The sequence below is a fragment of the Podarcis cretensis genome (genome assembly GCF_951804945.1).
Source record: "Podarcis cretensis genome assembly, chromosome: 6".
NCBI lineage: Eukaryota > Metazoa > Chordata > Lepidosauria > Squamata > Lacertidae > Podarcis > Podarcis cretensis.
Genome location: NC_137175.1, coordinates 10,522,620 through 10,666,798, shown reverse-complemented (window position 1 = coordinate 10,666,798; position 144,179 = coordinate 10,522,620). Strand labels below are relative to the sequence as shown.

At 45.7% G+C, this 144,179-nt stretch overlaps 1 protein-coding gene across 2 annotated transcripts; it reads right to left on the bottom strand.

Moving 5' to 3' along the window:
• Window positions 1-76,073: 76,073 nt before the first annotated feature.
• On the bottom strand, window positions 76,074-130,225 carry GATA5 (GATA binding protein 5). Of its 2 annotated transcripts, none has more exons than XM_079979721.1 (7): window positions 129,984-130,225; window positions 103,432-104,102; window positions 89,214-89,383; window positions 80,480-80,605; window positions 79,109-79,196; window positions 77,582-77,706; window positions 76,074-76,836 (listed from the first exon to the last, which is right to left on the bottom strand). In XM_079979721.1, the coding sequence occupies exons 2-7, from the start codon at window positions 103,964-103,966 to the stop codon at window positions 76,681-76,683; spliced, it is 1,200 nt and encodes a 399-aa protein (XP_079835847.1). In that variant the 5' UTR covers window positions 103,967-104,102; window positions 129,984-130,225; the 3' UTR covers window positions 76,074-76,680. The 2 variants fall into 2 exon arrangements, with proteins under 2 accessions (XP_079835847.1, XP_079835846.1); XM_079979720.1 differs by lacking the exon at window positions 129,984-130,225 and adding an exon at window positions 110,014-110,403.
• Between the last annotated feature and the right edge of the window lie 13,954 nt (window positions 130,226-144,179).

Sequence of the window (144,179 nt, the reverse complement as noted above, 5' to 3'; positions counted from 1 at the left end):
AAATGCAAACAAAATGGTATTTCTCCCCCACCCCTAGAACTGAATAGACCTATCCATCTTCTGATAGGAAATGATCTGCGGGCAGAGAGACAAAAATGGGGAGTCGAGGAGGGTCAGTTCATGGGGGAGTGAGTGAGAAATGTCCCTATTTTCATCTAAGGAATGTTAGAGGGTCAGCTACCGACTTATAGGCTCACTGATCATGTACACATTGCTTAGGGGCATTAATAATAATAATAATAATAATAATAATAATAATAATAATTTATTATGTATACCCTGCCCATCTGGCTGGGTTTCCCCAGCCACTCTGGGCGGCTCCCAACAGAATATTAAAAACACGATAAAACATCAAACATTAAAACTTCCCTAAACAGGGCTTCCTTCAGATGTCTTCTAAAAGTCAGGTAGTTGTTTATTTCCTTGACATCAGATGGGAGGGTGTTCCACAGGGCAGGTGCTACTACAGAGAAGGCCCTCTGCCTGGTTCCCTGTAACCTCACTTCTTGCAGGGAGGGAATCACCAGAAGGCCCTCAGAGCTGGACCTTGGTGTCCGGGCAGAACAATGGAGGTGGAGACGCTCCTTCAGGTATACTGGGCCAAGGCCGTTTAGGGCTTTAAAGGACAGCACCAAAACTTAGAATTGTGCTCGGAAACATACTGGGAGCCAATGTAGGTCTTTCAGGACTCGGCGGCCAATCCCAGTCACCAGTCTAGCTGCCACATTCTGGATTAGTTCTAGTTTCCGGGTCACCTTCAAAGGTAGCCCCACATTGCAGTAGTCCAAGCAGGAGATAACCAGAGCATGGACCACTCTGGCTAGACAGTCCACATGCAGGTAGGGTCTCAGCCTGCGTACCAGATGGAGCTGGTAAACAGCTGCCCTTGACACAATATTGACCTGTGCCTCCATGGACAGCTGTGAGCCCAAAATCACTCCCAGGCTGCGCACCTGGTCCTTCAAAGGTCAGCACCAACACTTTGATTTGTGCTCAGAAATGTAGTTGGAGCCAAAGTAGGTCTTTCAGGACTGGTGTTCTGTGGTCTCGGCGGCCACTCCCATTGTTACCTGGGCATCCTCGTGGGTCTTCTTGGTTGTGAATGCAGCTTAAAGGTAAAGGGACCCCTGACCATTAGGTCCAGTCGTGGCCAACTCTGGGGTTGCAGCGCTCATCTTGCTTTATTGGTCGAGGGAGCCGGCGTACAGCTTCTGGGTCATGTGGCCAGCATGACTAAGTCACTTCTGGCGAACCAGAGCAGTGCACGGAGATGCCACTTACCTTCCCGCTGGAGCGGTACCTATTTATCTACTTGCACTTTGACATGCTTTCAAACTGCTAGGTTGGCAGGAGCAGGGACCGAGCAACGGGAGCTCACCCCGTCACGGGGATTTGAACCGCGGACCTTCTGATCGGCAAGTCCTAGGCTCTGTGGTTTAACCCACAGCGCCACCCGTGTCCCTGTGAACGCAGCTTAGAAGGTCAATAACACAGGCTCATGTGGAGCACTAAATCCCATGGTTCTCTTAAGGCAGGCCCCCCTCATCCGTGACCTGTAGCACTACAGGCTTTCAGTGGATGCCGCTGCAGAAGGCTGCCTGTCAGCTTATCCAGATTCCACCATCAGCTTTCCAGCATCTCACTTTCCCTGTTGACAGCTTCTTGGATTTACATGGTATTTGAGGAGTTTCTGTTTTGGCTCCATGGAGATTTTGGAAGTGTACACAGCCACGCCACCCCTTCTTACTCCCAGATATAAAATATGGGTTGAAGACATTTAGAGCAACACACACACACACACACACACACACACACACACACACTCCCCCCTGTATCCAAGAAATTAAACCAGGCAGTTCCAGAGTGCCAACTGAGCAAATGATCTTTTCTAGACTACCACATTCCAGCTGCCCTGGATTGACAAGATGACACCGGAGCCATTCTGACCACCTCTTTCCTGGGATCCACTGGCTATTGGAAGGCACCCAAGATTTATGGAGGAGCCTTTGAGCGGAGGGATAGAGTAAACAGCCGTGTCTCTATGAGCAAGTGATATAGCACACTGCTATAATTCTGCCTCATTAAGGTCACCGGGATCTGCTGGAGTGTGTTGCCTTGGCCTTTTCACATCTCCACCGAAAGCCAGGGGGAACGGAAAGGATGCAGCCACGGATAATTAGATGAGCTCCGAAGAAATGTCTCCTTGATTTAAGCATCATGATCTGGCAGCAGCGATGCAGAACCTGATTGCGCTGCCAAATGTAACACATGGGTAATTGAATACTAGGGGTGCTAGCATGGGTGGTTACCGTATTTTTCGCCCTATAGGACGCACTTTTCCCCCTCAAAAAATGAAGGGGAAATGTGTGTGCGTCCTATGGGGCAAATGCAGGCTTTCGCTGAAGCCTGGAGACCGAGAGGGGTCGGTGCGCACCGACCCCTCTCGCTCTGCAGGCTTCGCGGACCTCTCCGCAAGCAGCGGGAGTGCTCCCGCTGCTTGCGGAGAGTTGCCTGCATGCAGAAGCCTGCGCGCGCTGAGCTCAGCGCGTCCAGGCTTCGCGGACCTCTCCGCAAGCAGCGGGAGCCGGCGCTGGGCTCCCACAGCTTGCAGAGAGCTGCCTGTTTGGGGGCTGGGTTGGGGGAAGCTCGGGCCTCCCCCGCCCCAGCCCCGCGCCTGGGGGAGGGAATAATTTTTTTCCCTTTATTTCCCCCCAAAAAAACTAGGTGCGCCTTATGGGACGGTGCGTCCTATAGGGTGAAAAATACGGTAATTGGTAAACACAATTTTTAAAGATATTGGGGTTATATTGCATGTTTGGTATTATCTTAAGAATTGGATTGATTTGATTTTAAATAATAACAATCACTTTTCACACTGAACTATCTTAAGGCAGTTTAGGACACATCTGCACTGTACATTCAAAGCACATTCTTTTGCTTCCCCCAAAGAATTCTGGGAACTGTAGTTTGTTAAGTGTGTTGGATTCTGTGAGGGCGTAAGCTACCGTTCCCAGTATTTCTGCAGGGAAACCATGTGCTTTAAACACACCTAAGTATTTTAAATTACTGTGTGGATATGACCTCTAAGAAGAAATAAATAAAAAGAAAAATTAAAACCGAACTGTAGAATTGTTTCATTGAACCTCCACCCCAACCTGGGACCACAATGAAGAAATCCTATAAATCCTATAAACAAGCAAATATTTTGCTGTGATTTTTATGTATTGTTCTTCAACAACGTCTAAATTCAAGGCACTAAATAATTAGGGATGATGGTGAGATCCACTGGCACCAACTATAGGGGGCCTTGGGGGCCTGTGCAACCACACCGTGGGGCTCTGGCGTGATGTCTGAGGCCCTGCGAAGCCTCGGAAGTGACGTCCAAGGGCCTGTCAGACCTCTGACGCGACTTCCAGTATAAACAAGAAGTCGCATAGGAGGTCTCGCGAGGCCTTGGACTTGATCTCTAAAGCCCCACAGGACCTTGGAAGTGCCGCTGCGGCATGGTGATGTAATGTGACATCATGATGTCATAACATCATGATGTCATGTTATGTCACGGGTGCCCATAAACTGGGGTACAAGTCAGCACCCTGGTGAGATCCAAGCAAGCTGGTGGCAAGTAATTTGGTGTCAATTTGGAGGAGGACAACTGCAGAGACTCAATGGCACCTAAAAAATACCCACCACTTGGCTGGATATCTTTAGAGCACCATGTTAGCTTCCCGCAACCTAGACCTATTATTTCTCAACACCCACCACCACCAAAAAAGTAAACTGGTAGCCGCAGATTATTTGCATACTTGGGTTCAGACATTGCAGTTCAAAAGCACGTCAAAGTGCAAGTAGATAAATAGGTACCGCTCTGGTGGGAAGGTAAACGGCGTTTCCGTGAGCTGCTCTGGTTCGCCAGAAGCGGCTTAGTCATTCTGGCCACATGACCAGCTGTACACCGGCTCCCTCGGCCAATAAAGCGAGATGAGCACTGCAACCCCAGATTTGGCCACGACTAGACCTAATGGCCGGGGGTCCCTTTACCTTTACCTTTAGTAAGGTGAGAGATGTGTTTTATTTTATTTAAAAGCATTACTAAACCACTTTATGTTTTAAAGATCTCTATGTTGAATAGAAAAACAACGTCCGTTAAAATAAAAATGCAGCCTCAAGCCAATTGAGCAACAATTTAAAAACATATAAAAGCAAGTAAGAAAAAGAGAGTCAGGGGATTTGTACAGAAAAACCAGGATACAATCTTAGGGATCAAGGAAATCCCAGGGAAGAAGTTAAGTCCTAACAACCTTCATAAGTCTCCACAATCCCACTAGAAATATGTCACCACAACAGAATAAAATCAATTAACTCAAGTAGGTATTAAAATCCTTGACGCTTTTCTTGTTTAACTCTAGAGTCCCTTCTCCAAACTGACCAAAGCTTTCCCTGACTTGAGAAGTAGCTCACAAGGAGGGACAGAGCTCCTATGCTACCTTCCTGGCAGGTGAGTTGCTGTTGCTTACGGAGAGATGGAGGAACAAGATGGCGGCCAGAGGGGTTGTTATGTACTGAGCTGAATAGGATCCAAAATGCAACAGTCTGATTGGTCCTAGAACAATAGGATCCAGAATGCAGCAGTCTGATTGGTCCACAGGAGCCACCCAATCCAGCTCCAGGTAGAAGTGAATCCGCAGCCTGATTGGCCTACAGGAGAATCCCGGAATAAGCCAATCACTTGGGGCCCATTGTGTAAATAATGTATATAAAGCAGACATTCTGGGGGAAATTTGATTCCTCCTCACCCCTATGAGCTGAATAAAGAGCATGAAATCCACTCTCGACTCCGAGTATATTTCAGGGGTGCAAATGCACCAGCAGGAATGCCAGATTTTAAAAATTATTTATTAAATTTGTATACCGCCCTATACCCGCAGGTCTCAGGGCAGTTTCTCGGTGTTTCGGCAGTGTGTTTGCACCGCACCAACCTCCCCGGCATCTTGCCCATCCCCTTCCCAGAAAGCAACAGAGACCCCTACTTTTTGGCAAGCTGGCAAAGCACCTCCACCCTCCCCAACTCACCCAGAAAGCTGCTTCAAGAAAGTTCCTTCCCTCTTCAGGATTGGGAAATGAAATCAGAGCAAATTGGGGGCGAACCAGATTTGCCACACAAATTGTAATTGGAGTGCTATTTTGTATCATGCAGCTTTTCGGACTGATGAAGCGTCTAGTGAAACCTGTAATATATCCAGAGAACAGATCTCCTTTTGCCCACTTGCTTTATTCCCACCAGGGTGGTGGCCTTGATTTGCCTTCCGGTGATTGATTCATGCCTACGGCTTTGTGTTTCCAACTCAAGACCCATTGAAGAACATCTCATCCAGTTCAATCTTTGAAAAACAGCTCTGAAAAACTTTTTCATATTCTCCAGTGTGCTACCCCTGCCATTGTGGCGGCACGGGGTTGCTGTTCTGTGATTGGACTTACGCTACTTGTTGAACGGTTCATTTATCCAGTCTGTATAACGTTTATTGCACATGTAACTTGCTAAGATCAGTTGTACATTTATCCACTCCATGTTTACAGTATCTCTAGGCCTTGTTTTGCACATGGCACCTTAGTATGTTTGTTGCTTGAATGGTTATAAGTCTATCTCTATTCTAGCTATCATTCTAGTAAATTTGGTTTTATACTTATATGTCAGTTTGTGGTGTTGTTGTTTTGTTGGCAAACCAGATTTGACATTGACGACACATCCAGTGCTATTTTTCTAGAAAAAGAAGTGTCGGAACTCACCACAAACACCTCACTTGTTCTCTTAGAGTGGCAATGGTACCCACCTGAGAGGTGCCAGAACTAAGTTCAAGCGAGTTCTGGCTGAAAAAAATCCCTGGTCACATCAAATATGATTCATCTTTGCATTGTCTGGTGTTATGCTTTTACATTGTGGCATATTTTCATGATACAGCGGTATATAAATATTTTTACAGATAAATAAATAATAGCCCTTGAATGTTTTGTTTTTTGTATAAGGGAGCTGGGTGGGTGGGCAGTGGGGGAAAACCAATTGGCATGGGCAGAGGTCGGCCTTAACAATTTACCTGAATTAAGTTTGTTTTCCCCAGTGCCTTTCATGTGCCTTGGGGAGAAAGCACTCGTTGTTGCCAATGAAAGATTGGCATGTTTGTGTTGGATTTGGATCATAGAATCATAGAAACATAGAGTTGGAGGAGACCACAAGGGCCATCGAGTCCAACACCCTGCCAAGCAGGAAACAAGCAGGATTAGGACCATGACTTGTTATTTACTTAACAACATTTATAACCCCACCCCATTAGCCGGAAATGTATCTCAGAGCAGCTTCCAAAAATAATCATTAAGACAATTGATGTCCTCAGGTGCATAATTCAAAAAAGACATGACACACAAGGGAAAAAGAATAGGAGGGCAGAGGGAAAAGCAAGCTTCAGCAAAAGTTCATAAAACTATAGCTCTTAAAGTTATGGCCAGTGTCAGTGGAAATCTTGGCTGTCTTGCCCTTGATAAAGAGCAGTGCTTTTCAGGAAGCCACAGGCGAATCGCAGGAGCTTAGTAGTGGAGCATCTGCTTTGCATGCAGAAGACTCAACATTCAATCTCCAGCAGCTACAGGTAGGACTGGGAAAGACATCTTGTTTGAAATCTTCAGCATCTTGTTCAGAGAGATGCTGACAGTCTGTGTTGACAATACTGGACCAGATAGATCAATGGCTTGACTCAGTCTAAGGCAGCTTCCTAAGATCCTTGACTTCTCAATCGCCTTCTTGCCGGTCCTTCGTTGAGGGATGGGCCCTTCTGTTTATTTTGCCCAAAACAGCAACGGAAAAGTGCTTTGCAAGCTTTCAAGGAGAATGTGTATTGACCTTGTCAGGCTTAATTGTGGCATAACCAAATTACTCCCTGAAACGCAGTGAGACGCTGCAGGATTTTGTAAGGTTTGCATTTTTCAAAGAGCAAAGTGTCCCGGGAGTAGGGGGTGCAGCTGCTTGCATTATGTTATAAAACCGCAGTTGCACTCTTGTGACTCCCTCCCTTCTTGAAAAGCATACAGTGCCCAAATGATGAGAGATCTTGTTAGAAGACCTCAGGCACCAGTTGTACATGGCAATAAATGTGCAAAAGAGTCATTGTGAAAGTGCTGCCATCTCATAACAGAGAAGTCTGCAGCTGTAACCCTAATTACTCGGAAGTAGGGATAAAAGGATCTGTCAATTTCAGTTCTCTTAGTTTCACATTTTTCCAGTTTTAAATGAATCTCTCTGCATTTTGCAGCATTTTGTATTTTTTTTAAAAGAATCCTTGTGAAAATTCACCAGCATTTTAGTTTGATTCCCACCCACCCCCAATAAGTTTTGACTAATCCCTGCAATCAATTCCCCCTCCTATAATGCATTTTTTGTATGTTATTTTCACTAAAATCTTCAACTTTTAATGCACACTTCTCCCTAATATATGCATTTTTGCAAACATTGTTTTGTTGGAGAATAGCACTGCAAAATTTGGATGTACCACAATCGACCTGCATATTTTGTTGTTTTTTTAAAAATAATATTTATTCAAGTTTTAAAGGTTACAAAAGGAAAAAAGAAAAAACACCAAATTAAGCAAAAAAAACAAGACAATACACAATAAGTAAAAAAACACAGAAAAATACAAACAATTAAAAAAAAAATCAAACCTTCCCATAACTTATCTTTCATTTGCTTGTTTCCTTGACCTCCTCACACCTCCCTTTTTTGTATTCTAGTTCAGTTAGATATTTCAGCAAATCCTTTCCATCTTTGTTTTTATCCTAATAATTTATCTTAATATACTGTAATTTTACATTCTCTTTCACCAATTAACAATCCATTTTTACTTAGTCCTTTATAACATTTCTGCTAAAACCACATAACTTCATTCCAGCATCCTTCTAACATTCATTAATTTTACAATATTTCTGTAAGTAATCTTTAAATTTCTTCCAATCTTCTTCCACCGACTCTTCTCCCTGATCTCGGATTCTGCCTGTCATTTCCGCCAGTTCCATGTAGTCCATCACTTTCATCTGCCATTCTTCCCGGGTACATCTTGTATCTCGACCTGCATATTTTGGCTGTGTGCTGATTACATTGTGTAGCCAAATTTGATGGGCTGCATCACATTGTCACAAAGCCAATTCCCCACAAGGGAAGCAAGCCTTGTTCTTCCTCGAATCCGATGCAGGGAAGATGTAACCCCAGTGTTTTTGTCCCTGTTTGTACTTCCCTCAAATTTCCAAAACAGGGGTACATTTCGGTGGGGATATAATGTCCCTAAAATGTGTTCACCCATTTTGGCTCAGCCAGAAACAGTAATTATTGCAGAGAGCTAGTATATTGCAGAAAAATATAAGTGAGGAAAGAGTGAGGTACCAGGTAGGTCAATAGCCTTGCTTGTCCATCATAAATGATGCTGCTGATCAAGATGCTATAACTGCTTTCTTTTGGTTTTCGGAGGTGTTCTTTGAGCGGCTTTGCAGAAACACGTTTAAACCACGTGACAGCCCCAGAGATATAAGCAGCTCTATGGGTGTAAGCAGTCATTACTGAGAAACAGGAGATGGCATTTCTCCCAGACCTATTAGCGGCTTCTGAATAAAATGTACTAGAGGCTTCCTTGATCCACTGGAATTTATATGACTCTTAATGGAGACTGTAAATTGCTGTCAGTCTGGATGACTTAATCCATGAGGTTACCTTGCAGAGGAAAGCAAAAAGGAAGGAGGAATTTGAGAAGAGATGGCTGGGAAGCATCTTAGAATGGTGAGAGGGGAGACCAAAGAACAAGGAGACCAGGGATGGGTGGACTTGCAAATTTCAGTTTTTCTCTGTTTCTCATTTCCGCAATCTTAACGTCAGTTATCCACATTTCCACAACAATGTGCATTTCCTTAAAGTCATCATGAAAATTCACCAGCATTTTAGTATGAATTTCTCTGAATATTTATTTATGGATCTCCCACCATTTTCTTGAAGGATCTCAAGGTGGCAAACATGGTTCTGCCTCTGTTCATTGAATCTCCGCAACAACCATGTGAGGTAGGTTAGGCTGAGAGGCAGTGACTGGTTCGAGGATTTGAACCCTGGCCTCCCAGGTCTGACATTCAAACACCGTGCACACAATTTTCGATGCAATTTTGCATAAGGTGTACATTTTTGCAAAGCAATTCCCCCTAAAATAACACATTTTTGTATGGCTTTCACTAGCATACACATTTTTGTGTGTGCAAACTTTATCCTAGTATGTGCATTTTTTGTTTGCATTGAACCACTGGAGAAGTGTCTTGCGAAATACGGGGGAATGCAATTTCTGAAGGATGGCTGCGATTTAGTTCACTTATTGTTTCAGAAACTGTGAATTAGCTAGTTTCGCCTTTAAAGATGAACTGAATTATTGTTCTCTCCCATTCCTAAAGGAAGCAAGACTTGGCCATCCGTCGGCTCATCACAGGTAATAAAAAGAGAGAGAGAAGGGATTTAATTTAACATATCAGAGCTTGTTGTCAAACTACGTTTTAAAATTTACACCTCCCCTACCCCTCCTGCCCGCACCCCGGTGACTTAACTTAAGGGCAGAGCCAGCCAAATAAAACAGTCACTGGCCATGCTGCCGGCATCAGTTTCACTTCATAAAGATACAAAATTTCATAGCCCATCTCCTCCTAGGCCATCTCGACTGGGTCTTTGTACCTTTGTTTTCATTGCATGATAAACAGAGATTGAGAAATTTACGAGACAGGAAAAGAGAAACGTACAGATCACAGTGACACCAAAAAAACACAGGCAATGGCGAAAGAATTAGTTGGTGCTGTGCCTTCTTTCTTTGTTAACATTAAGAAGCATAAGGGGGTAGGGGGAGAAACAGATTACTTTTAAAAGAACTTGGAGGTGTTGCCATCAGCCATCTGCGAGAACTCATATAGCTTTGAGAAACCTAAAGAGGTCTCCTGATATGGTGGTGGTTGTGGCGGTAGGTTCAATTTCGTCTCTCCATTAGATGCCAAATTGATGGACCGGTTCACCCGTACTTAATGGATCAATTGAGACTGGGTGTCTCAATGCCGCTGAATGTGTGAGCAGACTCAAACATTTATATAATGTTTCTGGAGTGTACAAAATGCTTCGCAGATGTAATCTTGCTGACATCCTTACAACAACCTCGCAAGGCAGGTCAGCGTTATTAGCCCCAAGTTGCCAATGGTGTGTGTGTGTGTTTGTGTGTGTTGAGGAAGATAAACGGCTGCCTCTCCTCTTGGGAGGAGAATGTTCACTAGATTAATGACACCGGCTATTACCTGGGAAGAAAATTTCGCCAAAGCGGCAGCTACTGTGTCTTCTTTATTAGGTGATAATATGCCATGGGTTTATTATTATAAATCACCCTGTGTTCCCTTTAACTAATGAAGTCAGGCCTTTGGGGAAGATTTCTCCGGGTGTTAAGAAATCCTTTAAAAATTGCAAGCAATTAAAATATATATTTGAAGGGTCTTAATACAGCCGCTTTAATGTGGGGAGCAGAGTGTGCCAAGCTAAAATAAAAAATTGTGCATTTGCTCGAATTTGGAACTAATCAATCACAGTTCAGCTGTTTTAAGTGTTGCAGAAGACGTTTCATCTTCTTCCCCACCCTGGTATGTTGCAGTGTGTTGCTTTCTGGCTGGCAAGGTGACTTGGAAGTGTAACTTTTCAGGCTGCTGCACAAAACCCACTTAATTAGCAACCCGATTCGACTTCCCACCAAGTTCTACTGAGTTCCACAAGTTTACTGCTAAGTAAGGGAATGCAGCCTACAAATATCTATATATAAGAGCCTGCTGGATCAGGCCAGTGGCCAAGCAGATGACAAACCCACAAGCAGTGTTTGAACACAAGAGCACCCTTCTTGTAGTTTCTGAGCACAATTCAAAGTGTTGGTGCTGACCTTTCAAGTCCTAAACAGTCTCAGCCCTGTATAGCTGAAGGAGTGTCCCCACCTCCATCATTCAGCTCCAAGGGCCTTTTATGTCAGTCTGCATTTCTTAGTGCAGAAAGTATTGATCTCATGTGTAAAGTTCTTTCCTATTCTGATTAATACAAGAAACTACTAGAAGCTTCTCTGTGTGAGAGAAGCAGAGGCAGAAGGATTAATGATTGTTTGGGTTATACCTTCTGGGAAGCTGCTTTGAACTAGTTCTCTCTATTCTGCAGTCATGCTGACTATAAATATAGGCCGAAAGGAGCCCGGGGCTTTCTCTCTCTTCCTTCTGGTGCGGTGTTTCTGTTTCTGTACATAGGATCTTTAGTGCTAAGGTTTATTATGAGCTTAGTTTATAAATGCTGCAACTGGGTTTTGTATGAACTGAGCCAATCCTGATTGTATTGGATCTGATAACCATTACTCTCATTTGCCTTCAGCACAAGTAAAGCTCTGCTGCATGAAGTACCGTATTTTTCGCCCTATAGGACCCACCTTTTCACCTCCAAAAATGAAGGGGAAATCTGTGTGGCGTCCTATGGGGCAAATGCAGGCTTTCGCTGAAGCTTGGAGAGCGAGAGGGGTCGGTGCGCACCGACCCCTCTCGCTCTCCAGGCTTCAGGAAGCTATCAGCAAGCCTAGGGAGCCCACGGGAGTTCCCACGGGGCTCCCTAGGCTGTGAATAGCAGCCTGCTGCCTGGAGCGCGGGGCGCGATGAAGCCGCGACGGGGGGGGGAATAATTTTTTTCTTTATTTCCCCCCAAAAAAACTAGGTGCGTCCTATGGGCCGGTGCGTCCTATAGAGCGAAAAATACGGTACTATTGCCTCTGATCTATGCAATGTGTTTAAGGTTTTCCTCCACATGTATGACAACATATGATATTTTAGTGGTTCCCTCATTGTGAGAAATGAAGTTACACGGAACCTGGCAAAGGGCATTCTCGGTAATGGCACCCATGCTATGGAACGCCCTCCCATCAGATGTCAAAGAGATACATAACCTTACAACCTTTAGAAGACATCTAAAGGAAAGTTGTTAATGTTTCATGTTTTACAGTGGTACCTCTGGATATGAACAAGATCCATTCCAGAGCCCCGTTCGCTTCTAGAAGCAAACGTAACTACCGACGGCATGTCTGCACACACACAAGTCGCTTTTTGCCACTTCTGTGCATGTGCGTGACGTCATTTTGAGCATCTGCGCATGCGCAAGCCGCGAAACCTGGAAGTAACACCCTTCGTTACTTCCAGGTTGCCACGGAGCGCAACTCGAACGCACTCAACCTGAAGCGCATTCAACCCGTGGTATGACTGTAATATGTTTTTGTATATGTTGGAAGTCTCCCAGAGTTGTTGTTGTCATGTAGTTTCCATTAATTGGACTGCCCTTCAAATAGAATACTCTTTTAAGCAAAGGTGGGACACATGGCAATCCTATTCCTGAGCTCCTCACTCTCTTCTTTGAAAAATTATATATTGGCAGTTTCAGCAAAGGTCCTCTCTGGTGTGGGTTATCAGTTTCCTAAGGTGAGGACAGAGACGCCCACAACAGCCAATGCCAATGACTGGGCTGCAAAGCATCATTTGCGTATTATAAATCCGGCATGTTGATGTGAATTAGCCTTTAGTTTACCTTTGGGGGAGAAAGACTAATATGACATGACGTGGCCACTATAAATATTAATGTGGAGTAAACTATGTTTGCATATAGTAAATATTAATGAGGCATTAATATTCATGCTGTAAGCCACAGTTGCCTTTGAGGAACGCTTCAGATGAGTTTTTATGGGTGATGATATTAATAGATTTTGCTGTCCTCTCCTTTTGCTCCCTCCAGGCATACCAAATCACTTGGGTAAAGGGTATGTTCACACCCACTGCTTCTAACAAATGCCAATAGCTCACTCCCGCACTGTGGACCTGAAATACTTCATGCCTGTTCTCTTCAGCTGGCCTTCTTCATGTGTATTTGATGGAAATTAGGAGTTGATCTGGACCAGGCATCCCCAAACTCGATCCTCCAGATGTTTCGGGACTACAACTCCCATCAGCTAACAGGACCAGTGGTCAGGGATGATGGGAATTGTAGTCCCAAAACATCTGGAGGGCCGAGTTTGGGGATGCCTGATCTGGACGTTGAGAATTAGTAGCTGAAAATTGCCACACATGTTCTTTTGGTAGCTGCGTTAAACATTTAGAAAGTCCTGCCTCCCCCACAAAATCCCAGGTTTTAAAACCCTATCTAAAATATTCTATACAGCTTAGAGATGTTTTTAATATATCAAGTGGTTTATAAATGCTTTTAAATTAAAGAAAGAAAGAAAGAAAGAAAGAAAGAAAGAAAGAAAGAGTGGCTAGGAGGCGCGCCATCCAGTATCTGCCACCTGAGACAATTGTGCCACTCTCTCTAATGATAGGGCCGGCCCTCGTTGTAGGGCAACGTCTTCTTACTGCCGGATCTCTCCTCCGATTTGAGGAGGGCTCCATGCTGTGATGGAAGGAGCAGGTGGGTAGCTAGCACACCCCTGCTTGCTCTCTCTCACGAGATTCCTAATGCCCAGGGACTTTCGCAGCTGAAAAGGGCTACAGTACAGGGCTGTATCTTGGGTGTGTATGGGTATAATCTTTTTTTTTTAAATAAATTTTTATTAAGGTTTTAAAGATTAAATAACAATCAAAATTAAAAAAACCAATACACCATCAAAAAACAGAAAAAAAGAAAAAAGGATAAAGGACAAATCAAACCTATACATCACTTGCTTACATTCACTTATTTCCTTGACCTCCTCACACCTCCCATTTTTGTATTCTAATTCAATTTGTTATTTCAGCAAATCCTTCCAACCTTATTTTTATCTTAATAATTTGTCTTAATATACTATAATTTTACACTTTCTCTTTCACCAATTCATTTTTACTTAATCCTTTATGTCATTTCTGCTAAAACCACATAATTTTCTTTTCCCAACATCTTTCTAGCAATCCTTAATTTTGCAATATTTTTGAAGATAAACTTTAAATTTTTTCCAATCTTCTTCCACCGACTCTTCTCCCGGGTCTCGGATTCTGCCAGTCATCTCAGCCAATTCCATGAATTCCATCACCTTCATCTGCCATTCTTCCCGGGTGGGTAGATCTTTGCGATGAGTATTCTTGCTGCTGTTGTGGCGTACATAAAAAAAGTTCTATCCTCCTTTCGCACCAATTGGCCGACCATGCCCTTTTACTGTATGGGTATAATCTATGCCCTACCACTATGGAACAGCTTCCAGGGCGAGAGACAGGCTTTATTCCTTTTCATCTCTGCTTCAGATTGCAACTCATGAACGTTGCAGGATGTGGGGCCCATTAGGCTGAAGGCAGACCACCAGGCTTGCAGCACCCACCATCCCCTGCCACTCAAGATGGTGAAATAATGGAATATTTAAACAAACCTGTGGTCAACTGCTACAGAGTGAGCTGTATGCAGCTTGGTAGCTTCAGTCGACAAAACCTTGGAAATAGATCTGAATACAGTATCCTAGCTATCTGTCTGTCTGCCTGCCTGCCACTATCATTGTTCCGCTGATAATGTCCTGTTGTTGAGATCACTTCACAATTCTAATCTTATTTATTATAAGTATCACCCTAATTCTTTGGTTGCTTCCAGGCAACCTATTTATTAAGCATTCACCCTAATTCATTTGCACAAAGTTTGTGGGGCGTATAGATGATGCCAGCTATTTATTAAGCATATACCGTACCCTGATTTGTTTACAAGGAGATAATCCAATGTTGCATCAAAGTAAATGTTATCCCACACGTTCCAGGACAACTTCCCATCACTTTCCTTCTTGCAAAAAGAGCACCAAATCAACTTTAATTGTGCATGCTGCATTTGCTAGTATGCGATTAAACCCCACTCCAAAATACCGTAGTATCTGCCTGGAAGTGCCCTTTTTCAAGAAAACAAACCTGTCAAGGAGTGCCCTGAACTTCCTGGACCTTGAGAATGGGGGAAGGAGCCAAAGGAAGCTATCATTTTAATATAAAGAACACCCTGTATTATGACAGGCTTTTGGTAGTGTTGTTTGGTATCAACGCATCATCCTGTGTCTTTGCAATTTCTAGATGACTCAGCATGCAACTCTGTGTGGTCCATCATTTTATATTGACTTTCTCCAAACATTTGGCATTAAATAAACTGCGATAACACTTCATAAATATTTTCCTAACATGTGGAATGTTTGACATGAATTTCAGCTATTTAAAAACGAATAAACAATTGGATGTTGGAGAATAAGCAGAAGCTAAGCGCATGTGTGTGTGTATGTGTGTGTGTGTGTGTGTGTGTGTGTGTGTGTGTGTGTATATATATATATATATATATATATATATATATATATATATGTATGTATATATCACATCAAAGGCATCATAAGTATCTCCTTAAAGAAACTGTGCTATGTCTGTTTATTTGGGGAGTGGGTGCAATCATCTAGCCAGGCTAAGGCCTTGGCAAATGAAGCCAACTGAGTGAGCTTTGTGAGGTGTTAACTCTTCATATTGTCAGAACTCAGTTGAGCTACGGTACAGTGGTAGATCTTGAGTCTCTCTTGCTGGTCTACTCAGATTTGGACCCTGGTATCTTCAGGACATGGGTGGCGCTGTGGGTTAAACCACAGAGCCCAGGACTTGCTGATCAGAAGGTTGGTGGTTCGAATCCCTGCAACGGGGTGAGCTCCCGTTGCTCGGTCCCTGCCAACCTAGCAGTTTGAAAGCATGTCAAAGTGCAAGTAGATAAATAGGTACTGCTCTGGCAGGAAGGTAAACGGCATTTCCGTGAGCTGCTCTGGTTCGCCAGAAGTGGCTTAGTCATGTTGGCCACATGACCCGGAAGCTGTACGCCAGCTCCCTCCACCAATAAAGCGAAATGAGCACCGCAACCCCAGAGCCGGGCACGACTGGACCTAATGGTCAGGGGTCCCTTTACCTTTACCTTTATCTTCAGGTGCAAAAGGGAGTGTGCCCTTTAGCCTGAAATCCTGGAGGACTACTGCTAGTCAGTGAACACAACGCCAAACTAGCTGGAACAATGAGTTGACCCATTTCAGGTTAGACTGTTGGTGGGTCAAACCCGGCATCAACCACACTGGTCTGGCAGAAGATCTTCAGGCATTCTGCCAAACAGAGCTCTTTCACATCACCTGCTACCTGAGTTTTCTAAACTGGAGATGCCAGGGATTGTTTGACCTTTAAAGCCTTAAAAGGCTCAGGACCGCAATACCTCAAGGACTGTCTTTTCCCATATGAAGCCACCCGGACCCTGAGATCATCTTCTGAGGCCCTTCTTCATGTGCTGCCTCCTTGAGAGGTCCGGAGGGTGGCAACATGAAAACAGGGCCTTCTCTGCAGTGGCTCCCTGCCTGTGGAATACTCTCCCCAGGGAAGTTCGCCTGGCGCCTTCATTATACACCTTTAGGCGCCAGGCAAAAACGTTCCTTTATAATCAGGCCTTTGGTTGATTTTATTGACATCCAACACCCTTTTAGAATATGGTTCTTTTGGTTTTTTTTTTAATTGGGTTATTGTTTTTGGTTTGATTTTATATGTTGTGGTCTTGTTTGTGAACCGCCCTGAGACCTCCGGGTATAGGGTGGTGTATAAATTGAATTAATAATAATAATAATAATAATAATAATAATAATAATGTCCCAAACCTTCCTTAGTCAAGGCATGTACAGTAGCACTGTGTTAGGGTCCCCGCCTAACTCCTGAGAATCTGCATGAACCCCCAACTCTCCATGCCTGAAGGCTCAAACTATGTTGTCTTAGTCTGGCTGGTGGCCTCAAATTTCAGAAATGTGACAATGCCTACTCCCAGATTATACATTTTTTTATGGACATAGGAGATTGGTTTTAACAGTGGTTTTAGTATGGTAGTTCTTGGTTCAAATGTTGCCTTTGCCACAGGCAAGCTACTCTTTTTTGCCTCACATCTACAATGTGAAAATCTTTGGCCTGATCCCCCAGTTGTTGTTAGACCCTGACTCCCATCAGCCCCAGCAAGCCTGGCCAATCATCAGAGACGAGGGAATGAAGCATAGAATCATCCAGTAGGCCACAGGTTCTCCTGTGATAAACCATGGAGAGGACATTCTGGTTTGTACTGCCTGCCGTTCTCCCATTGGCTACCAGGCAACCACTCCCTCCAGAGCTGCGCTTAACTCCACAGTGCCTCTCCAGCCCCATCTAGACATGCCCTTTAGAGGCAGTGATTCATTCATACCCACAGGCCTTGCATGGACCAATGGTATGTCAGAGACATATGTTCCCTGTTCCCTGCCCTAACCTAGTCTAGATGGTGCTCTTACAGAGTGTGGGACACTTTGCAGCGGAGGGAGGGTACAGGATCCTTTGATCCTTTGCTTCTGGGTGGGGTGACACTTCACAGAAATATTTGTCAGGGGAAAAATGTCACCAGTTGAGGGGATTTTTGCGAGAGGCGTAGCCTGGATGAAAGAGGAAACAAATTGAAAATAACAGCTCATTTAGCAAGAGATAGCCGGGAGCCTTTAATCTATTGTCTTCAAATGTTCCAAATAGTGAAAAGTTTCCTTGCTCGGTAATGATAACAAGTGGTCCAAGCTGGGAAAAAGGGAGAAGCCAGTGATCTGTATTTATTTTTCCATGCGGCACATATCAAGATGGAGTTGTCCAAAGGAGCCACCATATTAGTTATCATGCACACACTTGCCTGTCTCGTTATAGAAATGCCTGTGTTGGTTATGAGAAAGGATAGCAGACAGTCTTGCTTTGAAACAGTGCAGGCGAGTTCCAGCCAAGAGAGCCAAGAGCTTGGATAACATACAAATGGTTTCTTTGTTGAGGCTCCTGGAAGGAAAGCCTTGGAAATGAATCTAAAGGAAGAAACTCTGATCAGCGATCTATGACTTAATAGTTACACAGCCCTGGCTCACAAGGCTGGAAAGGAAAAGTTGGGCAGATCCCACCCTCCTGGCAACGTGTAACCCTGTGGCTTAAGACAGACATCCTTGGCCAGGGAGAGGATTTCATAATAGTGACCTCCAGGTATTGTTGGATCCCAACTCCAAAAATTATTATTATCATCCTTATAAAGTACTGCACATATATTAAAACGTAAGGTAGTCCTGGCTCACCATTGGCATGCTGATGGGTTGATATGAGTTGTAACCCAACAACACCTTGATAGTGCCATATTGGCCACCACTGCAATAAATGTGTTTTTGTTGCCTATCCACAATAGCAAAAAAGTGTGTGTTTCTATCCATCTCAGGTGCTTCTGTTCGCATCTCAGGTATAAGGCGGTACAGTGGTACCTCAGGTTACATTACGCTTCAGGTTACAGATTCCGCTAACCCAGAAATAGTACCTCGGCTTAAGAACTTTGCTTCAGGATGAGAACAGAAATCGTGCTCTGGCGGTGTGGCAGCAGCAGGAGGCCCCATTAGCTAAAGTGGTGCTTCAGGTTAAGAACAGACCTGCAGAACGAATTAAGTTCTTAACCCAAGGTACCACTGTAAATTCAATATACAGTGGTACCTCTGGATGTGAACGGGATCCATTCCAGAGCCCTGTTTGCATCCTGAAGCGAATGTAACACGCGACTGTGTGTCTGCGCATCTGCAGGTCGTGTTTCGCCGCTTCCGCACATGCGTGTGACGTCATTTTGAGCATCTGCGCATGCGCGAGCGGCAAAACCCAGAAGTAACACGTTCCGTTACTTCCGGGTCACCATGGAGCGCAACCCGAAAATGCTTAACCTAAAGCATATTCATCCTGAGGTAAGCCATCAATTTACATATACATTCTTGGGTGGGAACTTCTTCCTTCCATTTTTGTGCATAGAGAATCCTAGCTGTTGTTGTCACATACATAGACAGCTTAGTCATAGAATCACAGAATCGTAGAGTTGGAAGAAACCCCCAAAGGCCATCTATTCCAAACCCCTGCAATGCAGGAATCTCAACTCAAACATCTAAGACAGATGGCCCATCCAAGACAGATAAACCTCTGCTTAAAGACCTCCAGAGAAGGAGAGTCCACCACCTCCCGAGGGAGACCGTTCAACTGTCAAACAGCTCTTACTGTCAGAAAGTTCTTTCTGATGTTTAGTCGGAATCTCCTTTTTTGTAACTTGAAGCCATTGGTTCGATTCCTAACCATCTCAAGGGCACCAGGTTGGGAAAGGCTGTTGCAGATGTTAGCCGTAATATTTTCTCACCAGGTTTGCTCTGGGGGAGGATTACAGGCACGAGGCCAAATTCTTTGTGGAAACCGCTGGCCTTATTAATTCCCTCGCTTCCGTTCTAGAACTGCGATGGCCACCTGATAGGGGCGGCTGTCGGCTCTTCTCATGTCAGGCCCAAATTGGCCGCGAGAGATTGGGTGGTTGTATATGCGACTTGACTTCTTACACCTTCTGTGTTGTTTTCCCCAGATTGCGATGCAGCTGCTGCAGAGTGGAAACAGCACCCAGCTCTGTCTTATCCCCAGCACTCCCACTCAGCAGCAGGAAAAAGCTGGTGGGCCACAAAGGAGCCAGTCTGGCTGATTTCGGCTGAGCCAGTTACTGGAGCAGATAAGTAAACACTCAGCCAGCTCTGACATAAATTACGAGAGTCCTTGACAGCAAGACACTGACCAGGGTCGCCGATAAGGAGGGAGAAGGCCTTGCTTGTCTCTCGTTCCCATTTGCCTGTTTCACAATAACTGTCAGGGGGTAAGAATAGACACTTCAGCAACCAGCAGACAAACGGGTATTCCCGTCACCTTGAGAGTGCATTGTCAGGACTGTCTCAAAGCACCGTGGATGGGCAAACCTGTCATTCTTTGTTCCTCTCAGGTTCTCATTTCCACATAGTTTGCATTAAGAAACACCTCCTCATGAAAATTCATCTGCCCCCCAGTGTGAATTTCTCCCAGGTTTGTATGCATTTTTTGTGTAATATACACGTTTTTGCAAAGCAGTTCACCTTGCCATAACACATCTTTGTGTGCTATTTTCACTATCACGTTTGATTTTGTGAACGCTTCACCCCAGTGTTTGCATAATGTTTTAGAAAAGGTAGATTCGCCTTTAGATGTGAAGCAAATCAAATTTCTCCCCTGTTCCTGAAGGGCACTTCCAAACTGTCATTATTTTGGGGTGGGAGTCAGCCACACACCAACAAATTCAGATTGCACAATTAAAGATTTTCCCACCACCGTACACACAAACACAACTGAACTTTTTGCAAAAAGGAAAGTGATGGGAAAGTGCACTGGAAATGGTGGGATAATATTTTCTCATTGTGATGCCATCTAACTCCCTTCCAACAAATCAGAATGAATCCTCAATAAATTGCTCCCTGTCCCATAAAACTGGAACTTATAGACATCCGATGAAGCTGAATGTTGGAAGATTTAGGATAGATAAAAGAAAGTACCTCTTCACTCAGCAATTAGTTAACCTGTGGAGCTCACTCCCACAGGGGTGATGGGCACCAGCTTGGCCACAGTGAGAACCGGATGTTGGTCTAGATCAGGGGTCTGCAACCTTTAAGACAAAAAGAGCCACTTGGACCCGTTTCCGAAGAAAAAAAAACTGGGAGCCGCAAAACTCATCATTATAAAAATAACTTTTTTGTCACTTTATTATTTCTTTGTTTGACCCCTCAGAATTACTCCTCCTCATAGAAATAAATGTTAAATTAACAAGTTACCTTTGTGTGTGTGTGTGTTCTGCACTCCCCTTCAAAACAGTGACCAGCGTACATGCCTCCTTTCAATGCAGTGACCAGCGTACATGCCCCTTACAATGTAGCGGGTGGGCGGGCGGGAAGGTGACGTCGGGACGGTGCGTGACTAACGCACGCACTGCCCCCATGCGACGTCACAGCCAATACAGCGCCCGCCACGGTGGGGAGTGTCGGGGCACACAATGCGCCTCCTCCCCTCGCTAGTATCTGCCCCGGAGCCGCGGCAAAGGTGTAAAAGAGCCACATGCGGCTCCGGAGCCGTGGGTTGCAGACCCCTGGTCTAGATGGACCATTGGCCTGAAAACAACAACAACAACAACAACAACAACAACAACAACAACAACAACTTATACCCGCCCATCTGGCTGACTTTCCCCAGTCACTCTGGACGGCTCCCAACAGAATATTTAAAACACGCTAAAACATCAAACATTAAAAACTTCCCTAAACAGAGCTGCCTTCAGGTGTCTTCTAAAAGTCAGATAATTGTTTATTTCCTTGAGGGTGTTCCACAGGGCGGGCACCACCACCGAGAAGGCCCTCTGCCTGATTCCCTGTAACTTCACTTCTTGCAGTGAGGGAACCCCCAGAAGGCCCTTGAAGCTGGACCTCACGATGGGGGTGGAGACGCTTCTTCAGGTATACATACTACATCTTATGTTCATATGTAGCACTATGATGGGGGGGGGATGCCTTTCATCATGCTGTTTGGGTGACAGCCCTTCTATGTGCTTCTCTCTGACTGCTAGCCATAGGAAGTGTATCTCTGATCCCAGAACAGATGAGACTATTATTTCTAGCAAATGAAAAAGACAACTAACAGTGTAGTCCTAACCACATCCACTCAGAAGTACAGTAAGTCCTATTGCTTGACGATAGAGTAAAACTGGTGGGGCACTCCTTAATTCACCCTTTTTGGTCGGTGCAATATTATAGATGAGCCCAACCAGGGCTTCTGTTTTGTTTCCAGGGTTAAGATGCAAAGTTTGGAACTCGAAGTACACATATATCTGCACATAGTCAGCTCACGAAAGGGATCTCAGGAGACTCAGTGAAGGGTTGAGTTAGTCCGCTCTTCTCAAGGAGGGTTTCAATTAGCTCCACGTCTCCTGCGTGTGACAGCTTCACCAAGTTGATAAGTGGGAACGAGCTCAGACTTGCCTTGGCTAATCGATAGATACACCCGGGGAGATGGGATTTTGGTGCCAAGATGTACGGTTTGCTCAAATGAGTAATTGTGCTATTAGAACAACCTAGCACTGTGGTTCTGTTGGCAAGGGGACGACATGGACTGCACTCTTCAGCAAAGTTATATAACTCGAGGCGGGCTGACCTTACCCTGGGGGCTGTGGAACACTCTCAAGAAAGAAGAGTTTGAAGAGTTTGGATTTGATATCCCGCTTTATCACTACCCAAAGGAGTCTCAAAGTGGCTAACATTCTCCTTTCCCTTCCTCCCCCACAACAAACACTCTGTGAGGTGAGGGGGGCTGAGAGACTTCAGAGAAGTGTGACTGGCCCAAGGTCACCCAGCAGCTGCATGTGGAGGAGCAGGGAAGCAAAGCCGGTTCACCAGATTATGAGTCTACCGCTCTTAACCACTACAAAGGAAGGATCTGGTACTCTTAACCACTACAAAGGAAGGAAATGCCCATGATTTAGCCCAAAATCTTTCGTTGGTTTGGATCCAAAGATGGGAAGTTGTCCCTTTGGGGTCAACCCCACCAATGGTGCAACTCACCATTTCTGGCAGGCCTGGCTTATAGTCTCACTTCCCACAGCACCAATGCAAAGTGTGCTGGTTTGGGGAGGGTTCTGAGCAGCTACAGCCACTCAGGTCAATGGTATACAGCCTCGGGGAGCCTAGCCCTGATGTTTAAAAAAGGTAAAGGGACCCCTGACCATTAGGTCCAGTCGTAACCGACTGGGGTTGCAGCGCTCATCTCGCTTTATTGGCCAAGGGAGCCGGTGTACAGCTTCGGGGTCATGTGGCCAGCATGACTAAGCCGCTTCTGGCGAACCAGAGCAGTGCATGGAAATGCCGTTTACCTTCCCGCCAGAGCAGTACCTATTTATCTACTTGCACTTTGACGTGCCTTCAAACTGCTAGGTTGGCAGGAGCAGGGACCGAGCAGCGAGAGTTCCCCCCATCACAGGGATTTGAACCGCCAACCTTCTGATCGGCAAGTCCTAGGTTCTGTGGTTTAACCCACAGCGCCACCTGCATTAATCCCTCCCCAAACAACAGCTTCTTAGAGACAGCTACTTCTGCAAGGGTAGCCCCACTCTCCCTCTTTCATCCAGCTGCCTCTCCGGCATACCCCATTCTTGTTGCTGACTCCATGTAATATTGAATGTTTCACTGACAGCTGCCATAACCATGCTACCAAGATCATTGCGAAGAGGACAGATTTGTCCCCCCAAGAGCCTTAGAGAGGCTCAGGGGTTCATCCTCCGGGGACAGCAGCTTCCAGACCACCCTGAAGAATTCTGCTGGACAGCTACTCAATAATGGAATGGATTCAGCAAAGTACGGAAATGTTTTAGACAGGCCCTGAAACACCCCCTGTCCTTCCCTCTGCTTTTAGCTGAGATGCTAGATTGAATTTTAACAATTTGCTGAACTTAAGTGCTGCTCCTGGTCTTTCATTGTGTTCTGTCGTCTAAATGAATTTTACAGGAGTGTGGTGCTAGCCTGTGAAATGTACTTTTAAACCCCCATTTTAAATTATTGTATTTTATTGGGACACTGTTTTGTGCATGTGTTTTAGTGTTAGCCACCTTGTGCAAGCTTGGCCTTAAAAGCAAGACAGAGAGACATTTAAATAAACAAACACACTCTTTTATTTCAGCCTGTCAATAGGTGCAGACCAACAATCTAGATGTCATTTATCTGCCTAAGTATTTCAGAGCTGGCTCCAAGTCTGGAGAGCCCTTTGGTATAACACCCTTCCCGTATTGGTACACGTCTCTTGTGGCAAGGTCTGGCTCCTCTTCCTTCCTCCAGACCTTCCCACTGAGGAGGGGATGGATAGGGGACTCAGCCATACCGCTGCAAATAAAACGTTTTGTTATAAAGTGCATTATACAAATGTGACACTAGATGGCGATGGGGAGCTATGGCAAATTCAACATATTTTTCAAAACGTTTTTTTAAAAAGCATATTTCACAGTGTTTTTTTATATGTGTCTAGATTCCACCTGGGAAGAGGCCTTAAAAAAAGAAGCAGGAAGAAAGGCACAAGGCAACAGCAGGGGCGGGAGGCCTTGTTGCTGCTACGATGGAGGTTATGTGTCTGTTGTTGCACTTGCCCACAATCAGGGGCAGACCTTGGTAATATGGCACCCTGTACAAGGCCAAAATTTAATGTCACCTCAGCCTTCAAGCTGCTTTCCCAAAGCTGGGTAAGTGAGGGCCCTACAGTCCTGCCCCCCTTCCCATAGCCTAGTTAGTGCTCTCCCAGCTTTGGGAAGGAGATGGGAGGGCTCTAGGACCCTGCCAGAGCCAGGTGCCCCTTCCTGGCAACTTTCTACCTGAAGCAAGTGCTTACTAGGCTTTGGGGAAGAGGTGGGAAGCTGCTCCCTCAGCTTGGCGCCCTATGTGGAGGAACCAGTCGTGCTGCTCTAAATCCATCTCTGCCACAAAGTACTGACATAGTGCTGCTCCAAGACATCACAGATATTCAAAATGGCGGCCACCCAGGGCTCTTCAGAGTTCCAGGAAAGTGGGACTGGGACAGTCACCCTTGGCAGCTGCCCAAGGAATGGATGTTGTCTGCGGATGCCAGGAATGGTTTGTACACTACACAGGTTCGGAGCCTGAGCCAGGAAACCCCTTGTCTGACTTCTGCCATGAAACCGCTTAAGTGGCTTTGGGGAAATGTCCACCTCGCCATCTCAGCCTTGCACCTGCGATACGAGGACAGCTGTTCTGGTCTACCTTACAAGGGTGTTGTGAGGAGAGGTGTATGTCGAGCATTTTGAACCCCCTGAAGTGCGACATCAGTATGCTATTTTTATTTATTTATTTGTCTCTGGCAATGCCGCCTGGTTCTTGGATGGATGGTACCTGTTTCCAGTGAGGTTTGGCGCACTGGCCGAAGGGTTTGTCTCCCTGGGCCTGCCTTATCAGGTGTTTTCATCTCGAGATAAGTCTTTTGTGCAGCTGTCTCTTCACACCCTCCAATTCCTCCCCTGCCTTGCCAAGAAATATAAACCCGGCCTGCTCGTAACTCTCGAGAGAGACAATTATGAAAGATTTTAATCAGATGCCCTCCTCTTCTCTTCTTCTCCATCCTCAGTTTCAGAAATTTCTCCTCCCTTTGGCTCGGTTTAACCCAGGCTTGCAGGCCTCCTTGTTAGACACTCTCAGCCACCCTTCAGTATTTGCTTATCCATCTTTCCATCTATATTTCCTGCTGGGTTCTGCTTATTTTTACATGTTCGCCTAAGTGTTTATTCTTTTGGAAAGCCTTCCGTTCTGTGCATGGCATCTTCCTGGCAACCCGCTTCTCCAACTTTCTATATCCTCCCCCCCTCTTGAGGGGACGGGAGGGATTAACTCTGGATTTATTTCAATTTTAATCTCCCTGGCTGTTTATTAAACAATCTCCCCATTTATCTGCAGACCATTTTCTTTACATTATAAAATTTCAATCAAAATTCCTCCAGGCAATCTTGCGTCCCCCCTTCCTGTGATCTCTAAATCGTATTTATGCTCAACTTTGACCCCGCCTGGCTGGCTTCCCAGGAGCAGCTTCAAGGAAGCTTAAGAGTGTATTATAGGCTGCTTCCTGAGGACTCAAGAGTCCTAAAATGGGTGAGCGGTGGTATGTCTGAGGGGGGAATTTGAACTCATGGCTATACTGATCAACCAAAGGCTCTGTGGAAAGTTCATGTCTCTGAGCTGGCATCCCAGGCCATCAAAATATTCTCTTGGGCAGGAGAACATTGGCTTACTTACTTATTATATTTATATCTTCTCATTCCTCCAAGAAGCTCATTGGGGCATAAAGGGCCCTTCCTCCCCCAAATTGCATCCTCACAACAACCCTGTGAGGTAGTCCAGGCTGAGATACAGTGATTGTATAAAGTCTGTCAGTTGCTTCATGCTGGAATGAAGATTTGAACCAGGGGTTCTACAGCTTTAGTCCAATGCTCCTCACGCGGGTGGTGCTGTGGGTTAAACCACAGAGCCTAGGACTTGCCGATCAGAAGGTCTGCGGTTCGAATCCCCATGACGGGGTGAGCTCCCGTTGCTCGGTCCCTGCTCCTGCCAACCTAGCAGTTTGAAAGTGCAAGTAGATAAATAGGTACCGCTCCGGCGGGAAGGTAAACGGCGTTTCCGTGTGCTGCTCTGGTTCACCAGAAGCAGCTTAGTCCTGCTGGCCACATGACCCGGAAGCTGTTCGCCGGCTCACTTGGCCAATAAAGCAAAATGAGTGCTGCAACCCCAGAGTCGGTCACGACTGGACCTAATGGTCAGGGGTCCCTTTACCTTCTTACCTCTCACCCAGATGTAAGGAACATCAGGCCCAGGGGGTAAATGCAGTCCTTCAGCCCTCAGGACTTTTTCCTACAGGGCTGGCCCAATAAAATTTGGCACTCGAGGCAGACATTAGAGTAGTCAATGGCTGGACCAGGGAGGTGGAACAACACGGAGCAAATGGAACATTTTTGGAGGAAGGGAATTTGTCAGTTGGACTACAGTGCAGCTTGTAGGAAACAACTTTAGTAGGACTGAACTCCAATTAATTGGGCAACCCTTTTTTTTTAAAGAAATGAAAGTTAACTTTCTTTAATATAGGTCAATAGGAAAAATGTAAGAGAAAAATAGAAGGGATATATCCTTGACCGCCTTCTCCCAGGAAAGCGGGCACCTCTTCAAAGATGGCATCCACTGCAAGATATGGATGCACATTGCAAAAAATACAGTATCCCTTTTGCTTCAAAAGTGTTATGTACGTTGTAGGGAAAGGCATGCTGATTGACTTGATTAACTAGTTAAAATGATGTTGATTCTTCAGCGAAGAGGTCTTTAATCAACCCATCAAATATCTGATTAACTATAGGGTAGGAGACGGCCCTCTGTTGCTCCAGAAGGTCGATATTGAATCAATGGATGCAAATGTTAGGGGGTGAGAGTTTTGCTAAACATTTGGAGTTCTTGGCAGCGGAGCAGATCACCTTGGGGTGGGGTGAGCTGTCCTATCCTGGAGGCATTTAAGCAGAGGCTGCATGGCTGTTTCTCAAGGATTCTGTTGTTGCATCCTGCATTGCCAGATCCTGCACTGAGCATGAGACTGGACTTGATGACTTGCCTGCTCGCCTTTCAACTCTGTGGGTGCTATTCAAAGTTTTACACAGCGTGGGCCCACTGAAATGAATGAACATGACTAAACGAGGCCCATCCATATCAATAGCTCTAGTAAAACTTTGTTGAAACCGTGCCAGGATTCTACTTTTGTTTCATCAAGGCTTTGGGTTCTTTTGCTAAACGAGTAGAATTATTACTTGCTTTGGAATTGGAGCACTTTCCCCAACCTGGTGCCCTCCAGATGTTTTGGACTATAACTCATAGAATCGTAGAGTTGGAAGGGACCCCAAAGATCATCAAGTGAAACCCCCCGCAATGCAGGAACTCCCATCAGCTCCAGCATATGCTGTTGTTGTTGTTTAGTCGTTTAGTCGTGTCCGACTCTCTGTGACCCCATGGACCAGAGCACGCCAGGCACTCCTGTCTTCCACTGCCTCCCGCAGTTTGGTCAGACTCATGTTTGTAGCTTCAAGAACACTGTCCAGCCATCCCGTCCTCTGTCGTCCCCTTCTCCTTGTGCCCTCCATCTTTCCCAACATCAGGGTCTTTTCCAGGGAGTCTTCTCTTCTCATGAGGTGGCCAAAGTATTGGAGCCTCAGCCTGAGGATCTGTCCTTCCAGTGAGCACTCAGGGCTGATTTCCTTCAGAATGGAGAGGTTTGATCTTCTTGCAGTCCATGGGACTCTCAAGAGTCTCCTCCAGCACCAGAATTCAAAAGCATCAATTCTTCAGCGATCAGCCTTCTTTATGGTCCAGCTCCAGCATATACTCACTGCCAAACAATGCTCAGAACGACCTCGAGAAGCAGAAGACAGAGACCATGTCAAACCCATTTTTTCTATGGGCATCATTGAAGAAAACGACCTCTTTCAGCTTCTGCCTTCTGGAAGAAGGTACAGGGTTATAAAGACTAGGACTAGCTGCCTGAGAAACAGTTTCTATCCAAATGTGATTTTGGTTTTAGATGCAGTGTAAGGTAGTCTTTGGGACGCGGGTGGCGCTGTGGGTTAAACCACAGAGTCTAGGACTTGCCGATCAGAAGGTCGGCAGTTCAAATCCCCACAACGGGGTGAGCTCCTGTCGTTCGGTCCCTGCTCCTGCCAACCTAGCAGTTCGAAACCACACCAAAAGTGCAAGTAGATAAATAGGTACCACTCCGGTAGGAAGGTAAAGGGCGTTTCCGTGCGCTGCTCTGGTTCGCCAGAAGCGGCTTAGTCATGCTGGCCACATGACCCAGAAGCTGTACGCCGGCTCCCTTGGCCAATAAAGCGAGATGAGCGCCACAACCCCAGAGTCAGTTACAACTGGACCTAATGGTCAGGGGTCCCTTTACCTTTACCTTTAAGGTAGTCTTTATGTGAGTATGCTGTATTCAGTTATGAGGTATCAGAGTTTTTAGCGGCTAACTAGGCTGGGATAGCTGGGATAGCAGGCTTGTTGGTTTTTGAATGTCTGATGTAGATTTTTTCAATTTCGTTGTTCTGTATGGGACAATGACAATAAAGATTATTGTATTGTATCAGAGATCACTAGTGGAGAAAATGAGACCATGTGTCACCTGAAGGCTGATTATATGAGACCCTTTCCCTTTGCTAACTAAACACAAAACTTCTAACTCCCCTTCCCCATTTTACACAAGGAGGAGGTGCAGCAACCCCAAAGCGTGGGATCTCTAACCATCTCCAGATTCCTTCCCACCTCTGGTGCGACGTGCCAGGAACTACCGCCCACCTCTCTCTCTCTTGTGGCGCCTACCGATTCCACTCTGAAAACCTCCCTGGTTTATCACAGCTGGGAGAGCTCCTGTGAAGGCCCCTGGTGCCTGCCGCTTGTCAACAAGCCCTCTTATCTTCTCAAAACATTGACTTAACCCTTTGTCTTGCAGCCACATGGAACAATGTGGGGAGAGGGGGAAGGTGGAGTGTGAGGGGTTCTGGGGCCATCCAGGCTGAAAAGATGCCTCTTGGGAACTTCTATACATTAGGCACAACATGTCCCACCTGCCTGGGGAAAAACCAGTCTTAATTGGGGGGCTACTGGCCATCAAGTTTGCGTATGGACTCTGCCTTTAGAGCACATTCAAAGCACGTTTCCCCCCTCAAAGAATTCTGGGCACTGTTGTTTGTTAACTACCATGGGTTTTCCCAGCCATTCTGGGCAGCTCCCAATATTAAAAACATGATAAAACATCAGTCATTAAAAACTTCCCTAAACAGGGCTGCCTTCAGATGTCTTCTAAAAGTCAGGTAGTTGTTTATCGCTTTGACATCTGCTGGAAGGGCGTTCCACAGGGTGGGTGCCACCACCACTAAGGCCCCCTGCCTGGTTCTCTGCAACCTCACTTCTCACAGGGAGTGAAACACCAGAAGGCCTTTGGAGCTGGACCTCAGTGTCCAGGCTGAACGATGGGGGTGGAGAGGCTCCTTCAGGTATCCTGGGCTGAGGCCATTTAGGGCTTTAAAGGTCAGCACCAACACTTTGAATTGTGCTTGGAAACGTACTGGGAGCTAATGTAGTTTAGGTGAAGTGGCATCAAGCAATGGTTGTCCCACACAATGGCGGTTTTGGGGCTCTCCTATTTCAGTGACACCCTATGTGATGCTAAAATTTGGCACCTCCACCGCTCATGCTCCGTTCTATGTCTATCCTGAGGTACTGGCACCCCCTGCAAACCCATCATGCTGCCCTAAAACCACTTCTGCCCCACATTTCCCATTGCACTTCCCCTCCTTACTGTGAAAAGTCTGCTCTTTTGGGGAAGTGGATTAGTTGTGCCAGTGTGGTTTAGCGGACAGAGACTTGAACTAAGACCTGGGAGACCAGGGTTCAAATCCCCACTCGGCCATGAAGCTGACTGAGTGAGCTAGGACCAGCCATCATCTCTCAGCCTAATCTACCTTACCTATGGTGCTACCTATGGTGCTGGAGGAGACTCTTGAAAGTCCCATGGACTGCAAGAAGATCAAACCTATCCATTCTTAAGGAAATCAGCCCTGAGTGCTCACTGGAAGGACAGATCCTGAAGCTGAGGCTCCAATACTTTGGCCACCTCATGAGAAGAGAAGACTCCCTGGAAAAGACCCTGATGTTGGGAAAGATGGAGGGCACAAGGAGAAGGGGACGACAGAGGACGAGATGGCTGGACAGTGTTCTTGAAGCTACCAGCATGAGTTTGACCAAACTGTGGGAGGCAGTGGAAGACAGGAGTGCCTGGCGTGCTCTGGTCCATGGGGTCACGAAGAGTCGGACATGACTAAACAACAACAGTCTACCTTACAGGGTTTTCATTAGGATGAAATGGGGAGGGAAACCAAGCACTCTACCTTGAGCTCCTTGGAGGATAGTGGATTATAAATGTGGCACCTTTATAACAAAGACCTCCAAATCGACTATCGTTGTGCAACCTGAATTTGCTTGCCATTAGCCACTTCACCCTTAAAAGGAGAACCGAGTCATTTTAACAATCCCCTTGATTCCACTTATCCAAAATGACAGGATCTCCTGTTTTCCTAAAGCTCTCCTTCTCCGTCTCTCTTTTTTAACAAGTATTGAGCCTGGTTTCTGATATGAACCAGAGGCCCAAGTGGTAGAACTAAAATGTAAGAGGGTATTTTGTGTGTAATAACCAAAAGGAGTTTGTGAGTCTTATCGCCAGAGATAAGGGACTGGCTCCCGGCCCCCTCTTTCGGACTTGGCTGGCACCATTAAATATACAACTCACCTAAAAGAGAAATGAGGCTGGATTTTCCCTAATCACTCCCTTGTTTCATGTCTCTCCTGCCCCCCCTCTCCCCTTTTAAATGTGGGAAAGACACATTAAGACATAGGGCTACGATCCGCAATGTTTCGAGGGAGGAGAAGGTGCGATCCAGATCCATTCAACCCAACTGTCATTTGGTCAGTGACATCTACGGGCTGTGTGACTCGCACTCAGGATTTCAAAACAATTGATTACGATTGATTGTGAAGCTTTCAGATCTATTTCGAGAGATGTTATTTAATTAGCTGTTACAGCTCTTACATTGTCCATACGTTAAGAGTAGAAGCATGATTGATGTTGTGTTTGTACGATGTCAGGCAGGCCCAAGCTATTTGTAAAGTAAGTCATAGACTTTCATCTTTGATGAATATTTGTGAAAGTGCTTTTCTCCTTGCCCCCATGATCAAGTTGCTGAAAGCCCACTGAGAGCCCACTATTGGCAATAAAGAAAAAGAGAGAGCTGTGTTACCCTTATGCTAAGCATTGCTAAAGTCTAGTATGGTGTAACCATTTCACCTAATATTATCTATGTATTTATTTATTATTATTTATTGAATATCTAATCCGAACTTTCCAAAACAATACATGAATCAGGACACAGCCATCCTTCCAAATTTCCAGATTTTATTGATTGATATATTTATTAAATTTGAATAGCACCCTTCATCTGAAGATTGCAGGGCAGTTCAAAATGTAAAAAGAGACAAAATGAGAATATAAAATACAAAACAAAAACAAATCAATAACCTCCCCTCCCACAATCACATTTTAAAGGACATGGAATGTTAATCGGCCAAAGGCCTGGTTCTAAAGAAAGGTTTAAAGATGTATTATGAAGGCACCAGGCAAGCCTCCCTGAGGAGTAAGGTAAAGGTAAAGGTACCCCTGCCCGCACGGGCCAGTCTTGACAGACTCTGGGGTTGTGCGCCCATCTCACTCAAGAGGCCAGGGGCCAGCGCTGTCCGGAGACACTTCCGGGTCACGTGGCCAGCGTGACATCGCTGCTCTGGCGAGCCAGAGCCGCACACGGAAACGCCGTTTACCTTCCCGCTGGTAAGCGGTCCCTATTTATCTACTTGCACCCGGAGGTGCTTTCGAACTGCTAGGTTGGCAGGCGCTGGGACTGAGCAGCGGGAGCGCACCCCGCCGCAGGGATTCGAACCGCCGACCTTTCGATCGGCAAGTCCTAGGCGCTGAGGCTTTAACCCACAGCGCCACCATGGAGAGCCACCATAGAAAAGGCCCATTCTCGTGTTGCCACCCTCCTGGTCTCTTGTGGAGAAGGCACACAAAGAATGGCAACAGATGATGATCGCAGGGTTTGGGTTGGTTCATATGGGGAAAGACAGTCCTGGAGGTATTGCGGGAATACAGTTAATACAGATTTTACAAAACAGTTCTCCAGACAAGTTAAAAGGTAAAGGGTCCCCTGACCATGACCGACTCTGGGGTTGCAGCGCTCATCTCGCTTTATTGGCCGAGGGAGCCGGCGTACAGCTTCCGGGTCATGTGGCCAACATGACTAAGCTGCTTCTGGCAAACCAGAGCAGTGCACAGAAACGCCATTTACCTTCCCGCCGGAGCGGTACCTATTTATCTACTTGCACTTTGAGGTGCTTTCAAACTGCTATGTTGGCAGGAGCAGGGACCGAGCAACGGGAGCTCACCCCATCGTGGGGATTCAAACTGCTGACCTTCTGATCGGCAAGTCCTAGGCTCTGTGGTTTAACCCACAGCGCCACCCGCGTCCTAAAAGAGGCGTGTGCACACAAATGAATATGCCAGGATAAAAAAACCACAACCCTACAAAAGTGCATTATATATGGGAATATTTCATAGAATCATAGAATCATAGAGTTGGAAGAGACCACAAGGGCCATTGAGTCCAACCCCCTGCCAAGCAGGAAACACCATCAGAGCACTCCTGACATTTGTTTGGAAGCATGTCCATATTAAGCAAAAATGCATACAAAAACATGTATATGAAGAGAAATCAATTCTAAAATGCGGATGAAATTTCTTTTCATCGCAAACTGATGTGGAAATGTGCAGGACTGAATTTATGATTGGAGAAACGAGGAACTGAGAGAAACTAAAATGGATGGATTCTCATTTTTGGAGACATCCATTTTCCCCACTCGGCTGACCTGTTGAAACAACCAGACACCAAACTGTTCAAAGGGGAAAATTGTTCTTCCGCTGCATAACATAATCGTTGGGTTTTTACGACTGGCGTTGCTGAACTGGCTGGTGAAACTGGCTGTCAGGTGGCAACTGGGCATTGTCAATGCGGTCAGAGTGAGTGGCGTTCCCACACGTCCACTGTGGTGGAAGACATGACCGCATTGGGAATATATCCCAAGACAATTGCAGTAGGAAAAATCTCGCATGCTTGGGCAACGCCAGGAGGGCACCTGGTAAGGATCACTCATCGCAGCCAGCCCTCGATCCGATTCAGCGTTACCTTTTCAGGCTTTTGGAGATAATGGAAGTTGGCAAGCCTGTTGGTTTTAATCAGTTCAAGGCAAGGCTGAGCAATATAAATGACTCTCCCGGGAGAAGACAGGATTCCGCATTCCAAATGGGTATGATCAAATGCATTACTCTAATTTTAAAGCCAGGGAATTGGGGGGTGGGGAGTTTGTGTGCAGTGTACTGAGTTTTGAAGTGAAACTAAGAAGGCTCTCCCACCCTCCCACCCCAATTCAACACCTGAAGTTTGGTTCCCTCATATCTCATGCCTTGTATGAATATTGCGAAAGCAGAAGAAAAAGTAGAAGGGATCCTTTCAAAAAGCCAAGCATACATTGTGATGGAATCATGTGCCCTGTTCAGAAGTTTGTTAATTGTATCTGTGAAAGGAAGGCCTGAACACAGAAGACTTGGTTTCCAATAATTCTGCAGAGGACCAGGACTGCAACTGAATAATGCGACGTTTCTTTTCCTCCTGATATTTTCATACCAGCCAAAAGTGAAATGCATTTGTTTTTCAAAATTCTGACTTTTTGTTGTTTGTTTTAGTTATAATTCCAGTTCATTTATATGATTGGCTATTATTGTTCTTCTAGATAATGGAAGGAAACAACAGATGGAGAGAAGTTCCACAGCTCTCCTTATTGAACCGGGGTAGTCAACGTGGTCCCTTCCAGATGTTGCAGGACTGCAACTCCCTTCACCCCTGACCATTGACCATGCTGGCTGAGGCTGATGGGAGTTGGAGTCCAACAGCACCTCAAGGGCACCACATTGGATACCCATGTTATAGAACTACAATTCCCAGGATTCCAGTGGAGGAGAAACCATGGCAGATATACCAATCTAGGTTTCAGCAGCTACCTTTCAGCAGTGTGATACTGGTAATACATATGATTTGTAACATTATCCCTAAGATTCCTAGGTCTATATTTGTTCTTAGCACCTCATCATTTCTTTCAGGGCTTTGCATTGTCTTGAATCTTGTAAAATGTAAGGTTCAGCCAACAGTCTCAGTAAGAGATGTTCTTTTTTCTTTTTTAAAAGTCCCAAGAAAATTTTATGAAACATAGACAAAGCAGGATCCTGTGCCTGCTTCATCCAGATCTTGAGAAGGCACAGATGAACTTGCCAGACATGATTTCCTAAATATCAGACAGAGCTGAATCTAGTTATTGATAAACCAGGCCCATTCAGCAAAACTCAGTTCACTGCTGTGTTGTGTTGGAGCGACACACTTTCGATTTGGCTATAAACCAAAAGAGACAAAGTGTATAATCCTTTTCCTTAAAAACAGCTCAAAAACTTCTCCCCTTTTTTGCAAATTTGCCAAAAATAAATCAACAACTTTTCTGTCCCGATTTTCACTGTCTGAAATATGGCAACCTTAAACTAAGAGATCCCATCATTTCCTGCTTGCAAAAAATAAAAATAAAGTCTACTGCTTAGGGCAAGGATAAAGAACCTCTGATCCACTGAATGTTGTTGGACTGCAACTTCCAAAATCCCTGAGTATTAGCCATGCTCACTGGGACTCATGGGAGTTAGAGACCAACAACATATTGAGAATTGCAGGTTTGCAGTCTCTGGTTTAGGGCCAATCTACATAGTGCTACATTAAACATGTGGTGTGAAATCACATTAATCTACTCGGATTTTGAAGCCACATGCAACTTTTTTAAAAAAATCAACACAGGTTGTTTAAAGGTAAGGGTTAAGGGACCCCTGACCATTAGGTCCAGTCATGACCAACTCTGGGGTTGTGGTGCTCATCTCGCTTTATTGGCCAAAGGAGCCGGCGTACAGCTTCCCGGTCATGTGGCCAGCATGACTAAGCCGATTCTGGCGAACCAGAGCAGAGCACAGAAATGCCGTTTACCTTCCTGCCGGAGTGGTACCTATTTATCTACTTGCACTTTGACGTGCTTTCGAACTGCTAGGTTGGCAGGAGCAGGGACCAAGCAACGGGAGCTCACCCCGTTGCGGGGATTTGAATCACCAACCTTCTGATCAGCAAGTCCTAGGCTCTGTGGTTTAACCCACAGCGCCACCCGCATCCCATAACAGGTTGTTTAGGTATACTGTATTTATGTATTGCTTCTCGCAACAAAACAAATACGAAAGCAAGTTTTTTCTCTTTTTCTTTTCAAGATCATTTATCTGAAAGAAAAACAATGCACTATGATGTAATTTTCTAGAGAAGAAAATACAAGAAATTTACAAGTCACATCATGACCTCCTCAAAGAATAAAGAGTTCCAGAATTCATGTACTGCCACTGTTGTGTCTTTTTGTATTTTTTTCCTGGATGCATATGTAATCAAGTTCCAACAGGTGATGTAAAATGATTGTGTTCTTTCTTTTCCTCGCCTTACCTGGGTTTTATGTGTAATTTTCTCTGCCATTGCTAATGTACAAGTTGTTCTATACCATGCTGGTGAGTTTAGGTTATTCAGGCTTTTTTCCACCACTGAATGATAGTTTGTCTAGCCACAAAATTAAGTATTTAGACTTCATATCCTTATTCTGTCCTGTAAACACAGAAAACACAAATAATTCTGTATTATGTTAATTTAGAACCCCAGATTTCTTAGCCACATCCTCGTGGCTGATTCTGTAGTTGCCACTAGACTTGGTGAAGACAGGGGGAAACGACTGCCATGAGGTCACAGGGGTAAACAAGTGTATTTTTTCCAGGTTTTAAGTGCAAAGCAAAGTTCATTGCCAAAGTGTGGGTTCATAAAATAAACAACAATCACAATTAGGCACTCAGTTTATGTTTCTTTCTAACCCTTGCCCGTATTGCAGCTACTGATGGCTTCACAGTGGATTGAGAAGGGCTTTATGGTCTGCTGTGCTACCATAAATAAACTTTAATTTCCCATTATTAACCCCCACAGAATGACTGCTACCTTGATGATAATTAACACTGCTGCTTGTTGGCACTGCACTTTGGTTTATGACAGTGTGTTTTTGGCGCACGAGGGAAAACCTTTGAACTCGTTTTACAGATCCTCTGAAGGACATTCCTGGGTCTCTTGAGAAGGAAGTTTAACCCTCCTGACTCTATGTGCAATAGATAACCTGGTTCTGAGGGCAGGTGAAGCCGCTGTTGCTGATTCAAACACACTGCTTCTTGCAGAGTGCACTCCTCTTGTGCTTCAGAAAACACCTGGAAAGTTGTGCTTGGTGCAGAGTTTCTCCCACGCCAGCTTTGTTGAAAGCTTGCAGGCCAGCAAGTACAATTTGATATGCCAGCACTGGGAGACAGTGGATGAGTGTGCCTTTGGGGGTGAGGTCAAGCTGTTGGAAGGTTGCAGTACCTGCTGTGACAGAAGAGCCTGATGCAGGAGAGACATGTTTTGTTGCAAGTTGAATCCTGACAAGACAGAAGTACTGTTTTGGGGGAACAGGAGGTGGGCAGGTGTGGAGGACTCCCTGGTCCTGAATGGGGTAACTGTGCCCCTGAAGGACCAGGTGTGCAGCCTGGGAGTCATTCTGGACTCACAGCTGTCCATGGAGGCACAGGTCAATTCTGTGTCCAGGGCAGCTGTTTACCAGCTCCATCTGGTACGCAGGATGAGACCCTACCTGTCTGCAGACTGTCTCAACATAGTGATGCATGCTCTAGTTATCTCTCGCTTGGACTACTGCAATGTGCTCTATGTGGGGCTACCTTTGAAGGAGACCCAGAAACTACAACTAATCCAGAATGCGGCAGCTAGACTGGTGACTGGGAGTGGCTGCCGAGACCACATAACACTGGTTTTGAAAGATCTACATTGGCTCCCAGTACGTTTCCGAGTACAATTCAAAGTGTTGGTGCTGACCTTTAAAGCCCTAAATGGCCTAGTTCCAGCATACCTCAAAGAGCGTCTCCACCCCCATCGTTCTGCCTGGACACTGAGGTCCAGCACCGAGGGCTTTCTGGCGGTTCCCTCACTGCGAGAAGCAAAGCTACAGGGAACCAGGCAGAGGGCCTTCTCGGTAGTGGCACCCGCCCTGTGGAATGCCCTCCCACCAGATGCCAAAGAGAAAAACAACTACCAGACTTTTAGAAGACATCTGAAGGCAGCCCTGTTGAGGGAAGCTTTTAATGTTTACTAGACCACTGTATTTTAATATTTTGTTGGAAGCCACCCAGAGTGGCTGGGGAAACCCAGCCAAATGGGAGGGGAATAAATTATTGTTATTGTTATTACAGATGGGGCAGATGAAGGCATCCACTTGTGCACTGCAAATTACACCTTGGCATTTCTTCTCTCTGCGCTCTTCATCCCAGAGGTCATGTGATCTCTCTCACTCTCTAAGGCAACTCATGCCATATGCCAATCAGGTTGAGTTTATAACTCGTAAGCTGTTGCCTCCTGTGTTGTTTTTGCAGTGCTGAAGGGACCCCTCCAATATTAAGATTCATCAGAATCATTTTTAAAGCAGCATGATCAACCAGGTTTCTAGCCCTCTGGGCCGTGAAGATATGTTTGAAAACACCTAGTGATATATCAGGCTTGGGTTGAGGTTGCTGAGCAGGAATACTAGTGAGCTGAAGAACATAGGAAGCTATGATACATTAAGTGTGACCATGGGCCCATCTAGCTGAGTATGCCCTACACTGACCGGTAGCAGCTCTCCAAAGCTTCACACAGGGAGTCTTTTTTCAGCCATACCTGAGACATCAGAGATTGAAACTGGGACATTTTGCATGAACAGCATTTGCTGTTCTCCTATGCTGTGGCCTTTCCTCTAGATGTCTATTCCATCCTTGGTTTTTCCCCATCCCAAGGCTAACAGAGGCAGAACAGCTTATGCAAAATAACCATAAAAGCAAATGCACTTAATATTCACAATTTTCATAACTAATATTCATAATATTAATAATTAAACATGCCAGAACATTTTTTGTTGGCAGCGCTTTACATCAGCATACAGTTAGGACAGGAATGGGGAACATGTGGCCTTCCAGATGTTTCTGGATTCAAGATTTGATTATCCTCCACCATTGGTTATGCTGGCCGAGGCTGGTGGGAGTTGGAAGTATCCCGTTATGGTCAATAGTCAGTACAATCCCTTTGTAAGGATTGCACCACTTTTTTTAAAAAAAAAAAAAACCAAAACACCACATCATTGCACCCATTTCCCCATATAATAAACAAGAGGATTTGTGTGTCCAGTTCTGTGGGAGTTTCAGGCTTGCAGGAGAAGCTGGCAGGATACAATGAAGACAAATCAAAGTCAGATTAAAGCACAGAGCAGGCAAGAACAGAACCTTGGACAGCTCCAAAGAGGAGCAAAAGTGCTCTCATCGTAAGGCAACTACATGAAGATGTTGTCCCAGCAGGGAGTAAGAGTCTATGGAAGCCGTATGTTTGCTGATCGGACCTGCAGTGAGCTAAGTGCCACTTGCCTGGGAGAACTGGCTGGGTAGTTAATAATAATAATAATAATAATAATAATAATAATAATAATAATAATTTATTTATACCCCCCGCCCATCTGGCTAGGTTTCTCCAGCCATTCTGGGTGGCTTCCAACTGAATATTAAAAACAATACAGTGTCAGACATTAAAAACTTCCCTAAACAGAGCCGCCTTCAGTTGTCTTTTAAAAGTAAAATAGTTGTTTATTGCCTTGACACCTGCTGGGAGGGCATTCCACAGGGCAGGCGCCGCTACCGAGAAGGCCCTCTGCCTGGTTCCCTGTAACCTCACTTCTTGCAGCGAGGGAACTGCCAGAAGGCCCTCAGCGCTGGACCTCAGTGTCCGGGCTGGATAATGGGGGTGGAGACGCTCCTTCAGGTATACAGGACCAAGGCTGTTTAGTTAAAGAGACCTTTTCTTATGTAAGGCTGGAAAGATATAGAGGCACTGCAGGGGAGTCTGAAGATGGCAGTGTTGTGCCCTCTGGTCAGTAGGGCTCAGAATAAAGCAAGTATTCAGCATTCCTTTAAACTTGTGACCAAGAAACGAAATCCAGCATGAGGTTTGGTACTTCACAGCTTGTTTTTCTTGTTTTCTTTTTTCTTTTCTTTTCTTTTCTTTTCTTTTCTTTTCTTTTCTTTTCTTTTCTGTTCTGTTCTGTTCTTTTCTTTAATAAACATCTTTATTGATTTAAAATACTATCATACAAATACATTACATACGGTTACAACAGAGTTTCACACGAAAATGAAAAAAAGAATAACAAGAATAAAAATAAAAAGCAAAAAAGATTTAACATTAAAATAAAAGAATATCATTTGTATTATCATATCTTGACCAATAAAGTCTTCTGGAACAATCATTTTCATTGTATTTTTTAAAAATATATTGATTTTATCGCACAGTTTATTTTATAGCTTTTTCTGCATATTCTTCTAAGATATTTTCCCCAATTATTTATTATACACAAGTATCCTTCAATTCTGCCAGGATAGTTTCATTTTTACAGTGTGATCTTATATACTCCTTGAATAATATCCATTCTCTATATACTTTTTTATTTAGGGCTCCCCTAACTTTTCCAGTCAGCTTTGCTAAATGAAAATACTCTACCATGAGTGTTTGCCAGTCTATTATTGTTGGTATAGAACTGTATCACAGCTTGGTTTTCAATCACTGTGAACATTAGAGTCCAGGAGCCAATCTGAGTGTGCGCCTTTACTTCTTTAGTTCCTTAGTGGCAAAGAGCATATACTTTGCATGCAGAAGGTCCCAGGTTTAGTTCTTCGTATCTCCAACTGAAAAGGGTCAGGGAGCAGCTGAATGGATAGACCTCTGCAAAAGAACCCAGTTAGAATGGATGGTACTGGTCTAAGACAGGCAAGCTGTATAGTTTTAGACAGACAAGTGCCTCAATAAGAGAAAGCGTTGCATGTTCCCAGTTAAATAGATTTGTTATTAGATGGTGCATTTCATGCTGTGCCGGATTGCTTTTTCTTTATACAAGTAACTTTTTAAGGAGGCAAATGGACTGAGGTAGATAGATGTTGTATCCTTCCCTTGCATTATTGGACTGTTTGTCATCCTTAGTACATTTGGAAACAGTGGTGAAGCTGTGAAGTTGCACTGGTATTTTATTCATCCAGATATATAATAGAATCAAAGAACTGTAGAGTTTGGAAGGGACCTCAAGGTTCATCTAGTCCATAGGTAGGCAAACTAAGGCCTGGGGGCCAGATCCGGCCCAATCGCCTTCTCAGTCCGGCCCGCAGACAGTCTGGAAATCAGCTTGAAAAAAAATCAATATGAAAGGGGGATGGGCAACATATCAGAATCTAATAACAAAAACAGAAGGTAAATGGAGGCTGAAGTCGTTTGAGATAGTTAAGGAATATGTTAATGATTGGCTGCATTATTTTCAAATCAATGAAATGTTTAAAAAAGATCTAAGATTAAGAGGCTTTGAGGATAAAGAGTCAAAATTTCAGAAAGAAATAATAAATAGTGATTTTAAAGTTTTGGCTAAAATGTATAAGGTATTATTAGAATGGCATACAAAGGATGAAGAGGTAAAATCGGTTATGATTGACTGGGCCAAAGATTTTGGATATAATATACAAATGGAGGATTGGGAGAAATTATGGAAAGAAGGTTTAAAATTCACTGCATGTACAACAATAAAAGAAAATGTGATGAAAATGATGTATCGATGGTATGTAACACCAGTGAAGTTAGCAAGGATGTATAAAGGATGTAACAAATGTTGGAAATGTAAAGAAAAAGAGGGTACATTCTACCATATGTGGTAGGAGTGTAAGAAAGTAAAAAGCTTTTGGGAAATGATATATAATGAATTGAAGAAAATGTTTAAGTACACTTTTGTTAAGAAACCAGAAGCTTTCTTACTTGGTATTACAGGGAACGAGATAAATAAGAAAGAAAGGAAGCTATTTTTATATGCAGTGACTGCAGCAAGAATATTGATGGCTCAGAAATGGAAACAAGAGGAGCTACCTACACTAGACGAATGGAGAGTGAAGATGATGGACTATGCAGAACTTGATAGACTAACGGGAAGGATCCGAAACCGACGAGATCAGAGATTTATAGAAGATTGGGAAAAGTTTACAGAGTATATGCATAAATTAAGTGATAATCAAATAATGCTTGTAAGTTTTAATGAAGCTCTGTAAGAAGAAATGTTAGAATGTGAGTAAAATAAGACTTAATCTATAAAAATAATGGAAGTAAGGTTTTAGAAATGTGTAAGAAATTAAGAAGGGAAGGAGTATCAGTCAAGTTGAGGGAAGTCAAAAAGAGAATGGATATAAAAAAGATGTATGATTTGTATAAATTTTGTATTGGAAAAATTGAATAAAAATATTTTTTTAAAAAAAGGAAATCAGCTTGTTTTTACATGAATAGAATGTGTCCTTTTATTTAAAATGCATCTCTGGGTTATTTGTGGGGCCTGCCTGGTGTTTTTACATGAGTAGAATGTGTGCTTTTATTTACAGTGGACGCTTGGGTTGTGAACATGATCTGTGCGGGATGCACATTCGCAACCCGCAGAGTTTGCAACCTGCAGCGGCGCATCTGTGCATGCGCGGGTTGCAATTCAGAGCTTCTGTGCATGCGCAAAGTGCGATTTAGCGCTTCTGCACATGTGCGACCCCCCAAAACCCGGATGTAACCAGTTTCAGTACTTCCGGGTTTCAGCGGGTCCATAACCTGAAAAAACGCAACCTGAAGCATCTGTAACTCGAGGTATGACTGTAAAATGCATCTCTGGGTTCTTTGTGGGACATAGAAATTAGTCATTCCCCCCCAAAAAAATATAGTCCAGCCTCCCACAAGGTCTGAGGGACAGCAAACTGGCCCCCTGCTGAAAAAGTTTGCTGACCCCTGATCTAGTCCAACCCCCTACAATGCAGGAATCTCAGCTAAAGCATCCATGACAGATGACCATCAAACCTCTGCTTAAAAACCTCCAAGGAGGAAGAGCCTACAAGAGCCTACAACCTCCAGGAGGAGACCATTCCAGTGTTGGACAGCTCAGAAGGTTTCTCCTGGTGTTTAGCTGGAATCTCCTTTCTTGTAACTTGAAGTTGTGGTTCGAGGACCCGACCCCCGATATGTGAAATAAACACACAAGGACACGCGATATAAGGTTAATGGGCAAGAAAAGGCCACAACTTTATTGATTACAGCAATGTAAAGGTATTGGCTTAGGCATTGGATGACTATAGGAGGTGGGTTTATTCAACAGTAGGTGGAGCCTGTTGATGCTAATACAACTATAGGCTCACCCCCTGATGTCACTGAGGGTCGTGCCATGGCCTCCCGCCAAGCAGGCATCGGACAGAGTACACGACCGCCAGATTCCTTTAATGGAATAACCCACGGTAGATAGCATAGGCGATGGCCACACCTAGCCCTTGACACACATGAATCCAATGCCTAACCTACCCACCAATACCACAAAAGTTGTGACGATTGCTACGAGGTAGGCGAAAAAACCAAAAAGCCTAATGCCAAATGGAAAAATTCCTACCAGGCCCCCCAGACAACCGGGGCGACCAACCTAAGGTCCATAGCAAGGCCAAAAACCTAGACCCTGAGCTAAATGGGAGTGGAGGGTGGGTGACTCGCTGAGGGACGACGACAACTGAGGAGGAGGCGGAGCTGGCCCCGCAGCATTAAGCTGCTAAACACGCCCCCCGGAGACACCTGGCTGGCTGCCTCCGGTGGGTGTGGGCACCAGCCAGGTGAGGAGGGGCGGGGGCCATGGCCCCTGGCCAGGAGGTGGAGCTCGGGCTCCCGCCCACAACCACTCCCCTCTCTTCCAGGGAGGAGAGTCTTCATTGGTTCAAGTCCTCCCCTCCATAGCAGGAAAAAACAAGTGTGTGTCTGTTTGCTACCTTTTTTTCCAGGACTAACTTCAAGCGGGCCAAGTGGTCTCCCATCCAGGCAGTGACCAGGTTCAGACCTGCTTAGCTTTAGCAAGCTTGCTGTATATCATGTGCTTTCTAACTGGGGACCAATGTCCGAGAAGTGCAGTAGGGGATGAGTCGTAGTTCAGTGGCAGAACATGTAGTTTGGATGCAGAAAGTCTCTGCATCTCAAGTTAAAAGGGGTGGTGGAGGCAAGAGACCCAGGAAAGCTCCTTTCTATAAGAGCAGGCAGTAACAGTGGTCTGACTCAGGAAAGACACCTTCATATGTTCTCCTTGTATGTTTACATCTATCATATACATTAATGTTTGCTACATAAAGTGTTGTTCTGGAGAGCACTGTTGTAGTGAAGGCAAAAAAACTTCCCATAGGTGTGTGCAACATGTTCCTCACCAAAGAACCCAATCACTGCCATGATGGGTATTTTGCTAGTCTTTACTCTATTTTTTCTTTTTTAAAGTCTTATTGCAGTGTGCACAGAAAATGCAGGGATGCCCTTAGCTCTCACTCTCACTGATTACAATTCCCCTCCCGCAAATCAATCAACTAAAGTTTTCAGTTGATTGATCTATTAAGTGGCTGCATTTTTATTTTTATTTTTTTGCTATCTGCGCTCCCTCTAGCTCAGCTGAACCATGTATGTATGAAAAGGCCTTCCACAGAGCTATTCTGGAATGGGAACAATGCAACTCTGGCTCGAGTCATTACTATGACAAACAGTTATGGCAAGTGAGCACTTGCTGCCAATGTTTTCGCTTTCTTTTAAGTGCAGCACATTTCACTCTAAGTGGCTTTGGGGGGGCCAGAGGAACCATTTATAATTAAAACGAGCGGCCCTCAAAAGAAAACAGATACAATTCCAGAAGGTGTTAGCTGCTTATAGCTATAATAAAGCATTCATAATTAATTGAGTGCCCATATAAATATTACAGAACCCTTTAATAATCTGCAGATAACTTTTGAGGCTTGCTGGAGACGGGACGCTGTGGAGGCAGCGTTGGTGCGCCTGTGGTGGTGAACACAGAAAACTGCTTTGCACCAGATCAGATTGTTTTGTCTGTCTGGCCTAACATTGCCTGCATTCTGACGGGCAACAGAGCTCCAGGCTTTTTTTGGCAGAGGGTTTTTCCCATCAGCTGCTGCCAGATTATCTTTCAACTGGAGGTTCCAAGGACTGAAACTGGGACCTTTGTTTTGAATGCAGAGCACATTCTCTGCCCCAGGCGTCAGGGAACCTTAGGCCTGGGAAAGCTGTATGCCATTTTAGTTTCCCAATGTGGCCCCTGACATAGTCTGAGGCATTGGCCAAATCAATGTGGTTCTCCCACCATCACCCGCAGGTTCCACCATTTCCATTTTCTTTTTGTTATAACAACTTTATTGAATTTTTAACATATTAAAAAATGAGATTCAAAGCTGCCTACGAGAAAATGCAAAACATCAGTTGTATATACAAAATAATAATAATAATAATAATAATAATAATAATAATAATAATAATAATAATTTTTATTTATACCCCGCCCTCCCCAGCCAAGACCAGGTTCAGAGCAGCTAACACCAGATATAAAACAATTGATTGAAATACAACTTAAAAAACAAGATTAAAATACAACATTAAAATGCAGCCTCATTTCAGCAGAAACTCAAAAACGTTTTTGGGGATGAAAACGTCAAGTCTTCACCAAGGCTAACTATCCTGACTGGTCCTACGTGGGCCAGAAAAAAACCAGGGAAGTCTCCAAGTAGGAGTTCCATCACAGAAGGAGAAAGGAAAAAAGAAAGAGTGGGAGGGGATCAAGTTGATTCCAAGCCAAAGGCCAGGTGGAACAACTCTGTCTTGCAGGCCCTGCGGAAAGAAATCTGCAGGGCCCTGGTCTCATGAGACAGAGCGTTCCACCAGGCCGGAGCCAGTGTTGAAAAGGCCCTGGCTCTGGTTGAGGCTAATTTGACTTCCTTAGGGCCCGGGACCTCGAGGGTGTTGCTATCCGTGGGGCATACTGGGAGAGGCATACTGTGGGCCATACCGGAATAACTAAAAAGACCCTTTATCAAATTTATATTAGGCATATCTTATCATTTATTCCCACATAGAAAGTCAGACTCCCCCAACTCCCATCTGGGTGCCCACCTATTCTCCCACTTGCCCACCATGAGAGATCCTATCCTGGTTTTCTTGCAGGTACCTCTCTCCTCCAGCTATCCCCTTCTTGTTTGTGTCCTCCTTGATTCATCATTTCCATTTTCCACTGCCCCCCTCAACTGACAATACAGTAACCATCATTGCTGGGTCTCCAACAATTGCCCAAGGATGCCATATTCTGGTGCGGATCCTTCTCCTTCTCTGTGTCTCCAGTGCTTCTGAGTTTTCAATTAGCCACCTTCTCAGTGACATTCCATAGACTCTTCTGATGAGCACAGTAATTCCCAGACTGGGGTGCTCTCATCTGCCAGGGGACATTATTTCATAAAGCAATTTGCAACTGCTGTGAGTGCTTAGTATCGCCCCACAGAGGAGGGTGCCTGCTACATCTCTGCATGATTTACTGCTCTGGGCCATTTTCCAATCAGCCTTCACTGGTGTGCTTGTATGTGCATAATCCAATCATTCCTAGCCCAGTGTTTCAGCAGAAGGCTTCCCTTCCCCTTCAGATAAAACTGTCCATTGCATCACTGCTTGAGCTGCGTTTCTGCTCTGAGCTTGCCTCTTCTTAATCAGGAGCCTTGCCCAGAACAATGACTCACATAAGAGCGCACTGAATAGGTTCCACTACGAGTGAGTCATTATTCTTCCTTGTGCCAAACAACACACATTAATTGCAGACTTGCGATGAATGTGCCTAGTTTGTAACAGCTGCTCTGAGGGAGCCGGATTAGGGTTGGAGCCACAGCACAGAGATAGGGGGTGTAAAGCTTTTCCCTTGCGCTAAGATCCTGACAACCCCCTCCTGCAAAAGGGAGCCACTAAGATTGTGAAATCCTCCAGAAAGGAGCTGCTCAGCCTCCTTGCTCCTGGTTTTTGGGAGGGATGATTAAAGGAGCTCCCCTTTTGGAGAGGTTTTGAGACTGTCCAGGCAATTGGGGAACCGCTTTCTTGAATATTGCACAGTGTTCTTTGTTACTGTTTTAATCTGCGGTTTTAAATTAGGCCCGTCAAAAGGTGGTATAAACAGATTGGGCTGCATCCAATGTTCTCTGTCCAGTAGTGTGAGAAATCATGTGCTTGTAGGTGGCTGGGTTTAAATGCTGTGCAGCAGAGGAATCTGATGGAACAGTTGTGCTATCCAAAGTCACTGCAGGACATACTGTACAATCTGTTGTGCAGCAAAAGTTACCAGCAGCATCATATGCAACCATGTTCCTCTGGCACAAAACATTTTGCCAGTGGAACAAGCATTCCATCTAAGGGGCTTCAACTTAGAGCTACGTTGAAAATAACCCATTGCAATCCCATCCAATCCAGACTTCCTGGCACTGGAATGAATGAAGAAGCCCGTGGTGCTAAAAAGCACCGTGGATCGGGATGGAGGAGGAATTTGTTTGGTCTTCTTTTTGCCAGCTCAATGGCCCCAGGCTTGCTTGCATTTAGGAACACAACCCCCACCAGATTTTGAACTTTTCCATATTTTGCAATGCATTTTTTGGTGCACAAAAATACACGTTTTATCAGAGCTGGTTGGGTGGAGCTCAGCTGAATTATGCAAGGCACCACCACCAACATAGGATGTGGGTGGCACTGTGGTGTAAACCACTGAGCCTCTTGGGCTTGCCAATCAGAAGGTCGGCAGTTCGAATCCCCGCAATGGGGTGAGCTTCCATTGCTCTGTCCCAGCTCCTGCCAACCAACAGTTCAAAAGCATGCCAGTGCAAGTAGATAAATAGGTACCACTCTGGCGGAAGGTAAAAGGCATTTCCATGCACTCTGGCTTCCATCACTCTGGCTTCCATCATTGTGCCAGAAGTTGTTTAGTCATGCTGGCCACATGACCCAGAAAGCTGTCTGTGGACAAACGCCAGCTCCCTCGGCCTGAAAGCGAAATGAGCGCAGCAACCCCATAGTCGCCTTTCACTGGACTTATCCATCTAGGGGTCCTTTACCTTTACCTTTTTACCTAGGAACATTTGAAGCTGCTTTGTACTGAGTCAGCCCATTAGGCCTTCTTGCTGAATACTACCTAGACTGATTGGCAGTGACTCACCAAGGTTTCAGGTAATGGATATTTCCAAACCTACCTCAAGATGCTACGGACGGAACCTGGGGCCTTCTTCTTGCAAGTTGTTCTGCTGCTGAGCTAGAGTTTGCAGAGTTCCTCGGGAAGAAGGAAGAAGCTGCGAACTGCGGCTTTGTGAAGGAAATAGGGGTCTCCTAAGGTCTCCTAGCAACTCCCAGGGACGCAGGTGGCACTGTGGGTTAAACCACAGAGCCTAGGACTTGCCAATCAGAAGGTTGGCGGTTCGAATCCCTGCGACGGGGTAAGCTCCCGTTGCTCGGTCCCTGCTCCTGCCAATCTAGCAGTTCGAAAGCACATCAAAGTAGATAAATAGGTACCACTCCAGCAGTAAGGTAAACGGCCTTAACTGACTTCAGTGAGCCTGAGTGCAGCTAACAGTGGATATCACCCATAATGTCTAGTTCAGGCCCTCACTTGGAAAGTAGATCCTGCCAAGTGAGCAAGGAAGATGGCACCGCAAGATGTTTTCCAACAACATCCTATGCATGGAGCAAAGCCTTACTGAAGTTCCTTGTTCCTTCAAGATGGCCAGGCTATAACTACTGTGCTACCATTACTAACAGTATCAGAGGCAGCATGTGGACCAAAGTGCGGGTATGATTCAGAGAAGCCGCAGGCCGAGTCAGATATGCTGGTTGCAACCCACACATGGATTAATGAAGTTTGACTGGGCTGCCTTGTGTCTGGCTTTGTGTATATGTAAGCGATAACGAACACCCGAAATATGTTTGCCTTTGAAAAAGCACATAGCTTGATTGATTGCATCAGGAGCCAACACCAATGTTACATGCTCCGCCACCATGGATTTCAGCATCCTTTGTCTCTCTAATCTTTCAGAAGCCATGGCCCAAAGGGCGTTGCCAGTGACGTGGTGAGGAGACTCCAGACAAGCATGGCTTCTTCCAAGGCCTGCATTTGACTGCCTACGCCCGAAGCAGACATGACTTGGAGTTGCATGAAGGGTGAGATTTGATTGGCCCTGTCCTCTGCAGTTGTCCTCCCAGTCAATATTCCACCCTTCCTGCATGGTGAAAAACTGGGTGGGTGGGGAAGGGTTAAGCAACCAACTCCCTCTCCCACCCGCTGACCATTCTCCTGCTCAGAGCTGCAACCTCTCCAGCACTGCTTTGGGTTCAAAACAGACAATAAGCCTTAACTTAACTCTGTGCTGTCCTGGAGTACACCAATATAACCTTAAGAACAGGCATAGGCAAACTCTGGCCCTCCAGATGTTTGGGACTACAATTCCATCATCCCTAGCTAATAGGACCAGTGGTCAGGGATGATGGGAACTGTAGTCCCAAACATCTGGAGGGCCGGAGTTTGCCTATGCCTGTTTAAGAAGGTAAAGCATAGCTATCAAGAAAACTGGGTGGCTATCTGTCATGGATTCTTTAGCTGAGATTTCTGCATTGCAGGGGGTTGGACTAGATGACCCTTGGGGTACCTTCCAACTCTACAATCCTATGATTCTACAAATATAAGAAGAGTCCTGCTGGATCAGGCCAGTAGCCCATCTAGTCCAGCATCCTGTTCCCCATTGCCTACGGAAAGCCTGAGATAAGGACCGGAGTGATACAGCACTTTCTCCACTGGCATTGCCAGTGACTGCTATTCAGCGATGTCGTTTCTGACGGCTGCAATTCAAATCACTTTTTTTTGCTGCTGTACCAGCGCTGAGCTGAGGAGGCACCATCTCAAAGCCCGGTAAGCAAGGCGCTGGGCTTTGGAAAGGAGGCAGGAGGTGCTAACAGGGGCCTAGAATCCTAGAGTCTTCCCTCCCACTTCCCAAATCCTAGTTAGCACTTTACCAGCTGGGGGGGAGGAGGAGGAGGGAGGGCTCTGGGACCCTGCCAGAGCCCTCACACCTCCTCCCTAAAGCTGGGTGCCTCCTTACCCACCTTTGGGAAAGCAGGGCAAGGGCTGGTGTGTGTGTGTGTGGGGGGGGGGACGACAAATTTTGGCCTTGCCAAAGTCCCCAAGTCTGCCACCGGTTGTACACACCAGAGGAGAGGCAGGGATCTCTTAATTGGCGCACATTGAATTATTCGCTTACCTGCATAGCACTCCTATTCAATGAAGTTGTCGCCTGCTCATGTGCTGTCATTGGCACACCTGCAATGGCTGTCTCAAATGCCCACACCTCAGTTGAACTGCAGCTGGCATTTTCAAATCAAGTGGAAGCCAAGAAAGGACGGCATGCCTGTGGATTGCAGCTAGAGCTATGTGTACTCGACTTCAAACACAATAATAATAATAATAATAATAATAATAATAATAATAATAATAATAATAATAATAATTTATTTGTACCCCGCCCATCTGGCTGGGTTTCCCCAGCCACTCTGGGCGGCTTCCAACAAAGATGAAAAATACACTAAAATGTCACATATTAAAAACTTCCCTGAACAGCAGCCTTCAGATGTCTTCTGAATGTCAGGTAGTTGTTTATCACTTTGACATCTGATGGGAGGGTGTTCCACAGGGCAGGCGCCACTACCAAGAAGACCCTCTGCCTGGTTCCCTGTAACTTGGCCTCTCGCAGTGAGGGAACCGCCAGAAGGCCCTCGGAGCTGGACCTCAGTGTCCGGGCAGAACGATGGGGGAGGAGACGCTCCTTCAGATATACTGGACCGAGGCCATTTAGGGCTTTAAAGGTCAGCACCAACACTTTGAATTGTGCTCGGAAACGTACTGGGAGCCAATGTAGGTCTTTCAAGACCGGTGTTATGTGGTCTCGGCGGCCACTCCCAGTCACCAGTCTAGCTGCCACGTTCTGGATTAGTTGTAGTTTCCGGGTCACCTTCAAAGGTAGCCCCACGTAGAGTGCTTTGCAGTAGTCCAAGCGGGAGATAACTAGAGCATGCACTACTCTAGTGAGACAGTCTGCGGGCAGGTAGGGTCTCAGCCTGCGTACCAGGTGGAGCTGGTAAACAGCTACCCTGGACACAGAATTGACCTGTGCCTCCATGGACAGCTGTGAGTCCAGAATGACTCCCAGGCTGCGCACCTGGTCCTTCAGGGGCACAGTCACCCCATTCAGGACCAGGGAATCCTCCACACCTGCCTGCCTCCTGTCCCCCAAAAACAGTACTTCTGTCTTGTCAGGATTCAACCTCAATCTGTTAGCCGCCATCCATCCTCCAACCGCCTCCAGGCACTCACACAGGACCTTCACCGCCTTCACTGGTTCTGATTTAAAAGAGAGGTAGAGCAACAGGAGCACACCGGAGCTGGAGTAAAAAGGGAACGCGCACCCACAGCCAAAGATTTCTTCATTGGAACCGTCTTCGCTCTCTCATGTCCGGAGCATTTTCAAAACCAGTCAGCAGAGGGAGCCTCAAGCTGTTTTTCTTCTTTGGAAGAACGCAGGTCATTTCCCACAAGACTGCACAATTTGGGAGACCGAAATGCAAAGCTCCCAATGGGTGCATTTGCACACCTTCCAGATGGGAGAAGCTGATAAAGCCAACCCTCAGAGATAGTTCAACTCTTACGCTTGTCTTGGACAGTAGTGGCAGCCAATGACCCCTCTGGCCTGGAGCTGTGGAGCACACCATGGTAAACATCTTGAGGCTGAAGTCAGTGCACATGGCCAGCTTTGTGTGGGAGAAAGGGAGGTATAGCTTAGCAGCAGAGCAGATGATTGCATGCAGAAGATCCCAGGTTGGTCCATGCCATCTCCAGTTAAGAGGGTGAGATGGCAGCTGATTGGAAAGACTTCAGCTCTAGGTTCTGCTCTCAGTCAAAATAGACAACAGTGAGCTAGCTGGGCAAATAACTAAACCCGGTATAAGCTGCCTCTAGAGCCATGGTTCCCAACGTGGGGCACATGCCACACAGGGGGGCAATTTGATTTTTAAGGGGGGCAATTTGTGAGTTTGTTTAAATGGGATGCAGGTGGTGCTGTGGGTTAAACCATAGAGCCTAGAGCTTGCCAATCAGAAGGTTGGCGGTTTGAATCCGCACGACGGGGTGAGCTCCCATTGCTCGGTCCCTGCTCCTGCCAACCCAGCAGTTCAAAAGCATGAAGTGCAGGTAGATAAATAGGTACCGCTCCGGCGGGAAGGTAAACAGCGTTTCCGTGCGCTGCTCTGGTTCGCCAGAAGTGGCTTGGTCATGCTGGCCACATGACCCGGAAGCTGTACGCCGGCTCCCTCGGCCAATAAAGCGAGATGAGCGCCGCAACCCCAGAGTCCGTGACTGCACCTAATGGTCAGGGTCCTTTTACCTTTTACCTTAGTCCAAGTTAATGGCCTTTCAGGCTTCCTCCATGTGAATAGGAGTTCACTTTTTGAATAATAAGAATAATATGTCACAGATGGGGGTGGGCATCGGGATTTTAAGATGCTTAGGTGGGGCATAGCCACAAAAAGATTGGGAACCACTGCTCTAGAGACAAGTACTGAGTGTCAGGGTAGCAGTAATGAGTCCTGAAGAGGAATTGTATCTTTAAGGGTGCTGAGCCTCTTGTTGTTGTTATTTAGTAATTTCCCTCACAAAGTGACCCAAAGTGACCTACAAAAATAGAGCAAACATTAAAACCAATTTTAACACACACAACCAATAAAAACCACATCTATGCAGATAAAAGTCTGGCCTTACAGATCCTTCCCCTCAAAAAGAGGCAACATACGGTATATCTGTAAAGGTAAAGGTAAAGGTACCCCTGCCTGTACGGGCCAGTCGTGTCCGACTGTAGGGTTGTGCGCTCATCTCGCTTAAGAGGCCGGGGGGCAGGGCTGTCCGGAGACACTTCCAGGTCACGTGGCCAGCGTGATGAAGCTGCTCTGGTGAGCCGGCACCAGCGCAGCACACAGAAACGCCATTTAAAAAGGTAAGGTAAAGGTACCCCTGCCCGTACGGGCCAGTCTTGACAGACTCTGGGGTTGTGCGCCCATCTCACTTAAGAGGCCAGGGGCCAGCGCTGTCCGGAGACACTTCCGGGTCACGTGGCCAGCGTGACATCGCTGCTCTGGCGAGCCAGAGCCGCACACGGAAACGCCGTTTACCTTCCCGCTGGTAAGCGGTCCCTATTTATCTACTTGCACCCGGAGGTGCTTTCGAACTGCTAGGTTGGCAGGCGCTGGGACCGAGCAGCGGGAGCGCACCCCGCCGCAGGGATTCAAACCGCCGACCTTTCGATCGGCAAGTCCTAGGCGCTGAGGTTTTACCCACAGCACCACCCGCGTCCCTTGCGCCACCAGCGTCCCTATATCTGTAACCAGGTGCCTAAAAAGAGATGAAGATGGCTCCAGGCTCACTTCTCTGGGAAGAGCAATCCGCAGGCATGGAGATGCCACTGAAAAGGAGGACCAGCAGAAGCAGGCAGTATAAAATAAATATATATAATAATATAATAATAATTTGTTGTTGTTGTTTAGTCATTTAGTTGTGTCCGACTGTTCGTGACCCCATGGACCAGAGCACACCAGGCACTCCTGTCTTCCACTGCCTCCTGCAGTTTGGTCAAACTCATGTTGGTAGCTTCGAGAACACTGTCCAACCATTTCATCCTCTGTTGTCCCCTTCTCCTTGTGCCCTCAATCTTTCCCCAAATCAGGGTCTTTTCCAGGGAGTTTTCTCTTCTCATGAGGTGGCCAAAGTATTGGAGCCTCAGCTTCAGGATCTGTCCTTCCAGTGAGCACTCAGGCTCATTTCTTTAAGAATGGATAGGTTTGATCTTCTTGCAGTCTATTGGACTCTCAAGAGTCTCCTCCTGCACCATAATTCAAATAATAATAATAATTTATTATTTATACCCTGCCCATCTGGCTGGGTTTCCCCAGCCACTCTGGGCGGCTTCCAACCAAATATCAAAAACAACACAGCTTCAGACATTAAAAACTTCCCTAAACAGGGCCACCTTCAGTTGTCTTATAAAAGTAAAATAGTTGTTTATTGCCTTGACATCTGCTGGGAGGGCGTTCCACAGGGCAGGCGCCTCTACCAAGAAGGCCCTCTGCCTGGTTCCCTATAACCTCACTTCTTGCAGGGAGGGAACCGCCAGAAGGCCCTTGGTGCTGGACCTCAGTGTCCGGGCTGGATGATGGGGGTGCAGACACTCCTTCAGGTATACAGGACCGAGGCCATTTAGGGCTTTAAAGGTCAGCACCAACACTTTGAATTGTGCTCGGAAACGTACGATCACAGACAGGGACATGGAAAAGCCACCCCATGTTTCTTGAATGGAGCCTATATTAAAAACCAAGCTAGACTCATATGCCGGCAGGAGGATAGATGGAGATTATTTGCTGGTGAGAGGAAGTCACTCTGACCAATGCATTCCATCTAAGTAAAACATGTGGTAGCCTGTACAATTGTTGTATTGGTTGTAAGAGGGTAGTGGAAGCCCCACGCTTGCTGCTGTGCGACTTTGGAGGGTGCGTTACAGGAATAACTTAAAAATAAACACCCTGCACCCAGCTTCATCGGCCTAAAAATAAGATCTCTTCCACACAGATAAACCAGCAAACCCCATTTACCCTCCTGCCCCTTGACTATATATAAAACCTCTCCATCTACCAAGCCGAAAAACATTCCAGGCAAATTCCTGTCACGGGATATTTTTAGCTGCTATTGTCTGCTCTGACATTGTGCTGCGCAGTGCGGACATTGCAGAGGGCCCGTCACGCTTCCACAATTAATTGCTTTCAGGAGGAAGTTCTGGTGGAGTATTCACAGAAGTGCTTTTTTGTCCTTCGGTTTGTGAGTCGGCTTTCCTTCTCGGAGGGAGAGGGGGTAAACAGGTTGCATTCTCGCTCTGGGTAGAAGTCCTTAAAGGTAAAGGTAAAGGGACCCCTGACCATTAGGTTCAGTCATGACCAACTCTGGGGTGGCGGTGCTCATCTCACTTTATTGGCCAAGGGAGCCAACGTACAGCTTCTGGGTCATGTGGCCAGCATGACAAAGCCGCTTCTGGCGAACCAGAGCAGCGCACGGAAACACCGTTTACCTTCCCGCTGGAGCGGTACCCATTTATCCACTTGCACTTTGATGTGCTTTCAAACTGCTAGGTTGGCAGGAGCAGGGACCGAGCAACGGGAGCTTACCCTGTCGCGGGGATTCCAACTGCCGACCTTCTGATCTGCAAGTCCTAGGCTCTGTGGTTTAACCCACAGCACCACCTGCGTCCCTAGGCTTTGTGAATTACAAGTGCGGTCCTAAGCATATGTCCCTATGTGAATCTAGGACAGGGGTGCTTCTCTGCCTGGCCCTCAGAACTCTCCTCACGCAACACCCCTTCCCCCCAGCCCTTTCTGGTCCCGCTTTGCACCTTCCTTGAGTACTTTTACTTGAGTTGGATGTGATCCTGAACTCAGATAAAGCTTCTTGCTTTCCTGGAAGCAGGTCTGTGTGGGATGGGCATTGAAGAAAACTGGATAAAGAAGCAGGTGTGTGCAGTGGCGGAGGAAGAGGAGTGGGGGGGGAGCACACCGCCCCTGGCAGTGCGATCCCAGTGGGGTGCCATCGCGGCTGCCCCCACGCCTGTGCTGGGAGCCTTGCCCCCAGGCGGCATGCCACACTACTGCGGGTGGTGCACCACGCCACGCCGCCAGGACACCCGCCACGCCCCCGGGACGCGCACCAGCCCCAACCCCACCTGATCTCCGCCCCCGGTGCTGGAGCATGAAGCTCCGCCACTGAGGGTGGGGGTGGGGATTCAGTTTGGAATTTGCAAATTAAACCACAGAACTCACTCCTGCAGGAGGCTGTGATGATCACAAATTTCAGTGACAATAATAATAATAATAATAATAATAATAATAATAATAATACTTTATTATTTATTTCCCGCCCATCTGTCTGGGATTCCCCAGCCACTCTGGGCGGCTTCCAACAAAATATTAAGATACTGTAATACATCAAACATTAAAAGCTTCCCTAAACAGGGCTGCCTTCAGATGTCCTCTAAAGGTCTGGTAGTTGTTGTTCTTTCTGACATCTGGTGGGAGGGCGTTCCACAGGAAGGGCGCCACTACCGAGAAGGCCCTCTGCCTGTTTCCCTGTAACTTGGCTTATCGCAGTGAGGGAACCACCAGAAGGCCCTCGGTGCTGGACCTCAGTGTCCAGGCAGAACGATGGGGGTGGAGACGCTCCTTCAGATATACTGGGTTAAAAGAGGATTAGACAAATTCACAGAAGAGGAGGCCGTTAATGCCTGCAAGCCATGATGGCTATGTTCTACCTGCACAGTTGGAGGCAGCAAAGCTTCTGAATACCAGTTGCTGGAAACCACAGGGCTTGATGTCTGTTTGTGGGTTTCCCACAGGGATCTGGATGACAACTGTGAGAACAGGGTGCTGGACCAGATGGGCTTTTGGCCTGATCCTGCAAGCTCTTACGTTCTTATGAATTCTGGCCGTTCTCACTTCATAAGAAGAGTACACAGCTGTTGCCCATTAAGATGCTCAGGAGGACTCTCCATCCTTGGATGTTTTTAAGGAGACTTTGGGACAGCCATCTGTGCTGGATGCTTTAGTTGAGATTCCTGCACAGAAGGAGGTTAGACTAGATGACACTCAGTGTCCCTTGAATCCCTACAATTCTACAATGAGGGAAGGTTCTCTAACCCTCCTCCCCAAACTGACAGTTTGATATAGTATAGTTCTGTATCCAGTGGCATAGTGGGGATTGCCTGGGGCCAGGCAGGTGACAGACAACCACCAATGTTCCTTCCAACTCTACAATTGCATGGTTCTACAACTTTCAAGCAATGATTACAAATGGATGCAAAAATGTGGCAAACACAGGAGTTGGAAAAGGGACAGCTGAGAGGTAAGGGTATTTGTTTTAAAAAATGGGCGCAAATTAGAGATAAATTTGTAATGTAAGCAGCGTGTAATAGGGGAAGAAATGGAAATACCCAAGGAAGAGAGTGGGAAGCCAGTTTTGGGGGAAATTGTATTAAATTAGTTTTAATTTGGCATTGATGTGTTATAAATTTGGGGAATGAATAAAAATTAATTGGCATAAACAAACAAACAGACAAATGTGGTGAACCAAGGTTAAGACTGGGAAAATGAGAAGTGGAGAGGGACCAAGATGGACAAATTCACACATCCCTGCTCTAGATGCAATCCCTACTGAAAGACTTGCTGATGTGAATATGGGCCAAATCTTCCCCTCCATAATCATCTTCTTCAAAATGGTTCTGCTCTACTTTCCTGTCGCAACTGAGCAAGAATTTAGAACCTACTGGGAGCAGCAGCCGTAGTGCCGGCGTCTGACCCGGGTGGAGAAGCCCGCCCCCTTTTGCAGCCCGAGTCACTGGCAGCCAATTGGGACGGGGAAAGACTCCGATAGCATCCCTTTACATAAATAAAGCTATATGTCAAATTGTTGTGTTTGGACATGGGGCTGAAATATCGTGTGCCAAGCGACGAGCTTATAAACATTAAAGCCATATGCTGCAGCGAGGAGCTCTGCGGCCCAAGTTGCTGCAGAAGCCTCATTTATCCGCCGAGCTCTGCTTGGGAAATTGGCAGGGAAAGCAAAGAGACGAACCCAGCCTGACCTTGCTGCATGGAGCATGCTGAGCCCCAGGGGCTGGAGAAGAAGGAAATCCAAACCATTTACATGGGCCTTCGGACATTTATCATCCAATAATCTGTTTGGCTCAAGAAGAGGCATTTAATGTGTCAATCACGTCCGCATTACTGTAGCCATTCATTATTACAGCAGGATGAGATACTGAAGAAAACTCCCAGCAAGGGCAAGCAGGGTGGGTGGATGGATGGGGGAATACTTTCTGAAGGCTTAGGAAGGTTGGATCACTCCCGGAAGATGTCTTGGCTTTCAGTGTTCAGAACAGAATGGAATAATACTTGGTTAGATGTACACGATGCAAAGATTGAAAGAGAAGTCAATGTACAATCAGGTACAACCAGAGTGAGGGACCCACCTCAGGCAGTAGGTGATCTAAATAAGTGGCATACCCTCCAACATTTCTCAGATGAAAATAGGGACATCCCCAGAGCCTAGGACTTGCCGATCAGAAGGTCGGCAGTTCGAATCCCCGCAACGGGGTGAGCTCCCGTTGTTCGGTCCCTGCTCCTGCCAACCTAGCAGTTCGAAAGCACGTCAAGTGCAAGTAGATAAATAGGTACCGCTCTGGTGGGAAGGTAAATGGCGTTTCCGTGCGCTGCTCTGGTTCTCCAGAAGCGGCTTAGTCATGCTGGCCACATGACCTGTAAGCTGTCTGCGGACAAACGCCGGCTCCCTCGACCAATAAAGCGAGATGAGCGCCGCAACCCCAGAGTTGGTCATGACTGGACCTAATGGTCAGGGGTCCCTTTACCTTTATCTTTAAGGGGGGCAATTTAAGAAGCTGTTGCACTGTTAATACCATGTCGGAAAGCGACACACGGCCACTACCGAATCAATGTGTGTCGGAACACTGCGTAAAACAACAGCATTCCTTCAGCATGCAAAAAAAGCAAACCAGAAGATTTCATGATGATCGAAAGCAGCGATGGTGGAGGAGTCTGGAATCCTAGGGAATGGGCCAGGGCACGTGCAGATTTATGACCTTTTCAATTTGGAAATGAGCTTTTTAGGGAATAGGCAGGCTCGGTATTAAACAGCTCAAAGTCCTGTTTCCAGGAAATGCAAATTCTGTAACAAGAAAAGGGGGGTTCTGAAACCTGAAAGCAAGCAAATTTGCACAATTTTTCTGTGTGTCCTCTAAACACTCAAGAAGTTGGGTGACTACCTATCAGGGATATGGTAGCAATGGATTTTCTGCATCGCTTGCCCCCAGGTCGGTCTAGGTGAGATTGGAGATCCCTCCCAAATCTTGGGGTTCTGTGGGTCTATTCTCCAGAATCATCTCCAGTGTGTATTATTATTATTATTATTATTATTATTATTATTATTATTATTATTTCTTCTATACTGCCCTTCATCCAAGGATCACAGGGCGGTTTACAATATAAAAACACAAAAATACATACCATAGTAACAAAAAGAATACTCCGTATGCACAAAGTTTAAAAGACCATGAGTTTTTAAAATTTGGGGTGCCAGGATAGTTCAGTTGGTAGGGCATAGGGTCTTAGAATTAAAGAACTGTAGAGTTGCAACCCCCTGCGATGCTGGAATATGTAGCTGTCCCATACAGTGATCGAACCTGTAACCTTGGCGTTATCAGCACCAAGTTCTTACCCAATGAGCTAGGAAAAGTGCATGAGACTCTTAATCTCAGGGCCATGTGTCTGAGCCCCACGTTGGGCAAAAAGATTCCTGCATCACAGAGGGTTGGACTAGATGACCCTCAGTGTCCCTTCCAACTGTACAATTCCATGGTTCCATGAATTAATGAACAGGGGGCAACTAGGGGTACCCTAGCTGGGATACATGGAAGTCATCTCTTTGTCTCCCTCTATAGGTAAAAGGTAAAGGTAAAAGACCCCAGGATGGTTAAGTCCAGTCAAAGGCAACTATGGGGTTGCGGTGCTCATCTCGCTTTTAGGCCAAGGGAGCCGGCGTTTGTCCACAGACAGCTTTCCGGGTCATGTGGCCAGCATGACTAAACCACTTCTGGCGCAACGGGACACCGTGATGGAAACCAGAGCGCATGGAATGCTGTTTACCTTCCCACTACAGTGGTACCTATTTATCTACTTGCACTGGTGCGCTTTCAAACTGCTAGGTTGCTCCATCATGGGGATTCGAACCGCTGACCTTCTGATTGGCAAGCCCAAGAGGCTCAGTGGTTTAGACCATGGGTAGGCAAACTAAGGCGCAGGGGCCAGATCCAGCCCAATCACATTCTAAATCCGGCCCGCAGATGGTGCAGGAATCAGGGTGTTTTTACCTGAGTAGAATGTGTCCTTTTATTTAAAATGGGTTATTTGTGGGGCATAGGAATCCATTCATATTTTTTTTTCCAAAATATAGTCTGGCCCCTCACAAGGTCTGAGGGACAGTGGACTGGCCCCCTGCTGAAAAAGTTTGCTGACCTCTGGTTTAGACACAGCGCCACCCGTGTGGCGTCCCTCTATAGAGAAGTTCCGGTGGTGGCGGGGAGATGCAACATTTGCAAACACACACACCCTACATGATATTCTCCAATAAAAGTTGAAAATGTTGCAGAAGGCACTCCTTTTAACTCAGAGGCTCTCCTGGGATCTTAGTCAGCAGTATGTAAAGGTCCCTTGCTCCATAAATCACCTTTAAAACCTCCTTCAGGAGAGCACGGAAATTTAAAAGGGCAGTTAGCTCCTGGCGTGGAGATGTAGGACTTTATTTGGGTATTTAGTTTCCTCTTTCATTCATAAAATAAACATTTCTGATTTATTTCAACGAGGCTGCATGCTCACTCGGTGTTTTCTTAAAGGACTCCAGAGCAGCCCGGCAACGTTAAACGCTTTCGAGAACTTGACCCAGGAAAAGGACAGCCTTTTAAATTATGCCCATTCAGGAAATGGTTGGATTCAACACTTTAGATGGAAAGGTTAAAATGTTTGTGCTGAATTGTATTAAATCTTTCTACAGTAAATCCAGGAGGAAGCTGGACGTTTGAAGGAACCCACTTATTCTTGGTGTCTCGAAACGCCTCCTGTACTTTCAAAGGGAAGTGGTCATTAATCAGGCAGGACAAGCCCCAGCTAATAAAAGCTGCTGTTAAATTAGAACAAGTTTTCCATTTTTAGTTTTTAGTGTGTTTTTTTTCATTGTAAAGCCCTCTCTTTTCATATAAGTCCGTGGTGACTCTTTCTTACCCTCTGTGCTGGAACAAAATCCAAAGAAACAGCAGCAACATTAAAACAAAAATAAAAAAAAACCCAACCCTTCTTAAGTGCATTCATATTTATCCGGGATATAAAGTGTGATCCATGGCAAAACTTGGAGCTAAATAAATTAAGAATGGTTTTGATAGGTTAGAACAAGCTCCATTTAGAGCTGCATTCTATGGCCAGCAGTAGTCAGCCAGATTCCTATGGGAAGCAACGAAACAACTGTCCACCTCTGCTTGAGAGAGCCAGTGTGCTGTAGTATTTAAGAGTGGTAGACTCGTAATCTGGGGAACTGGGTTCGCGTCTCCGCTCCTCCACATGCAGCTGCTGGGTGACCTTGGGCTAGTCACACTTCTCTGAAGTCTCTCAGCCTCGCTCATCTCACAGAGTGTTTGTTGTTGGGGAGGAAGGGAAAGGAGAATGTTAGCCACTTTGAGACTCCTTCGGGTACTGATAAAGCGGGAAAACTCTTTTTGTCTGCAGCAGCTGGTTCAGAGGTACACTGCCTCTGTACAAGGAAGCTTTATTCTTAGCTCTCATTAGGTGCTCACAAGCAATGCACATTGCATGTCTCCTCCACAAAGAGTAGACTTCTACTGAACATGTGGGTTCATTTAGCTATTGTTGATCGCCATCAATACATCAGTCTTCCTGAATCTGCTTAGTGATGAGGGACTTGTGGCCACTCATATGATGTTGGACTACAACTCCCATCAGCCTTGATTACTGGCCATGCTGGCTGAGCCTGATGGGAGTTCGAGTCCAACAATTTAGGGAGGACACAGGTTTGCTATTGTAATAAACAAACAATCTGCCCTTATTCCCTTATGGGGACACAAGAGCCCTTATAGAGTTCTTTGTAGGTTTTCCATTGGTCGAAGGAAAAAAGCAGAAGCGAACCAGAGAATATTGAAAAGCAAAGCAGCTCATAAGCCTGATCTTTATTGAACTGTTGCAACAGGGTGCTCCCCTCACATGCAGGAAAGGAGGAGGACCCAGAACCAAGGTGTGTCTGCCCTTATATAGACATTTTAAATTGCCCACCTTGGAGTCAAAGACCACCCCCAGAAACATCATATCTACATCACAGAAGGGGTGTAGCTCAAGACCACCACCCCCAGATACATCATACCTACATCACAGAAAGGGTGGGCTACAGCAGAAATCTGAGTGGGTTGTTTATCTCATAATCTGAGTGGGTTGTTTACCTCCTGTCTGGCAAGTTACCTGTTAATATTTACTGGATTGATACCCTGGGGAGCCTGGCCAGTCTTTTGTAATAAAAATACTTAGTTCCTGAGCCAAGTCACAGGCTCACCCTATTCATATACAGACATACCCTTAAGACAGGATTTGTGAAGAACACCTGGTCAGCCTGGGAGTCAAAATGGCTCCATGGCTGCTCTCCTGTGCAGCTTCAGACATGTGGCCTATATATCTATGTACGTGTTTGCTTGGTACATTTATGAACCTTTATTATATACATAAGACCTTAATTTATTTATTTCACTATCAATGGTCCAGTTTCCCCTTTCAATGCCTTCTATGCTAGTAGCCATCGCCTTAATAGTGGATTCCATAAGGCAAAGAGGGGCAGGGAACCTACCCATACAAGATATGTGGGGCCTAGTTCTGGCTATTCAGTGGGAAGTGAAATGATCTCTCTGCACATGGTCAGAGGCACTCTCTGTTGCATATATTAATAATGTGCTGCTTGAAGCAACTGGATGCATAAAGACTGAATCCTTTTGGAATAAAACATTGTAAGTTTGAGTCAAGCTTCCCTTGCAGAACCATCTTCAAAACAGAACAAAAACATCTAAAATACATCCAAATAATTCCACACAATATCTTGTGCATGTCCAGCATCTTAGAAATCAAAGGTAATTCCAAACAGACCTAGAAGCAAATATCTCTTTCTTCCTACAGTCTCCATTTTCTCTCCCTTCAGGAGACTCATTTACACCTCTTGTGGCATTCAGAGAAAGGCTGAAACACAAAATGGAGACCCACCAACTAACATATGCATAAAGTGTAAAAGGGACATGGGTGGCATTGTGGGTTAAACCACAGAGCCTAGGACTTGCCAATCAGAAGGTTGGCGGTTCGAATCCCCGTGACGGGGTGAGCTCCCATTGCTCGGTCCCTGCTCCTGCCAACCTAGCAATTTGAAAGCACATCAAAGTGCAAGTAGATAAATAGGTACCGCTGCAGCGGGAAGGTAAACAGCGTTTCCATGCACTGCTCTGGTTCGCCAGAAGCGGCTTAGTCATGCTGGCCACATGACCCGGAAGCTGTACGCCGGCTCCCTCAGCCAATAAAGCGAGATGAGCGCCGCAACCCCAGAGTCGGCCACAACTGGACCTAATGGTCAGCGGTCCCTTTACCTTTACCTTTACCTTTACCTGACATTCACATCCTCCTCCAGGTGCTCAGAGGGGCACTTTAACTTCACAACAACCTTGTGAAGGGATTAGGCAAAGTAGCCTACCCAGGATCACTAATGATCCACTAATGAACCTAGCATACCTTCAAGCCCAGAAGTCTCGCTCCTGTGCCATCAGTGGTAAAAGGTAAAGGTAAAGGTACCCCTGCCCGTACGGGCCAGTCTTGACAGACTCTGGGGTTGTGCGCCCATCTCACTCAAGAGGCCGGGGGCCAGCGCTGTCCGGAGACACTTCCGGGTCACGTGGCCAGCGTGACAAAGCTGCATCTGGCGAGCCAGCGCAGCACACGGAAACGCCGTTTACCTTCCCACCAGTAAGTGGTCCCTATTTATCTACTTGCACCCGGAGGTGCTTTCGAACTGCTAGGTTGGCAGGCACTGGGACCGAGCAGCGGGAGCGCACCCCACCACGGGGATTCGAACCGCCGACCTTTCGATCGGCAAGCCCTAGGTGCTGAGGCTTTTACCCACAGCGCCACCCGCGTCCCTTCTCCATCAGTGGTACAGGAGGGTAATTTGAAACTAACCCCAAAGTCCTGTCCTGCTGGCACCACAGCATGACTCCTTCATTCCACAGCAACCCGCCCGACTCTCTGAGAAATTACGTGGCCTCAGACGGAAAGTTTGCTGTTCCTGCAACTTCTGAAAGGCAAAAGGGCACATTTCGAGTGATAAAAGTCAACCGCTTCAGGGCGAAGGCTTTGACCATCTTGAAACCTTGTGATTAAAACCAGACACACAGAAATAAATGAGTTGTTAATATTTCATGCCCCAAAGTGGCTAAATCCTTTCTAATCACATTTTAATCCCAGGCAAAGTAAGAATGTTTAAAGGGGGAGAGAAAGTCGCCGGTGCCGCTCACAGTGTGTAAAGGATGGGGACAATACATTGAGGGGAGATGTGGTGAGCCAGACTGAGGGCATCTTCAAGAGAAAAGACCAGGGATGGCCAATGGTTCCAAGGTGGGAAGTGAGTTGATGTCGTCCAGCCAAGCTGATGGTTTGCCCATGAAGCCATCTCCACCCTGCCCCATTGAGCAAGGGCACATAAGGACATGAGAAGAGCCCTCCTGGAACAGGTCAAAGGCCCATCTAGTCCAGAATCCTCTTCTCAAAGTGCCCAGCCAGAAGCTTCTGACACTTTTCAGGTCACTATCATGATCCCGACTGGGGATGGCATGGCAAAGCACTGTGAAGAGTCACCTGGCTGAACCATCTGGATGTAGTTGTAGCGTTCTTCCCCAGTCTGCAGGTACTTGGGTAAATGGCCTCTCCCCTGTACAGTGGTACCTCAGGTTACAAACGCTTCAGGTTACAGACTCCACTAACCCAGAAATAGTACCTCAGGTTAAGAACTTTGCTTCAGGGTGAGAACAGAAATCGTGCTCCGGCAGCGCAGTGGCAGCAGGAGGCCCCATTAGCTAAAGTGATGCTTCAGATTAAGAACAGTTTCAGGTTAAGAACAGACCTCTGGAATGAATTAAGTACTTAACCTGAGGTACCACTGTATACCTGAAGGAGCGTCTCCACCCCTGTCACTCAGCCCTAACCAGGGTTAGGGAACCAGGCAGAGGCCCTTCCCAGTAGCAGTGCCCACCTTGTGGAACACCCTCCCATCAGATGTCAAGGGGATGCAACCTTTAGAAGACATCCAAAGGCAGCCCTGTAGAGGGAAGTTTTTAAATGTTTCATGTTTTATTGTGTTTTTGTATATGCTAGAAGCCACCCAGAGGTGGCTGAGGCAATCCTGACAGATGGCCGAGGTACAAATAATAAAATTCATTTAATTACTTATTTACTTACTGGCAGCTGTAATACTGGGAGTGACTGGTGCCCATTGGGGCTGGTAGGACAGAAGCCGGAGGGACCAACTGGTGGAGCCAGACCCAATGACAGGCAGAGCCATCCTGATTGGTTGTAAGAAGACAGGCAGGTTGTGGGTTGGCTGATGTCAGAGACCTTGCTGAGGAGGGCTGCTCTGAAGAGGAATGATGGCAGCCTCCCCCTGCTCCTGATCAGGATCCTGAATCTTCCCAGGAGCAGGAGGACAGTATAGATTTGGAACAGTGGTTTGCAGAGGGGCACAGTTCAGAAGGCAGAAGCTGGGAAATACTAGATGGAGAAGAAGTACTGGGAGGGAGGGAGTTAACAAATTCACTATCTCTGGAAAGTATTCATTTGCTCTGCCCAAGGCCAATAAGAGCAGACAAGGTGGCAGCACAGAAAGCACTGTGGTTATGAGCTCAGGTTACAAGACATGTGTCAGGGATGAGTATGGTTGCTCGCAAATAAACAGCCAGAACTCCGACCTGCCTTTTTACAGGTTTTATTTGGTGCAAACTATGTACAGTGCAGAGATCCAAAGTTCATGTCTGCCTCAGTCACTAGCAGATTCCGAGAGTGGGTTCTTCCTGTCCCCCCCTCCCAGCATAAGAACCTCTACACCCCCAGTCTCCACCTCTTTTCCTTACATTTGACTCCCTTGCAAAAACTAGGCATGTCTGTTTCCCTATTAGCCTGCCTGGGAGCGGTGCTGGGGCTCGCAGTAACATCTGTGAGCCTTTGCCTCCCCTCCCCCCACCTTTCTTCTTCTGTTTCGCCTGAGGCTTCGCTTTCACCAGTCTCTGACGAAGTGTTAAAGGTAAAGGTAAAGGTACCCCTGCCCGTACGGGCCAGTCTTGACAGACTCTGGGGTTGTGCGCCCATCTCACTTAAGAGGCCAGGGGCCAGCGCTGTCCGGAGACACTTCCGGGTCACGTGGCCAGCGTGACATCGCTGCTCTGGCCAGAGCCAGAGCCAGAGCCGCACACGGAAACGCCGTTTACCTTCCCGCTGGTAAGCGGTCCCTATTTATCTACTTGCACCCGGAGGTGCTTTCGAACTGCTAGGTTGGCAGGCGCTGGGACCGAGCAGCGGGAGCGCACCCCGCCGCAGGGATTCGAACCGCCGACCTTTCGATCGGCAAGCCCTAGGCGCTGAGGCTTTAACCCACAGCGCTACCTGCGTCCCTACTACCACCTGCGTCCCTACTTGACGAAGTGTTACTGCTCAGCAAAGTAGGAGGCTCCCTGTACGTTCCTGCCTCCCTCCCGCCTTTCGGTGGCAGTCCACTGACAACACGATAGTGACGTGGGTGACTAGGGAGGAAGTGAGTGGAACCCTTAATTAGGAGCACCTTCATTCTTTGGAAATTGATTCTTTGTTCTCTCGCTGTGATCATTAAAGTTTCTAACTGGTAAGAAGACTCCTTTTCCTTTGTCCTGTTTATCTAATGCCAAAGGGGGGAGGAAGTCAATTCCCTGAAGCCTGACAACTGATGGCTGGCTGAGGTTGGTGGAGTGGTGCCCTAATGGGCCAGCCTCCAGTGCAGGAGTGCTATTAGTGGTGGTCAAGGGAGCCCAAACTCCAGGCTTTTGCACCCTGCATCTCTTGTCCCTTTCCTTCCATTTAATTATTATTATTCTTTGCAAAGGAGGGCGTAAAGTAGAGAGCAGCCTGATGATAAGCAGAACCTCCTGCTCTGCTAAGTTCCATGCAAAGCTTCTTCTTCTCCCTTGGCAGGCACCCCCTGCAAAATGGGAAGACATCCCTAAGCCCCCTGAGATAATGCTGCAGTGCTAGGATTGGGTGAAAGGAACCAATATCCATTTGAAGCTTTCAGGCTGGCATAGTTTTCCAGGAGATATGGAAGCTGTAGGGCTTTGCCTGATAAGGTCCCTTGAGGGACAATCCAAGTAGGTGGAAGCGGGAAGGGTAAATAGAGGAGAGAGGGAGGGAGAGGGAGGCATGTGGAATAAAAATATACAAGGACAGGCTTCTTCACCTTACTGTCCCATTTTCCTAGGATTTAACCTAGGATGAAACAAGAAGCTTCAGATCCCTAGCTATTTCTGCTTAGCTCTGAAATAGCTAGAATTTACCACCACTTCTCTAGTCACCCTTGTTTCCTTTCTGCACTTCACAACAATGGGTGATTTCATATGGCAGAAAGCAAAGGAATCAGTAACTACACTTCTGAAGCAGAGGGTAAACCTGCTCCTTGCAATGTCCTACATGTAGCTGCATGACAGAGCACATGGATGTGCATTCTTTGGCGTCTCTTAAGTGGGGCTGTGGGAAACCCCTGTCTGGAACTTGGGGCCTTCGCCACTAGTCTAGTTTAGGCCCAGATTGGAGGCAGGGAGTCGACCTGACTAGTGGGCTGGCACCTAATCTCCCCTAACCCTCATGGACCTGGACCAAATTTGACAGGCAGGATTTCCCACATTCAATCACATGACTCGCAGTGGCGTCAGGCAATGGGGTGCTTTGAAATCCCAACAGTGCAGGGGACTTGCAAGCTCTTTCAAGGCTTATTTGACTCTCCCCACTCAGCTGCCTGTTGTCTTTGTCCATGGAGTTTTCTTGGCAGGGATACTGGAGTGGCTTGCCGGTTCCTGCTCCAGGTGGATCACGTTTGGTCAAAACTCTCCACTATGACCTGTCCACCTTGGGTGGCCCTGCACGGCATAGCTCATAGCTTCTCTGAGTTATTCAAGCCCCTTTGCAATGGCAAGGCAGATCAAACCTATCCATTCTTAAGGAAATCAGCCCTGAGTGCTCACTGGAAGGACAGATCATGAAGCTGAGGCTCCAGTACTTTGGCCACCTCATGAGAAGAGAAGACTCCCTGGAAAAGACCCTGATGCTGGGAAAGATGGAGGGCACAAGGAGAAGGGGATGACAGAGGACGAGATGGTTGGACAGTGTTCTCAAAGTTACTAACATGAGTTTGACCAAACTGTGGAAGACAGTGGAAGACAGGAGTGCCTGGTGTGCTCTGGTCCATAGGGTCACAAAGAGTCAGACATGACTAAACAACTAAACAACAACAACAACAACTCAGCTGCCCCCCTTGCCAGTGATTGGGGGCATAAAGGCATCGGCATCCATGTCTCCACCTGTCCCCTACCTCATATGAGATGTAGGGCAGATGGCCTTGGTTTGGAGGGAAACAGCCTCATGTGCCAAATTGGGACCCATGTTGGGCCTGATTAGGCCTATGGGCTGGAGGTTCCCACCCCCTGGTTTAGAGATTATTGATCTAGATGGAACAATGGTCTGCTGCCAAGGAGTGTGGTGGAGTCTCCTTCTTTGGAGGTCTTTAAGCAGAGGCTTGACAACCATATGTCAGGAGTGCTCTGATGGTGTTTCCTGCTTGGCAGGGGGTTGGACTCAATGGTCCTTGTGGTCTCTTCCAACTCTATGATTCTATGATTCTATGACATAGTATAAGGCAGCTTCTTCTTGCCTATGATCTCAGCCTTTGAGAATTAGAACTCTGCAGCCCTGCCAAGTGAGTGTGCCCAAGAAATGAATTGTGTTTCTTGGTCTCGGTTGCTGGAGAGGAAATCCAGAGCGAGAGAGGCTTCTGAGCTTGTTGTCCCATTTGCAAAGAGGCTTCAAATGGTCTTGTGACCGAGACGGTATTGCTGTGTGTAGCTTACCACCCCCTTTAATCTGGAGTGATAGAATGCACTTTAAATGCTTCCTGACAGCCCCCAAACAAACCCACAGCCTTCTTAGTAAGTTCCCATGTAAGCTGTCAGGCTAAGAGAAACATTATCATTTATTTTTAAATGTCTAACAGCATTAGCAACTGTCGAGTGTGGAAGTGCTCCCGCCCACATCTGATTGTGGTTTGAGAGTTATTAATCAAAAGAGAGAGGAAAGATGGCAAGGTCAAACATGGACACCTCATTCGCACAGTAACCTGAACATATGAAGAGTCAGGATTGCTATGGATCAAGCAATAGCAAGAGAGAGAGAAAAAGAAAATGGTAAGCTATGTGCCAAGTTAGCTGTCACAAATGACCTTTGGGGACATCAGTTGGGGAGAAATCATGGAGGACATAGCACTAATTTCCCCTCCCTACATTGAGATTTGAACTACAAATTATAGGGATGTTATGTACTGATCTGAATCCTAGAACAATAGAATCCAGAATGCAGCAGTCTGATTGGTCTGCAGGAGCCACCCAATCCAGCTCCAGGTGGAAGTGAATCAGCGACCTGATTGGCCTGTGGGAGCAGCCAATCAGGCTCCTGGAGGAAGTGAATCAGGCTTCTGGATGAAGTGAATCAGGAGCAGCCCAGAATAAGCCAATCAGGTGGGGCCCATTATGTAAATAATGTATATATAGCTAGACGTTTTGGAGAAAGTTACATTCATTGCTACTATGAGCTGAATAAAGAGCATGAAATTCACACTCAACTCCAAGTATATTTCAATGGAGTTCCATGATTCTGCCTTGCAAAATCTAAGACACCCTGGGAGGAGGCTGGTTCTCTGTCTGTCTGTCTGTTACATTTATATCCCACCTTTTCTTCAGTGAGCTGAAGGTGGCATACATGGTTCTCCATTTCCCTTTTGTGCCCTCACAACAGCGCTGTGAGGTAGGTTAGGCTGAGAGACAGTGACCGGCCAAAGACCAGCCAGTGACTTTTGTGGCTGAGTAGCAACCTGAACCCTGGTCTCCTTGGTCTTCTTGGCCTTCAACTCCCATCATTCCTCATGTTGGACCAACTCCCATCAGCATGGCCAATGACCAGGGATGATGGGAGCTGTAAGCCAACATCCTCTGGAGGGCAGCGCGTTGGCTACCCTTCTGCCCTAAAGTTTCATTGCTGGCCCATATTATGTCCAGCCTCCAATGGAACTCTTACAAAACATGGTGGTTGAAGTTAAGGACCTACAAGCCTAGAAACTCCTGAGTGGCCAAATGGGGACAGTATCAAACAGACTTGGTGTCTGGCTGAGGAACAATGGAGACAGAAGTGCCTTCTGTCTATGGGAAGGGTAGTAGTAGTAGTAGTAATAATAATAATAATAATAATAATAATAATAATAATATCCCACCCATCTGGCTGGGTTTCCCCAGCCACTCTGGGCAGCTTACAGCCTATCTAAAAACATAATAAAAACATCAAACATTAAAAACCTTCTGATACAGGGCTGCCTTCAGATGTCTTCTAAAAGTTGTGTAATTCTTTATCTCCTTGACATCTGAAGGGAGGGTGTTTCACAGGGAGGGTGCCACTACCAAGAAGGCCCTCTGCCTGGTTCCCCGAGGCAGACCTCAGTGTCTGGGCTGAGTGATGGGGGTGGAGACACTCCTTCAGGTATACTGGGCCAAGGCCGTTTAGGGCTTTAAAGGTCAGCACCAACACTTTGAATTGTGCTCGGAAACATACTGGGAGCCAGTGAAGATCCTTTAGAACAGGCTTCTTTAAACTTGGCCCTCCAGATGTTTTGGGACTACAATTCCCATCATCCTTGAACCACTGGGCCTGCTAGCTCATGGGAGTTGTAGGTCAAAAGCATCTGGAGGGCTGAGGTTCAGGAAGCCTGCTTTAGAACCAGTGTTATATGATCCCGGTGGCCACTCCCAGTCATCAGTCTAGCTGCTGCGTTCTGGATTAATTGTAGTTTCCGGGTCACCTTCAAAGGTAGCCCCACATAGAGCGCATTGCAGTAGTCCAAGCGGGAGATAACTAGAGCATGCACCACTCTGGCGAGACAGTCTGCAGGCAGGTAGGGTCTCAGCCTGTGTATCAGGTGGAGCTGGTAGACAGCCACCCTGGACACAGAATTAACCTGCACTTCCATGGACAGCTGTGAGTCCAAAATGACTCCAGGCTGTGCACCTGGTCCTTTAGGGGCACAGTTACCCCATTCAGGACCAGGGAATCCCCCACACCCGCCCGCCCCCTGTCCCCCAAAACAGTCCTTCTGTCTTGTCAGGATTCAACCTCAATCTGTTAGCCACCATCCATCCTATAGATGAACCTTCAGTATATAATCCATTAGAACGTTGACCACACGTCTTTGACTGTCTAATGGCTGACTCTCTGCCTGCAGCTATGATGCCTCTTCTGCCTATCACTTGCTGTCCTGTTATGCATGCACAGGGTTTAAAGACTTAGAACTGTGTCCCTGCCACACCTCCTTAACCTAAAGCACATGTGCAATATGTGCTACCCCGTCACCCCACGTGCGTTGGTGGACGCGCTCTGCTGTTGTTGCACAGCCACCTTCAGGCTATGCATTGTCGCTGTCCAAAGGCCACTGGCCCAGATGGTTTTACAACATAACTGCCTCTGAATTTTCACCGAGTCAGCAAGTAGCACAACGAAGCTCTCACAGCTATATCAATGCAGGTTGTTCTTGTTTATGGTCATGTTAATGGTGCAATAAATCTTGAACTAACCTGGGAGACTTAAAAAAAATAAAAATTCAAAGTTATCTCTAGGGAGCATTACTGCTTCAATCCCACCAGGAACCTTTGCAACTTCAGTTCCACTTGGTAGCTTTGTACCTTCACAGTAATCTGTACTGCTTTGAAGAGTGAGGCCCAATCCACCAGGAATTTATTCTGGACCATTGGAATGAACAGGATCTGTGCCAGGGGCATAGGAAAAGAGGGGCGGTCTGCCCCAGGTGCCATCATGGGGGGTGGGGAACAAATGATCAAGGAACAATTACTGACATACTAGGGCGGTTCATAAAAAACTTTTTTTTTTAAAAAAATGCCTGCTCCAAAGGTCTTATCTTACTACACTAGGGATTATAAGGCTACATATGAAATTTCATGCATATCAGTTAATATCTTGACCCTCCTCCACGAAAATAGCTGTTTATTTAGCCCTTTTTTCCTGTGTTGTGAAGGCTGAAATTTCAACAAAGCGTGTTCCTTTGCTAGACTTTTTTTGGGCACCTGCTAAAAGCATTCTTCTTTAGGCAAGCATACCTAGATGCTTAGGTCCTGAGAGATCTGCATTGGCTCCCAGTACATTTCGGAGCACAATTCAAATTGTTGGTGCTGACCTTTGAAGTCCTAAACGGCCTCGGTCCAGTATACTTGAAGGAGCGTCTCCACCCCCATCGTTCAGCCCAGACACTGAGATCCAGCGCCAAGGGCCTTCTGGCAGTTCCCTCATTGTGAGAAGTGAGGTTACAGGGAACCAGACAGAGGGCCTCCTCAGTAGTGGCGCCCACCCTGTGGAACACCCTCCCTTCAGATGTGAAGGAAATAAGCAGCTATCCTATCCTTAAAAGACATCTGAAGGCAGCCCTGTTTAGGGAAGTTTTTAATATTTAATGCTGTATTGTTTTTAACACTTGATCGGGAGCCACCCAGAGTGGCTGGGCGGGGTTTAAATAATAAATTATTATTATTAATTATTATTATTATTATTATTATTATTATTATTATTATTATTATGCTTCCATCATATGCATTCCCCATGCCCAGAAATCTAGGTATCAGGAATGAAGTTCCTCCTCATTACCTTGAGGACTGTTGTTGTTTAGTCGTTTCCGACTCTTCGTGACCCCATGGACCAGAGAACGCCAGGCACTCCTGTCCTCCACTGCCCCCCGCAGCTTGGTCAGACTCATGCTGGTAACCTCGAAAACACTATCCAACCATCTCGTCCTCTGTCGCCCCCTTCTCCTTGTGCCCTGCATCTTTCCCAACATCAGGGTCTTCTCCAGGGAGTCTTCTCTTCTCATGAGGTGGCCAAAGTACTGGAGCCTCAGCTTCACAATCTGTCCTTCCAGTGAGCACTCAGGGCTGATTTCCTTCAGAATGGAGAGGTTTGATCTTCTTGCAGTTCATGGGACTCTCAAGAGTCTCCTCCAGCACCATAATTCAAAAGCATCAATTCTTCGGCGATCAGCCTTCTTTATGGTCCAGCTCTCACTTCCATACATCACTACTGGACCTTGAGGACTAGTGCCTTAATTTAAGCAACAAAAGCTTTCAACTCTCGGGAAACTCTGCTCAGTTCAGCAATCAAATCATTCCATACTGCTTTCAGTGCATGCTTCTGTATGCATTCCTATGCACATGTGGGCTTCATTGACCCTGAATGATTTAACCATATTATCTTATTACATTCACATGGTCCCTGATTGGCTAGGATATTGTAGCAAAAGAAGCAGCCACCTTGTTAAAGATAAACCAGTACTGAAGCAGCAGCAGAGCTGGAGAATGATGGCTGCAAATAGGCATGGAAAAGCAACGGGTAAGGTTCCCCCCCCCCCATACCTGCACCCCTGCAAAAAGGACTTTTTTTGCATATGCTGTTCTGAAGGCAAAAATGTGCTACAGCTCTAATCTTAATGGGTGTTTAAGCTGAAGTAGCTTTTGTCTAAGGGAGGAGTACAACAGGCACCAACATAAATTATAGAGTGGCAGTGGAAGATCTGGAAATTGGCAGAGGAGACACTTGCTGTGATTAAAATTAAAGATTCCCAACTAAAGTTGGTAAAGTCCACTCAATACCAACTTGAATTGCAGTTGCTTAAGAAGATGTTCTGTGAACAGGCCTATGTTGCTGTTTGAATGGTGTTTTTTTTAAAGTGATCTTTTCAATTATTGTTTCGTACCATTTAAATGACGTTTTATCATTGTACACTGCCCTGACGTTGCAGTATATTAATGGCAGTATATAAATACCTTTATAAATAAAGATCGCATTCAGGCTCTGTCAAGTCCAGGATGTGGACCACGAGTATTGATTTGTGTCTTTATTGTTGTTGTTTTCATGTTGTAATTGTATAAAACTGAAGACAGAAACTGCCCGCTTCCCCCTTCCCAGTCATTTAGGCCTGTTCTACACATGGATGAGAGGGACACGGGTGGCCCTGTGGGTTAAACCACAGCACCTAGCACTTGCCGATCAGAAGGTTGGCGGTTCGAATCCCCGTGACAGAGTCAGCTCCCGTTGCTCAGTCCCTACTCCAGCCAACCTAGCAGTTCGAAAGCACGTCAAGGTGCAAGTAGATAAATAGGTACCGCTTTGGCAGGAAGGTAAATGGCATTTCCGTGCGCTGCTCTGGTTCGCCAGAAGCGGCATAGTCATGCAGGCCACATGACCCGGAAGCTGTATGCCGGCTCCCTCGGCCAATAAAGTGAGATGAGCGCCGCAACCCCAGAGTCGGCCATGACTGGACCTAGTGGTCAGGGGTCCCTTTACCTTTTTACACATTGACAACATATGGGAACCAGGATAGAGATGGTGTGGGAGAGGGGTTAATTTTCCTGCCCCTGCCCCTGCCCATTGCAGAAAAGGAACTGTTCCGTTTGCTACACTGGAGACTATTGTGTAAAACCTACTCTGAGCATCGCCTTTGGGTGAGGAACGCTGCTCTATTATATTTCAGGTGTAAAAATGGATACCTTGCAACAAGCCTCCTTGCAGCCCTCTGTAAAAGCGGGTCGGGCTTGCAGTGCAACTGTTTCGTTTTTTCATCATGCTGTCATTGTTTCTTTAAGCTGCAAGTGTACAGTCTGCATTTACCAGCAGCCCATAAATAACTCTACTGGAGCCATTGAGAGTCAGCTCTTGGCAGAGTTTTGGTTCTCTCTGTGCCCACTTTACAAAATGACTTATGCAGACAAGGTTGAGAGCATGGCTATTGCCTGTGGACATGGCTGTTGCTCCCTAGGTGTTGCTGAAGTCCAAAGGCCACCATCCCTGACCATTAGCCATGCTGGCTGGAGCTGAGCAGCAGCCATTGGGAACTGGAGTCCCAACATCTGCAGGGCCACCCATTCCCCACTGCTGGCTACAAGATTGATGGTCAATGGATTTAAAATAGCTCTCTCTGTGTGTCCCCCTTTTGTTCAAGCATTCTAAAGCATCCAGTATCTTCATTCCAACATCTCTCATCAAACCCAACACACCTTCAGGCATTTTCTTGCTCTTTGCTTCAGGAGGTTATTCACCCTGTAATCCTATTATGATGCCGTGGAGTTCCAACAAGTACAGAGGTGGCAGACGTAAGGCACCATCTGCATTATAAATAGCCATGGTTTACCCCAGAGAATCCTGGGAAGCGTAGTTTGTTAAAGGGACTGAGAATTGCTAGGAGACTCCCTATTCCCCTCATAGAGCTATAATTGACAGAGTGGTTTAATGATCAATCCCTCTTCCCGGGGAACTAACAATGTCCCCATAATTCACAGACAGTCTCCTCTCCATCTCCTCTCTCCTTCAGTACCGTGGGACATTGTGTGTGTCTGACATCATAAAAAACAACACTACCACCACCAAACCACATATTTCTCTTTGACAAGGAAAACAACCAGTGCAGGAAGCCCTGGACCAGATTGTTTCCATAATAATGGGTGATTCCTTGACAACTTCCTGGCTATAAATAGCTCCTGCTAGATTGAAGCAAAGTTACTGGACACACAATTGGTCCTGCTGAGCAGATGACACCTCACCACTCACTTCTCTCATTCCCATTTCTGTTTCCATAGAGCACTTCAACAGGGGAAAACAGTAAATTTGGGTCTCTCCAAATCTCCTTATATTGGTTCCTGAATAATCTTGGGAAATCCTCACTTGTTTACAGAAGCTGGTCTGGAAAGGAACCCAAGGTCATTGAACATAATATACTGGTACTTTCACTGAATACTGGCAGATCCCAAACTTGAAGGGCTTCTCCCAAGAGGGATCTCCCAAGACCTACTAGTCTAACCCCCTGCTCAACCCAGCAAATCCAGGGATAGAGCATCTCCACGATATGGCTGCCTAATATTTGCCTGAAGACCTCTAGAGTTGGAGAACCCACCAATCTCTAGGTTATGAGTTCCTTTGTTGAGCTGCTCTTACCACCCTAATGGACAACTAAAATTCCAACCTCCTCCTCTAAGCCCATTAGATCTCGTCCTGTCCTCAAGGATCACACAGAACAAGTCTTTGCCCTCTGCTGTATGATAAGACAGTCGGGTATTTGCAGTGCTGTGAAATCTCCTGGCCCCAAGCTTCTCAGTTTACGTTTGACTGGTCTTTGAGGGCAAGAGCAAAGCTGAGCTACAAAGATTCAAATGCCTGTTAATTTGGAAAGTCAAAATTAAATTCCCAAAACCATTTTCCATAGTAGTTAGTTCATAATGAAGAGTCATGCTGGATCAGATCAAAGGCTCATCTTGTCCAGCTTTCTGAACCTACAAGGGCCAACCAGATGACTATAGGAAGCCCCCATGTGGAACATCAGTGCAAACTCTGGCTCATGTTCCCCAGTGACTGGCATTCAGAGGCGTACGACCTCAGATAGATTCATTTACTTTCTTACATTTGTACCCTACCTTTCTTCAGCCATGGAGCCCAAGTGGTGGGCATGGGGTTCCAGGCCCTGATCAGACCCAGACCTGCTGAACCTCAGTAAGATGGTGACCTCATGTGCCTTCAGAGCATACCCTGGGTGTATAATATGACAAGTAGGCAATGAAAGTCTTAATCCACAATGTGGCAGCTAGACTGGTGACTGGGAGTGGCCCCACCTCTGCTACAGTGTGATGGGTTGGTGTGTTGAGAAACTTCCTTCAACAGAATGCTTGGAAGAGCAGTTCAAGAGAATTTCTCTGTGCAATTTATTTTTTAAAATGGTGATAAATTAGACACTCCAGAAGGTAACACACTATCAGAAGTATTTTCTTTTTAATATAAAACAGCAAATGTTTTAAAACAGGTTTATTTTCCTCTCCTTCCTCCCCCCTTTGCCTTGCCCACGCTAATAAACATTAGGAAGGCAAGACTTGTTTACATTTTAATAAAATTAAGTTACTTGGTGCCACTTTCTATTATAGTCTTTATTGGGAAGTGGAGTAAAATTGCACACAGGGGAGTCATAAAAAGAGGGGAGTTGAAATCACTGTGAACAAAAGTATAGATTCTGAGATTTATTTCTTTAAAATGGATCATGGGGAAGATAGATACCTCCTCCTCCAACAGAGGTCTGGGTTTCTTCCTGCTTTCGATTGGTGCTGGTAAAATTTGAAAACTTTCTGAGAGCAAAAGAGACCCATAGAGTCAGATGTGTCAAGAGGGAGGCAATTGGCCATATTCAGTTCAAATGGTGCATCTTCCATGGAAAAAGAAGCCAGCATTAAGAAAACATAGACCCACATTGATCACCCAAAGTACTAAGGTAGGAAGGTCCTTTTTTTTGCCTACTATCCACTGACGTCATGGGAACAACAGGTTCATCTGCTGCCTGCTTTCAATTTTAAAAATGGAAGACCAGTTTCCTAGGCCAGTGCCAGGGCACACCATGAGTCTTGGCGAAGAGGAACGCTTAGTCCCGACTGCTGGGTCATGGTGGCCGCAGAGAAGGCGTAGTCCTCTGGCTCGTACTTGAACTGGGTGTGGCTGTCAGCCAGAGCGTCTTCAGATTGGCTTGGACCCTACGAGGATTTGCAACAAAGAAATGAATGGGCTTGCTGTCCCCATTGCATTGGTTATTTTAACCCCTACCGTAAAGACTAAGATGTTTAACACGGGTCAGACCTCCAGTCTTCCTGATCTCTGCAGCTCCTGGCTGTATACACAAAGAATGGGAAACCTGTAGCCCTCCAGATATTGTTGGACTACAGCTCCCATCATCCCTGAGCAGTGGCCACTGTTGGCTTGGGCTGATGGGAATTGGAGTCCAACAACATCCAGAGAGCCACAGGTTCTCCATCCCCGACACACACCCTTCTTTATGCCTCCCTGCTTCTAGTTTCCCTTTCAGTGTTTTTCAGACTTGGGTCCCCAGCTGTGGTTGGACTACAACTCCTATCATCCCTAGCTAGTAGTCAGGGATGATGGGAGTTTGGTCCAACAGCTGGGGAGGAACACTAATCTCTTGTATTCCTTCTTCAGGTCTCCCACTCATTCTTTTGCAGGACTCATTTCCATTCCCATCATTCCTTTGGTCTACTGCCCCCTTTTATAGACCTCCATTTTTAATACAGGCCTTTATTTCCGCTCTGGCCTGCCGTACTCTAAGACTGGCCCAGGAGACTCTGAAATTACGGCAGCTTGGCCAATGCCTGCTAGAGGAGTCCATCATTATCATCTCCACCAGCAGCACAAAATCCATGAGCATGCTACATATCATATCATATCATTTGTCAAGATGTACTGCAGTTCCTATCATCCATTTACCTGGGAAGCTGCCACGATCGACTGCCCTGGATATTGCGCTGTTACAGAGGGTTCCGTTTTTAAAGTGACGGTGCTTTCAGAATTTGTGATGGAGGAAGGGGAATTGGTGGTTGAATTGGTGGACCCTGCAAGATAAAATGGTTTAAAGAATACATACATTAATGGAAGTGTGAAGCAGAAGCAGATTGCATTATTTTTGCTAGATATAGGCCATATGATTTATTCATATTTCCATCTCCTTCAAACTTCTGACATCTGTGCAAGGCCGCTGAGACCAAACATTTGCTTCTTTCTCAGAGGTGAGGAACTGTCAGGTCCAGGGGCTGAATGTGGCCCTTGAGGGATATCTATGTGGCCCTTGGGACCCTCCCTAGACCCTACCCCACCCCATACTTCTCACTGGCTCTCCTCTGTGTGTAACTTGAGAACTTTTGCCTAGATGTCACATTTTCTGGAACTGTGATAATGGCTCTTGCTTTGGGGATGAAGAGGGAGGGAGGGGAATCTATAGCTTCTGTATTGCTAGAATCTAGCCTACTGTACAAAGGCAACAATCACATCCATTGCTTTCCCTGCTTTCGCCTCTGGCCCCTACCATCACTGCATGTGGCCCCCAGAAAGTTCCTGCAATGGAATACAGCCCTCAGATTGGAATAGGCTCCCTACCTGTTGTTTTATCCCATTACCAACAGCGAACACAACCCACTGAGTGCCAATCCTTTCGCAGCCAAAACAGTACTGTCCACACACAAGAGGAGCAGTCCCCAAGGTTTGCACAAACAGAAAATACTTTAGTAAATCTTAGAAGATCTTAATGGGAACGATGACCCCAAATAGCCAAACAAGGACTAAGCACTTTAATTTTATCACTTATAATTTAATCTCATTTTTTATAATTGTCCTCCTTCAAGCTCACCCTTGCCCTTGCTTTAACCCTTATCCTTCACAGAGGGTCTAACTAGTCGGCCAGCAGAATCATAAGAAATAATTCTTTCTGGGTTGCATCTCTTCGGACTGTGGGTTTGGCTAGGGTTGGATGTGTGTGAGGATGAAGGTTAAACACACAGAGAGAAACCTTGGCTGAACTGTGGATCACACACACAGAGAAAGATGAACTCTCTGTGTGAGCACATGGGGTTGATCTACACACGGGGGGGGGGGGGGACGACGCTATAAATAAGTCAGAAATTAAATCGTTATAGGAAAAAACAACGCTATGAAAAATCACAAATATTTTTTTTTGCTCTCCAGCACCATCTGGTGTTGCATCTTTATAATGCATTCAAAACACTGTTTTTTTTACTAATGTAGCTGACTCCATAGTGTGTATGAACTGTGTGAACACTTCGTGAATTCTGCTTCACAATGGTAGAAAGAGTCAACATCGAAGGATCAAATCATGCAGATACTGCCTTCCTTTCCTTAATTCTGCAGTGTAGAAGGTTGGATTGTAAGCAATTTGGAGCAGGACAGCCATGCATGCACCGAGACGCCATTTATTTTATAATTTACTATTATTATTGATACCTGTTGAGGATTTTCCTTTGGTGATATTTTTAGGTTTCCTCTTCCTCGTCTGGATGCTTTCTTTTTTCATTGCCAGAGGTCTGGGTACCTTGACATCAAAAAGAGGAAGAATCATCAGTACCGGCTTTGACTTGCTTTTCTGCAGAGCACTCCAGTATTTGCTTTATAGTCACTGTATCTGTGCAATGCAGATGGTGTCCTTTCCTTCAAAGGGGTTCATTTTTCTCACTGGCAGTCCTTGGGCTAGTAGATGCATGAGGCAGAGTATTTGGAGAGCCTTACGACAGACACACACACCCATATTTCCTCCAGTTTCTTTCCTACACTACTGGGGTAGGAGAAATAGCTGTGGCTGATGACTACAGTATTTTTACTTCTTGAATAAGGACAGTCTTCTGTCTCTGGGACAGGTTAAACCTAGGTCCACATTTTTGAAAGACGCAAAGCACACTGGCACAGGTTCTGGCCTGGCGGCAGATTCCACTTCTGAACTCAAATCAAAATGCTGATCTTGGTGCATAAAGCTTAGGACCCTGATTCCTTATAGACTGCCTTATCTCATAAGTACTGACCCAGACCCCAAAATAGTTGTCTGAAGCCTTTTCTCTCAGTGCCCTTTTCAAGAAAAGTTTGGAGGAGAGCAATGAGAGAACAGGCCTTTTCCGTGGTAGCCCCTCAGTTGCAAAACACTCTCCCCAGGAAGGCAAATACACGTTTCTTTCTCAAGTACAGTGGTACCTCGGATTACATACGCTTCAGGTTACATATGCTTCAGGTTACAAACTCCGCTAACCCAGAAATATTACCTCGGGTTAAGAACTTTGCTTCAGGATGAGAACAGAAATCGTGCTCCAGCGGCACGGTGGCAGCAGGAGGCCCCATTAACTAAAGTGGTGCTTCAGGTTAAGAACAGTTTCAGGTTAAGAACAGACCTCCAGAACGAATTAAGTTCTTAACCTGAGGTACCACTGTATTTGGGAACTGATGGAGACCACTATATTGTGCTGCCTTTATGGCAGTATTTGTCCATCCTGTTGTTGGGTAGAAGGGTTTTTGTGTCTGATTCTTTTGTGAATTGACTTTTAGAGTCAGTGTTTTTAACTACATACAGGCCACTCTCAATTTGTGTGCATTTGATGCACGCATGTACCATGTTCAGCACCAGAAGGAGGAGGGCTGGGGCGGGCGGCTTAATGCACTCTGCCAATGCATGCGGTGACCTGGAATGTAACTCCGGTGTAAACTGAGGTGTGTGTGCCTGTATTTATTTCTATATATTGTACTTGTTTCTGCATTTATTATTTCTCTGGGGCTTTGTGTTTGAAGAGACACATGCTCAGAATACCAGGCTAATGAATACATGCTCCTTACCCCATGCAGTTTCATGTATAATCCGCATGCGTTGCAGACTGGCTCCCCTTCTGCGTTCCGTCTCCAGAGCGTAGTGTTGGTCGTATGGCAGTTAGTGCAGCAGAGACCGGCGCGTCTAGAGGAGGACTGAAAAGGAAGAAATATATATAAGTGGGGTGGTGCTGAAGCGCTGCTGCATTTGCATCAGGCAGGAAATGATCAAATCTGAGATAAAACCCATTTACTAGAAGATGAGGGGTTGATGTGACATCAAATATAAACATGTCAATTTGCCTTTTAAAGCCATCCAGGATGGCGGTCACCGCTACCATCTTGGGGGAATGAATTCCATAGCTTATAACTATGTACTGGGTGGAGAAGGTAACTGAATATTAATGGAAAACTATGTATTTTTTTATTAAATTTGTTAACTGTTGAAATATACAGGGTGAGTCTTTTAAAAGAGGCCCCGTGGAACATGTGTACTCTATATCCACAGGGCCTCTTTTAAAGGACTCACCCTGTATATACCGTATTTTTCGCTCTATAAGATGCACTTTTCCCCTTCTGAAAAGTAAGGGGAAATGTGTGTGCATTATGGAGCGAATGCAAGCGGGAGGCTCTGCTCAGCGCTCCCTTTAAAGAGCTGCACACACACTCTGCACGCTCTTTAAAGGGAGTGCAGCTCTTGGGGGAGCCTTAGCCATGCGCAGCCTCTCCTGGGCAGCGGGATGAAAGCTCCCCTTGCCCGGGAGAGGCTGCGCATAGCTATCCCACAAGCCAGGATAGCCAGTGGGATCGCTGCGCTGTGATCCCGCTGGCTGTCCTGGCTTCTGGGATTCAGAATATTTTTTTCCTTGTTTTCCTCTTCCAAAAACTAGGTGCGTCTTATGGTCTGGTGCGTCTTATGGCGCAAAAAGTATATATACACAAACAGTGAGTGAGGGAGGGAGAGAGAGAGAGAGAGAGAAATAACCCAGTGGTGTTCCTTGCACGATGGTTGTGTAAACAAGCAGAATACAGTGGTATCTCGGGTTACATACGCTTCAGGTTACAGACTCCGCTAACCCAGAAATAGTGCTTCAGGTTAAGAACTTTGCTTCAGGATGAGAACAGAAATCGTGCTCTGGTGGTGCGTCAGCAGCAGGAGGCCCCATTAGCTAAAGTGGTGCTTCAGGTTAAGAACAGTTTCAGGTTAAGTACGGACCTCCGGAACGAATTAAGTACTTAACCCAAGATACCACTGTAGTAAAAAATTACAATGCAAGAACTGACAATGCTAAGGGTACCTGAATGAGCTGAATCTCCTACCACTACCGCCCAAGGCAATTCTCACCAGCCCCTGCTTTCTTCTTCAAGGTATGTTCATACATGTGCCCATGTTCATGAAGAAAATTAATAGATTCTCTGGCTCTGTTGCAACCCCTTCACTTTTAAGGGCTTCAAAGGAGAATTATGGAGCCCAACTTGTTCCACTGCTAAGTCTCTGACCCAAACAGAGAAACATATTTTGACTGCTACATGCAATCAGCAGTTGCATGTGAAGTTTGCGATGATTTCCTGCACAGATGCCAGCGTGAGAATCACACCATTGGATTTGTGCCTGGTGAAACAAGTACTCCTCCTTTCACATGAAAAGTTAACCTGCTCTCTCTCTCTCTCTCTCTCTCTCTCTCTCTCTCTCTCTCTCTCTCCGTGTGTGTGTGTGTGTGTGTGTGTGTGTGTGTGTGTGTAGAAGTGTTTTAAAAATATTTAGGAAGCTTTGATGGCAACCAAGACAATCAAGGGTCTGGAAACTGAGCCTTATGAGGAATGGTTGAGGGAGTTGAGTATGTTTGGCCTGGAGAAGAGGAGACAGAGAGGAGATATGATAGCCATCTTCAAATATCTCAAGGGCTGTCACATGGAAGATGGAGCAAGCTTGTTTTCTCCTGCTCCGGAGGGTAGAACCCCAACCAATGGATTCAAGTTACAAGAAATGAGATCCCAGCTAAACATCAGGAAAAACTTTCTGATGGTAAGAGCTGTTTGACAGTGGGACAGTCTCCTTCACAAGGTTGTGGACTCTCCTTCCTTGGAGTTTTTAAAGCAGAGGTTGGATGGCCGTCTGCCATGGATGCTTTAGCTGAGATTCCTGCATTTCAGGGCGCTGGAGTAGAGGACCCTCAGGGTCCCTTCCAACTCTACAGTTCTATGTGATGAGGGAAGGCTCTCTAACCCCCCCCCCCCCAACCCCAAACTGGCAGCTTGATATTGTGTAGTCCTGCAGCAGATACATCTTGCAAACTAACATACTCTCACTTTAGGTGCTTCAATAATATTTCACAGCCTTAAAGTATCAGTTCTTCGTGAGCATCACCCATTGCCTTGGAAATTACCCACAATGCAAAAAACAAAACCATGCATCCGTTTGTTTCGCTATTAAAAACTTGGTCCCCACAAATGATGAATTAAGTGAAGGGGAGCAGGAATCAGAACGAGAAGTATTGCAAAGACCGGCATTTCAGGAAGACATAGTGGAATGACACATTTTAGCATTCTGGTTGTGAAGTTCCTGAATGCTCACCCACATGTTTGTTCCCCATTTCTAGGCACGGGTTTGGGATTTCCAGGTCCAGGCCTGAATGTTTTGTGTTTGTTTTCTCCCACTGCTTTATATAGTAATATGTAAGATGGGGTCACCCCTCCATCCCTGCCAGGTCACATTCTACAGCGGCTACAGCAAAAATGGCCATTGCTACAGACCTCAACAAAATTATTGGTTAAACACTGTGATCATGATAATGAAAAAAAGTGTTGACAGATCACAATATTGTTAATTAAAGTAAAATCATCTAGGACTGTAAGGATTGCTGTGATACTGTTTGATCAAACAGTGGCATGGCTTCCCCCCCCCCCCAAAACAAAATCCTTAAGAAATGTCATTTCTTAGGGGTCTCCTATCAGCTATCAGCCCCCTTCAAACCACAGTTCCTAGGATTCTTTGGGGGAAAAACAAGACCGTTTAAAGACATATAAGAGTGATCGAAACATATGGTGTGACTGTGACCATAGAGGATGAGCCCTGTAGGAAAAGAACTACTCTTCCAGAAGGGAAACAGTCAGATTACGAATTCTCTCCAGCATTTGGCAATAGTGGTAAAAGACTAAGGTCTATTTTGGTTGTCAGGGAAGGAGGGAGGGAGGCACATTTGTTGCAACAGCTCCAGCATTATTCTTTTTTAAAAAGAGAAAGTGAATTCCTCCCTCCTCTTCTTATTCCACTCTGCCTTTGCGGAGCTTTGACCTTGGCTAGGAAGTTGTTGACTTCAACATTGCGCCCCGATGTGTTTGTTTATACAAAACCAGACCGAGCCCTTAAAACAGAAAGTCCACCCCAGACTGCATTCAGCAGCCAAATGCAGCTAATAAGCTTTTGGTATCATGGACTTTGTAATGTGTTTCATTCAAAGCACGCAGGAAAAGCTCATACACAGCCTCAGCTACAAAGCCAGAGGACTGAACCAAGATGGAGAGTCACACCCAGAGTCATTGTGGCTCGAACGACACATGATACTCAGCTGAACAATTATTTTCTCCAATTCTTTATATGGCTGACTCTACACACACACACACACACACACACACACAAGTGTTTGTGTGAAAGGAAGCTCAACTGTTTTGTACTCTGGTGTACACTTGTTGAATGTTACCTGTGAATAAACGTGCCAGTATGCAGCTCAAAGATTTGTGTGCACAAATTGTACATCTGTTGATCATACTGTGTGAGCACCCAAGGAACAGCCATGGGTCCAGTGGCGTAGCGTGGGGGGTGCAGGGGGGGCCGGCCGCACCGGGCGCAACATCTGGGGTTAGGGCAAATCCACGGGTTAGGGGGCGCAAATCACTTGCCTTGCCCCGGGTGCTGACAACCCACGCTACGCCACTGCATGGGTCCATGCCCCATGTTGGGCAAAAGATACCTGCATTGCAGGGGTTGGACTAAATGATCCTCGTGGTCCCTTCCTATGATTCTGAGGGAAAGAGATGGACAACTCTCCCCCCTCTGGCTAACCTTCCCCAGAACTTTAGTTCTTAGTCAAACTCTGATTCCAGATGCATGCTTGGTTAGGAGATGGGGCTAAGGGGAGGTTAACTAGCAATATTAGGTTAGATCTTATCTTCATGTCCAACTACTCTATTCCGAACTTAAAAATGGAAAGCGTAATGCCGGTGGTCAACAAAAGAGGTTCAAAGACTCTCTCTAGGCAAATCGGAAAAAATGTAGTGTAAACACCGACAACTGGGAAACACTGGCCTGTGAGAGCTCCAATTGGAGAACAGCCTTTACCAAAGGTGTCATGGGCTTTGAAGACACTTGAACTCAGGATGCAAGGGAGAAATGTGCTAAGAGGAAGGCACGCTTGGCAAACCCTCACCATGATCAACTCCCGCCCGGAAACCTATGCCCCCACTGTGGAAGGATCCAGAATTGGCCTCCACAGTCACTTATGGACTCACTGTTAAAACCGTGTTTATGGAAGACAATCTTACTCATCTACAAGTGATAGAAGAAGGAGGAGGAGGAGGAGGAGGAGGAGGAGGACAAGAAGAAGAAGGAGAAGGAGAAGAAACAGAAACAGCAATACTAGGAAAGGGCTTATCTTCATTCACCACTGCGATTAGAATTGGACAATTTGCCCACAATCTCCCCCTTTTTAACTTTGATTAAGGCAGATTCCAGGTGCACACTGACCAGCTGCCATCGTGTATTTTCCTCTCCCTTTCCAATACTACGTTTAGGGCTTGAATAGTTTTAATCCAGCAAAGACAGATGAAGGTCATGGGAAATACCTTTGGAATCCCAAGGACAAGTCAACATTTCTGCTGCCAGGGATGTAAGATATATTCTCTAAACAACTGAAGGGGGAGGGAAGAATGTTATACTTTACAACTCGGTGAGTAACAGTGGAAGGGAAAGACGCATTGGGTTGTATCCAGTGTTATTCCTGCTCAGAGTAGACCCACTGAAATTAATGAACGTGACTAACTAAGGGTCATTACTTTCAGTGGGTCTACTCCGAGTTAGCTGGAGTCCAGCCACAGAGTATAAAATTAGATGAAGTGCGAAGTTGCTAAATGTAAACAGAGGCAGTCTTGACTCCAACCATGAGGCGCCAGAGATTTGCAGACTGAATCTGGGGAATGGCTGTGCTTTTTGAAAGCTTGGGCTTCCTTTAGGAAACCTAAAATTGGAACCCCAAACCTGAAAAGCAAGCCAAAAGAAAAGAAAAGCATGGAGTAACAGTCACGTGGTTTTAAAACCTGCATTTGGATGTATTCAAAATTAAATTGCAAGTGGATAAAGTCACATATAGGGGACGCGGGTGGTGCTGTGGGTTAAACCACAGAGCCTAGGACTTGCCGATCAGAAGGTCGGCGGTTCGAATCCCCGTGACGGGGTGAGCTCCCATTGCTTGGTCCCTGCTCCTGCCAACCTAGCAGTTCGAAAGCACATCAAAGTGCAAGTAGATAAATAGGTACCGCTCCAGCAGGAAGGTAAACGGCGTTTCTGTGTGCTGCTTTGGTTCGCCAGAAGCGGCTTAGTCATGCTGGCCACATGACCCGGAAGCTGTATGCCGACTCCCTCAGCCAATAAAGGGAGATGAGTGCCGCAACCCCAGAGTCGGCCACGACTGGACCTAATGGTCAGGGGTCCCTTTACCTAAAGTCACATATATATTAAGAACATTTTGCAAAAGGTTTCATAAAAGTTCCTACACTGAATGCACACTTTCTTGCTGAAGAGAGTCTGGCCCTGTAGGCATCATCATATGTGCCTCAGTGGCAGAATGCAAAGATCAGGCAGAGGAATGGGGAATAAGGTGATCTCATATGCACATTGGCCCCAGGTTGCTTAAGACTTTGTATGCCAATAGCAAGTCCTTGAAAATAGGTTGGTGGAACCATAGGAAGCTGCCTCATATCGAGTGAGATCCATTGTTCTGTCTAGCTCAGTACTGTCTACACAGACTGGCAGCAGCAACTCTCCAGGGTTCCAGACCAAGGCTCCTCTCCCAGCCCCACCTGGAGATGCCAGGAATTGAACCTTTTGCAGGGAAGGTAGATGCTCTGCCATTGAGCCACAGCTCTTCTCCAAGTACATTCAAGAACATACTGGCAGTCAGTGGAGCAACCTCAACTCAAACAGCTCAGAACCACAATAACTCAAGGTCTGACCCAGACCCCGCAATCATCATGCGAGGTCCTTCTTTGTGTGCCTCCTCCAGAGGTCCAGAGGGTGGCAACACAAGCCGGGGCCTTTTTTGCAGTGGCTCCCTGCCTGTGGAATACTCTCCCCAGGGATGTTTGCCTGGCACCTTCATTATGCATCTTTAGGTACCAGGAATAAACATACCTCTTCAATCAGGCCTCTGGTTGGTTAGCATTCTCTTTCCTTTTAAATGTGTTTGTGGAAGAGGGTGTTATGGGTTTGTTTTGTTCTTGTTTTGATTATGCCTTTTCTGTTTTCATCTTGTATTTTTATGCTATGTACCACCACAAGATCTATGGATGGTGGTTGGTATACTAATTTAATAAACAATAAATAATAATAGGTGTTATATGTTGGCAGTAAAAAGTAAAGGTAAAGGGACCCCTGACCATTAGGTCCAGTCGTGACCGACTCTGGGATTGCGGCGCTCACCTTGCTTTATTGGTCGAGGGAGCCGGCGTACAGCTTCCGGGTCATGTGGCCAGCATGACTAAGCCGCATCTGGAGAACCAGAGCAGCACACGGAAACGCCGTTTACCTTCCCGCTGGAGCGGTACCTATTTATCTACTTGCACTTTGACCTGCTTTCGAACTGCTAAGTTGGCAGGAGCAGGGACCAAGCAACGGGAGCTCACCCCGTCGCAGGGATTCGAACCACTGACCTTCTGAACGGCAAGTCCTAGGCTCTGTGGTTTAACCCACAGTGCCACCCGAGTCCCATGTTGGCAGTAGCCAACACCCAATAGCAAACAGGCTGCAGAATTCTGCACCAGTCATGGCTTCTAAACCAGCCAAGAGAGCAGCCTTATCTTCAAGATTACCAGTGCTTGAATCACTGTAGACCAGCTAAGCTGATCCAGGAAAGATTGCAGCTGACTAACAAACCAAAGCTGGTCAGAAACATACCTAGCCACCAAAGTAACCTGAGCCTTAAGCAAAAAGCTGGGTCCAAGAGAACCCACAGACTATATTTGCTGCTTCATAGAGAATGCAACGCTATCTAAAACTGACAACACACCCATCTCCAAGATACAGGAACTACACCCAGCTTCCAGAGTCTCTGGATGTAAACTCAAGCTTATTAAAATTATTAGACAGATTAGCTTATTAGATTCCTGGTGGAAAAGCCTACTCACCAGGATGGCTTTGTGCCTTCAGTACTGGCAGCAGTAAGCCTCTGAATACCAGTTGTTGGAAATCGCAAGTGGGGAGAGGGGTCTTGCACCCGGGGGGCTTGCTTGTGGGCTTCCCATAGGCACCTCGTTGGTAGCTATGAGAACAGAATGCTGGACTAAATGGGCCTTGGGCCTGATCCAGGGGGGTTCTGGCAGGCAGCTTTCCTTGTGCAGGAGGAGAGAACAGTCCCGAGGTCTCTGCATTGGCATCCACTCAGTTTGCAAAGAGTTCAGAATATAAGAGGCCACCTGCTGGATCAGACTCATGGGGTGTGGGGTGTGTGTGTAGGTAGGACACACATAAACACACACACACACACACACACACACACAGAGAGAGAGAGAGAGAGAGAGAGAGAGAGAGAGGAGTCCAGCGCCCTGTTTTAAATAGTATAATGCCAGATACTTCCAGGAAGTCCATTAACCAGAACAGGAAGGCACAGCAACTGGCGTGTAGATTTTACTGGCTCTGAAAATGGAGCTTCTAATCTGCCTATCAGGTTAGAAGCAAAACAGGGAGGCAAGTACTGTGTGGAAATCAGTCTGCCCACTCAAAATATCAACACTATGCATGCCAGACCATCGTATTATAGCTCAGTTGGTAGAACATGAGACTTTTAATCTCAGGGTTATGGGTTCGAGCCCTACATTGAGCAAAAGATTCCTGCATTGGACTAGATGACCCCCGTGATCTCTCCCAAGTCTACAATTTCTATGATTCTATGATTTACTCATTTCTATATTGGAAATCTCTCCTTCCCTCTTTCCTCCCATGCAATGTGCAGAACCTCAACTAAACAATGTAAGGAATAAAATCCAGTGGAAATACAGGAATGGGTCATCTGACAAGAAGCTGATGAAAACTGTAAATTGTTTTCATAAGGCGGCTTGCTGAAATAATCAAGAATTAAGTTGGCTTGTGAAGCTCATTGCAGACGATGCCTACTTGATTTCACTGGGAAGAGAATTCCATACCCCTGGTACCATCCGCAAGCAGAGAGAATGTGGATTTCAGACCTAAATGTGGCCCCAAGGCATTTCAATCTGAAACCGTAGAAATCTGTCCAGACCTCACACCTCTTCCAGACCCTTAATCTGTGACAAGACCTCTGGCTCACCTGGATGGAGAGTGGCATGGAGGTATGTGGCCCCTGAAAGGTTGCTCATGACTGAGTGTGGCTCCTGGCTTGAAAAATACCCTGCCCCTGACACCTAAGACCCCAGAAGCAGTAAACACAAGAGGCCATCCAATATTAAAGACCAGACAAGGTGGATGTGGAGAATCCTTTAGTAAAACAGAAGCCAACTGAGGGTTAGCCAGACTTACCAGCCTTTTCTGGGGCTTGATGAGAGGCCGGTTAATGCCATTCATTTTGTGATATAGACCACAGGCGTTGCACAGGTAGTGCCCTGTCCCATCTTTCCTCCAAAGTGGAGTGGACATCGCTCCACAGTTAACACATTCTCTGCCATCTCCGGGGAATTCCTCCAAGAACTCTGGAAGTGAAACAAAAGGTGAGACACATTTCGTTAGGCATTCAAGTAGGGACCCGGTCCCTTCACAGCATCGAGACAAGAGACACCGTAGCACATCTCAGAAATGGTAAATCTCCTGCTGTGAAGTACAATAAGTCATAGAATGGGAACGATGGCATCAGAAAGCCTACAGGCTAGGTTTTGAAGCTCCTTACAGAGGCTCCCACCAGACATCATTTCCATTGCATTTATGAAAATTTGTGCTCATGATGGGGCAAGACAGTCACAAGAGATCAATACCGCTTATACCTTCAATTTTGGGTGAGGTTGCCTCATTGCTTCACATCCAATTGGTGCATATCCCCTTAACTTCCTGCTGAAATCCCACAGGATCCATACCACAAATATTCTGGGTTTATTTTTGTTCCCCTTTTGGTATGCCATAGCCTCTTGGGGCAGCAGCAAAATGGTGGCTTGGGGAACGAGGCAGAGGGTCTTCTCTGTAGTGGCACCCACCCTGTGGAACACCCTCCCATCAGATATCAAGGAAATAAACAACTACCTGGCATTTAGAAGACATCTGAAGGCAGCCCTGTTTCGGGAGGTTTTTAATGTTTGATGTTTTATTGTGCTTTTAATTCTGTTGGGAGCCACCCAGAATGGCTAGGCAAACCCAGCCAGATGGGCGGGCTATAAATAATAAATTATTATTAATTATTATTATTCTTATAAGCACTGCAACTGATGAACAGGAATGAATTCGCCACTAACACCCTTTTGTTGTGTCAATAATGTTAGAGGATAAACCTGCCCCCCAACCTTCCCCCAGAGAAATCCATTGCATTCCATGGGAGTGAAAGAAGGGCAAAGAATTTCAAGGAAGGGTGAACCTCGTAGAGGGCATTCCTTCCTGCTCTCCTCAAACACAGCCTCAGGGTTATTGTGTGCACAAACATTTGTAAGTCGGGTATAACATTGGACTAAGGGCAGGAAGCCAGTCAGTGTGACCGAGAGACAAGAAAATGACCACTGTGTGTATATATTTAAGACAAGGGACTGTGCTTGGACCCTGAGAGAGAGAGAGAACCAGTCTGGATGGGTTGTGTCTTAGGTGAGAGCCAAGAGGTTGAGAGATCTTGAAAAGGATCTTGAAAAGAGAGGTGAGTTGGAAGGAGAAAGAGGCATGAGATACCATCAGTACTCAATTACAGTATTGCTATCAGTATATATAGAACTTTAGTTGTGATTCCTGCATTGCATTCCAGGATTGGATGACCCTTTGTGTCCCTGACAACTCTACAAGTCTATGATTTGAGAAGTGAACACTTAAAACCAATAGTTTCCACTTCGTATTATTGGAAAAGGTAAAAAAGGTAAAGGACCCCTGGATGGTTAAATCCAGTCAAAGGCAACTATAGGGTTGCTGTGCCCATCTCGCTTTTCAGATCGAGGGAGCCGGCGTTTGTCCACAGACAGCTTTCCGGGTCATGTGGCCAGCATGACTAAACCGCTTAGCTATAGCACATGGAAACACAGTTTACCTTCCCACTGCAGAGGTACCTATTTATCTACTTGCACTGGTATGCTTTCGAACTGCTAGGTTGGCAGAAGCTGGGACAGAGCAATGGGAGCTCACCCCTTCGTGTGGATTCGAACCGCTGACCTTCCAGTCGGCAAGCCCAAGTGGCTCAGTGGTTTAGACCACAGCGCCACCCACATCCCTATTGTATCATTCGTATCTTCTTTCAGGTTGCATTTTGTCCCTGCAACTTTCTGTATGGATTGTTTTGGGGTTATGGGTGTGGCTGTATGTACTGTTGTAGTTTTAACTGTTTTTTCTTTACATGCCTTCCAGTGAGAGACAGGATAGAAATGCAAACAAAATAGATTGCTAGGATTTCACTGATTTTCACAAAGCTGAGGTGTGTCTAGATTTTGCCCAAGGGGTTTAGGATCAGAGCATTAAAACGATCAAATTTCCAATACTTGTCTCTTTCTTATGTTTTTAAGAGGCAGCCATGTGTCTCCTGAACTAGACAAGTAGAAAAATGATCTACCTCCCCTCCGTTCAGTCCACACACACCCCTTTTCAGTTAATTTCTTGTATTCTTTAATTAGTAATAAATGTATTGTCAATGAAGCAGCCATAACTAATAGCCACTGACATCGGCGGAGACTCGGAGGACTGTATGGCTTCCATTTGCCCCCAGAAAAATCCTTGCTTTGTGCTGTTTGAATGGACGAGATGAAGTGCGACCCAGCTTGGTTGTAAAAATAAATGATCGGGATGATGTTATTCTAAGATGATAAAAGGGGAGGCGGCGGAGATCGGGAGACTTCCCTGATTTCAATCAAGCAGCGCTGCTTGCTGACTGGTGGCGACAGGCAGACTGGACAAGACCTGCTGGAATGTCTTTGGCTGATGGAGAAGGTTGGGGGATACTGAGGCCTGGGTATCAATCACACCGACAGCTCAGAGCTGACAAATGACAGACTCCGGGTAGAGGTTCGGAGTCAGTTTTACAGCATGACGCTGGCCAAATACTGACCTCGTGATAGGCAAGGACTCCAGAGCTCTGCTCCGATGGAGAGTCAGAGCTAAGCCTTCAGGCACACACATTTGCCCTATGCCTTGCTTTTAGGGCTGCGAGTTTTAAACTGGTAGGTCAAGCCAAGGCTTTTCATTGCTTAAAGGAGTCAGACCCATGTTAAATACCAGCAAAGACTGGTTTCTCTTTCATTCCTTGCAGCAGATACGCACCACAGCCAAACCAGGCACAAGAGTTTTAATAGTAAGGATCGACTTAGCTTGTCAGATGGGGGGCAGTAAGTGAAGTCTACCCCTTCCTGGCTTAACCTCACCCATTTATTTATTTTTTAAACGGAAGTCTGCATGCTTGGAGAAGGGCAACTCAATATTTAAGGGAAAGAGGACACTGCAGTTTTCAGGTCCTGCACCAAGAATGCCTCACATGCACCTTAGCTACATAGGCTTGGATCATAAGAGGATATAATTTAGAAGGTGCTCTTGACCAAATAAAAAGGGCAGATTCACAGCCAACCTCCACCAATGCATTTTCAGAACTGAATGCCACTGCAATGCATGAAGAGACCATTAAATAAAATAGAGATTGAATCTTATCATCTTAAAATGGAGGTATAGGTACGACAGACACATTTTATCCAGGAGAAAGATAAATATAGGGAATATATAGATATGGGCTGCATCCAGCTAGTGCTTAATCAAGGTGAGCTGTGCAATCCTATGCACAGGCAGAAGCAAGTCCTACTATGTTTAATTTACTCCCATCTAAAAGAATGAACTCCTGCCAACCTAGCAGTTCGAAAGCACGTCAAAGTGCAAGTAGATAAATAGGTACCACTCCTGCGGGAAGGTAAATGGTGTTTCCATGCGCTGCTCTGGTTCGCCAGGAGCAGCTTAGTCATGCTGGCCACATGACCCAGAAGCTGTACGCCTGTTCCCTCGGCCAATAAAGCGAGATGAGCGCTGCAACCCCAGAGTCGGTCACGACTGGACCTAATGGTCAGGTGTTCCTTTACCTTTAAAAGAATGAACAGGGTTGTAGCCTTAAGTCATAATAACTAGAGTGGGGGCCACATGAAGAAGACCAATGCATGTGGTGTTCTTATTGTCATTATTATTCAGTTTCTTACCTACCCTTCAATACAAGGTCCCTGCAGTTTAAAAATGCAAAGTCAAAATCAATTTAAAACAAATGTCAAGGTATGTATGTGAAGAGTGTTAAATGTGCATGCATACTTGAAAGTGAACATATGCTAGTCTACATTTATAAATGGAATTGCATTATTTGCAATCCAAAGTACAGGGTGTGTTAACTACACACCAAGATGACTGCCTCTCTGGTGCCATGTGAACGAAGTCACATGCATTTTAGAGAGATGCTCCCTCATCCAGTTGTATTTAGAGATCTAGACACAATGTGGCGTGTTATTCTCCACCAGTTTCAGATTCTATCTGCGGTTGGGCTTTTAAACGATTGATGGGCCAAGCAAAGTCAAATTATGTGGAGCATCGGGCAAAGATACATAAAGTGACAGATATGCCCAAAGACTATATTGCTGATGACACCCACACACCAAGGAAGCCAACCCATGAAGACTACCCAGAGGAGACGTCTATCATGCCAGTGGAGGCTGGTCCATTAGAGTGAATATGGCACTGCCCCACACCAACCTGAGTCTGCCCTCAGCCAGCCTCCACCTGCCTATCTTATATCTTTCATCCAATCCATAGGGTGGCAGTGCCTGTCACCTTTCTCCTCCTCAGTCTCAATGTTGCTCTGGTAGAACACAGCAGGGAGAAGGATGGGGTCCTGTCGTTGGTTCTGGCTCTCCATCTATTCTTGGACCTTCCTTCAATCTGCCTTACCACTCACCAATGGACTCCAGTCACCAATGCAGGTCACCCAACCCCAATACACAAGAAGCATACAAAGGAGCTACAAACATACTCCAGTGGTTGCTGGTGCAAGTCCCAACATAGGGGCTTTTTTGATCTCGCATGAAATGAAGGTGGACAGCTTGATAGTAGCCAGAAGCAGGAACCCTGTGGTGCAGTTTGCAAAGCATGTACAGGCATGCTCAGGGGACTTCCAGTTCAAATCTGCACCAGGGAATTCCTCTTCCCTTTCCAGGTTGCAATCATCAAGCTGAAAAGGTGATGGCCAGCAATTGGGTCTCAAGATACACCGTATCCTATGCACTTCCATGGTAAAGTTGTATGGGAGGCTTGTGACACAGGAGAGGCTTTTGTTGTCTTGCCTTTCATTGAAGTCAATGGGAGGGAAACGTCCCGTGCCAGAACTGGTGGTATTGCCCAATGATAGGCACATAAGCATGTCCTAGAGGCATGGTGAAGTATATCACCCAAATTGCTGCATTGCAGCCATGGCATCAGAAGAGTTTGACTGGTGTAGCTGTGATGCCTGTAGAATGTATCTGGTGTTGCAGAAACATAGCCCAAAAACTCCAATACAGCGGCACCTTGGGTTACATACACTTCAGGTTACAGACGCTTCAGGTTACACACAGAAATAGTATCTCGGATTAAGAACTTTGCTTCAGGATGAGAACACAAATTGTGTGGCGGCGGGGCAACAGCAGCGGGAGGCCCCATTAGCTAAAGTGGTGCTTCAGGTTAAGAACAGTTTCAGGTTAAGAACGGACCTCCGGAATGAATTAAGTACGTAACCAGAGGTACCACTGTACAGGAATGCACCCTTAATCGATAGAGTAAGGTAAAGGTAAAGGTACCCCTGCCTGTACGGGCCAGTCTTGACAGACTCTAGGGTTGTGCACTCATCTCACTCTAGAGGCCGGGAGCCAGCGCTGTCCGCAGACACTTCCGGGTCACGTGGCCAGCGTGATGAAGCTGCTCCAGCAAACCGGCACCAGAGCAGCACACGGAACGCCATTTACCTTCTCGCTATAAAGCAGTACCTATTTATCTACTTGCACTTAAGGGTGCTTTTGAACTGCTAGGTGGGCAGGAGCAGGGACCGAGCAACGGGAGCTCACCCCGCCGTGGGGATTCGAACCGCCGACCATGCGATCAGCAAGTCCTAGGCTCTGAGGTTTTACCCACAGCGCCACCCGTGTCCCTAATCGATAGAGAGAGAGATTAAAAATAATTAAAAGGGTTTCTTTGGCTATGTCTGAAGGAAGAGGAAGAACAAGCAAATGGTAGGTCCTCTGTATAGGGAACATGGAGAAATGCTACTGGGTGACAGAGCAACACTGAGGAGGAGAAAACTGACAATTTAAGAAGGGTGTTGACAAGCTGGAACGTGTGCAGAGGAGGGCAACCAAGATGATCAAGGGTCTGGAAACTGAGCCTTATGAGGAATGGTTGAGGGAGTTGAGTATGTTTAGCCTGGAGAAGAGGAGACAGAGAGGAGCTATGATAGCCATCTTCAAATATCTTAAGGGCAGTCACATGCTTGTTTTTTCATGCCCTGGAGGGTAGGACTCAAACCAATGGCTTCAAGTTGCAAGAAAGGAGATAACAACTAAACATTCGGGGGGGGGGGGGAACTTTCTGACAGTAAGAGCTGTTCAGCAGTGGAACAGACTCCAATGAGAGGTGATAGACTCTCCTTCCTTGGAGATTTTCAAGCAAAGGTTGGATGGCCACCTGTCATGGACACTAGTTTAGATTCCTGCGTTGCAGGGGATTGGACTAGATGACCCTCAGGATCCCTTCAAACTCTTAAGATTCTGTGATCTATTCTTTATAAATGAAACATCAGGGACCACCTTTCCCCCTCTATTCATTTTTGGTTACTGAAATAATGTTCAATTTATTTCAGTATTTATACACTTTATATAAAGCTTCAGTGATAAACCCTTCAGACAATGAGCTCCCATTTCTATACAATAAGTGGCCATTGTTGTAAAGAGGATCTATTTAAAAGTCATTCCACAGGCAACTTCAAAGAAGAGCTGTTCCCATTTCTCTCCCTAGAAGAAATGCCTCGTTTTAAAACAGGTCACTTACTACCTATATGGTTTTGTTTTAGCTCTTTCATTTTTGATAAGTAAAGGACCCCTGAACACTAGGTCCAGTCATGACCGACTCTGGGGTTGCGGCACTCATCTCGTTTTATTGGCCGAGGGAGCCGGCGTACAGCTTCTGGGTCATGTGGCCAGCATGACTAAGCCGCTTCTGGCAAACCAGAGCAGCGCACAGAAATGCCGTTTACCTTCCCACCAGAGTGGTACCTATTTATCTACTTGCACTTTGACGTGCTTTTGAACTGCTAGGTTGGCAGGAGGAGGGACCGAGCAACGGGAGCTCACCCCGTCGTGGGGATTCGAACCGCCAACCTTCTGATCGGCAAGTCCTAGGCTCTGTGGTTTAACCCACAGTGCCACCCGCATCCCTTCATTTTTGATACAGCAACTTAAAAATACACAGATCTGCTGCTCTGTGAAAGGGTTACCTGCTCTGATACGTAGAGATATGTTCTATGTTAAAATCATCAAACCAGGGAAACAAACAGAAAGCATTTGGTTTTCAGGTAAATACTGTTGTGCGCACATGTGCCCATACCAGAAAATAGAATACAGTCACCCTCAACTCATTCATGGGAAAGCTTAATTGAATACCACTGGTTTATTTCCAAGTGAAACATGGACCAGGCTTCATATCTCGACATTTAACTCTGGATTGCAATCAAGGGATATGTACTTAGCCAAGCCATTGTAAAAACAAACAAACAAACAAAAGTATCAAGTTCACAAACTGAGAAAACAGTACTGAATGCTTACTATCAAAAGAAACCAACCCTTGCAGCTCATGGAACATTAAGAGCAAACAATGAAGGAGGAATAAGCAAGGCTTAAACAGTTTATGAAAAAGGAATTGCCTCAGTGCTAATTTGTTTCAGTGATGCACAGCATCGCTCTCTCCCAAGGATATTTAGGTAAAGAATAAAGGGACCCCTAACCGTTAAGTCCAGTCGCAGATGACTTTGGGATTGTGGCGCTCATCTCGTTTTACTGGCCGAGAGATGCAAATTCAACTGATCCCTCCCACCGTCAATGCCTGTGGATACATTTCACATCACAGAGCAACAGCCCAGTCTTATTATATGTTTACTTCTGAACTTTCACTGAGCTCAGTAGGGTTTACTTCCTGATTAAGGGTGCAATCCTAAATGCACCGGAATGTAAGAACAACTGGAACCAGGATTTGCATTTTGAGTAAATGAACAGAGGACTGCACTGTCGAGAATGCTGATTCTAGTCACTGAGCTATTAGAAGGTATAATGATACATACACGGGGGGAAATGTATTGATTTGATATGAAAATTATAAATATGCTTAACATTTGATATGACTTTTAATATGATTTAGCACCCCTATCCAAAGACAAGTCATTTCAAATATCTAAATAATTTAGTTGATCACTTGTTTGATGGAGTTAATCTGTTACAGCTCAACAATTTCCGTAACACAATAAAATAAAACCACACACCCCAAACCTCAGTAGACGTATGGCTGTACAAAATGATCAGTAGACTGAATTCTGTAACTTAGATTGCAAAACTGGTACTGACGGGGATGTAAATGTGCTGTGCAGTTTAATGCCATCCACAATATGTCATATTCCAGGTAGACACTCTGAAAATCAACAGTCTTCAGTTATTTATTTGAACGGTCCTCCTCTAGGCATGACTTAGGAATACAATTCGTACTTCCAATGACTCTGATCTCTGCAAGCTCAGAAAAGAGAATAATCAAGCGAAAAACTGGTGGTTAAGTTTGAAAGGAGTTGTTAATGACATGCTCCTTTGCAATTTAATATATTGATTTAAACAGCTGAGAAAATTCCAAATGTAAGTAGCAGGGAGGGAAAAGACATGCCATTTTGATACTGATGGAAGTGTAAAGGGACCCAACTTTTTGTTGTTGTTGTTACATTGTGGAAATTCCTTGCAGGTTGAAAATGTTGCATTTTTTCACTTTCATATTCAGAATTATTTCACACCCCGTCCTGGATTCTTCTGCTGAAGATCAGTTTAGAATTTAAGGAAGTAATGTACACAAATAGTACATAGAATTTCAGCCTACTAGCCCCACAGAATTAAGTTCAACTCACTTCTTATGTGCTTATTCGAAAGCAAATTCCACTTTTAGGGAATTTGTGTTCAGGGATCTACTCCCAGATCACTCAGGCACAGGATTAATAGTCTTATTGCCTACTAAACACCCATATTATTATTTTGTAAATCCTAAACTGCAAGCCTGAACCTCCATACTTTTTTTTTGGGGGGGGTAGATTAATACTGCAATCAATTAAACTTATTTCAAAGTAAAAAACAAAATCCAGTGGTTTATTTTTTTTAATAATTTTTATTAACAGTTTTGTTTAAAATTACAATACCAATAAACAATACAATATAACATCTCTTGACATAGTTCTCTTCACTTCTTTGGACTCCCTCACATCTCCCGCTCCTGCGTTCCTTTTTATAAATTTTTCCCCAGCAAATTTATCCCCTTATTTCTATTCTTATTATCTACTTTTCCAATGTTATATCTCTGATTTTAACTATCCTTTATTCAAATCTTAAAGAATTTAAATATAACCTACAACTTCCAAAATTTTTTATCCTTTCTTAAATCCAGTGGTTTAATTAGGGCTGCAGTTTTCTGATCACTTACTTGAGAGTAAATCCCATTGAAGACAGTGGGATTTCTGAATAAAAATGCACAGGACCTGTCTAAACTACAAGTTGCAGCTCCTAAATACAAAAACAATGCCTTTTGGAAATCCAAGAATATTTCCTGATATGCTAGGGAGACCTGGTTCCGTGGGTTTTGCAAAATCCAGCTGAACTGAAAGGGCAGCGGCAAATTCACTTCGCAAAGGGCTCTTTGCTTGCTTCTTTTATTCGAATGCGAAAATATTTCCAGCGATCAAAAGTAGGAGAAAGGCAGTGTTTAGAATGGCGTTCCCCGGTGCGGGGGGTGGGATTTGGGTCACAACCCCCAAATTTTACTCCCGAAGCCTTTCCGTTCACTCTGGCGGTGGGACTCAAGGTTAAAGCACTTTTTCTCCTTTTAAGAGTCGAGCCCTAATTCTGCTTTGTTCTTAGGATAAAGATAAAGTGCGAAGAAAAGCAGAGACAGGGCTATCCAACCAAGATAACAAAAGATTAAGTCGTCTTTCAAAAGGATTCAAAAGGGACTTCGGAACAAACATAAAGCCCAAATGAAGGGACAGTGCAGGAACCAGATCGAGGCAGGTTTTATTAACCAAGCGCCTGCTTAAGAAAGTGCGTTTGGTTGAGATTCTTTTCTGTTTCTGTTTCTTTCTTTTCTTTTTGTAAAAAAAAGCAGTGTGAACGCAAAGCGAAGCGGCTTTGATGGTCCTATGGCTGGGCGATTTTGAGCGGGTGTTGATGGATGGTGCCACGGCGCACGTAGCCGGGGAGGGCGAGAGATTTGTTTGGGCGAAGGCGAATTAGGAGCCTTGGAGTCTGTTCAGATCTCAACTCATTTACCCCAATAAATTACTTTTAAAAGGCGAAACGGCTGTAAATCTGCTCACCTCATTTAAACACCAAACAGCGTCACCTCTGAAAGCTGCACAACATGGATATTGTGGAGGGAGGCAGATTACTTCGGGCGCCCGAAACCACCGCTGTTATTTCTGACTCCATGGGGAAAGTGTAACCCCGTGGCTCTTTCATAGCCTATATGTGACTATAGAAAGGCTATTCACCAAGGCAGCTTTGGAAGGGTGCAACAACAACAAAAAATCTTTTCCCTTCTGAAGTTTCGCAAGAAGGGTTTGGGAAGAGAGAAAAGGGTTTGGGAAACAACGAATCCCGGCAAAATCGAGGGCTGGTTGTGGAATGGAATGTCAGAATCTGCTGCCTGCTTACTTAAGAGGAAGCCTAATTGAATTCAGCGGATTTACAGTCAAGTAAACATGCATAGGACCAAGCTACATGGCATCAAGGTACAGATATAAAAGTTCTTGCATGTGTTTTGGAGACTAGCCCCATTTTCCGTTGTCAATCTTTCCTTGTCAGTCACTCTTCTTGCAATTTCAAGCATTAAACTTTGAGCCATAATCCAATTCAGCAGAAACACCCACCAATTTAAAACTGGAATTCAGACCCCCGTTTTGAAATGATTCTTTTAAAGCGACAGATAAAATCTCAGAGAACTGGATTTTTAAGTCAAATGTCCAAAGAACAGAAGATGGTCCTATTTTTAATCTGAAAACTTACCTTCATTTGAAGAGTACCACCTCTTTCTTTTTTATGTTAACAAGTGACAGCTAATGAGAAATGTTATCAGAAAGTCAAAATTCTCACCCAGCACCATGTTACTACAACTACAGCCCTTCCAAAATATTCCCAGGAGAAAAAGCAATTGCCTCCCAGCCCAATGGGACAATATGCTATTATCCTAACATATGCTGCAATGGCATATAAAATAGTTGATAGCATAGTGCTAGTCCCCATGCTAAATCAAGACTTCCCAATTCCATTCTGAAATCCCCTACTGATGAAAACTGAGAGGAAACTCACTGGAGTGCAGTTGTTCATTCAAAAGAAATAAGAGATGTGCACACTCACACACATCCACACAGACCCAATCCATGTGCAAAGCAAAGCAAGGCCAAAGTTTGATATAGATGAGCATTTGACCCCAGAATTCCTTCCCATTCGCGCTGCTCTTGATGGGGGTAAAGATCTAAGGGCAATATGCTGATGAGGCACAGGGAACACTCCATCCCTAGTTCAGATCTGGAAGTCAGGAACTCAGAAGCAGACTTTGGGGCAAGTGCCCTGCATGCAAATCAGCGCCAACTCACTTCCAAATGAACAGTGGCTTCAGGCTACACCAGTGGTGTGCAGTGAAATTTTCCGCAGGGGAACAGTAAGGCCAGAGGCACCAGCTTGCAGGGGCGATGGGGTGGGGGAGTCACACGCTCCAGGCCTCTGACAAGAGACTGCAGCCCTCCTGCCTCCTTCCCAAAACCAGGAAGGTGAAGGGAGAGCTCTTGGACCCTGTTGGAGCATCATGCCTTCCTCCCTGAGCCAGGCAGAAGCTTCCCAGGCATTAGGAAGGAGGCGCCAGGCTTTGATAATTTAATTTACCAGGAACATTTAGAGGACTAGTCTAGTCCACTTGACTGCACACCATTGGGCTAGATCCTGCACTCTCAGTCTCATGTCAGCCCCATTGCTATCTGCATTTGTAGAAATACTTCAGAAGTGCTGTGAACATTTGATACAATGTAGTGTGACAATACAGAGCGTTGCCATCAAAGCCTTTTCTCCTTCTTGGAGGCAGTTTTACACACACACACACACACACACACACACACACACACCCCACATACTGAATAGAAGTCACTTTGCCTAGGAAACGGCATAACACCTGAACAGATATATAACGACACAGAGCAACTGCACACTGAGCAAAATGCACCTAGGTTTATGAATATATCGAAAGCTACTGCCAGCCAAAATATATCCAGCACTCAAGTGCTTACTGAGAGACAAGCAAATGAATTCATTGCCTGAAACAATCTACGTTGCTCCTTCCCCTATAGGGCATGAAAAATATCCAAGTGTTTTTTTCAAGTTCCTTTGCATCTGAACACTAACTACAGAGATCAGGCACATATTCTAAACCGAAGGGTTCCCATATACTGCCTGTCTGCAGCCACACCAAGGACAGAATTTGGCTTCCAAAGCCATGTCCCAGGCACACAAAACCCCCAAAATAGTTTTTACCATTTCCAAGCCAAGACAGCATTTGCTGGAGATTCTTGAATGCTAAGGTGTGGGGAGGATTTGTCTTGGCCAAAGTTTCCATTCTTCTAATATTCCATGGTTGCTACATCTCATCCCTCTCTCCAGTGCCCCCATTTACAACACTACCTCTAGCAGATTATTCCATAAAGGGAGACTTAGCATTTTTAAAATGAATGATGTAGTTATGCATGCACCCACATAAAACAAAACAAAACTCCGGGACAAACTTTGAAGCCAATTTCAAACCAGCTTAAGAACACCAAGAGGGCCATCAATCTAGTTCAGCTTTCCATTTTCAACAGTGTTGACTCAAATGCCTTCTTGCCTTGGCTTGGCTTTCAGATGCACCACTGGTAGCCATCATAGCCAACGTCACTCAGACACCTCTTGGAAGCTTCTTCTTCTTAAATAATCCCCTTTTCACAGATCTATAATTTCCAGAGGACCTTAGAGGAGAACCAATTACGAATCAACTAGATTCTGGTTTCAATTCAAGCACTCTTAGGCCATGGGTGGTGAATTTCTGTCCCTCTGGATGTTGCTGGACTCCAGCTCCCATCATCCCTCACCCTCTGCCCATGCTGACTGAGGCTGATGGGTCTGAAAAGATCTAGAGGACCATAGCTTCTCCATCCCTGCCTTTGACTACATGCACATTTTGACTCAAAGTGGATTTACAGAATTTTCCAGGTTCTGGAACTGGGGTAGGTTTGCTTATGACAAATTAAGACCAGAGACAGATTGTAGGTCAAACAGACATGTACTGAACACAGTGTGATACACTCAACATAGTCCTTGTTTGCATAGAATGCCAAGTCAAACCATGGCTTAGTATGAACATGCAGGCTTCTGGAAAGGAGATAGTGATTGTTTTGAGCTTCCAGTCATTCTGCTGCTGCATCAAGTGAAACCATGGTTTGGTTTAGCTGCATGTTGGCTGAACCCAAGCTTGTGGTTTAACACTCCCAGGCAAACCAGAAGGGCAGATTTTGGTTACAGCTCATGGTTTATCAGAAGTGAGGTAAACCACAACCCTGGGATTGGATGATGCACTAAGCCAAACCATGGCTTCAGTCAGTGCAAGGCAGAAACAGAACGGCCCGAGGAGAAGCAAAACAACTCTGGCTGACACTCTGGGCATCTGTGTGCTTCCTCATTCATGTTATGATACCACCATTCAGCTTCACATTATGCATGAACCGGGCCATAGACCACACACTTCTTTAACATTCATTGACAGGTTTTGCGGACTTTCATGGTGCTTTTTAAGCAACTGCTTTAATGATAATTTCTGGACAAAAGAAATGGGTGATAAGGCCTCCATCATAATGCCCTCAGGTCTGAATAAAGTGTCCTACCAGGGATCAAAAGGCCCTCAATAGCAGAGAACCATGTGCTCTTGGAATGGCTCCTGAGAGTTGGACTGGATGACCCTTTGGGTCTCTTCATGGGTGTAGCCAGGATTTATGTTGTGGGGTGGGGCAGGACACCCACCTGTTAACATCCTCTGTCTGGCTCTGTCCAGCAGATTCGGAATGAAATGTCTCAACGACCGTTGTTTTAAATTACTTTCTTTTGACCCCAAGTGCTCAGAAAAACCTGCCAAAAATCTTTCTACTTTTAGTGAAGCATCTTTACTTATTTACTTGATTTAGGGGCCCAGCTGTCCCCCTTGCCCCCTAGCTATGCCCATGGGTCTCTTCCGACTCTACAATTCTATTAGTGGGAGATACGCTACATACCAAATGTGGGTCTCCGGCCAGGCAAGCCCCCCTGTCGTGTCTGAAGGCTGTGCAAGACGCTGCTCTCAAAGTGTCCCGCAGTCCAAGATGGCGGTATCTCCGCAGAGCTGACGTAAGCCCCGGGATAAGGGCTGGAGTAGGAGCCATTGACCGAGCGCACCAGAGCATTGCCAAACTGGTCGCGCCCCCCAGTGCCCAGCAACAAGGGGCTCTGGTAGCCTGCCTCTCGTCCGGCACCGCTACCGCCAGGGGGGCTGTGAGAGTAGGAGAAGCCCGGCGGTGCATGAGGGCTGCTGCCATTGAAGTGCGAGGCCTCGGCGCTGGCCGGCTGTGCCCATCCTGGGTGGCTGCTCAGGGGGTGGCCCTGGTGGGCAGGTTCGCAGCTCTGCAGGTAAGGCAGGCCCTGGAGCATGGAAGGCATGCGGCTGGTGGGAACGTAGACGGCCGGGCTGGCTGGCGAGTGCAGGAAGTTGCTGGAGTCATGGGAGTATGCCGATTGGCCAGGGTTGGGGGCAAGAGTTAAGCTCTGGTACATTTTGTATCCTTCAAGGCAGGAGCAGCGCAGCTGGTGGGGCACAAACAAGGCAGCTGGACGGCAAGGGTCGGAGGTTTGACATGAAGAACTTCTCTAATCCTCCCTGGCCGATACAACTGAAGCAGCTTTCAGGCACCTGGAACACAGGAGAGAGGAGAAATAAAGAGATGCTTTTGAGTCCTGTATCTTGGCTCCTTCTAGCAAATGGCAAGTTGCTTCATCCAGCCTTTTCCTTTCCCCCTCTTTTGCTCATCTGTCAGTTACATAAAAGAAATCATTCAAAACATTCACTCTAGGGTAACATCCAGCTGTTCTGCTATCTGCTAAGCAATATTGGCCCAATCTTCAGACCCAAATGTCTCAAATTCATTCATTTTCCTTTGCACATAAAAAGTTCAAAAGGGGTTCTCTAATTATTATTAGTAGTAAATGTGAACAATGATTTTTCTCTAATCAAACGTATCCATTTTGCTTCCCGTAGCTTCCATCCCTGCCCTAAAAATCTTAGCAAGATTGGTTTGAACATCATAGCAAAGGTCAGAAGGAAGACTGGAACTCACATCATTTGAAATTTGGAGTGTTCAACATTTTTTTTTAAAAAAAAAATGCTCACATGTTTTAACAGCAGCTTTACTGTCAAAGATCATCAGTTAGTAAAATGTCTCCTAAAAAAACTTATTTAACTGGAGATTATTATTATTTATTTGCATCAATGACTTGAAAAGGGCTGTTAAATATAAAGAGGCAGCACATTTCAATTTCCACAACCTAGCCTATTCTCATATTATTTTTTGCCCTTTCTCTAACTAGGTCAGGGTAGCAAACATGCAGGTACCCCATTGCTGTTGCCATTTTTAAATTATGAAATGTACAACTTTGGTGTTCAGCAAGGGCAGCATAAAGCTAAGGAAATATAAGCTATACAATTAAGGGAAAAGTAAGATCTTCACAATATCCCTGTGAGGTACAATAGGTTCAGAGGGTGAGTGCCTAGAGAGTTTTGTTGCTAAGGGCAAAGGGATGGACAACTCTGTCCTGGACACCAGCCCGCCAGTTCTGCTGTGGTTGAAGCACTTTTGACAATCAGAAGCCAGAGGAGAGACATTTGCAGCTCACTGATGCCCTCCATCCATGTATATTTGGAAGTAAGGCCCACAGAGTTCAAAAAGGCTTGCTCCCAAGAAAGTCTGCAAAGGATTGCATTCTCAGATCTGGACCCTGGTGCAGCTCACAAGCCACTAAACATCAAACTCATGTAGATTCCAGTTGTCCCTATACTACACACCCCCAGTGTATAAGCAACACTATGGTGACTTCAGTTTCTTTATGCCTGCCCAGCGTTCTCCCACTGAGCCCCATAGGGTTATGTTGCAATGAATGAGTTGAGGATTACAGCCTGCATCTGTAGTCTGACAGACGGAAAGAGAAGTGGAACAATTGGCTTTTTAAAAAATTATTTTACAAACAATGCAAGAATGCATTGTTTGTGCCCTAAAAGCAAATTCTTTTGCGAGGCTACATGGAATTTAGACCCACCCATGTCAGTGGTGCTGATCCCCTAGCAAGTGTGCATTGCAGTCTCCAAGCACACTTCCCGACAGGGCCTTACACAGGAAGCCAGTGGCAGAGAGCTCATGAATACTCATTTTGTGGTAGTCCTATCGCCCTCATAAGAACAGCCTCCAGGATCAGGCCAATGGCCTTCTCTTTTTAAAATATATATATATATTTATTAGAGTTTTTAAACAACAAATAGAATTACAAAATAAGAATAAAAATAGAAAATACAGAATTACAAAGGTATATATAAGACAAAAGGTTACAGAAAACAAGTTAGAAAACAACAACAACAACAAAAAGTTAAAAACAAGTCTATCTTTTCATTGCTTATACTTCATTTACTTGATTTCTTGACCCCCTCTCGCCTCCCTTTTCTATATTCCAATTCAAATATTTAGTTCAGCAAATCCTTTCCCTCTTTGTTTTAGTCTTAATTCAATATCTTAACACATTGTAACTTTATACTTCCATCTATTATCAATCTATTTTTGCACATTGATTCTAACCTTATTGCTAAAACCACTTCGTTTCAATCCAACATCATTTTAATTTTCATTAATTTTATAGTATTTCTGCAAATAGTCTTTAAATTTTTTCCAGTCTTCTTCCACCAACTCTTCTCCCAGGTCTCGGATTCTGCCGGTCATTTCTGCCAATTCCATGTAGTCCATTACTTTCATCTGCCATTCTTCCAGGGTGGGACCAATGGCCCTTCTCATCCAGCACCCTGTTTTCACAGTGGCCAACCAGATGTCTATGGGAGGCCCAAAAGCAGAATCTGAGTACCACAGCAGTTGGTTTACTCTAGAAGTAGTAGCTGAATCCACTTTGAGATGCTCTAGCGATTAGTAATTGAAATATTACTGAGTTGCAGCCAACTAAGTCCTACTCCAAGCGGATTCATTGAAGAGTCTTGTGGCATCTTCAAGGCTAACAAATTCACTGTGACATAAGCTTTCAAGGACAGGGGATCCACTTCACGTGCCACCCAGCAGGAATTTGCTATATTCAGAAGTTGTGAATTGAAGCATAACAGCATTCTGACTTTAAGTGATTTATTTTTTATTTGCAGGGGCAGAAATATAATTTATGAACAGAAAGTCACATGGAACCCATTGGAGGCTCAAAAAAACGACACTGTTAACCAGATGAAATATCCTCAACTGTGAGTGAATTGATCCATCTATTACAAATTAACCAAGAGCCAGAGGCGTCATCCAGATAAGGTTCTTCCTTGCCACCAAGTTGAAAAGCTAATCTCTTACATATACTTCTGGTGAGCATGGAGAACACATTTGCATGAAATGTGTGCAACTAAAATAATTAAGCATAAGCAGTGGTGCTCTTGGGGGGGGGGGCATATATATCATTAGCACCACCATATTACAGTAACTTCCCCTAAACCCGCAGAATAGAACAGACTACCAAAATGAAACAAAAAGCAGTACAATCCTCTGCATGTTTATTGTTAATGATAATTAATTAATTTTTATAACTCCTCCCAAAGGAGCTCAGCTTACCAACTGCTAGGAATACAAAGGATTAAAGCCCCTTACACAAACACACACACGGCCGAAAGCTTCAGAATAAGAAAGAGAAACATTTAGCACACAAATAACATGTGGAATTTACACCCAGAAGATGTTGTGATGGCCACCATGGGAAAAGATTATATATATATATAAAACTAAAATACAATGAGCAATAAGTGCTTAAGGGCCATCAGGAATCTATTCAGAAGAAATTGCTTTTGGAAGGCCAGGTTCCAGGAAGGAGCAACAAGGAGAGGCCAGACAGAGCATCAAGAACCATCCAGCTGGCCATGGTCAAACACAGAACGGACTTTTGGTCTCATTTGGCTGTCCTTATTAGGCCAGTGGATTGTGTGTTAACTGATGCCGCAGCCTCCAAGTTCATTTATGGTACACCCCGGTCCCAAAAGCGCTGTCAGGGTTAAGTTGCATCGCCCCAGATGGATAATGAAGCCCGTTTAGAACCACATTGCCCAGTTGTGGTGAATACACTGCACCGATATAAATGCAAGCCATAAAAAGGATACTTTCTGTGCGCTGAACTACATCCGAAAGCTCAGCCTATAATATTTAGACAGAAAGCTAGCAGCTTAACAGGATACACTGCAACACAGTCGCTCTTAACTGAGTTTGGAATTGGGCTAAGTACTAACAATTAATCCTGCGTGCTCCTAGCATCCACAGTAGATTTTGTCCTAATCATCACATATATGTGTAAATAAGTCCCACTTCTTTGAAAAGAACCAGGTTCCAGGTAAGTGGATGTAGATTTTTTGTCCTCAAAGGGGTTATCAACTGGTATCAGAGTTTGCCACCATAGATGTAGTAACAAATTGCATTTAAAAAATAAATATTAGTAATATTACTGCTGCTAAGAATATTTGCAGATGATTCCCCCCCCCTTTTTAATTGTTTTTATTAAGGATTTTCTTATGATTTCTATGCCAGTCTACTCAGAAGCAGGGCCTAAATTCAATTAGTTGGCTCCCATTGAACTGCAGTTCATGCTCCATGCCATTTACAAGGAAAAAAGTTGTGCTGAATTTGGTGAGCCATTTTTGGACCCAGAACTTTGGAAGGAAAACCCAAGTGTTATAATCTAGGGGTTCATAGTTTTTCTTCTTTCTTGGAACACTCTTGAATTATTTGTCCTCTCTCCCCTGCCCATAATGGTTTGGATAATTCGGATCTGTGAAAGCTCTCCCCAAAATTACACTACTATCCTAATAGCCACTTGCCACCCTAATGACAATTTTGAGGGAGAAAACCAAAAGCACTAAATCCACTTCCACGAAGGTGGCATTAAAATACAGACTTTCAAACCAACCCCAAAAGCTCATCCCAGATATAAAAGCAACACTCTGCTAGAACATTTCAGAGAGCTAGCAATGAGTTAAGAGTGCTGGACTAGGAATTGCCCGAGGTGAGGGTGGACTGTGTTCAAATTCCACTCAGCCAAAAAACTACTTTAGTGACCTTGGAAATGGGTGCTTAACCTATGGCTCTTTTTAAAGTTTCAAAAAGTAAATAAAGAAATTAAGTAGTTGAAGGATGAGGAGGTGAAGAAACATAGAATAAGTACAGTCCTCTGAATGTTTACATGGAAGCAAATAATTCAGCTGTTGTCCAAAAATAAATAAATTGGAAAAATGCATAAAATGAAAATAGTAGAAACCCTTTTGAAGAGTTCAGTAGGAAATCCAGATCTCTGATCCATCAAATATTCGAAAAATATATATAGGAAGCCCCCATGCCCTGCAAATTAACACTGCAGTTGGAGGGCACCAGTATTTTAATTTCACTAAAACAATTTTATGCAATACAAAATAGCAGCAAACTCTCTGACGTAGTTAGCGGGTTTTGGCTGCTGAAACACAGGGACCAAAGCAGGACGAGTTACTACGGAAGGCCGACTTAAACCTACACCTATAACCTTTTACTCCAAAGTAAGCCTCTGGTCTTAAGCAGCTCGTGTGGCTGCGACCTCGGTTGCAGTCCCATTCACTCGGAAGTAAAGGCTGTCACGGAAATTAAATGGGATTTCCAGTGCGCCAACCTCGCTTTGAGAGGAGCTCTCGAACAGATTTAAGTTTATTTCCAACGAGCTGTAGGATCGGTAACCAACTTCGGTGCCCTACGCAGGTTTCCTTGCGGAAACAAGAATTCCCCCGATTAGTTTCGAGGATTAGAATCCCACTGACTTCAGAAGAACTTACTTCCGAGTAAAGCATAGCGTGGCTCCATGTTTACTAGGAAGTAAAATAAAAATTCGAGGAAGAAGCTGAACACACTGAATTCCAACTCAGAATTAAACGGTTCACGATAGCATGATTTACTCCGAAGTCAGTCCAGCTGCGCTTAACTCCGAATTAAAACTCGAACAGGATTTGCAAGATCAGATTGCAATGTTTTGGGGTTGCTGCTGTTTTGTTTTGGTTTTTTTTTTTTTTTGCACGGATACATGCAAAGGTTCTAAAGAAGAAAAAGCCATTAATGCTAAAATGGGACGTAAAAATCTCCAATGTATTTGGCTTTTAGGATTCGGGTGGACCCAAGGAGAGCAAGTTCAGTAAAGGGGATCGGTGGCGGCGGCGAGATAGATCCCCTGCAAGATCTATCTAATAGGGAAAAGGAATTTGCTTCCTAGGCCCATCCTATATAACCAATCCTCTCGTTAAACAGGGCGGAGGGGCGCGTCTTTTCCCTATCTGTTCTGCTGTAGGAAAACATTATCTGAACAGGGTTCCCCCACCCTTACAAAAAAAAAGAAGATAAAAAGATGGGGGAATTAATCAGGAAACTCGTAAATCACAGACACGGTTATCAATAGTGGGTCTTTGCAAAGCTAATAGAGTCGCCCCCCCCCCTTCCCTTTTCCATTTCTCCGAGTGTGGCATTATCTGGGAAGATAAGCCCAGCTTGCACGAGAGATAATTTAGAGAGTGGGATACTTACGATGGAGCGGGCAAACTTCTGAGTTGAGACGATCCGAAACAAAGTATAAGAATTAAAAAAAAAAAAATCCAAAAGGGGAAAAAATCCCAGGAAAAAAGGAAAAGGGTTTGCGCGTGTAAAGGGAGTCTAATCCCAGTATCTCCCCACCCCACCCCCTAAAAAAATAATAAAGAAATGCAAAAGGCGTTCTTGCTCAGCAGCCCATTCCTTTGAAGCGCGGCTCTGCTGCGTCGCCGCTGCTCCGGCTGCGCCTTTTATCTCTGATCCGCTGCGCTGATAGCTGCTGGGGACCCGGCTCGCCTATCGCGCCTGGGAGACGAGCTCCTCTCTCGCCTAATCTCGGCCTTAAAGTGATTCCCTTCATCTGCGGCTCGGCCCCTTTACGGCGGGGGGGTGGGGAGAGGGGGGCCGTGTCACGTGACCGCCCCCCCACCTCCTGGCAAGCTGGAGAAAGAGAGAGGCATGTAGGGCCAGGTTGGGTGGCGACCATTTAAAAAAAGGAGGAGGAAGAAAAGTTAGGGAGATTTCCCTGCCCCGAAACCAGAAAGTAACTTAAGGGAATTTTTTAATTTACATTTCTATTTTTTTAAAAAAAGCAGGGTATGGTTTTCTCTTGCGTTGCCAAGGCCTCTTGATTTCTCCCTCGATTATTTCCTTTCCAGAGCTGTCTCCCCGGCTGGCAGAGAAAGTCGTGCGTGCTTGTGAATATACATGAAAGCACATCTCCACCCGCCTCGCCCAAAGAAGCGCGAGAACTGTAGTTTGTTCAGGGTGCCCGGATTGGTAGCTGGGGGGGGACTATAGTTCCCAGATGTCTTCCTTTTAGGGGAGAAATTGGCTTTTAAATGTCTGGTGTGCGTGGAGGTTACTTGATAGACTGGATTGCCAATCGGCTACCTCCCCACCACGAAAGGAGGGAGGAAAAGACCTAGTTACGGTTTTGATAGCATTTTTAAGACGGATTGCTTCGGAATTGTGGCCTCTGATGTCACCTCCAGCTTCGATGAGAATCAATTTCTATAATTAAAACTGTGGTTGACGGAATTTGAAGGCTATAACCCTTAAACACCTTTGCATGGGAATAAATCCCTTGGGCTTCTAGTTGAGTCAACAACGCAGGCAGAGTCGTGCTACGTTTATTACTTCTGGGAAATCTCATTTAACATCAGTGGGACTTTTAGAGTGGGTTTTTCTCTCTCTCCAATCTCTCAGAAGTCCCCCCCCCCATTATTTTTCTCTGTTCTGACCGTTCACCCCTATTTTGCCGACATCTCCCCCCTCCCTTTATGCAATCCTTTCTTGTCGACCTTTTCCCTTAGGTTCTAAGTTTTTCGTATCGTTAAATCCCAGTTATTCCGCATTCGCTTCCCGTCTGAATTCTCTGGAACTGACATGCATCTATATATCTATATCTCTGCAAATTCTCTCGGTCTAAGACAACTAAACCATTCCCCACGCTTAAAAAAGTGACTCGAATTAAACCGGCTTTAATTGTGAGAGAGCAGCCTTGCTATCATTCATTTGAAACCTTAAAAAAATGTATGTAGGATTTTCTCACCCAGGAAATCCATTCAAAATTATCAGCGGCATGAAGTTTTGACTTAAGCAGAAAAGTTTGCTTCGGATACCGACCAGGTCTAGGCTCACATTGTTGGATATTCATATGTAACATCCACTAGGTTGATTAAAACTTATCTTCCCCCTTAACGGACCATCCTTGCCTTGGGTTTTTTTTTTCGAAGACCCATAAAAAGGGGGGGAGGGAGAGAAAGCGATATCTGGTATCAGCTGACAAACTCTGAAAACCGAGCTTTCTCCCACCGCAGAAGAAAACCCTCACACTTACCCCTGAACTTGCAACTTTTAGGATGCATTAAAACCGACCGACCGCGTTGCAGTTGTGCCGCTGGGCTGTAAAGCGAGCTTATCAGTTTCACGAAACTGTCCCGAAACCTCATTGAGCGAGTTTGCTCGCTTGTTCCACGCGGAACTGGAACCGACCGCAGCCGAAATTTGAAGTAGAGAGGATGCAACGCTTCTTCCCCTTGGACGTTAAAAGTCAGGGAAAGAAGACGATTCGCGAAAGAGCTCGTGAATTTTCAAGCTCCAGGACAGGGTGACTTTTTAAAAAAGTATATTTCTGCCTCGGGCACAACAGTGTTAAGCAGAAATACTGTGGTTTCAAAACGATCTCGCCCCCTCCCCCAATCCTTGATGGCGCTACTAGGTCAAAGTTTGAGGGGAAGACCTTTAAAAAAGCGAATCTGGTTTCTGGCTGATAGCGAGGAATTTGTCAGATTTGGCCGGGCTTCGAATCAACCCAGCCAACCACATCATCGTAAGCTAATATTACACTACATAGCTTGATATATTTCCATTAAGCAGTTAATCTTTTCCTTTCTGATTGAAATAGGCTTTTCCACTGCTGATTCTAGTCCGATTCTACCTATTCTGTATGCAGTCTCGAGTCTTGTTAAGTTTAAATGGAATTTGCTCCCCAAATAACCGTGCGTAAAGCCTATAGCCACAACAACACATTCCCAACTATGTTTACTTGGAAGTAGGTTCTTTCAATGGGATCGCCACACTTACTTAGGAGTAAGCCCCATTAAAGAACAAACTCGCGGAGGTAGGATTGGATTGTTTACTTCCAGAGAGTGGTGGCTGCTAGCTGGAAAACTTGGGTTGGATTTTGCGCTGTTTCCAAATACATCCGCATAGGTGAGATTTACCGGCTCTGGCGATTTTGAGATTAGCGTAAAAATGTAAGTAGATGCACCAAGCCCGAAGCCTATTCATTTCTGATTTGCATTATAAAAACGACAATCAAAGCCTCGTGGATTTCAATCCGAGCTGAAGCTTCAAATAATTTCTGGGGGCGACAGAAAAATGGTTGTGGGTTGTACCCTGAGCAGGCCCTAAATTCATAAGTGTTCCTGCTTTTATGTGGTCTAAACACAAGCACCTGTTGCTCTCTGGCAGCTCTTTGCAGGAAAGACGGAATGCTAGGAGTGATAATTAAGGGCGAAACCAGTTTCTTTGGACTTCCGAAGGGACCTTAATTTGCAAATCTCTTGCTCTAGAATCGGTTTCTGCAGAAGGTTCCAGGTTCGGGGTCCGTCATCTGCGGGTACAGCTGGGAAAGTCTCTCTACCTGGAGAGTCGCTGCCAGCCAGTGTAGACAACACTGAACTAGAGGTGGCATCTTCTATTCTCCACGGCATGCCCTCGAATAATGTCCTAAATAACGACTCCCTGCTCAGTTGCTTAAAGGACAAAGTGAATTGGATGTGACTTAAAAGGGGATCAGGAAAACGCGCAATTCTTTCCAGAGCAGCCCTGACTCGAACCAGTATTATTCCATCGGATTGCTCAGTATTCCATCGGATGTGGAGGGTCATTTATCAAAGTAGGCTCCACCTTTAAAGAAAAGATTTGTGAACCAAGGAGGCCTTCGAAGTTCAAAGAAACTCGTCTTCATCTGGCTGCCACTTATTTTAAGCTGATGAGCGAGGAGCCTTAAAACTGAAAGCCACAGGTTGGTCTTATTGATCTAAAAATCGAAGTGACTTCGGATTAACTAGCTAGTGACTTCGAAGTGACTTCGAATCAGAAAGATGCCCTGACTTTCTGAATGTTCGTTGAACCTCCTCTCCCGCTGCAGAACAAATTAGGAAACCGAGAACCCCTCAACCGCTGAGGAAAGCGAGGTCTCCAGCACCATAGATCCAGCTAAAAGAAGCGAATAAAGAGGAAACCAAGCGTGCGCCCACCTCCCCACTCCGGAACAAATGCTCTCTGCAATGAGCAATTGCCTGTCAGACAGTAATTCAACAGGTGTGGCTTCTCATGGCTACCTTGTCCGCAGTTAAAAATAACAGCCCTGCTTTTAGGGCTGAAAAATGAGATGGTCAAGTAGCATTACTTTTGCAAATGGAAGCTGCCCCCACCCCCAAAACCAATTTGTCTTTGAACAAAGCCTCAAGCAGTAACGTAGCTGGAGACAGTTGTCCCTTGGACAACTTAGTTTTAGTCTTTATTTTCCCACTGGGTTTTAGTGTCGCTTATTACTATTTTTAAAATTGGGACCCGCCTTGAAAGACGGGGGCGGCGGAGAGGCGAGATCTAAACTCCCAGGATGTTCAGCGGGACAGACCTAACTGCAGCCTAACCTCTCTGGGTTTAGGTTGTTGTAGTCTTAGACATACTTTCCCGGGAGTAAATCGCCTTGCAGTTGGTGGACTTACTTCCGAGTAGACCTGCTTAGGCTTGCGCGGCGGAGCCGAATGTGATTTCCTGAGACGGAGATTGCAGGAAAGGTTCTGAAGAGACCTTATTGTATTTTTCTAAAACCAGACTCTTTGCCTTGATGAAATCTCGCTCTGAACAGGTATTACGGTGGAGATGTAGAATCCCAAGATATTTCCCGTCCGTATCTTTCGTCTTCAAAGTCCGGAAATTATTTATAATTTCCTCAGCTCTTAACTATTCCTAATTCCTCTCCCTTCTCTGATGAAGTTGTATATATATTATTTCCTGCAACCACGTTCACTCACAGAAATAAAACATCCAGAGGCAAATAATCAAACACAAGAAAGCGAGAGTCATAAAGGGCGTTTGAATTTCCCTTGGGCTACATTTTCCTGCTCACTTGCTTCCGAGTAAACCCCATCGGAGGCCGACGGGGGTCTTACTTCCGCGTAAATAAGCATGCGTGAACACCCAGCTACACCTCCATTCTCCCTTTATTATGGTTTTATTAAACGGACTGCGATTGCATCGTCCTTGGCTACTTTTATTTGAAATAAGAATCTCTAAGAGTGGCCTTATTTTGCTGGTTGATAATCTGCTTTTTAGAAGACGGTGGGCAGAAGGTAGATCTCGGGATAATTTGCAGCAGAACCGCAAGGATTTAGCAAGACCCCCAGCAAAACGACCCCTTCTCCCTGCCCTAAACGACCCTGCTGAAATGGACGTTTGGACGGAAAAGGACTTCGAAGAAGGACTTCGTTCTGGAACTCAGAACAAATTCCTGGGCTCAGAATCCTTCAATTCTCTAGCTTTTCGTTCGGGCTCTGACTGGCGCATCTTTCACTTCCAGCCAAAATAAAAGTCGATCCCACAAACCCAGAGTCTCCTGGTTCTTTAGCATACATCACATTACTTTAAAATAATTTAAAAAAAAGACTTCAAAGCACGAAAAAGCAACCCGCAGTCTCTCAAGATAACAAGAGCAACATAAGAGATCCACGGGTGGATGTCTTGCAATGCATATGGAGAAATGATCGCATAGAGAAATACGGGGGCAACGGTGTCCTTTGGGATGGGGAAAAGCCCTTATCGCTTCTTGGCTAATGTATCTGATCAGTTTTCCCCTCTGCAAAATGGGGAGAAAATGGCCTGCGACGCCTAGTTTTGCAGCAGCCCGATCTTACGCACGTGAAGCCAAGTTCAGTTTCCCGCTACTCAATGGGATTTACTCCCAGGTAACTGCGCATGATAGATTTCTTGCAGTTCCTGCATGCAATGTCGGGGGCTTCAACCTTAGAGATGGGGTATGCCCCCTCCCCCTCCCTTTTTAGATTTACTAATATTGTGGCAGAACGTGGAATTACCCCCCCCCCCCCAGTCCTGGTGGCGTTCAGTGGGGAACAAAGATCCTCGCTCCAAAGGAAATCCTATTGAGTTCAGTGGATGATGATTTTGATTATATATTTATATCCCACCCTTTTTCATTGACAGGGACTCAAGGCAGCTTACAGATCAAATGAGAACAGTTAAAAACCCCAATCCTTTAAAAAACCAATTAAACAAATTCCAGAATGAAACTATATTTATATATAGTTTTATAACTACATAAAAATAGTTTTAATTCTATTGCTATTTAAGTGTTTATTTATTTATCCATCCAGATTAAGGGTGCTTTGTGGGTCTACAGCTCAAAATGCATTTTGGTATAAAGGTAAAGGTAAAGGTACCCCTGCCCGTACGGGCCAGTCTTGACAGACTCTGGGGTTGTGCGCCCATCTCACTCAAGAGGCCGAGGGCCAGCGCTGTCTGGAGACACTTCCGGGTCACGTGGCCAGCGTGACAAAGCTGCATCTGGCGAGCCAGAGCCGCACACGGAAACGCCGTTTACCTTCCCGCTGGTAAGCGGTCCCTATTTATCTACTTGCACCCGGAGGTGCTTTTGAACTGCTAGGTTGGCAGGCGCTGGGACCGTTCAGCGGGAGCGCACCCCACCGCAGGGATTCGAACCGCCGACCTTTCGATCGGCAAGCCCTAGGCGCTGAGGCTTTTACCCACAGCGCCACCCGCGTCCCCTCGCATTTTGGTATGGTAGTTAGAAGGCGATTCAGCTGCATCCGGCCCCCAGGCCTTAGTTTGCCTACCCATGGGTTTAATTAATTGGTGCCTACCATTTTGGTATGGTAGGCACCAATTAATTAAACCCATGGGTAGGCAAACTAAGGCCTGGGGGCCGGATGCAGCCGAATCGCCTTCTAAATCCGGCCCCTGGACAGTCTGGGAATCAGTGTGTTTTTACATGAGTAGAATGTGTCCTTTTATTTAAAATGCATCTCTGGGTTATTTGTAGAACATAGAAATTCGTTCATTTTTTCCCCCTTTTCAAAATATAGTCCAGCCCCCCACAAGGTCTGAGGGATAGTGGACCGGCCCCCTGCTGAAAAAGTTTGCTGACCCCTTTAACCAGTAAATCACTTCAATGGAGGTTCATGTTGTTGTATTTAGCCCTTTCTGAAACAAATACAAGCACTTCCGAATTAAAATAGAAAACAACGGTTTGACTGAAGAGAGGGGGAACAGGGGCCGAGGTGGATGCCCACAGGATGGTACTGCAGTGATACCGCAGGAGCTGTTCTCCACAACCCTCGATAAGCTGAGTCACTTCTAAGACTACACCACCAAAAGGAGCTTCTGACTAAAGGAAGGCATTATGACTTCTGGACCAAAAAGGCTTCAGTAAAGCCCCCCCTCTTGGTTTTATTTCATATACAGCCTGCTGAAAAGTCCTGCTGAACTCAAAAGCTTGCTTTCTCCCCTTGTGACATTTGGGGTTGTGGTATATTAATTATTGTGTCTTTTTAGTTGCATTTGTTTTAGTTTATGTTGTGATCCACCTTGAGTTCCTCACTGGGAGACAGGTGGACTAATGATTGACTGAATGGGCTTCAGAGTTTTCCAAATCATAAGCGGAAGTTGGACCATCCAATTGTTAATGGAACATATGTCCTCCCTCTCCTTAGTACACAATGGAATTAATTTTTCTCTCTATATAAGATCCAAAATAAAGAGACATAAAATTAACAGCAACCACCCTCCCCAACAAACTCCAATAAGCAATACTCCAACCCAAAATGCTTCTGTTACAAGAGCCATTTCCCAGCATTCCATCTCACTCTCCCTACATTCTGTCACATTCTAGTGTGACCAGGAAACAGAACCTTGGGTGTTGCGATGCAAATGAAGAGGTAAAGTTATGCAGATAAGAGCAGGGTTGGTTCTTAATGGTTCACCAGGTTAGGTCCCAGTCAACAGGGTCTCAGAATCCTTCACCTTCCTCTTCACAGAACCTTCTTTACAAAATATGAGCCATCTAATGGCATGCAATCCACCAGTCCGAAAGATGGACCTTTGGTGAATAAATCACCAGCATCATCCTTTTGCGCCAGGGTTTCTTTATGTATTGTTTTGCCTTGTTCCCCTGAGGTGGAAACTGTGAGTCTGGGCTGTACTACTTTAGAACACTTGAAAACCGGGTTCAGGGAAGACAATCTTACTCAGCTACGAGTGATCGCCAAAGAAGAAGACGACCACTTCAGTTCACATGACTGAACTCTCCTCCATACCAAAATATTCCCTGCACATGGAAAACAAGCGTGTCAGGAGGAAGGCAAGACTGGAACCATTCTCTTTGGCAGTTAGTTTTCAGTGTGGAGGGGATTTTTGAATGGTGTAATTATGTGAGCCTCTACCTGCAATCTTGAAATCGTTCAGCTCAGACATCTGAGGAAGAACTATGCCCAAGGTTATCCCAAACCCACTAGGTTTACTCAGGGCTGGCCCACCTATGAGGCAAGATGAGGCAACTGCCTGAGGCAGCAGGAAGGCTGTCATTGCCTAGTAACAGTAATGGCTGCAACAGATCTGCCACCTTTTCCGTAGGCTCCTCGTGCTGCGTCTTGGGTGAATAGGCATTGCAGGTCTCCTTCCACCCTTGTTGCCAATTTAGATCTTTATTCCCTGCTTGTTTCTGATGTAAATCTCCACTCCCCATTTTGTGGCTCTCCTTAGATTCCGAAATGTTTTGGGCCAGCCCTGGATTTGCTGTATAAGCTGTGATTTATGCAGTGGAAGCTGCTTTCCCTAAGCAGCCCTATTAGGACAGTCCTTGTGTAGCTTAAAGGGAAGTGGGTGGCACTATGGGTTAAACCACAGAGCCTAGGGCTTGCTGATCAGAAGGTCAGCAGTTCGAATCCCCACAACGGGTGAGCTCCCGTTGCTCGGTCCCTGCTCCTGCCAACCTAGCAGTTCGAAAGCACAAAGTGCAAGTAGATAAATAGGTATTGCTCCAGCAGGAAGGTAAATGGCATTTCCGTGTGCTGCTCTGGTTCTCCAGAAGCGGCTTAGTTATGCTGGCCACATGACCCAGAAGCTGTCTGTGGACAAACGCTGGCTCCCTCGGCCTGAAAGCAAGATGAGCATCGCAACTCCAGAGTCGTCTGCGACTGGACCTAATGGTCAGGGGACCCTTTACCTATGTATAGCTTAAGTTGACATCCCAATGGCAAGGTTACAAGGCAGGGGTTGGGAATTTGGCCTGATTTCATGTCAGTGGGTAGAAAGCAAAGGGAGAGATGGATGGCAGTGTGTATGGGGGGGAACTGAGGGAGGGGGGCAAAATGGATGAAGCGATGGGAGGATGAGGAGGGGGAGGGGGACGAGGAGGGGGAGGGAGGGGGAAGTCCTCTGTAATGAATTAGTCCAGACCTCTGGCAAGAGTAATCTTTGCCCAAAAGGCCAGGAAAGGGACAGAAGAAAAGAGAGGAAAGGGTGTGGTAGAAAATGTGTGTGTGAGAAGGGTGTGGAAGAAAGAAAGAAAAACAGGTGGAGAAAGAGAGGGGAGGGGAAGAAGGTTGCTGCTGTGAGAACAGGGTGCTGGACTAGATGGGCCATTCTCTCTTTTTATGTTGTTACACATAAGGAGAGGATTAAGTGACAGGAGGAGAGAGGAGAAGTGCACTTTTGACTCTAGCCCTGCCCACCATTTGCCTTGGTCTGCCAGCAAGTGGCCCCTGAAAGGTTACTCTCAAGGGAATGTGGCCCTGGGCAGGAAAACAAAAGCTGCCCCACCCCTGCTCTAGGTGCATAATCTATCTGGAAATAAATGGGGCGTAAGGGAATGCCTGCCCCTCTCATTATCCTCTTGCAAGATTTATTTACAGTTAAGCAGTATGCAAATGTTGTTCAATAAATAAATCTGGCAGGGGCTTGTTCACCCAAAACAGTTCAGATGGTTTCCTGTGCCTATGCTACCTCCTGCAAAAACCTGTGACTTAATAAAATGTGGCCCTAGTTCCAGCCAATATCTTATGTCTTGGCTCTTTATTCCTACCTCTGTCTGCAAAGCCACACTGGTTGCTCAGCTTCCCTTCATTTCAAGTGGATTGGATCAGACCTGCAAGAAGATCAAACGTATCCATTCTTAAGGAAATCAGCCCTGAGTGCTCACTGGAAGGACAGATCGTGAAGCTGAGACTTCAATACTTTGGCCACCTCATGAGAAGAGAAGACTCCCTGGAAAAGACCCTGATGCTGGGAAAGATGGAGGGCACAAGGAGAAGGGGACGACAGAGGACAAGATGGTTGGACAGTGTTCTCGAAGCTACAAACATGAGTCTGACCAAACTGCGGGAGGCAGTGGAAGACAGGAGTGCCTGGCGTGCTCTGGTCCATGGGGTCACGAAGAGTCGGACACGACTAAACGACTAAACAAAAGTTCCAGCCAATATCTTATGTCTTGGCTCTTTATTCCTACCTCTGTCTGCAAAGCCACACTGGTTGCTCAGCTTCCCTTCATTTCAAGTGGATTGGATCAGACCTGCAAGAATTGTCAGTGACTATTATTTAGTCCTAAATACTCCCATGGAAAGAGGGGAGAATCAAGCTCCTTCCTTCTGTCATCTCCAGAAAAGTAAGAATGACCCAGGCACCTGATGCTTGTCAGAAAACAGAGCGATGGGGTGAGGGACTTTAGTTCACCTTTTCTGGCTTGACACGACTGCAGAGAAGCTAGTAAAGCAATTATCAGGATATCTGCCCTGTAGTCATTTCATCTCTCATTGCCTTGCTAGGTCATAAGTCACTGGCCCAGTACCAACCACCTTGGATCTGAGGATCAGATGATGAAGCCTTCTTGGTGGTGCTGACATTGGGGGCTGTGACCAGCCACAGGGCCTTTTTGGTGGTGGTTCTTTTGTGGGATGCCCTCCCTTGAGAGGTGCATCTGCCTCCCTCTTTAGTGACTTTCAGGAGATATTTAAAAACATTCTGGTTGACCCAGGCATTTGATGGTTGAAGAACATTGTTCCTGGCAATGCTGAGATCACCATTTGAGAATGGTTTTAGCTGTTTTCCAGAATGTTTGAAACTGTTTTTAGTTGCTGTGGTTTAATGTTTCATCATCACTCTGTCTGCTGCCCTTCGACCCTTCAGGAGGAAGGGTGGGAGAAAAATTGAATGAGTTAATAGAGCAATAAGAACATAGGAACCTACTGGATCAGGGGAATGGCCCACTAGCCCAGTGTTCTGTTTTCACAGTGGCCAACCAGAGCCCTATGAGAAGCAGCAATTGAATGCAGCAGTGCTCCGTCCATCTGTGATTCCGGGCAACTGGTATTCAGAAGCATACAGGGGTGGAACATAGTCATCATAGGTAGAAGCTGCTTATGCACCATGAATTTATTGACCTATCCTTCTTCAAAGTCATCCAAGTTGGTGGCCATCTCTACCACTTGTGGAAGTGAATTCCATAGTGTCACTATGTGCTATGTGAATAAATACTTTCTTCTATCTGCCCTGAATCTTCCAGCCGTCAGCTTCATTTCAGTACATTTCCGAGCACAATTCAAAGTGCAGGTGCTGACCTTTAAAGCCCTAAATGGCCTCGGTCCATTATATCTGAAGGAGTGTCTCCACCCCCATCGTTCTACTCGGACACTGAGGTCCAGCGCCGAGGGCCTTCTGGCGGTTCCCTCACTGCGAGAAGCCAAGTTACAGGGAACCAGGCAGAGGGCCTTCTCGGTAGTGGCGCCCTTCCTGTGGAACACCCTTCCACCAGATGTCAAAGAGAACAACAACTATCAGACTTTTAGAAGACATCTGAAGGCAGCCCTGTTTAGGGAAGCTTTTAATGTTTGATGGATTACTGCATTTTAATATTTTGTTGGAAGCCGCCCAGAGTGGCTGGGGAAGCCCAGTCAGATGGGTGGGGTATAAAAAAAAAATTATTATTGTTATTATTATTGGATGTCCACGAATTCCAGTGTTATGGGAGGTGTGGTGGCAGAAATCTCTATCCACTTTCTCGATACCATGCATAATTTCAAACACTTCTATCACGTTGCCTCTGACTCACCTTTCCTCTAAACCAGAAAGTCTCCTGATCTCTGGATTATCTTATCTGTGGTTTGCTGGAAACCACAGGAGGGAAGAACTCTGTTGTGCTCGAGGCTTTTCCCCAGGCATCTGGTTGACCATTATGAGAAGATGATGCTGGAGTCTGGACTGGATGGGCCATTGGCTTGATTCAGCAGAGTCTTTTACGTTCTCCTTCAAAACAAGCCAAGCTTGCCAGCTTGCTCTCCTGAGAGAGGGCTACTATAGCACAACCAGGTGCCTTCATCTACCCCAGCTGCAACAAAACATGTCGCTCCCTACAGCCAAAGCAGGGGCTGCAACCTTCCAACAGTTTGACCTTACCCCCAAAGGCACACTCCTCCACTGTCTCTCAAGACAGACAGGTCCCAGCCAGGTCCCAGCTTCTCCCTTCACAGTGACGGGGAAAGCTGCACTTACACTGTAATTCTATACCCACCTACTGTAACTATGAAGTACTGTAGCATCACTGAACTCAATGGGACTCATTTCTGAGCTAACAGCATTCCACAACCACAGAGCATTCCCAGTTCCAACTGGGTAGTTTTTCTGGGTCCCCCTTCTTCATTTTCCCCACCCTTTCACCCCCCCCTATTTCTGAGTATGTTGGGATTCTTTCAGTCTGTGCAGGAGTGATGCCATTTTTCTGTACAATGAGTACATGCTTCCTTTGAACACTGGAAATATAATTATAATGCGTCAGACATTAAAGTTCTATTTTTAGCTATTGTGCTTTTAATGGACATTAATAGGCCGGCCCGCCATTCATTTCCCTAACGGGTTATAAGAACTGCCTTGCTGCACCTCAGACCAAAGGCGATCCCAATCCAATATTATATATCAGGTGTGGGCACAGCTCCCATCATCCTCTGTCATTGACTGTGTTATTGGAGCTGATGAAAGTTGTAGTTTGGCAACCTCGGCAGCGGTTCTCAACCTGTGGCTCCTCAGATGTTGTTGGACTACAACTCCCATCATCCCTGAGCTCTGGCCTTGCTAGCTAGGGATGATGGGAGTTGTAGTCCAACAACATCTGGGGACCCTGCCTGGAGGGACAAAGTTTTTTAAATTGATGTACACAGACGACAATAAATCTTGACAGCTATAGTGCACTGTCAACTCTAGTAGAAATTCACTGATCTTCAAAAGCACAGCCTCTCTTGTCTATATTGCAGAAGAATCTTGCTAGTCACTCTTGAATATGGCAGTATAAGACTTCGTGGGTGTAGATAAAAGGAAACATTTAAACAGAAGCATTAAGAATACAGCAAACTGGTGGCAGCGGAGCAGATCTCAGAAGGGATAGCCTCTGGGACGACACAGAAAGCCAAATGATTCCAGGGACCGAGCCTCTGCAAACACTTGTTGGAAGTGAAACGAAATCAAATCCCCAAACCACATTTTATTTGCAAGGGGTAAATTCCTTTGGATTGCCAAAACACAACTGCATGCATTGCCAGGACACAATTACATGCGGTAACATGGATAAGCCAGATTTTTTTGAGTGCGTGTGTGCGGAGATAAGAAAAAATAAATAAACGAGTGCAGGATCCAAATGTAGGATAGTTCATCCCCCCCCCCTCTTTATCTTGCTCCTCTTACAAAAAGCATGGCCAGATAAAGGACCGTAATTACCCTAGCATTATTTTCCAGCGCACGGCCAGAAGTACTCCGCGCGCTGGGTATTAATAATTCGCAGCTGGGCTGAATGCAAAGGTTGGGGGGGGGGGAGGGGAGAGTAGATTTAGGAGGGTTGAGCTGTCCAGGTAAGTTTTCTTCCAGGACCCTGCGACAGACAGAGCGGCGCCCTTTAGACGCCCCACGCCTAATCCATCCCCTCCCCACACGTTTCGCTTTTGATTTGTGGACCTTTCGCCCTAACAAAGACACGTGGCGTCCTTAGCAGGGGTTGAGAATAGGAATCGGTGGCTTTCCACTAAATCCGGGGCTGTTTCTCGGCGGCGGGGAGGGGGCCGAATCAAAGGGAAAACAGGCCTGGCATTAGGAAGAGACCTGGGTTCGAATCCTGTCCTTTTCGTGGACCCGGAGAACCCGGGACCTTGCGCACATCACTCCTTCCCAGATGCATTTCTCTGCCCGCAAAATGGAAACATTTCAGAGATTGAGTCTCTCAATCTCGAATCTGTTTTTAACAGGGGTGTTAGCAGGGGTGCCAACTTTAATAAAATATTGAGGGGGTGGGTGGGCAGGTAAGCCCCGCCCCGCAAATTGATCACATGACGAGGCGCACGCACACCATTTAAATGACAATGCCTATTAACTTGGGGAGCGGCACCCTCAAATATTTTAGGGGGGGGGTGGCAAAGACCCCTCGGCCTCTAGCAGTTGGTTCCTATGGGGCTGAGCGTTTAAAACTGTGGCTCCCCAACTCCCCCCCCCAACTTGGTTCCAGTGCCTTTTACCCTGCCCTATAAAAAGCATTTTTCAAAACAGTAAGAATTAATTTCACATTGATTCAGACTCCAGTTGAAAGTTTAAAGAGCTCTTCCGCCAGGCCTTTGGTCAGGGTGCAGCCTGACTCCCTCCTTTGGCAATCTTTACAAAACTTTAGTTTATGGTTGCCATCAATTTTGATTTTAATTGATTTTTATAATGTTTTTATAATGTTGCACTACTTCAGTGTTGTTAGCCGCCCTGAGCCCGGTTTCGGCTGGGGAGGGCGGGATATAAATAAAAATTTATTATTATTATTATTATTATTATTATTATTATTATTATTATTATTTAGTTTGATTAGTTCAAGAAAACCGATGAACTTGATCCAATGATTACAGCTTTTCAAAATCTGAAGGTCTTTTACATGGACATAGTCAAGGGACTACAAGAAGCTCAAACCTCTCCATTCTGAAGGAAATCAGCCCTGAGTGCTCACAGGAAGGACAGATCCTGAAGCTGAGGCTCCAGTACTTTGGCCACCTCATGAGAAGAGAAGACTCCCTGGAAAAGACCCTGATGTTGGGAAAGATGGAGGGCACAAGGAGAAAGGGACGACAGAGGACGAGATGGTTGGACAGTGTTCTCGAAGCTACCAGCATGAGTTTGACCCAACTGCGGGAGGCAGTGGAAGACAGGAGTGCCTGGCATGCTATGGTCCATGGGGTCACGAAGAGTCAGACACGACTAAAGGACTAAACAACAACAAAAGTCAAGAGGGGCAGCTCCCCACCTAAATCAATCAAAATCAATACAAATCTAAGGTTCTGTCCCCCTATCAACAGTCATTTACACCTCCAGTGACACCCTGCCACACTCTGCGCTTAAGAAGCATAGTCTGTGATAATTCTTACTATGTGTACATATTTATAACATTCGAATGCCTCCTTCCTACAAAGAGCTGAGTCTCCCTCTCCGCTTTATCCACACGCCAATCCTGTAAGGCTAAGAGACATCAGCTGGCCTAAGATCACCTAAGCTTTGCGTCTGAGTGGGGATTTTGCAGTTAAGTCCCTTGCTGTAATGGCAATGCACTAACCACTATACCTGATGCAGGTGGCACTGTGGTCTAAACCACAAAGCCAAGGGCTTGCCGATCAGAAGGTCGGCGGTTCAAATCCCCGTGATAGGATGAGCTCCTGTTGCTCGGTCCCTGCTCCTGCCAACCTAGCAGTTCGAAAGCAGGTCAAAGTGCAAGTAGATAAATAGGTACCGCTCCGGCAGGAAGGTAAACGGAAACGTGCGCTGCTCTGGTTTGCCAGAAGCGGCTTAGTCATGATGGCCACGTGACCTGGAAGCTGTACGCCGGCTCCCTCGGCCAATAAAGCGAAATGAGCGCCGCAACCCCAGAGTCATCCATGACTGGACCTAACAGTCAGGGATCCCCTTTACCTTTAACCACTATACCAGACTGTACTTGTGGCATGTTTTAAGGGGCATCTTGACCCAGAAGTAATCCCCACTGCATTCAGGGGTTCTTATTCCTAAGTAAGTAGGTATAGCATTGTGGGCTTAGGGTGTTCAACACAGTGTGTGCTGAAAGTGTTGGGATACAACTCAGCTTGCACTGGAAGCTGATGTGTCTGCCTGGAAGAAGGGAGAGAGAAAAAGACCCAAGTTCCCTACCCTGTCCTTTCTGAACTCACCTGTGCTGCTCATTTCCTCAGGTGCTAGTCTTATGTACTCTCAGGGTTGTTAACCTCATTTCCTAACTCCTTTTTCAGCCTCACCTTGCGAGAAGAGACATATTTGTGCGTGTCTCCTGCTGCGATGCCAGAATCTCCAACTAAGTTAGACCAAACTAGGAATCCCCCCCCCATTCCTCCCACCCCATTTTGCAATTAGTTTTTTTTAATTAACTTGCAATTAGTTTCTTGATTCAGGAAGCCCCAGGAAGGGGCTTGATTGATTCAGGGGGCTCTCTCGCCCCAACTCTCTTATTTTTAATTACAGTACTGTGTCATTTAAATGGGATTGTTTTGGTTTATATTTTAATAAGGGGTGATTCTATTTTTATGTTGCAACGGGGTGGATTTTATTTGACATTAATTTTAATTGCATATTTTAACTGATGCACGTGTGATTTGTTTTTATACGTGTGAACTGCTGAGAAGCCTATTCTGCACTTGGTAGGATATGAAGAAATAAATTAATAACATTAGTATATCAAATCTCCATTCCTCCACGATCTTACTATGCCAAAGCGACTTATTCTCTCACCACCCCTTTCCTTCTGCGATATGGTAATAATCATGCTGACCTATATTTGAGCATTTACCCTATTTAAGAACCAGCAAGTATTTATTTTAACCCTTACTCCGCATTTCTTGGACCGTGCACAGTCCCAAATAGAAGCCGACCCCTCTGATTCTTCTTTTATTTCGTTGAGGAGGGTTGCCTCGAGAGAACTTCCACCCTCCCCTCAAAGGGCCAGGAGTTCTGCCTGTGAATTTCCCCTTAAAAGCTGCTCTATAGCTTCTACTGGTGGAGAGCTGGGGTCCCATCATCTCAGCCCCAGCCAGCATACCCAATGGTCAGGGAGGATGGGAGCTGGGAGTTCAACAGCGCCTGGAAAACTACAGGTTCCCTGTCCCTCCGCTCCGACCTTCTCCTCCACGTAGTCTGAAAACCATGGCAGTCAGCCCAAGAGGATTCCTTCTACCTGCATCGCGTTGCATTACATTTGCAGACGTGGTCGCGCTGCTCCATGGCTTTCCCCTTCCCTTTCACAACCACTTTTCTGTGTATCTCTCTGACAGGGGTGCCAACTTGAATAAAATATTTTTTTGGGGGGATGTTTCCAGGTAAGCCCCGCCCCGCACAACTGATCGCATGACAACGGTGCGTGCACACCATTTGAGTGGCAATGCTCATCAGCTTGGAGGGGGCAGTCCCCTCAAATATTTTATTGGGGGTGGAGGCGAAGACCCCTCGGCCCCTAGGAGTTGGCTGATGCTTCGGCCGTCGAAGATTCACGGGGTGGCGACTTTCCACCTCTATTCCTTGAAGTCTCAGTCCATTGAAATGGAAGCGATGCCCAGCGGAGTCGCTTCTAATGAAATATAACATACATTCAGCATCAGGTATTTTCTTGTGATCCTCACCAGAAACACCTGACTGTCCGTCGTTGGAAACAGAAAACTGGGTTAGACGAAACTTCGGTATTTGAGCTAGCGGTACTTCTCATAGGTTCCCAATATTACATACACTGTATATATATATTTGCAAATGATAATACTTTATAAAAAGGCTAGAAATTGTCCATTCTCCCTCAAATAACTGGAACTTCCAGGAAACCGTCGCGCTGTTCCTTTCCAGGGTTCGGAGCAAGAGAAAGTAGGCATTTGCGTCTGAAAAACGGCCGTTTCGGTCCATCCGACTTATTTCACATGGAAGAGATTTAAGGGTGTTTTCCCCACGTCTCAGGACGTGCGTTGCCCGACTTGGAAGTAAGCTCCCTTTTCTTTAATGAGGCTTGCTCACAATTAAATGTGGAGCAGGATCGCAGTCTTAAAAGTACTTCATTTTGGCTGGGTCTTGTCCGGCCTTTATCCCGCTTAATTAAACCTGCCTAAAGTAAGTTTCAAATCTGGCTGCCAATACCTGAGCACGGACAATCTTCCCTAAAGCTGGAAATCCAGTTTCATAGCTGAAAAATCACGCAGGACCTCAAAGAACAAATTCAAAATGCAGATCCTTGATATCTCCTGATTTTTTTTCCTGATTGCTATGCTCTTAGGTAGTTCGGGATTCTGGGAATTTAAGTGACAATTTTCTGCCTGTCTTAATTACTCCCTTGTCATGGTAGAATGATGTGTATTGGATATGTGCAGAATGTCTGTGAATTATGAGCCATCTTCGAACATCAGACGAGTGTTCCGTATGCAACTCATGGACATATATCGTCTATTTTAGAGTATGCCACTAGAATAGCTTAATGCAGTTTAAAGTGATTTTTAGATCTAGATTTTAAAGATGCACGCCATCTTTAAAATAGATACTATATACCCATACATACGAAGACTTTTTTGTGTCAACTACATCTGTACTCTTACACGGCGATGTGTTTTCCATCTGGGTAGCATTATTAACTTGACAACGTATGCAAAATATAAAATGCTTCTTTAAAAAAACACAGAATCATTTTATGTTTATATGATTTCGTACAGATTTTATTTTTATTTTTTTTAAGGGGCTGCGTGCGCGCTCGTGTGATTTACTAGCAATTTCCAGAGGGAAATACATCTGTTAGTATTTGCGGTGCCACAAAGCCCATTTTTATGTGTTCGTTGCAGCCTCTCTAGAAAATGTTACAAAATAGTTTTCTATTGTTTGTAGATTCCCACTGACAAGTTAAGGTGATCGCGATCCCTTTGCGTTAACCGTTCAGATCAAATCAATCATTACTTACAGCTTTCAGCAACGGTTAAATAATGTTTAATATTTGGTTAGTTTTAAGAGGGATCGAAGCGCAGCATTTAACCGAAGTCGAGTTAGCAACGCAATTCTTCATTAGGCTGTTAAATTAGGCTTTAATGAACTGTATTCATTAAGGATGGGGCGTCAGTCGATTTTATATCTCGATGAGGCGATATGTCTGCCATATATTTGTCTGTCCATCTCTTTGCGCAAGAGATCTAAGAACCAGCGATTTCTTAGAAACCCCTTTTCCCTGGAGTTTGTCCAGTCTATAGTCAGTGAATACCGGATCCAATGCAAGCCGAGATCTATCGAGTAAACCGATCACTCCCTACTCCCCCGGTGCTAATAAAATACAATAATAAAAAATAATAAATATATCGATGAAACGCCTTGAGATTTGTTTTCTTCAAAGGCACACATGATCTCTCAAATGATTAAAAACAACCAGGAAGCGCTTTGTGGGACGTGGGCACTGTTGCCCAGCTCTTCATGCGCAATCCCAGACTACTGGGATTTGCTTTCGAGTAATAAGCTTGTTTGGCACCAACTCACGCACTTTCTTTAGAAGATCGACTTCGGGGGGGACAAATTGCGAATGACACTGATTGCAATTGGGGAAGAATTATTCTAGGGAAAAGAAAATCTGCTCTCGATAAGCGGACAGCGAAGGACTTAGGGCCCCGCGATCGCAGGCTGTATGGACACTATACATTGAAAGCACGTTATTTGCCTCAAACAGTTCTGGGACTTATAGCTTGGAAAGGGTGCTGGGAATTATAGCACTGTGAGCGGGGAAACTACAGCTCCCAAGATTCCTTGAGGGAAATAATGTGCTTTAAATGTATGCATAGGCACCAACCACATATTTCGGCTTAGCCTGTTTGGGGATCGGGCTGATAATCAGGTTAACCTAGCAATGCCTCTCCTTCCAAATAAGATGTACGAGCAGGCAAACCGTTTTCCAGAGCGGCTGCTGAATTATTTTTTGCCTCTTCCCTTGCCTTGCATAATTGACCCCGCCCCACCCCGAAATGCAACCTGGTTAAAGCGACTAACTTTGATTAAAAACCGCAGGCCACTTAAATCTTGGCGATCCCCTTAAATCACGGAAGTCGCAGTTACTTATTTTATGTTTTTCAGCTGTTAGCCCAATGCGAAGCAATTTCAGCGGGTCTCGTTTCGCGGTGAAATTGACTTAAGACCGTATCCTTGCAAAAGCCCTGAAACTGCCAAGACTACTGCAATGCTGCGAAATTAACATTTAGGATCCCAGAGTGAAGTGTTCTATATAGCGCACACCTGACGATCGAAACGTCAGTTTCATAACCTGGTGGTGGATCAGTACAGGAAACAAACCTTTCCTTCGAAAGCCCAGAGAAGATTCAAATCCACACCCACACCCCCCGCCTCTCTACCTGTCCAGAGTAGTTTTTCTCTAGGCGTTTTGGGTCCCGATTCCAAGCGCCTCTTGCAAGGAACAAGCGAGGAGGCGCTTCCGCCAGGCGCGCAGCAACAGAAAAAAGAGAGAAGATTGCTGGGGGTTGGGGAGAGAGACATGCATCTTATTTGGAAAGTAGGAGAGATTATTTTGGAAGGTGGAAGGCAGTAAAAGATCGGAGAAGACAGAGGGATCGAGAGAGGGAGCCCGAAGGGAGTGGGAAGGCAGAGAAGGTTATGCGAAGTGAAAAGGAACAGCCTCGCGGGCTGGTTGGAAGGAAAGGAAGATAAGAAGGGTCGGCGGGGAGGAGGCCGAAGGGGCATCTCGGGAAGCCGGAGAAACCCGTCTCTGGAAAGGGTTAAACAAACAGATCGCCCTGCAGGGGAATAATATTATTTGCCTTGCTTGACTTCGGCTGGCGGGGATTCCCTTTGGGTGAGCAAATGCCAGACGGGACTCAGTCCTCCAAACGGGTTTCCTCACCCTCCACCCGCAGGACAAGAGGGATTCTTAACGCAGGGATCACTTTCTCAGGATTTCCTGTCAATAATAAATTTATTCATTGTGATTCCTGCATTGCAAAAGGGTTGGACTAGATAACTCCTTGGGTTCTTTCCAGCTCTACGGTTCGATGATCTTTTAGTTTGTTGTTGCTGTTTAGTCGTTTAGTCGTGTCCGACTCTTCGTGACCCCATGGACCAGAGCACGCCAGGCATTCCTGTCTTCCACTGCCTCCCGCAGTTTGGTCAGACTCATGCTGCTAGCTTCGAGAACACTTCTGAGAGCTTCGAGAGCTTCTGGTTTCGCCAGATGTGGCTTAGTCTAGGGCCCTCGTACCTACGGGACCGCCTCTCCTGGTATGCCCCACAGAGGAACTTACGATCTTCAAATAAAAACACCTTGAGGGTCCCAGGCCTCAGAGAGGTTAGGCTGGCCTCAACTAGAGCCAGGGCTTTTTCGGCTGCGGCTCCAACCTGGTGGAACGCTCTGTCACAAGAGACCAGGGCCCTGCAGGACTTGACATCTTTCCGCAGGGCCTGCAAGACAGAGCTGTTCCACCTGGCATTTGGTCAGGGCGCAGCCTGACCCCCTCCTCTGGCAATCTTTACAAAGCTTTAGTTTATGGTTGCCATCAATTTTGATTTTAATTCATTTTTATAATGTTTTATAATGTCACACTGTTTTAATATTGTTAGCCGCCCTGAGCCCGGCTTCGGCTGGGGAGGGCGGGATATAAATAAAATTTATTATTATTATTATTATTATTAGTCATGCTGGCCACATGACCCAGAAAAACTGTCTGCGGAGCAGACAAACGCCAGCTCCCTCGGCCTGTAAAGCAAGATTAGCACCACAACCCTAGAGTCGTTCGCGACTGGACTTAACTGTCAGTGGTCCCTTTACCCTTACCTAACCAACTGAGCTATCCAGCTTTATTTTGCCTAGGCTACAGAAAGCCTTTAGCCGACAGCTGAATTTGCAATTACAGGATTTATAGAAGCTGACTGAACACTTTGTGGCTTTGTGCCTGGGCTGGAATGCCCCATTTTGATCACCACCACTTGGTGGAACACAGTTGACAGGGCATCTCTGTCTGTGGAGCAGATGTAGCCCCGATGGCTACATACATCTAGAAACCTGTAGCGGGCTGCATGCCATCTGTAGGATTGCAGCCTTAAGTCTATCTAGGCACAACTCTTGGTGATATCAGTTGGGAGGTAAGGAACTTTTGTTTGGAATGGTGTGCAGGATGCTACGTTTAATCGACAGCCATGTTAAAATGGAATTTTTGGAGTGACGCTCATATCCTAGTTCCGAACCATTAGCATACTGCCAATGAACAGCTTGTCTTGCACAAGTTCTGTTGGGATGAACTGGAATTGGAGTTGTACAGGAGCACATTGCCGCCTCATTTGCAACATGTTTTTAAAGTAGCCATAAAAAGATAAAGGGACCCCTGACCATTAGGTCCAGTCGTGACCGACTCTGGGGTTGCGGTGCTCATCTCACTTTATTGGCCGAGGGAGCCGGCGTACAGCTTCTGGGTCATGTGGCCAGCATGACTAAGCCACTTTTGGCGAATGAGAGCAGTGCACAGAAACGCCGTTTACCTTCCCGCCAGAGTGGTACCTATTTATCTACTTGCACTTTGACATGCTTTCGAACTGCTAGGTTGGCAGAAGCAGGGACCGAGCAACAGGAGCTCACCCCATCGCAGGGATTCGAACCGCCGACCTTCTGATCAGCAAGTCCTAGGCTCTGTGGTTTAACCCACAGCACCACCCGTGTTCCTAAAGCAGCCATAGCTGTCTTCAAAGCATTCTGGGACCTGCAGCTTCCTGAGAATGCTGAGTGTGGTTAGGGGACCCATATTCTACTTACAGAGCTACAATTCTCAGAGTGATTTTACAATAAAACCCTCTTCTCAAGGAACTGCTGAACCACACAACAACATCATGAATGAATGACTATCCAAAAGCCTGATTAAATGTGAATGGCTTTGCCTGGTACCTAAAAGCTGGCAATCTTGGCGTCTGGTTGAGTTTCTCTGTGGTGCTTGTTGTAAAGCAGTCCTTTTATTTCCCCAGACTGTCTCAGATGGTGCAACGTTCAAGGAAAAAATGGTGGCTTCCAATGGGGCTCATAGATTTTATTACCCTGGGATGCTGTGCAACACCCAAGGCATTCTGGGAAAACTGAAGCTTCCTATACTGCCGCTGCCGCTGCCACTACTGCTACCATCACAGGGGAGCAGCAGGGAGAGAAAAAATGAGTTAAAGAAATGGGGGCGGGGGGAGTCACAGAAACAAAAATGAAAGAAGCAATGTGGAACCAAGAATGAAACAAGTGTGATTTTTTAATGAATGAGCAATTGAACACATGAGATAATGAACCAAGAAAATGAATGGAATAATAATATGAACACACACAGCACTGATTCAGATGAACATTTAGGAAGTGGTCACATGTAGCCACTTGAAAACACTGCAGAGATTACTATATTGCCCCCGTGGGACAGCTTTGCTGTTTGTACCATCCTGGCCACAGCTGAAAGATGTAGCCACACCTCGGGTGCAGGTGTGTGCTAAAACATGTGGTGGAATGTGTGATTTGCTAGGGCTGCAAACTGGGAAATAGTACAGAGAGTTCTGCCTCACAGGAGGTGGGATTATAAAAAGGTGTGCCGGCATGGTCATCTGTGTGAATCCTTATGGTGGGTAAGCTCCTTATAGGTGAATCTGTCCAATTTGGTTTCTCTTTTTCCCCAATCTTAAATTTATTTTTTAATATATACTGTATTCCCACACCAGTTTGCATTTTCTTAAATCCTCAAGAGAAAATCATTTTAGGGCAAATGCCTTCTACTATACATGCACTTGTAGCTTACTTTTTTTTTGGGGGGGGGCAAATAAATCTTACCTACTAGCATGCATTTTTGTATGTTATTTTCCTAATATATGAACATTTATGCATATTTTACCTCAGTGTGTGTATTTTTGTATGTAGTACTCGGCCGATTAAGTGCACTGCAGAAGTTGGAGGATTTTGGGTCTCATACAGTTTTGGAAGTGCAAATTAGGTAGGTTCACATTCAAATGGGAATGGAAATCAAATTTTCCTCCATCCCTAGCTCTTTATCAGCTTCCATCCTGGGTGAGATGCAGAAATAGCCACAGGCCTGGCGGAATGTCTGGCCTAATGAGCAGAGCAACTCGTGCCCCTGTGGACCAGTTGCTGAGAATGAAAGTCCCCACCTCCCCACAGCTGCCTAAGCCCCCTCCTTTCCAAGGATTTCCCCAAGCAATCAGAGACTGTGCCTGTGTGAAGCCAACTTCTCATCCACCTTTTTCATACCTCTTCTGGTTCTGGGAGACAAGTGGGTGGGGTGGGATTACACCTATGACTCTTCACCAACCTGACTAGTCTCTGCCCTTTGCCTCTTCTTGCTTCAGCTTCTGCCTGATTCCAAACTTCTCTCTGTCACAGACTCCACCAGTTCACTAAGTCCTGTTGCCTTTTTAGCGTCCAACACCTCCTCTTCCCAGTCTTCTCCCTCTGACCACTCGTTGTCATCCCACCACCACTCCCTGGACTCTCAGCCTTCATCCCTTGGGGGTTCACCAGCTGGTTCCTCTCACCATTCCTCTGTGTCCAAGCAGTCCATGACAAGTAGGAATGCTGAGGTAACACTGCGGATCTACACACAGGAAAAACCCGCTATAAATAAATATGTCATAAATTAAATCTTTATTACAAAAGAAAAAAAATCCCTATGTAAAATCGCATAGAAAAGTTTTGTGCTCTCCAGCGCCATCTGGTGCTGCATGTTTATAATGCATTTCAAACGTTGCTTTTTGGCTAATGTAGCTGGGTCCTATGTAAATTGCTATTGGACCCAATATAGGATTACTATATTGGGATTTTAGGATTAATAACATGCACTGTTGCAACCATTAAATCATGGGAGGTGTGTTTCCAGCTACCGCACCCCTTGCCCTCGGAAGCCTTATAAGAAACTGTTGCGGGAGAGGGACTGTAAGCAACATCATGGGAGGAGAGGACTCTACTCTGAAGCAGGCTTCCTCAACCTCGGCCCTCCGGATGTCTTGAGACTATAATTCCCAGCATCCCTGACCACTGGTCCTGCTAGCTAGGGATCATGGGAGTTGTAGGCCAAAAACATCTGGAGGGCCAAGGTTGAGGAAGCCTGCTCTGAATCTCCCTTGTTGTTTTTTGATATTGGCTGCTACACGTTGATTAAGTAATCTTGGTATATTTATAGCATTGGAATGTGGTTTTTTTGGCAAGTTATTACATTTGCTATCGTTTTGCTAACTTATTATGACATTGTTATTGTTTTGCTATGTTATTATGACATTGTGTTTATAGTGCTTGCCTGAAATGCATCTCAGTTTCCTTGCTGTAAGCTGCTTTGAGCATGATGTGTGTGTGTGTGTGTGTGTGTGTGTGTGTGTAAAAGTGTCATACAAATAAAATGAATGAATGAATGAAAAAGTGAAAATGTGAAAGTCGGTCCCATGTTGCAGCTTGGGAGTCAGAGGCCGGTCTTGGGTCTGGACCAGTTGAAGGCCACTGCTGCCGTGATGGGCTGGATAAACGTTAGGACACTTCTAAGCTGTTGCTATGTGCAGGTGGAATTCAGTTCCATGGCAGCAATTTCAGCTAAAGTGGCTCCAATGCTCTAGAACAACCAACCCACTCCCCCCCCCCAACCAGATTTAATTCAGTAAGGAAAGTGACAGGGAAAGTGTGGGATAACAATTGCTTGATGGGATTTTGTCTAACCTCCCCACAAACAAATCAGAACGAGTGCTCAGTAAAATGCCAACATCATCCAACTGCCACAGAAACTTTGTGTAAACTAGTCGGAATGAATGCTTAATAAGCAGATAAGCTGGATGCGACCTTAAATGACAGCTGGGATATCCTTATGCCACCTGTATCTGGGTGCTTCCAGATGACCTCATTATTGAGCATCCATGGGTGTAGCCAAGGGGGGGGCAGGGAGGGGCAGCTGCCCCCCATCAAGTAAAACAGTAGAAATACTTAACTGGCCAATCACAATGGTTCTGCCCCCCAAGTCCTGCCCCCCTAACAAAAATCCTGGCAACGCCCCTGTGAGCATCCATCCTGATTTGTTTGCAGGGAGGTTAGACGATGTGGCTTCAAAGCAAGAACCACCTTTTGCTTTCCCTCCATCACTTACCTTATTGCAAAACGTTCCAGTCTTTTGGGAAAGTGGATTTCTTGTGCAAGAACACCAAATCAGCTACAACTGAGCAACCTAGATTTACTGGCATGTGAATGAATCTCACCCAAATACTGTGCCAGTCTGAAAACAACCTCAGTCTAAACTAAGCTATAGTGACGTTGCTTTCCAGAATCACATGACCCTTGCATGCCCTCCAACATTTCTGCAATCATAATAATAATAATAATAATAATAATAATAATAATTATTATTATTATTATTTATACCCCGCCCATCTGGCTGAGTTTCCCCAGCCACTCTGGGCGGCTCCCAATCAAGAGTTAAAAACAATAGAGTGGTAATGAAAATAGGGACATCCTATTCCATAGCAACAACAACAACAACAACAACAATTTTACCATTTATACCCTGCCCATCTGACTGGGTTGCCCCAACCACTCAGAACGGCTTCCAACTTACATAAAAACATAATAAAACATTAAACACAAAAAACCTCCCTATACAGGGCTGCCTTCAGATGCCTCGGGGTGAGGGGGGGTGTCGGATAACTCCATACCCTCCAACATTTCTCTGATGAAAATAGGAACATCCTAAGGAAAAGCGGGACATTCCGAGATCAAATCAGAAACTGGGATGGCTTCTGTAAATGTGGGATTGTCCCTGGAAAATAGGGACACTTGGAGGGTCTGCCCTTGTTTCCATAAAAGAAGGGTCCCTTTTCCAACAATACTTGGCTTTCCTTCCTGAATTTCCTGATTCTCCCCCCCCCCAGAGCCCATAAAGTGGGGGAAGGGCAGGAGGAGGAGGCTATTTTGGTTTATTAACCTCCTTGCGGCCAGGTGAAAGGTTAAATTCACATGATTCATTGGAGGCTGGGAGACAGCACTTTGTTGCTAGGAGTGTGGGGAATGCGCAGGGCTCCAGCGAAGGAGTCTGACTAATCTTTAAGGGAGAGAGCCAGGCTCCTGTCTGACTGCTGCAGCCCCAGCAGTTCTGTGTTTCATTTCAGACTGTCATTCTCCTATCTCTCAGCTCACTCCCAGTTCTAGCCTCCTGCCAGATCCTGGGAACTGTTTGCTCAGGCAAATTTATAGATGAAGAGAAGCGAGGAGGTGGAGGGAGGAGGAGGAGGCGCGATTGCAGAGAGGAAGGGAAGCCCAGCTCGCTATTGTTCATCTGGGCCAAAGGAAAAGCTGCAACCTTTGCGAACTGTGACATAATCTTGAACGGAGGACACACATGGGGAGACTGCGGCCCTCCAGACATGGTTGGACAACCGCTCCCATCGCCCCTGATGGGTCATGCTGTCTGGGACTGATGAGAGTTAAGAGTCCAACAATATCTGGAGAGCCACAGCTTCCTGGTCCCTGCATTAGAGTGAGGGGGTTGTTGTTGTGTATTTGTTTGCTTGCATTTATAATGTTAGGAGTTGGGGGGGGGGTGTTAGGCCGTACGCCCAAGTCCCTCCTAATGCCTGGATCCAGCAAAGATTCACTTGTTGGAATAGCCAGGCTAACTTAATGGCCTAAGTAAAGGTCCTGAAAATAGCAAAGAAAATGGATTTGTGCCAGAGGGCAAGTGCATGGGCCCTCCTTCCCTCCCTCCTTCAATCAGCTGGTAGTTAGAAGGACAAAAGCCAGAGGCTGAGATGTTCGTGAGCTAGAAGTTAGAAGCAAGCAGCAGGCGGAAGGAAGCCTGGAGGGGAGAGAATGCTTGGTTTCTGCTGGAAACCAATTCTGTGGCTATGGGAGATCTTCTTGTAGTGTTAATGTTGTGAGCCCCTCAGGTTGTATATACAGCCGTACCTTGGTTTCCAAACAGCTTAGTTCTCGAACGTTTTGGTTCCCAAACGCCGCAAACCCAGAAGTGAGTGTTCCGGTTTGTGAACTATTTTGGGAAGCTGAACGTCCGATGGGGCTTCCGAACGTTTTGGAAGTCAGACTTCCAGAATGGATTCCGTCCAGCTTCCGAGGTACGACTGTATGTGCAAATAAACCATATATCATAAAGACACCACAGTCTCCTCATTCCAAGAAATCTGAACCCTGGCTAAACTCCTCAAACCACTGGAAACTCGCAATGCTCAGAGATTGGGGTGGCATGCAACACTATCTCACCTCCCCCCCCCCAGGGCTCAAGGTGACATACATGGATCTCCCCCTCCTCATTTAATCGCCACAACAACCCTGTGAGATAGGTTAGGCTGAGAGGTAGTGACTGGCCCAAGATCACCCAGTGAACTGTGTTGAGATTTGAACCCTGGTCTTCCAGCTCCTAATCTGAAACTCTACTCACTGTACTACATTGCCAAGGAACTGCCTGCCACCATTGGCACCATCAGCTGTGAAGGTTGCTTGTTTCTCCTCGTTCCCCCCGTGAAACATTCAGTGTGTCCCAGTTTGACCTTTCAAGTTAGGAGCGTTTCCAAACATTCAAATAGGAGAGAGGGCAGAGAGACTGTTGCAACAGCCCTTAATTGTGTGATATTCTTTTTTTAAAAAAAGCTGTTTCTAGAGGGATGGTCCACTTCAAGGTCTCTGTCCCTAGAAAAGAGGCCACCAGTTTTCCCAAACCAGTCTATTCTCTTCCCCTCCATCTCAGCTTTCTAATAATACTTTTAAAAAACACATCCTGAAAACCTTAAAGAGCTGGTCATAAAGACTGTTCATACGTTGTGCCAAGTGCATTGAACATCTCTACTCATTCCAACCCCCTAACCTGCCCAGCACACAGGAAGTTTGGATTGCACCCCAAATTATGTTTTTATGGACTACTTACATTAATAGATAGGGGACGCGGGTGGCGCTGTGGGTTAAACCACAGAGCCTAGGACTCACCGATCAGAAGGTCGGCGGTTCGAATCTCCGTGATGGGGTGAGCTCCTGTTGCTCGGTCCCTGCTCCTGCCAGTTTGAAAGCACATCAAAGTGCAAGTAGATAAATAGTGGGAAGGTAAATGGTGTTTCCGTGCGCTGCTCTGGTTCGCCAGAATCATAGAATCATAGAATCATAGAGCTGGAAGAGACCACAAGGGCCATTGAGTCCAACCCCCTGCCAAGCAGGAAACACCATCAGAGCACTCCTGACATATGGTTGTCAAGCCTCTGCTTAAAGACCTCCAAAAAAGGAGACTCCACCACACTCCTTGGCAGCAAATTCCACTGTTGAACAGCTCTTACTGTCAGGAAGTTCTTCCTAATGTTTAGGTGGCTTAGTCATGCTGGCCACATGACCCGGAACTGTACACCAGCTCCCTCGGCCAATAAAGCGAGATGAGTGCCACAACCCCAGAATCGGTCACGACTAGACCTAATGGTCAGGGGTCCCTTTACCTTTACATTAATAGATATCGAGGGATAATAGCCTCCCCAAGAAGTGAGGAGATCCAGCCAGCTCTGCTCTCTCACCAGGGGCCTGAACAGCTTTCTCAATCCTAACCTTTTATCAAACAGTAGCATTTTCACCACTGGCTACCAGGGCTTAGTGGCTGGTAGAGGGCAGGTATCAGAAAGGCACTGACCACAGAAACATAGTGTGTTGCAAATGACTCATTAGCATGGCTAGTACACTTAGGTTGGCATTCATCCGTCTTGGGAGACAATGGAGGAGTGAGCCTTTGGGGGTGAAGTCAAACTGTTGGAAGATTACAGTGTCTGCTGTGGCTGTAGAGACCGATACTGGGAGAGACATGTTTTGTTGCAGCCGGGGCAGATGAAGACGTCTGGTTGTGCTGCTGTGGATACACAATGGTGTGCTCCTCCCAGCGGTTATTCCTTCTCTGGTCACTGCTATGGGTGTACAACCTTGACTGTTTGTCCCCAGGCACTGCAGTCATCGGCAAGGGATTCGTCCTCAGCAGGGTTGATGTTGCTAGCTTTCACATCACGTTTGCAGACATCTTTGTAACACATACTGTATTTTTCGCTCCATAAGACACACTTTTTCCCTCCTAAAAAATAAGGGGAAATGTGTGTGCGTCTTATGGAGCGCAGGCAGGAAAAGCCCCCAAGAGCCGCACACAGGCTCCGTGCGGCTCTTGCAGGCTTTTCCCCAGGAGGGAGAAGGGACTGATGCGGCCAGTCAGTCCCTTCTCCCTCCTCGTAGAAAAGCTGCAGGAGCTGTGCGCTCCTTAAAGGGTGCGCGGCTCCTGTGGGCTTTTCTATGAGGTGGGGGAATTCCCCCACCTCCCGCAAAAGCACGCAAAAGCCGCACACTCTTTAAATGGTGAGCGGCTTCTGCTGGCTTTTCTATTTCTAAATAATTTTTTTTTTCTTGATTTCCCCCTCTGAAAACTAGGTGCCTTATGGAGCGAAAAATAAGGTAGTTGGGACTCAGTTACATTAGTTTTTGAAAAAGTCTTTTAAATGGGTTATAACACGGTGACAGTAGATGGCGCTGTAGAGTGCAATCCTTTGGCAGCGCGATTCCCCATTATGAGTTTTACAACACATTTTCCTGAAATGTTTTTTTGATGTGTCTAGATCCAGCTTTGGTCTCCCAATGGGCCTGGTGCCTGAAGCCAGCTCCCCATAGAGCATTTCCTTGGGGATCTTCAGCTAACATTTCCTGTAAGAGAAAGGATTGCTGCTTTTGCAATGCGACTTCCCCCCTCCCCAAATCTGTTCCAGAAGGGAACCCCAAAAACAAATTTAGGGGGTTTAGGGGGAGGAGAGAGGAGACAAGACCTTTGGTTCAAGTAGAAATCCTTGCACAGACTTTGCACTGCTTTGCATTCAGCCCATAAATAGTGATACAGTGGTACCTCGAGTTAAGTACTTAATTCTTTCCGGAGGTCCGTTCTCAACCTGAAACTGTTCTTAACCTGGAGCACCACTTTAGCCTATGGGGCCTCCTGCTGCTGCCGCACCGCCAGAGCACGATTTCTGTTCTCATCCTGAAGCAAAGTTCTTAACCTGAGGTACTATTCTGGGTTAGCGGAGTCTGTAACCTGAAGTGTATGTGACCTGAAGCGTATGTAACCCAAGGTACCACTGTACAATAATTTCAACTCACCATCATTTAAATGAGCCCCTGCTCAAGAGTAATGCATCAAAACTTTTGCCAGCTCCTAGTTCTGCATTCAGAGCTGATAATGTATAAATCATTCCTAGCCATAGCCATTCTATCAGGTTTCAGAACAAGGAAGCGAAGCTGTTCTTTGGTGGGCGAACCTAATGGAGCAACCCCCAGTAGCCCAATTAGGACAGAGCATGCTCAGTGGCTACAGAATGTTGAGTACCTGTTTGGGGGGGGGCAGACATTAAATGCCAGGGTGATGGTGAAATGGACTATCCTGAAAGAAGGCATGGTTGGCTGGCTGGAACCCTGAACAGGAACACTGTACAATTTTATTTTAGATTCCCCTTGCTGTGTGTATTTAATGCAATGTGGGCACATAACACTTCCATTTCTTGGTTTGTTCCACAATGGGATTTCATGTCTCTCTGCCTAAGGCTCTCTCATTCCTCCACACTTTCACCGAATGCCTTTTAATCTCATTTTTTATTTCCATGTTCTTTCTCACCTCCTCCTGCAAGTTTCTGCTAAAAATAAAAAACAAAAATCTCTGTGGAATAGCTTTTCACCCACCTCTCCTTCGGTCGCATTTCTCATTTGACTGATTTCATTCTTCATTCACATTTATTCCTTGGTCCTTTACTTTCATATCTCAGCCAATTTCTCTCATCCTACCTCCTTTGGCATATTGATGGAGCTGAGCAAAAGCAGAGGCGTTAAGTGCATGGATGCGCATGCTAGAAATGTGTTCGTCCCTGTGTGTCTTAAATGTGCCATTGCTGTTGCTGTTTGATTTGTATGCCACTTTTCAAGGAGGACCTAAGGCGACTTGCAATCCAAAGGCTCTAAACAAAGAAACACAACAGTGAAGTATCAGAACAAGCCCATCAGTGAAATAACATGCAAATCAGACAAGTTTTCAAAAAATTAACAGAGCAGATTTCGCCTGTGTGTGCTTGTGTGTTAAGTGTGTGTGTGTGATTCTCCAGGACATACAATTGTGTGTGTGTGTGTGTGTGTATGCGCGCATGTGCATGCACACTTTGGGGGATGGCTCTGCTGACTTTGAGCATTGCATGATTGTCATGGCTAGTATCTATCAGTCATCAAATACCTGGGTAAGCAGGAATAGTTTTCAATTTCTCCTGAAAGCCAGTTATGAGGGAGACAGTTGCACTTCACCAGGAAGCAGAGTTGGCCCACCTATTAGGAGAGTGGAAGCCCGTGAGGCAGTGCTCCCATGGGTGCCCCACCCATGGCACTGCCTCCGCTGGTGAAGCAGCACCGGCAGTGGCACCAGTTTCTAGCTAGATCTCATGAGATGTCACCAAGATCTCCTGACATCTTGCTGGAACACACTGCCAACACTTCAAAATGGAATGGGCCATTCCTGCTATGGAGGGCACTCCCGAAAAGGGGAACCACCACTGAGAAGGCCCTATCATGGGTCAGTGACAACAAGGCAGCAGCCGGAGGTGGCATCACCAACAGGACTTCTCCTGCTGATCGTAGGTACTGAGATGGTTGATACTGGAGTCCCAAGCCATTTGGCTCCCAAGCCATTTAGCGCTTTGTACACTAGCACGATGAACTGGGCTTGGAAGCTCACTGGCAGCTAGTGCAGAGGTTTCAGGACCAGTGACACTTGGGCTGGCCCACCTACCAACTTAGCAGTTGTATTCTGCTATAGCTGCAGCCTCTGGACCGTCTTCAAGGGCAGCCCTACATAGAGTGCTTTACAGCAGTCAAAGCAGGAGGTCACTAGAGTACTTCAGTCCAGAATCTTCCTGACACAGGTAACACTGTGCCAACATCAGTTGTATACCTTCATTCTAGGCAACATGTTGCTAAAGGGGGTTACTGGTTATTACTCTACGTTGCCAATTCTAACCACTTGGCATCTTGAACTCTTGTGGCTAAATATCCGATTGGGGTATGTTTTGAGCCATTTCTCCCAGCTGTTTCCTAAATGGATTGACCACCATTGTTCATTCTGAAGACCAAGGCAGCTGAGGTCAGGTCATATGAGACCTCCATTGATTCGCATCCAATGTTTCTTCCAGAGTTGAAGTTGAGGTCACCCCTTGAATAGGCTGACTTTGAGAGCTCTTGTTGACCAAGCAGAATTTGTTAACCAAGACAGACATTGACAGGTCTGATGTTGCATTTGACAGGGTGCATGTTGCAATGATTTACAGTCCAGGTGCTGTTGTAAAAAGCAAGATATTTACCCGAGATTCCAAGGAAAGTTAAATTTTAATCCTTAAGGCATTTTGCTATTGGGATTTTTGGAAATGTCCATTTTGACCTCAATCTGCAATATTTTCCATCTCTTCTGGCTATCCACTAAAATGGCATTGTGCATTGCTGTTTCTTTTATATGGTAACCCCCCAAAAAAACTAAACCAGGTGAGATGGGAATACTGACAAGGTTGTTCTAATGGAGTTTGCATGAGTACTGGATGAATATTGATCCCAAGCAATCCTGAAATACCATTTCCACTGTTTCATTATGTTCCTTTATATTCCGTTGGAAGCCACCCACAATGGCTGGGGCAATGTAGTCAGATGGGTGGGATACAAGTAATATATTATTATTAATAATAATGACATTGATTTCAATTGAATAACAATCATCTTTTCATGTTTGTTTTTCCTTTCCTTTGGGCTTTTCTTTTTTTCTTTTTTCTTTTTATTAAATATTTTCTTGATTTACAGATGTGTAATGTCTCTTGTATTTTTTCCACGTAACATTTTTACAAATCAGTTGCATTTGTTGGGACATTAGGAAGAAAAGGGGTGGAGAGGGGAAGGTGAGTGGGGTTGGGTGGCGATGTTTCTATTTTGCTTAATGTATGTAGGGTTTGGTGTCAGCATTGCTCATGAAGGTTCTCTGCTGTTCACTTGTGTTCCTTTGGTGGTGAGAGAGATTGGGGTTGGCCTAGGGTATGTTTGTTTGTTTGTGATTGGCTGTGGTGATCTTTGTTTTCGTGTGTGAGTGGGGTGGGTGGGTATTTTGGATCAGGTTAGCCATATTGATTTGTATGCTGTTGTTGGAATATTGTCATTGTCTTGTTGGGCTGTGTATGTGATAAAGGGGAGCCATGTGGTAAAGGCGTCTTCTTCTGTTTGTTCCTGTGTCAGTTTCAGTTTGTTGGTTAATTTTTCTAGTAGGGCTGTTTCCCATACTATTTGGTACCATTGGTCCATGCTTACTCCTGACAGGTCTCTCCAGTGTCTGGTTATGGTGTTTCTGGCTGCTGAAACTAGGTGGGTTATGATTTCTTTGTCGTGTAAGTGGGCATTGTTGTCTTGGAAGATGTTTAGTAGGGCCAATTCTGGGGTGATGTCTAATACTTGCTTAGTTATTTTACATATTTCTCGTATTGGCCTTTTCTTTAGTGAAAGGAAACCCATACGGATT

Bases quoted from the DNA above. Each gene is read 5' to 3' on its own strand.
- GATA5 (XM_079979721.1), bottom strand. From the start codon at position 103,966: ATGTACCAGAGCTTAACTCTTGCCCCCAACCCTGGCCAATCGGCATAC. The intron at 89,384-103,431 runs GTATGTAGCGTA...TTTCACTTCCAG, and splicing joins TGGCCGGAGACCCACATTTG to AGTTCTTGGAGGAATTCCCC. The intron at 80,606-89,213 runs GTAAGTCTGGCT...CTTCCTTTTCAG, and splicing joins TCAAGCCCCAGAAAAGGCTG to TCCTCCTCTAGACGCGCCGG.